Source organism: Melitaea cinxia, chromosome 19 (genome assembly GCF_905220565.1).
Source record: "Melitaea cinxia chromosome 19, ilMelCinx1.1, whole genome shotgun sequence".
Lineage (NCBI taxonomy): Eukaryota > Metazoa > Arthropoda > Insecta > Lepidoptera > Nymphalidae > Melitaea > Melitaea cinxia.
Window position 1 is genome coordinate 7821957 of NC_059412.1, and position 122287 is coordinate 7944243.

Sequence of the window (122287 nt, forward strand, 5' to 3'; positions counted from 1 at the left end):
TATGTAAAAATAGGCTAAAATAGTTTTGTTTGGTAATTAAAACGAAAACCTAAAGAAAATATTAACCACAAGTAAGATTTTGCAAACTAGTCGGAAGTTCATGTAACGGCCCATTAGGTGTCGTAACGTAACAACCTGCTACAAACATCACCTAGCATGTACCTACTTAATAGTAAAATTATCCTATAATAGCTTTTATAGCAATAGCGTCATTACTTTGTTTATTTATTTATTTATTTTTTGTTTTTAATTTATTTTTTGTTATAGTCTTAATGTTTGCTTTTAAACAATAATTATGTGTTAGTATTTGACAGATAGCGTAATTGTTTTCTAACTTAAGCAATAAGCTTTTCTATGAATTTTCGTAAAAATGTGAAAAAAATGAACAATATAAGTATACTATAAAATTAAAAAACGATACCATTTTCACTGTTTCACAAGCTGAGTAAGTTACTTTCTTTAAGCCTATCAACTACATTAACGAGTGGTTTGTTATTATTCTCCTATTACGAGTAAGTTATAAGAGGTAGCCTGAGGTTTTTTTTTTTTTTTTTTTTTTTATACTCTTTTACAGAAGTTGTTAAGAAAAATGTTATTATCATATTCAATCGATAGTTTCTTACCTTTCGATGACATTTAAGGTTTGTTAGTTATTATTCTCTTATTAGGAGTGTTTTACTATCTTATAAGATAGTGTAATTTTTTTATTGCTACTTTTTTATCAGTAGTTCTTAAGAAAAGTTGTAATGTCTTCAAGTTATATTATAAGGTATTTGTTTTCTTTTAAACATGAAATATTTTTTTATTGAGTATATTTGTAAAATTTAATTTTTTCATTTAACATAATAACGTGCTTAGAACAACTTTCCACCCGACATGACCACCGGAACTTGAACTACTTAAATCCTAAATGTAATTCGTAGTTAGCATTGAATGTTGATATTTCAATGTAAGCAACTGTTTCAATTTCGACATGTGAATAATAAATAAATTATTATAATTTTTGTTATTTTTTAAGTATATTTTTTTATCATTTACTAGCTGGCCCGATTTGTTTATTTTTTCGAAAATGATCCAATTTTGCGTGAAATTTTAAAAACCTTTCATTCCATAAAACCTACTACAAAGTAGTTATAACTTAAAAATAATCGGCTAGAGTTGATGCAGCAATTTTCATAAAAAGGGGTACAAAGTTTTTGCTTTACGTGTAGGAGATAAGTAGAAAATCACGTTATCTTGCAATTATTTATTGCCATCGATAAAGAAACAAACTACATAGTCTTCCTTTTTAGTAATTTTTCACTTTTTAAATACAGTTGATATCAACAAAATACTCCAAAATGGATGGACGTCTTATGTCCGTGACTATTCAAAATAAAAATAAAAATCCATAAACATCGCACTGATGTTTATGTTTCAAGTCGTTTACTAATATTGTAAATGCGAAAGTAACTCGGTCTGTCTGTCTGTTGCGCTTTCACGCTAAAACTACTTAACCGATTTAAATGAAATTTGGCAAACAGATAGTCTAGACTCTGGAGCCTGAGAAAGGACATGAGCTACTTTTTAATGCGAAAAAGTTGTATGGAAGTATCATTTTTAGAGCTAGAAGCTTGAAACTTATTTTTTAGCCTATATTGATTCTATATAAATAAATATGACATTAAAAGTTTGTAAAAGTTTTACCCTTGAGGGTACTTTAATAATAGGGAATAAAGGATGAAAGTTTGTATGGAAACATATAAGATTTATGTGAATGTTTTATAAGTGCGTCAAGAGACAAAATATTAGAGATATGTATATAGATTATACTGATGTCCAAAATAAACCAAGATATATCAAAAAAAAATCTGTCCAAATATACTATTCCACGAAGACGAAGTCGTGGGCACAGCTAGTTTTTATACAAATCGAGTTAGAATCCAAAATACGTGTTATATGTCATATGTATATTTACAGGTCATACAAAAATGATTAAATGTAAGTCCAATGTAATTTCAAACCAATCTATTAACTAAATCATAACACAAACACAATAGCTTGTAATAATATAAACCACATAAATTAGAACACAGTAATTATGGCAAGAAAAAATGCATAATACAAATTGTTACAAAATAAAAAAAGCATGGTCTGAATGATTTACATTTTTCATTACAATAACGATTGTTTTATTGAAGCCTCCTGGTTTTGTAAAAGGCCGTATACAATCGCTTATTATTTCACCGTTTGCACTCGTTGAAAAGCGTTTAGTGCAAAAACATATATGATGTGGATACTAATAATTTAGTCTACCAAAGTATACCAAGTTAGTTTGATTTATGCAATTTCAGTTATCGCCTTTTGGAATAGAAATAATTTATGTCGTATTTTATTATGAGTTTGTATTAACAACAACAAAAAAAAAAAAAATGTTTCTGTAGACTTTTGATGTTGTACTTGTGATACTATTGGATTATTATAAAGGGTTTTTTCACATTGTTGTCTTAGAAATGTAATGTCTTTATTAATGCGTATACTTTAGTTGACTGTGTAAATAAGTCGGTGCGTGTAATTGCACCTTTACACGAGACTTTTTTTAATTGTTTTTTAATTATAACATTTTTTCAATGTAAGGATAACGTGATATTGTGTAATTGCTTGCAGGTTGCCATAGCGGTTATTGATTGTTATTATTGATGAATCATTGATGGCAATCAATAACAAAGTTATAATATATCTCTATCAGTACTGTTTATATAAATTGAATGAGAAGTGTTTATAGGCTATATTACAGAGGTTCCCAAACTTATTGTTTACTGCCCACTCCGGGAATAAATTATTTTATAGTGCTGGAGGCACCACCTTTTTTCACCAACTTAAAAACCACTATAAATTCAAATTAAATTAATTATTGCGAGCTATATCAACGGAGAATAAACATTAATTCTAAACGAGATTTTTACTATAACCCGCAAGAGTTAACTTGAGCCCTGAGCGCAAGTAGGTAGTACACAGCGGCGCTCAGGTCTCAAGTTAACTCTTACGGGCTACACCTGCCAATGAGAATGATTATTGAAACTGATGATGATTATCCTTTATTTTAAATAAAACAAACATAATCGATTCTTATATATAAACCCAACCCTCAAGGCTCTACACAACGCTACCATTTTTTTCTGAGTCTCTCATGGTCCCTTTAGCCCACAAGGGGGCATTATCGCCCACTTTGGGAAAGGCTGCTATATTATATAACGTTATAACAGGAAAAGAGTAAGAACAAAGAACTTAAGCTATTATATTTTTATTACGTACTAGCTGAATCGACAAAAGTTGTCTTGTTGTTCGTCAAAAGCATGCAATGTAAATAATGATTACATTTTCTAAAATTTCCCAAGTATTTGCGCAATTTTCTTTATGATTTCATTCCATAAGAGTCTTCTACAATGTATGAGGAAACTTCAGAAGAATTCGGCTACAATTGTTCTAACCGATTTTGAATTATGTGCATAACAAGAAATATAACTAACCGTTTTATTTTTTATAGTTAGGTATGTCAATACAATGTCCCTAGGCACGTTTTTTAATGTTAATTGAATGTCTACACGAGTAGTTTAGACGTGACTGCATTGGATGCATTTCAATAAGATCCGGTTTAAATTATTAGTATTCTAAACTGAAACGAAACTAACATATTGTTTATCTTGAGAAAAGCACACATTTCAAAGAATACTTAGACAAAATATTCTATTCAATTATCCGATCTCTAGATTAATAGCATCTGCTCTGGTGTAGTGGTGCGAGTAGTCGCCTAAAATTTCGTTCAAATTTTGCTCGGGATGGATATTTGTAATATTCCTTTTCGGTTTGGATGTCTGTCTTTGTGGGTCACCCCACCGTGCCTTGGAGAGCACATTAATCCGTAGGTCCCGGTTGTTATCAGAAATACCTGATAGCAATCGTCAGTCATAATATGAAACATATCCGCCAACCTGCAGTGGAACAGCGTGGTCGATTAAGCTCCAATCCTTCTTCTACGTGGAGAAAGAGGGCTATGCCCAGCAGTGGGATGATACAAGCTGAATGCGTGCCGATTAATAACGATTAAGTCTGTAACAAATTGTGTTGTAAACAGTTCTTGTAAAATGTACTAATATTTATTTATTTATTTAATAAAAAGGTTTACCAACAGTGTTTGTACTAATACATTCTTAAAATTTAAAAAAAAAAAAACTAAAAACTAACACTAAATACAAAAACCAATTAAAGGTAAACACAGCATGCAATTACATCTGACATACTTCTTTTCTTGTTTTTTGAAGTAGAACTTCTTTACACACGCTTGACTTGGGGAGTAAGGTGGTGAATGCGTGACGATAGTGTTACGAAAAGTGTAATCGGACGAGGTGAACGGAGCAAGAGATTGGTACGAGCATAGATTTTCTTTCTCTCTTTCTCTCATAGCTAGTTACGTTTCGTATATCTAAGAAACAGTGCAGGCTTAACGTGCAGGCTTATTGCTAAAGAAGTTTTACTTCAGTCGTTTTTATATAGTAATTGTTCTCTGGACTACTGTTCTCTGGACTATGTTTTATATAATTATTTCTATAAGAAAATGTGACAGCATCATACTATTTTATCTATAGAATCCGGAACAATTATTTATAAATGAACATATAACTTGTATATAAATATAATTGCAATATTAACATTGACATTTAATATAGGAAATAACATCTGACCTAAATATAGTTTACGAACTATTAACGTTATCATAATGCTAATCACTTCACTTTGTTTGTTACAGATAATCTCTGAACTACGGAAGATAAACTCCTTAGTGGCAAACTCCTTGCTCTAACCTCAAGTTATGACAGTTGTGACAAGCATATAATAACACTCGTTCTTTGAGACTAAATTGAATAAAAGTATGTGAATAGGTCTCTTTAAGATAAAGTGTTCGATATAATAAAGATCTAGTTATATTCTATCATGACGTCGTGGAAATCGTGTGTATGGACAGTGTTCGTGGTTGTGTGTATATTGGGGAAGATATCCGGTCTGGACAATGGACTGGCTTTGACCCCACCTATGGGCTGGCTGGCCTGGGAACGCTTCAGATGCAATACCGATTGCAAAAATGATCCTGATAACTGTATAAGGTGAGTTTATTTTCCTTTCAAAAAATAACCAGATGTTAAGTTTTAGTTTAAGGGAAAAGTATGAAAATGTATATACATTATTACGTATATACCTACGAAATGTGTGCATGTATGTATCGAGCTATTTTCGCACTGCTAGTTTACGTACATCACTTTCATATTTCTTGTAATATAATAGGTATTTTCGATATTTATTATTCAAGTAATGTCAGGACTTGAAAACTCAACTGGAACCCTTTATATTTAATCTACTGAAACTTAACAAAAGTTTGGCTTAAGTAGCTGTTTATTTATTTTTTAATTTTTATGACAATTTTACACACACTTTACCGACAAAAGATTCATTGTATTTGACGAATTTTTATAAATTGAAAATTCTAAGTGTACCATTATTTATGGCTATCATTATGTCATGTAATATAAAAAGTGTAGTCAATATAGTAATTTGTAGTAATGAAATATACTGTATTACGTAACAAAACATTACTGTGCTCCAATACTGTAATTATTAGGTTTCAATCGCTAGAACCATTAGAACTTCTTTTCATACAAATAGTAATATAAGTATACCTACTCGTATTATATAATTTGATAATGACACAGAAAACTCGCGTTTAAATTTATATACCATACGGCGAAACTTCTATTTATTCGAATTTATATAGAGCCCTACAGATTAAAATTAATTATACTTTTAAAACTATATTTAAAATTTTAACACTGCTTAAAATTTTAACATGCTGCGGGCCTAATTGATATGCATAATTATGTTAAAGTTCGCATCGTTTGATGTTTTTATCTGTTCATCTATAAAATAAATAGAATTGGAGTGTCTGTTTGTAATATTAAAATAACCGCTTTTAACTCAATGCATATGGATGTATACACGATACATATACCAAAATCACATTTTTCACAATTTTTGCCTGTCTGTCTCTTTGTTCCGCCTAATCTCTGAAACGGCTGGACTGATTTTGACGGGACTTTCACTGGCAGATAGCTGATGTAATAAGGAGTAACTTAGGCTACTTTTATTTTATATTTTTTTTTTTTTGTAACTCTCTGCGAACTTAACAATATATATTTTTTTAATTCCACGCATACGATGTCGCGGGCACAGCTAGTTTAGCTAGTTTTAGCTAATAAATTCCTTAAAATTAAGTTAATTTTAATAGATAAGCAAATATAAAATCAAATAGGAATAAAATGTTTAAAACTTGTATCATAATAGCGAATAACGCGGAAGCAAGGGAATTTTTAATTTATTTATACATACTTACATACTAAGTAAAAGTAATTTTTGAATATTACTGTATCATCCTAGCCTTTTAACGTTGTAATTCCGTAGTGTACTTCTTATTGAAGTATGTGTAATTATAATAATTGAAACTATTTAGCTTTTGTTTAAATATAGCCTATGTCGCTCAATGATAACGTAGGTATATTGGTATAATGAATTTTTAACATCGGTCCAGTTGTTAAGCCGTTTCTTATTTTTTTAACTAGGTCGGCAAATATACGGCTCACCTGATGGTAAGCAATTACTGTAGTTTATAGACGTCTGCAACACCAAAAGCATCGCAGGCGTGTTGCCAAGCGTATCCCCAATTTCCCCCAAGAGCTCTGGTCACCTTACTCACCAACAAGAATACAACACTGCTTAAATACCTTATTTAGCTGTGATCTTCTGCAAGGGCGGGGTTCTTACTACCCCAGTCGGGCTGCTCCATATTTTGAGCAGTAAATTTTCTGCTGTGCCCTACCTCAGTTAAAAGGTTTGTGCTTTCAACTGAGGTAGGGCGCCGTTTGTCTATTACAGAGAAATAAAAATGAAATATTTTAATTCTATTTTATAGGTAATATTAAGTTTAGAAGTGTAGACAAGGAATGAAATAGGCTATTATGATACTATGAAATAATTACGCGAACTCAGCGGAGCATTTCTTTTTATTATTAAAATTTAAACAGAAAGTGAGCACAACGAAGTACAAGTTATTTATTTTACTATTAAAAAAAATGATGTAACGTAGTATCTCATTGTTTTTTAATGAGGTAAAAGCTGACATTTTTGTAGCATCATCGAGATTGGCTTAATTTATACGTATGCAATGGTCAATCAACGACGACATCTAGGCACAGCGGTCAAAGTGCTGGATGTTTTGCTAGCGGTCGCGGGTTCGATCCCCACACATAATAAATATTTGTATATTATATTATCTGAGAATTTGTACTTGTTTATTGTGTGCGCTTCCGGCCCTCGATGTAGCAGAAAATACTCCTTTCAGCCGTTGAGTGTTAACCATTTTATTTTATTTTATTAATTTATTTAATCTTCTTGCTGTGCTTCTATTTACGACATTGGCAATATTATCTATTATCTTAACACTAGAGAAACTCATTAATTTTATTTTATTTTATTTTTATTTTATTTTCAAATTTTGAAAACTTACAGCTAAATTACAAATATAAAAAAAAAACAATGATCAAGTTTACGGCCAATTACAAGTTTTCGCAAATAGTATGGTGGACATATGGAAAAAAATCAATTTAATATAAGATCGAAAACAATAACCACGCAAGCAACTCAACACAACGGCCAAGAACACACCACTTCTGAAATAAATATACTACCGTTGATTTGCGAAAAAATCGATACACAACGCTCTTTTTAGTCTTGTCACAGTTGTGCTAAATATATCAATATCGACCCTCCGGCACACCGCATTGAACAACCGACAAGCTCTGATCATGAATGAATTCTGCCTATAGATACTACGGGTGGCAGGAGTGTAAAGAAGATCATGTTTTCGTAATTGAGCTGATGGTACGCACAGTCCAATTTTGCTCACCAGCTCGGCTACATCCGTCGACCCATTTGCAATTTTAAATAAAAAGGCAATATCCGCTATTATTCTACGCTGTCGCAAAGGAAGTAAGTGAAACTTTCGGCATCGGCTGAAATAGTCCGGCGAATATGTTTTGGAACGATATTGTATGAACCTTAAGAACTTTTTTTGAATATTTTCTAAACGTGAGATATATATATCATAATTGGGGTTCCACACCTGAGAAGCGTATTCGAGGTGACTACGGACAAAAGCGCAATATAAAATTTTGATTGTTTTAATGTTTTTAAAATCTTTTGATGACCTAATGATGAATCCTAGTGCCTTATTTGCCTTACTAACTATGTTTGAAATGTGTGCATCAAATAAGAGCTTTGAGTCGAATGTTACCCCAAGATCTCTGATAGCGTTAACTCTAGTAATTGCGATACCAGATAATGTGTATTGGCAAATTATTGGTTTAGGCTTGCGTGTAAAAGTACAAACATAGCATTTTGAGATGTTCAAGTCCAGTTTGTTTTTTGTACAGTAAATTCGGAACCGATCCAGATCGTCTTGCAGGTCAATAGTATCCTCATATGAACATATTTTACGAAGTATTTTCATATCGTCTGCATACAAAAGTATTTTTGACGTACGAAAACAGGATATGACATCGTTTATAAATATATTAAATAACAGAGGTCCTAGCAAGGACCCCTGTGGAATTCCTGAGGGGATACACAAAGACCTCGTCGACGAGTAACCGTTAAGAACGACAACTTGACTTCTGTTCTCAACATATGATGAAAACCATCTGTACAGATTACCGCATATACCCATATGTAATAGTTTCTGTCTGAGAATAAGATGATCTATTCTATCGAAACACTTGCTGTAATCTGTGTATATAACGTCTACCTGGAATCGTTGTGACATATGTTCCGATATAAAATCGCTGCAAACTATAAGATTTGATGTGGTGGAGCGACCACCAAGAAAACCGTGTTGATGCTCACCAAAGTTAAGTCTAATAGCCGAATAGAGTTGCCTGTAAATAATTTTTTCGAGTATTTTAGCGAATACACACAGCTTGGAGATAGGTCTATAGTTCTCCACCTCATCTCTCGGACCTTTTTTGTGTATTGGAGTTATATATGCCGACTTCCAAATCGCAGGTACTTCTCCCTCAATGAGAGACCGTTCAAAAAGGATCGTAATAGGAACAGTTAGAGATTTAGAACATTTAAATATGAAGATTGGTGGAATATTGTCGGGTCCTGCAGATTTATTCAGGTCAACCTGTTTTAATAACTTAAACACTTCGGCTTTTTGTATTTCTATCGAGCCTATACCTGAGTTATTCCCATAACAATAATTATGAGTCAGCTGGGACTCTTGTAAACAAGCGGTCACGTTAGTATCTTGAGGATCGGAGTGTTGAAAGTTAGAATAGAAATATTCCGAGATTAACCCACAGGTTTGCGCAATAAACTCTAATTTACAAATAAAAATAGGTCAAACACAAGTAATTTTAATGAGTCGAATGAAAATTATTTTATTTATTATAACTTTATTGCAGACAAAAAAGGAGAAACGTTTTAGAACCATTAGATACAAAAACAAATAGTGTATGCAAAGGCGGTCTTATCGCTTATAGCGATCTCTTCCAGGCAACCTTTAATATAAGTAGTAGTAGTTTAATATAAGTATAGAAAAATATGTTGGTAAGAGTGCGCAATCACCAACGCAAGTTTATTACACATAATTAATTCAATTTATAATACTAAACATAGTTCTATAATACATTTAAACGATATATTAGGTCTTTACCTATGAAAGTGCCGTTTCGTCGTCGGCTGACTATTTCAAAACTAAAAAAAAAGTAAGAATTCGATATTTTTATTTTAAAAATGTAGAATTCTTATTTTATAATTCATCATTTGTTTAATGGTTAGCGTTCTGTTTACATCGCATATTTGTACGTTTTTCGTCATCATGGATATGTTAAAAATTCGAGTGATTATGAAGTATGAGTTCCATCGTGGTAGCAAAGTGGCAGAAGCTGCACGCAACATCAACGACGTTTACGGTGTGATCACTACTAACGATCGTATCCCCGTTATCGGTTTTCTCGCTTTCGTTCCGGAAATTTTGACCTAAGAAAAGTCGGCCGAAAATGTTGGTCGACAATGACGAATTAAAGGCGATTGTGGAGGTTGATGATTCTCAAAGTACAGCCTTGCACTGCTCAACATACACACGAAGGCATATTGAATCGCATTGTTACTTGTAACGAAAAATGTATTCAGTTCGGCAATCGCAAGCGCTCAGCTAGTTGGTTAGATCCTGGTTCAGTACCTAAACAATGCCCTAACTGAAAAATGATCCCTGAGAAAGTGATGGTAACTGTTTGGTGGTCTAGCGCCGCGCCGGTTTAATTCATCACAGCTTTTTACCAAGCGGCATGAGCATTATTGCAGATGTGTACTGTGAAGAACTAAACACAGCAATGGGGAAGCTCGCACGTCTCCAAGCTCTCTCTAGCTTTGGTCAATCGCTCGGCTCCGCTGTCCCTGCACGACAACGCATACTGCACAGCAGACGGTTTCCAAGTTACAAGAGCTGGGGTTAGAAGTTCTACGTCATCCACCGTACTCACCAGATCTTGCCCCTACAGACTTCCACTTTTTCCAAAATTTTAATAACTTTTTGGCGGGAAAAAATTTAATACCCGAAAGGCAGTACAAAATGCCTTTGAAGAGTTTGTTGTCTCCCGTCCAGCAGAGTTTTTCAAGAAAAGCATCAATAAGTTACCATTACGTTGGCAAAAATGCATTGATTCCATGGGTCATTACTTTCAATAATAAAAATAAAAAATATAGAAAAAAAGGCGCGTTAACTTATTTCATCCAAAAACGGCAATTTCCTAAAAACCTATTAACGTACATTTTAACGGTATTTTATTTAATAAACTATAAAAAGATTATAAAAAGGTCGTAATTTATTATAATGCGATTTATACACGTTTGTAAGTAATACATACAACTAATACGTATTAATAACGTTGTGCGCTCGTTTTATTGATTGGCATCATTATCGATATACTTGTAAAATTGCTGTTAATTAGAATTGGTGTGTTTATGGTCAAGGTTGAAAATTAATAAAAACTTAGATTTACAAGGATTTTAAATAAGCAATATTATTTTTTTAATCATCATGACATATTTAATAAGGTATAGAGAAGAATCCAATGTTAACGAAACATTGTAATTGTCAGATGCGATATGCTATAACTAATCTACCTCAGTTTTTCTTACTATATTGTTTGTTAAAACTGCTTTAATAAAACTTAACAAACAGCGATAAAATCCGTAAAAGTTGTTTCATTATAATGTGCCTTCTTTTTTCTAATTTACCGACTACGATTTAATTAAGTATCGCTTTCATTTTTGTATAATATTTATTCCCGAAGCGAGTATAAACTAATAATATTCATAGTGAGTCAAGGGGCGTTACTAAGCTTAGTGACAACGATTAGTCTCTGCTTTCTTATCGCAAAGACAATAGCAATACATTTCTGGCCCAATTAGAATGGAGTTCAGATCAAAATTCTGTTTCTTCTAAGTAAAGCCAAAGATAGATAATTATGTAGAATTGGTAAAATTGGCGTTAATGGACGCGCTTTGACGTTACTTTCTTAAAGCTTACTTATTTTTATACAAATGCGGTACCACTACAGCAAGACGTGATGCGAAAGTTAAAAACTATCATTACATCTTAAACTATCTGTCGCTGTTACGTTAATTACGTCACTTGCATATTACTAGCGTTGTGTTGTTCACCTTCTTAGGTGTAAATTGACTGAAGGCAAAACTAAAGCTGTTACTTGTACTTTATTATGACTCGCGAAGCTCCTAATTAATGTTCGTTGCTTGTGTACTTTCGTAATAAAATTGATTTATGATCAATCATGATTGCCTACTTTACTAATCATCAAAGAGTAAGTTTGTCTACAGAGACCCAAATGACAATTCCATTTTTTTTGATGGATCGATTAAGCCAGTGACATCCCACCGGGAAAAAGGTCAATGCCCCATAGGCTTCTTTCTCGGCGTAGAAGGGTCAGAGATTAATCTACATTGTGACCATTAGTGTGTTTTTTAACATGTGAGGTAGAAATGAAAGGCATGGATCGTGATGTACACGGTCTTATCAAATTTAGGTGTACTTCATTGCTAAAACTATGTGTCTGACTTATTTAAGATATTTAAAATTACTTTTTAGTCTATTTAAATAATTATTTATATTTCAGTGACCGTCTCTTCCGAACAATGACAGACATCCTCGTCTCCGAAGGCTACGCGGCGGTCGGTTACGAGTATGTTAATGTGGACGACTGCTGGCCTGAGAGGGAGCGTGACCCGAGAGGCAGACTCGTGCCTGACAGAGAACGCTTTCCTTACGGAATGAAGAGTCTCTCAGACTATGTAAGTACTTTATTATTTTAACGCAGCCTTGTATTTTTTTTATGAATTCATACTTGCAGAAGGTAAAGTCTCGGGTATTTTAAGTCACATTACAGAATATAATTTTAAAGCAAAGTCATTTAGTTGCCTGCCTAAGAAATAGGCAATGTCCGCTAATTCTGATTTTAGGTCATTCTATTTTATCTGAAGTAATGTATCCTGGCTAGAGACAAGAATAACTCAGATTGTCCTAGAACAAACAAATCTGGCCTGAAATCGGTCTGGTTATTAACTTTTCATTGAGTGTAATTTGTCAGACTTCACATATATTTATGTTTTTTGTTACCACTATCATATAATTATATATTATATTGATTTATTTTCTGTGAGGAATCATAAATCATTTTGGCTTTATTAGGTTTTAAAATATTTAAACTAGCAATGATATGATAATTAATATTTGTAATTATACGTTACTTTTTATTTTTAATAAATCTTATCGAATAATTTAAAATTATATAATATTAAATTAAATAGAAATTTGAAATAGCTTTTTAAGCGACTGTCAAAAGGAAGTAATCATTCTTGATGTTATTTACGTGTGCATATATAATTATATATCGACAAATATTGTATATATCTACGCATATGTGTATATGCACGTATATTACATTAGCACACGTAGTACGTACTAAATGGCTTAGCGGATTCTAACATTATTTTTTACACATATAACTCGTTGATAACGTCTCAGAAATTTCTTGTAACTCTAATTGGTCGAGTGATAATTCACACAAAAAATAATAATAGGCAAGTAAATAGAAAGAATTATTTTCAATTTACAACGAGCGTGCTAAACGTCCAACTTATCATCATATTGTTATGTTGCGTGTCTGAGTCGCCTCTACATGACATTAAACGATTATTATTTCAAGTAAAACACCTACCAAGATGCATTTCAATGACATAATAAGAGAGCGTTGATCTTGATCATGCTTGATTGTTTTTAATTGTAGAATTGTCGTTTTTTTAAGTGCCAGTATTTGTAACTAGGAGCAGGATTTACGTTAATCTTATTTATTTGTTTTATTTATTTACACTTTTTTGCACACCAACACAAAAAAAACCATAAATTTAATTAATTAACAAAAATGATAAAGTTGCATTAGTTGCAACAGGCGGCCTTATCACTAAAGCAGCGATTTCTTCCAGAAAACCTTTGGGTCCACTGCCCAAAGATCAGTTAGTTATTAGAATTGATTTTAAGCGGGGATAGGGGCACAAAATATCTACTTTCAGACATAAACATAAGTACATGTTATATATATTCATACATACACATATACATACATACACATCTTAATCGTGCTCCAAGATTTTTTCATTGTAGTTGTGGTTTTTTTTTTTATGTAAGTGGCAATATACGGGCGCTAAGAACATAAATTATTGTTTATTTAAGGATAAAAAATCATATCCAGTTGCATCCGGGGTCATATTATGCAGACGATGTGTTTATTTAAATTTCTTATTACTTCAGAATTATTACTATTTTATATTATTACGGATATCTTAAAAATTGACAAAAAAATATTGTAAAGCTAAACTGTTTTTCATTAATGTTGTCAACAATGAGTAAAAATAAATAAATATACTGTCTGTTTATGTATGTAACGGTTTTTACTTATATGTACTGTATTAATTTTCTAAAGATCTTGAAACGTGACGGAACGATACAAATCATCGGAATAAGGACGACTAATAATAACCAGTATAAATTTAAGTGAAAGAGATATATGGTATATTTACCATGTTTATTGTCGGTCGTTTTGAGTTTGTGATATTTCGGTACTGTTGTAAGGCGTCAAGAGTCATAACCCATCTATAAATATAAAAATTAATGTTTGAGTGTATGTCCTTCATAGAACCGTAAACTATGCATTTGATCATCTCATGATCATCAGCAAAGTGTTATGCATGAGACCACAAAGGTTTCTGAGTTGGTACGACCAAAAAATAATAATAATAAAAGTAATAACTATTTGAAAAAACGTAGCAACGCGCGCAGGGTACAGCTAGTTACTTATAAACCATAGTGTAAATCAACTGCATATGGAGTATTATTAGATATATCTATTTTCTGTTTGTTATTTTGACATAATCGAAATTTGTCTTACATAAATTGGAGAATAAAGTGGTACAAAATACTTACCTATAAATGTTATTGTTTACGTAATAATAAAATAAAGTAAACTCATTGTCAAATGTGTTAGTGAATGGTCAATTCGCATGGTTTTCTATGTTTGAATTGCGTAATCCATTCGATTTAAGTGAACTGTTTGTTGAATGGAAAAAACTAGAATGATTCGGTCTTTAACCCCCGATCATTGTTGTCGTGCTAATACTATCTCATTGTTGAGAATGATTCTCACGGAGAGAAAAGAAATAGTAACGTCATTAGGAGTTTTGTTTCGACATTGCGTTGAAAGTGAATTGATATTTCTTTTATCTTATATATAAAATTCTTGTGTTACAATGTTAGTTACAATATTTCTCAGAAAAGGCTGGACCGATTTTTATGAAATTTTGTGTGCATATCGGGTAGGTCTGAGAATCGGCCAACATCTATGTTTCATACCCTAATTAAGGGGGTTTATAACATATATGGCACAACAACGTTTGCGGGGTAGTTAGTCTTATATATAAAATTCTCGTGTCACAATGTTAGTTAAAATACTCCTCAAAATCAAAGCGTCAAATTCAAAGTTTGGCACGTTTAAAAAGACAAATAAAATTTCCGCTTTATAAACGAAGCATGCTGTGTAGTTACGGCATAAAAGAATATAGCCACCCCCTCTCTTCCCGTGGGTGTCGTAAGAGGCGACTAAGGGATAACACAGTTCCACTACTACCTTGGAACTTAAAAAGCCGACCGATGGCGGGATAACCATCCAACTGCTGGCTTTGAAATACACAGACCGAAGACGGGCAGCAGCGTCTTCGGTGCGACAAAACCAGCCCTGCGGTCACCAACCCGCCTGCCCAGCGTGGTGACTATGGGCAAAACACATGAGTTCACTCCATTTTTGGCGTAGACTTGTCCCCTACCACACCTATGTCCAGTAGTGGACAGTGAAAGGCTGCTGTGATGATGTTATGATACCAAGCATAGAAATATTTTATAACTAGTTTTACGATTTGCAATCAAATCTGGGTGTAATGCTACTTTGAATGTTAATAACACATTTTGACTAATTCTATGCAGTTAGTCCTGCTCTCTGCTCCAAGATTTTTAGTCGGCCGTTACACACAGGCCTTAGGTTGCCTATCTTAAGAACAGGTCGACAGGTCTGTTTATTCTCTTAAGAGTTGGCTATTGTTATATCCACAATGTGTGCATAATTTTATAATTGTACACGTTGTAGTTTCTGCTGTACTATTTAATAAGTTCGACTCCTTTCCATTCCTTCTTGTTGAGGCTCCTAAAAATTGTTAAATATATACTTCATATAGTGATATAATTTAATGCTTATCCTATTATTAAAAAATAGGTAAAAAAACTTTTTAAGTTAAACGGTTTTATGTTAAACATTGCAATGTTTAAGATAAATGTACTAAAAACCAAAAAATAATAAAATAGATACAGTCGTGGGAATTATAAACATATGCATAGACTAGACTAAAATAAAACCGTGGGGCACGTCAATTGTCTACAATCGTTGATTAAAATGTTTGTTTTGTAATGTTACACTATAATTAGACAGTTGTTAAACCGACAACGATGGTCGTGTGATAAGTAGGGCTAGAATGTGGAAACAAGCTAGCAAGCTCGATTATAAGCGAGTTTTAGGATTTCATAGTGGTGAGCGAGTAGTACTTTTAACATATGTTTTGTCGATTAAAGACAAACTACGAGCAGTGAAACGATTCCTCGCCAGCCAGCAGTGTGAATGTCCAACGATAAACTAGTTGAAACATCTCTTTTATTTACATGGAGTGTATAACTATTGGAATTTCCATGAGCAAGAAAATAGTAAGTAATTTCCTCACCGTCTGCGGGCCAACTGCCTATTTTAACGACGAATTAAACGATTCTTCTATCGCACATTAAGTCGATAATTTGTAGACAATTGACGTGCCCCACGGTTTTATTTTAGTCTAGTCTATGCATATGTTTATAATTCCCACGACTGTATCTATTTTATTATTTTTTGGTTTTTAGTACATTTATCTTAAACATTGCAATGTTTAACATAAAACCGTTTAACTTAAAAAGTTTTTTTACCTATTTTTATTTTCTAGTTTTTAGTTTTTATTTCGCATTCTGTTTAATTCATTTAGTGCTTCATTATTGCAAGGCCCATCTTAAATATTGAGGTTGTATAGTGCACTGTATTCTTCTTGTCAAGCCCTTTTATTTGATACCCATATTGGTGGGATTGATAAAAAATTGTTATCAGACATTTGGTAGCGGTGGCCAGCTTAGATTTCAATTTTGCATAGTAAATTGTATTCTACTTGTTGAGACCTTTCATTTGATACCCATGTTGATGGGATTGATAAAACCTAAGTTATCCGCCATTTTGTAGAGGCCGCCATCTTGGATTTTAATTTTATATAGTACATTGATTATACTGGTTGAGCACTTTCATTTGATACCCATATTGATGGGATCGATAAAACCTACATTAGCCGCCATTTTGTAGCGGCCGCCATCTTGTATTTCAATTTTTTATAGTATATTGTATTCTGCTTGTTGAGCCCTTTCATTTGATACCCATATTGATGGGATTGATAAAACCTACGTTATCCGCCATTTTGTAGCGGCCGCCATCTTGGATTTCAATTTTTTATAGTATATTGTATTCTGCTTGTTGAGCCCTTTCATTTGATACTCATATTGATGGGATTAATAAAACATAAATTATCCGCCATTTTGTAACGGCGGCCATCTTGAATTTATAATGATAATGAATAAACATAATTGTATTGTCACCAAAATCCAAAGTGTATACAAAATTTCAGATTAATCGGTTGACAGGAAGAGGGTGAAATTTGAATTACTAAATTTGACCCAAGAATAAATAATAAATAAAAAATAAAACAAACGGGGTGAGCTAAATAAAACCGTTTAAAAAGGAAAGTTTTATGTTGTGATGTATAACTATTTGTATTGTATTTTTGAATCAAGTAAGACATCTATGGATGGAGAAAAGAATTAAACTTTGTTTTTATTTTTTAGTAAAGCCGAAGATATAATTGTTCTTATTAAACGGTTTTATTTAGCTCACCCCGTTTGTTTTATTTTTTATTATTCTTGGGTCAAATTTAGTAATTCAAATTTCACCCTCTTCCTGTCAACCGATTAATCTGAAATTTTGTATACACTTTGGATTTTGGTGACAATACAATTATGTTTATTCATTATCATTATAAATTCAAGATGGCCGCCGCTACAAAATGGCGGATAAGTTATGTTTTATTAATCCCATCAATATGGGTATCAAATGAAAGGGCTCAACAAGCAGAATACAATATACTATAAAAAATTGAAATCCAAGATGGCGGCCGCTACAAAATGGCGGATAACGTAGGTTTTATCAATCCCATCAATATGGGTATCAAATGAAAGGGCTTAACAAGCAGAATACAATATACTATAAAAAATTGAAATACAAGATGGTGGCCGCTACAAAATGGCGGATAACGTAGGTTTTATCGATCCCATCAATATGGGTATCAAATGAAAGTGCTCAACCAGTTTAATCAATGTACTATATAAAATTAAAATCCAAGATGGCGGCCTCTACAAAATGGCGGATAACTTAGGTTTTATCAATCCCATCAACATGGGTATCAAATGAAAGGTCTCAACAAGTAGAATACAATTTTCTATGCAAAATTGAAATCTAAGCTGGCCGCCGCTACCAAATGTCTGATAACAATTTTTTATCAATCCCACCAATATGGGTATCAAATAAAAGGGCTTGACAAGAAGAATACAGTGCACTATACAACCTCAATATTTAAGATGGGCCTTGCAATAATGAAGCACTAAATGAATTAAACAGAATGCGAAATAAAAACTAAAAACTAGAAAATAAAAATAGGTAAAAAAACTTTTTAAGTTAAACGGTTTTATGTTAAACATACATTGCAATGTTTAAGATAAATGTACTAAAAACCAAAAAATAATAAAACAGATACAGTCGTGGGAATTATAAACATATGCTAGACTAAAATAAAACCGTGGGGCACGTCAATTGTCTACAAATCGACTTAATGTGCGATAGAAGAATCGTTTAATTCGTCGTTAAAATAGGCAGTTGGCCCGCAGACGGTGAGGAAATTACTTACTATTTTCTTGCTCATGGAAATTCCAATAGTTATACACTCCATGTAAATAAAAGAGATGTTTCAACTAGTTTATCGTTGGACATTCACACTGCTGGCTGGCGAGGAATCGTTTCACTGCTCGTAGTTTGTCTTTAATCGACAAAACATATGATAAAAGTACTACTCGCTCACCACTATGAAACCCTAAAACTCGCTTATAATCGAGCTTGCTAGCTTGTTTCCACATTCTAGCCCTACTTATCACACGTCCATCGTTGTCGGTTGAACAACTGCCTAATTATAGTGTAACATTACAAAACAAACATTTTAATCAACGATTGTAGACAATTGACGTGCCCCACGGTTTTATTTTAGTCTAGTCTATGCATATGTTTATAATTCCCACGACTGTATCTATTTTATTATTTTTTGGTTTTTAGTACATTTATCTTAAACATTGCAATGTATGTTTAACATAAAACCGTTTAACTTAAAAAGTTTTTTTACCTATTTTTTTTTTACATGCATTTAAAGAATGTTTGCTTTTTATTTTTATGTTAACGTTATGCAATCAGTTATCAGAAATACTCTAAATGTGTATGTTTAATTAAAAAACAAGAGCTAGCTCGTGCGCATAATCGGCCGTCAATCGTAATTACTGAATCGAATTAGTTACCATTCCTTATCTACGAATATGGAATAATTAAAATAAATTGTTTCCATTAAATTACACCTTGCATAAAACAAAATTAAAATATTACTAATGTAATTCGTTTTGCGTGTATTTTTAGGATTACGTAAGTCTTAAATAAAACTAGCTAATGCCTTTGTGGAAACTAGATCCGAAAGCTTTTTGTCTATTCTTTTGTCATCGCTAGATTTTTTGCGATTCTTTTAGACTGATACAGATCAAACATTGGTGTTTATTTCTGTTAGCCAAACATGTGTATAGAATAAATAAATAAATAAACTAATTTAAACGCTTTACTCATAATTGTTTACTTAAAATTAGAAAAAGAAACTACATTGGTATATGTGTGTAATTGCGAAGTAACAAAGATAGAGCGGTACCTTCACCCTCAATTTATCTTAATGATCTTAGTTATGAATACTGCAGTCAAATTTACCAAGAAAATAAGTGATTAATATTTTTTTATTATCGAACAATATATTACCTTCCGCCTATAAATTTGATTCATTTCTTGATGTTTTATAATATTCGTATAATAAAAACAATCTATTAAAAATAACACAATCCAGTACTTTCGCGGTATCAGCGGTTAAATGAATAGGAATTACGGTTATATTCTATTAGTACAAACGTTTACTAGAGGATTTGCGGTTTTAATACTACGGCTTAGGAACATCACAGCTAAATCAAACGCTTAGTAATTGCTTCCTACAATTCGCAAGAACATTAAAATTCTTATCACATAATTTTAACATTCTAAGGGTTGCGTACTATGAAAAAAAATAATGATTTGATTTTATATTTGTTTTTTTTTTCAAATAATAAACAAAGTTTGAATTTTTTTTAATTGTTTTTTTAAATTAATTAATTAATTTAATTTTGACGTTAGATAAATAATAGCATAGTTAGCTACATATAATGTCATTATTTATTGTAAAATTTTATATTCCCCCTTTTGTATTAAATAAACATATTGTTAACTTTCAAAGATAAAGTAACAAAGAAGGCCAGTACAACAAGTATCAAAAACACGCTCACTAAGTCAATCAATCGTATTAGCTCGTAATCACAAACGATCAAGGCGTTTTTAGTTCGATTTTAGTGAAAGTGTATTTATAGTGTTACGAAGTAGCAATTTGATAATGTAGACTTATTATGAGTAACAATCGCATTCGAACGATTTACACTCGACTACTTTTACTTTACAAACTAATATTTAATGATCCGCTTGTTAGGTTTTGTGAAAGTCATTACTTAGTTTATTATTGAATCAAATGTATTTTAACTTTATTTAAGCTTGGTGTAATATATTTTATAATTTTTTAAGCTTAATATAAAAATAGAGAATTGTTACTAAGCGTCTCTAGTGTTTTCATCCACAGTGACATATAAAGTTCCTGTTCTTGTAGGTATGGGTCATAGCGTAATGTCTTATAGCCATGTTTATTCAGAAAATATTGTCAAAAATCAAAATAAAAAATTACTTTACACTTACTACAAGTAGGCTATATAAGTTATATATACTTTTCAATCGAAATTTTTGAAATTAAAATTATATTTATTTTTATTTAATAAATTAATTATAGTTACAGTGAAGCGACCACCGATTCGGAATGAATGAATTAGGTAAAGGAATGCTAACAAATAACAATTACACACAAAATAAACATTAATTCATATACCTATATTACGTATAAATACGAGTAATGATCAAACGATGAAAGAAAAGATTATTACGCCTGACATAATCCTTGCAATTATCAGATGATTTTATGGATTTAAATATCTTAATATATATAAATCTCGTCTTAATATATATAAATCTCGTGTCACAATGTTTGTCCTCAATGGACTCCTAAACCACTTAACCGATTATAATAAAATTCGCACACCATGTGCAGTTCGATCCAACTTAAAAGATAGGCTATATTTTATTTTGATACATTATGTTATTATTATATTTCAGGAAAAAATAAGGTGATACCAAGTTCGCCAGGTCAGCTAGTCATCTATATATCATTGAATTAATAAATAGTAAAATTCACGTGATTGATCAGTTGCTAAGAATCAATCATTAAAACGAGATGATATTCACTCAACATCTCATCAATAAACGGGTTTGCTTAAAAACAATTAAAAAAAACAACCTCAAATACGCTTTATAAGAGATACTCCTAAGCTACTAGTCATATTTCGCTCAAATTTAAATGAGACCTCATGGCATTAGCCTCTAACTAAGCAAAGTCCTTCTCTTTTTGAAGTGGGATTACAAAATAACAAGCTTAGCCTACAAAAATAAGGTTGCCAGTTAAATCTTACTTATTTTTGTTTCCTTTTACCTCTTGCAAAGGTATATACATTATAAACTTATTAAGCGCACTTACGAGACAGTACTCACACCGACTACGTGATCCATTTTTTACAATTTTTTACCTCCTAAAAAGTAGTAAGCGCTGCACGCCATACGTGAATACAACTAAAAAAAAGCATTAGATTTTGACTACGTGACGAAACCCAAGAAAATCCTCCCCAGTTAAAATTTCGAAATAGTGGTATTTTTGAAGATCCCTCCTCCCCTGATCGGATCAACAGTAATATTGTTAGTGCAAGATGTTTTCGTACAATAAGTTTTTATACAAAATTAATATTCAATAAAAAATAGATAAATAATAAAATAATTAAAGATATTAAAAATAAAAAAACAAACATTAAAAGCATATTGCTAACCGAGCATAATAATTATCAGAATTGTGAGGTTAAAAAGGGAAAAAATATTTACAAAAAAATAATTGGTCTTAGCTAAAATTACAATATAATTAGAGGACGAAAAATAAAACAGTAAGAAATACAATTTTCGTGTTTTATCTTTAAATTAGTTACTAATAACACAAAGAAAAAAAAACTGACATAAATTTTTAACATATTAATAAAAAAAGGTTTGCTAATGGAACGAAGATACTTCTCGGGGCATTAGATCGAGCGTAAAATCTTGAACTTAACCTCTCAAGGTGAATAAACTTTGTCAAAGGAAAACAAACTATTCTCCTTTGTCGAACAATTAGCATGTATAGGTAAATGGCCATATAAAATATTTGACAGTCCGTTTATATTAATACATAATCTCAATAATATATTATATTTACTATCGATAATAAATTAATATTTGGATATATTATTATTTTGTTATAAAGTGATGATAACTGTTCTTGTTTCTAGTGGTGCTTTCGATCACCTAAATACCGACGATCGTAGATTCGATTATCGCTCGGGATAGATTTTTGTATTTATACAAATAGTAATTTTTGGTCTCGGTGTACGTCTTTATGGTTCTTCCCATCGTAACTCGGGGAGCAAGTATGGTACAACTATCGGTTCCGGTTGCTATCATAGACATCTGATAGTGACCGTTACTTATAATAGAGAAGTTATCCGACAACTCTCAGTGGTGCAACGTGGTGGATTAAGCTCCGACAATTTTCCTATGTGGAGAAAGAGACCTCTGACCAGCATTGGGACATTATAGGCTAGTCAATTTCAGTCCAGCCCAAGAAAATTATATCAATAAAATGTAAAATAAATTATAGAATATATAATTTAACAAAAAATCATAATTTTATCTTTCAAACAAAAACAGAAAATTTAATATAACCGACGTTTACTTAATCTCACATATCTTACGATACTAATTAATTGCATTACCAATAAGGAAACCTTATGAAGATATAATGTTGCAAAATAAAGGAAACGGTCATTTCACAATTCCTCTTTCCGCGTTCCGTCTTCTCAATTTTTTGTCATAATTATAGTTCTGATCTTCTGACAAAGTATTGCAGATTATACGTATGCTTTTTGAATTGTGTTTACAAGGCTGTTTTATTTTATTGCATATTTCCAAAAACAGAAGTTAATTGTAAATGACAAGGCTTCTTTGTGTTACCCTTGTGTACACAACACTTCGGCTTGCAAAATCTATTAGGCTGATAAATTTTGATAAGAAAGAAAACCACTGCGTCAAACCGTCGTCATAGTAATTATTGAGTTAATATTATAATATATATACTAATATTATAAAACTGAAGAGTTTGTTTGTTTGTTTAAATGGGGCTGATCTCAGGAACTGTTGCTTCGAATTGAAAAATACTTTTTGCGTCGTATTGCAGAGGAAGGATATATAGGCTATATAACATTACGCTATGGTCAAAATAGTAGCTGAGCATTAATAAAAAAATTATGAAAACGGTTTTGTTATTTTTATATTTTAGGTTTCTATTGCTTGCGCTGCGCAAACGATTAAACCTAAAAAACTATGTATTGATCGCCAATTATAGCAAAGCAAAAAGCAAAAGCAAAAAGTCCGCAACAGCATATGCCTATCTTTTAACGTTAATTCATTATAACCATTTTTATGGCAATCAAGTTTGTTTTAAATTAATACATTATTTGCAAAGGTAGCTTTATAGACGTTATATAAATTATTATTTAAATAAATAACTAACTGAGTTGCTAACTGATAGTTAACTGAGGTAGGGCACAGCAGGAATTTCCTGCTCAAAATATGGAGCGGCCCGACTGGGTATACCTTACAGAAGATCACAGCAAAATAATTCTGTTTTCAAGCAGTATTGTGTTCCTGTTGGTGAGTAAGGTGACCAGAGCTCCTGAGGAGATTGGGGATTGGGTCAGCAACACGCTTGTGATGCTTCTGGTGTTGCAGGTGTCTATTAGCTACGGTAATCTCTTACCATCAGGTGAGCCGTACGCTTGTTTGCCGACCTAGTGACATAAAAAAAAATCTGTTATTCATTACAAGTATTTCTTTTTGAACAAAATGGGCCTTGACATCAATATATCTTAAAATATAATATAACAGAGTTTTAACATAACTTTGCAGCTAATGTATGATCACAAAAAATTAAAACGTGAATTTATTGCATTATCAGTATAAAATCCTTACAAATGAAAAAGATTTCCCCAACCAAAATAATATTTTTTTCGGATTTAATTTCATATAAGATAAAGTCAAATGAAACGACGCCGTGACATGGTTTAAAAACTTTTAGTACCTCCGTTTTTTTTCTCAAATTTACGCGGCTGAAACCGCGGGGCACAGCTATAGTTAAATCATAAATTATTGTAGTAAACATGAGAACTACAGTTTATTATTATTTTGTTTACAAATAATTACCATTCATATTCATTAATTATGACCTCCGATACGAAGTAATTTGTCTTCAATAAAGTTTCCGTATTAGAGACATAAAAACTGCATTCGCTTACATAAATTTTGTAGCTTCCTCGTGATATTACGATGATTTATACAACAAATTGAAACAATTTTACGATGCTAATGTTCGTTATGGACAATTTATTCTGTTTATTTATGTACTAACTTTTACCCGCGGCTTCAAAAGATGATGATCGGTTTAGTAGTTTTCGCGTGAAAGCGAAACAAACAAACTTACATTCACATTTATAATATTAGTAGGGGTTGTGAAATTTAATTATTTATTTATTCACACTATTTTCACATTAATATAAATTATAAATAAGATTGAAGAAAATCAATTCGCATCGGATTAAAATTGATTGATATAATTGATGAGCCACATATTTACAGTTTATAATTTATTTAAATCGTTACTAATCCTAGAATAAGCTTATTATTACTAATTCATAATATGGATCAACATAAGAAATAAATGTTCTTTTTATTATTAACATTAGGCTGTCTTATCGCTAAGACAGAGATTTCTGCAAGGTTATTTTTGGACAGAAGATTAGTGTAGCTTTATATTCTAAAAAAACCTATTTAAAATTGTATTAATACTGTTTATAGTGTAATATAATTATTATTTATCTAAAATTGTTTTGAAAAAAATCTAAGACAAATAAAGAAATAATGCTAATAATCTTATAATATACCCAAAATTATTTAATTCTATTGTTTTTTTTTCTATAGTATTTTTAAAAATTATATTATTATTACTTACAAAGTTACAAAGTATAAGGAAACCAAAATAATGAACAAACGCATATTATACTTATTGCATTATCATTACCTATTATTTTGATACGTCATTCTATCTTTAAATAATTTAATTCGCGTCTACCCACGCGTTGTTATAAAATAAAACCTTGATCGTGTCTGCCTGTTATTGCGAATAACGACTCTCGACTGTCTGTTTTTAATTAATATACGAATTGACAAATTGACTGTCAAGTGTGAATTTAACCTTAATTATAATTATTTAATCATAAACAAAGTTATTTGTAGAACGACTAAGCTTTATCTTTTTTTCTAAATAGGAGGCCTTTGCTCAGTTGGTATATACTAGAACAGTCAAAGGTAAATCACTGACATGTAGCTGACTTGAGTTCAGTTCAATTCGCTGTAAAACATTAGGGTGAAAACGTATAACACAGAATTATGGCCTCATATTTTGACATATCAAACAAGCGCCGTATGTCACTCTTACTGTCAATCAAACTCCCTTGTTATCGATTGACACACTCAGGCCTTAGCCAGAGGGCCTACTTTATACAGTACGGAGCGTAACACACTGCACTATATTGCCATGTCATGTTTTTCCAATGGCAAATTTATGTTTTTCTACCGTCTTTTTTAACCGACTTCAAAAACAGGATGAAGTTACTCAATTCGACCGTGTATTTTTTTTTATGTATGTTCGGGGATAACTTCGTCGTTTATGAACCGATTTTAATATATTTTTTTTGTTGGAAAGGTGATATTCCTGTTGTGGTACCATGATAAAGAAACCAGGATCTGATGATGGGATCCCAGAGAAATCGAGGGAAATCCTCGAAAATCCGCATAACTTTTTACTGGGTGTACCATGATTTTTAATTTAATCGAAAGCTGATGTTTATCATGTGGCCACATTTAAATTTCATCGAGATGTGATTACAACTTTTGGAGTAATCTTTGATAATACGTATTTACTTGACTATTTTTTCGTCTACCTACGTTGTATTACTTGTCGATATAATTGAAGTCGGTTTTTTTGTTTGTTTGCAAACACAATTTTTAGAAATGCATAATTCCTCGACCTAGTGAAATGATACGAATCTATAGTACAAGTCGTCGAGGTAGAATGCAGTAGGATATATCCTGTTCAAAATCTTGAGCAGCCCGACTGGGGAAGTAACCCAGCCTTACGGAGGATCACAACTATATAATACTGCTCTCAAACAGTGTTGTGTTCCTGTAGTAAGTAAGGTGACCAGAGCTGATGAGGAGGGTATAGGGTCGGCAAAGCGCTTGCGAATGCATCCGGCGTTGCTGGCGTCTACAGGCTACAGTAACCGCCCACCAACAGATCGTAAGCTTGTTTTTGCTGAATTAGTCGTACAAAAAAAAAGTCACAAAAGACGCTAGCGATAAAGTTTTCTTACCCATAAAGATATACCTAAATACCATCATACTTAGAAACTTACCATCTTTATAAATTTGTACGGAAATAAATGTTATACCTATTGGTCACATAAAATGAATCAATGATCAATATATACTGTAATATATAATTATCGTGTTTATAATAAACCCAAACTAGACGTTTTTTATGGTGTCTCCTGCGTTTGGTTTCCCATTTTTTTCATTAATATACACAATTATTTTATTTGTTAAATTATTCTATTTTGTTCTTTAAGTCGTAACGTGATGATTTAAAGCCTTAATATAAATTCAGTAACTTTCCAATGGTTAGCAAATTATTATAATCCAAAATCAACTTAGTATATTCCAAAGTTTCTCGGTTAACAAGCAAACAAATCTATCCTCTTCATAGTGAAACAGATAAACACGTGTCATTTTAAAAATCCTTGCACGTAACTTCATCTTTTATTCAAGACACATTTTTAAGACGCTAAGTTACGTCTAGTGCTATTGTTAGCATTCTTGTGACTAATAAATGTAATAGATAGTAGTTACTGTGGTATTACTACACATCATAACTACTATACTATATACTTAAGTATATAGCATAGTAGTTATAATGTTATAATTATCATATTATATTAAGTATACTTAATATACACAAAAATACATAACTGTGATAATTTGGAATACCTTTTAAATAATGAAAGAAATATCCAACGATTTTAGAGCGCTATAAAAGTATCATATCTTATTATTATTCCACGCAACATAGTGCATAGTGTGTCGATGACATCATTAAATCTCATTTTAGGAGATACTATTTATATTAAATAAATATGCTATTAAAATATATTATAAAAATTACTTTACACGATTACGTGTACGGAATGTGTATGTACGTGTATAGATTATAACATGCCATATTATTCAAGACATTCCTTCCAGGATACCCTTTTTATATAGCACTCGCTAAATATATGCTAATTTCATATCAAGTTATAGCCTAATCCTACATGTGCAAATATTGTCACGTAACCTACATTAAGGTGTAACCAAAGAGCGTAGCTAACATATACGAAAAAATAATTAAAAGTAATTATTTTGACGTTATTAAGCGTTACTAATGTTACGGAAAATCATTTTTATCGAGCTTATTTTATATTTGTTCCATGATAAGATTATATTTTATTATCCAAAAATGTAAAATGAGTTTAATAATTACTGCAACACAGCTAATTATTATTAAGAATATCGTTTTCAGGTTTTAGTATACAATATTGTAAAACCGGTTTCAAATACATTTAATTTAAATACTTAATTGTTACTTCAGTTTGTATGATGTGCTTTATTTTATATACGCACATATATATATTAACACAGTTTAATGTGGATTGAATCGTTAATATCTTCACGCCTACTGCCTAATTTGTCATGTTATCGATATTTCTACTATTACATAAATAAAAAATCTCTATTTTGTACCAAATACTTTTACAATGTCTTATCAATGTTCAAATATTCTTAATTGCCAAGGGTTGTCTGTAAAAAATCACTATTAGTGTTAAAATCACAATGTCCACTGCTGGACATTGGCCTCCCCAAGTTCGCACCTAACATCCGCAATCCTCATCCAGCCTCCTCCTCAGCCAGCGACAATCTTACGTAGATCGTTGGACAAGCGGGCTGGAGGGTATCCCACACTGCGTTTGACAACACGCGGTCTCTACTTCGGGTCACGTTGGCTCCAGCGGCCATCGGTCCTGCGACACAGGTGACCAGCCCACTACCACTTCATCTTGCTAATTTCTGTGGGCTATGTCGGTTACTTTCGTTCTCTTGCGGATAGTTTCAAATAAAGAAAAACTTAATAAACTTATTACTACTATCATAATATCTATGAAAATGTTTGTAATTTCATTAGCCTATTTTCTAATATGGAAAACATCTTGTATTGTAAAGTAGGTCCGCTTTCCATCTAATCGAGCGAGTTGGTTCCGAATCTAAAGATTTTCTAGCTCTTGTTAGTTACGCCGCCGGCGGCAAATTGCATTTTGTGGGGAAACTTTCTTTGTTGCTACGACTGGATTGTTATTGTTGCAAAATAAATGAGAATGATGAGACGGAACTGGCCTATTTTGTATTGGTACATAGGTTCTTAGCACTAGGCATAATTTTATACCTTAATTTAAAAAAAAAGCATTTGTTGGCATTGCTCTCGTTTACAAATGAATGTGTAATTGAAATAGTAAAATGTAAGAGCGAACTTTAGTTTAAAATTTTATGTTATTAACCGTTTTAAGAGCTTTAAGTGAGGGTAGATTCTAATTTGAATAAAGTACTTTGGAACTCTTTTTTTTTTACTTACTCAGTTAACATACCTATATACAAGCGCAGTGGAGTAGCGTGGTGGATTAAGCTCCAAACCTCCTCCAATATGGGGAAAGAGGCTTATGTCCAGCAGTGGGATGTTACAAGCTGAATTGTGATAAAAAGTAAATTAAATGTAATCTTTTTACGTTGGTACGTATGAAAACTTTCGTTTTCGGACTAACATACTGAGCTCAGATACGAACACCTATGACCTTATGAAAAATTAGAAATTATTTTTTTTATATTTATAAGAAAATTAAGTATCGTTTAATAAAATAATTGAGTTTGCTCGCAAATGAAAAAAAAAAAAACTGACATCAATTGTTATTCGACAAGTAATATAACGTCGATAAAATAATCAATTAAAAAAATTATGTGGTGTCATGGGACACCAGGTAGGAACGAAGTTCCTTCGGATAGTATGAAAGCAACACAATTTGAAAAAAAAATGTTGAATTTTATATATATTTTCTAGTTCTTGATTTTTTTTTTTTAATTTTGTGGATCGGTTTTTGATTAAGTACATAACAGTATTTAGGAAATTTAGTTTTTTAGAAAATAACAAATACCGTAAAATAAAAGAAACCAAACAAAATAATAATAATAATAATAATTCAAACTATTTAGTGAAATAAAAAAAACATGTCTTTATTTATTTTTGTCGCCAGTATAAAATTACATAAATAATTTAAAATAAAGGTGTACTAGTAATATTTTAATTTTACAAACGTCATATTATAATTATAGTCGTGTGACTGATATTACGTTACTTCCGTTATATATTTTTCTTACGGTTTTATTATCACATTTTTTTTAGTTCGGTCGCCCAGCCAAATGACAAGCCTGCCATAAGGAACTTCGTTCCAATAAATACGTATTATCGGAGGTAATTCAAAAATTAATCGTGAGAAAAAAATACAGTCTAAATGAGAACTTCCTCCTTTTTTGATCTCGGTTAAAACGTACACTACGCCTGTCCTGCCTGTGACCCTGACAGCAAACTAAATCCGTTATTACACATTTTGTTATTACAATCGCGATGGCTATCTTCGTGGGAAAAGAACGTAGGCGTTCATATTGCGATATTACCGCTTCAATAGAAGCGATAGGTAGGCGTTTATTTCAATATGTCAAGATTTTAATATGATGCTGATAATGAGATAAACGTTCTATTAATGTTGTGTTGCAAACATTTAAATTATTCTTCTATCGAAAACTTTTATGCTTTACTTATTTAATATTAATGTTTACAGTTGACACATACTGGTGAAGAATGTTGATTTAGTGTGTGTTTGTTGCAATTTACTAATCTTTAATAATCAATGTTTATATTTGTACAAACATTTGTTTTTCTTTGTGTGCGTGCCTGGCTTAAAGACTGAAGGAAAGTATAGTAAAATTAAGAAATTTACGTATAGTAAGTACGACTTATAAAGGAACACAACACGCTACTACGTATAAAAATATAGCAAGCAATAAGACAAATTGATAAAAAAGATGCTAAAAAAAGATTCTAACCATTCGTTCTAGTAAAATTCGTTCAATCAACGGGTTTTTGTTTACACATTATCGCATACTCTATTCACCTTGTTATCCAATAATAGTAACAATATATTCGATTCATTCCGCTGCGAATTAATCACGAGTGCCTCTGTTCAATGTCGGATCCCGAAATACCGTGAGAAAACAGATCCATTCATCTGAACCGTTACGAAGGTCGCGGTAAAAGTGTGTAAAATAACCAACTGTATCAGTGTTGCTAGTATCAAAATAAACCTTTTAATAGACTAAAAGAGGTTTACATTGTCAATTGTGACTATCTTTTGTTTCTTAATAAAATTTATTTTTGTTTCATTGCATTATGGGTATTAAAGTCAGCTTTTCTTTTTGAAACAGTTTTTAACATACTACACTGGCTTATCAAAACCAGTTTAAATATATAAATATGCTTTAGACATTAAAAGGTCTAATGAAACAACTTTTTTCGGATTTTATCGCGGTTTATTATTAACTTTTGATTCCCGACGTTTCGGATACTTTATAGCAACCATGGTCACGGGAGGACTCCGAAAAAAGTTGTTTCATTAAATGAGTAAAATTCGCGTAAACATTAGAAAACAATATTAAAAGGTCTTCTATTAAGTACAGTTAAAAAAAAATTAAAAAAGTATATATTATTTTAAATATATGGTTACTCATAATTCATATGTATAAATCATAATTCTTTAAATTACATTAAGATTTATTTATTCTGAGTTTAATTCCACTAGTCACAATTTCACCGAGAACTAGATCATTGTACTTTTAAAAAAGAAAAATTTTTAACAAGTAGCAACATTGTATCGGATTAACGAAACGGTTTAGTTCTTCAAACAGGTTATCTAGGTCAAGTGCATTGTTCTTGCGGTCGGATTTAGACTTGATGATATACATTTAAGACAAAGTTTTTATGGTTTTTAAAAAATAATTGTAGTATTATATACTATGCGTATTTTCCGTTTAAAATTGTATACTGTGTTTTTAGTATTAATTTTTAAGGAATATTTTTATAACCTTGACAACAATATTTTTATAAACTTGACAGTGGACTTGCTGTTAACAAAAAATATCTGGACCACAAGTTAAATATTGATATGATAATATTGAAATACATTTCATTTTGATCTTGTGATATACAAACGTAGTAGGTAAAACAATAGCAATTTTTGTTAAAAGAAACATGTCGGAAATAATTTTCTTTTTCTAAAGATTGTAGAAAGTAAAGTTTTCTTTATTTGATTACCAGAAATTTACTAATTACGTTCGAAAATGAATAACAATAGTAACAAAAATGTTTCAATTATGTTATTTTGTAGTTTGGCGGTTGTATTCGCTACTAAGAGTAACGATCGCTATCAGGTGTACATGATAACAACCGAGACCTAAGGCTAACGTGTTCTCCGAGGCTTGGTAGGGAGACCCACAAGGACTGCACAAACACCCAAACCACGGCAAACATCTGTATGGCCAATACAAATGTTTGTCATGTGCAGGGATCGAACCCGCAACCGCCAGCGCAACAGCCACAAACAATTGCTGTGACCGTTGCGCTAACGCGTCGTCGTTATGTATTTTAAATATCTGCAAATATTGTCATTTTTGATTACTCACAGATTATCCTCGTTTAAAACTTTTCACACCCAAACTTACTCGTACCTACTTCTGTTATTTAAAAATATTTACCTACGTCGAAAGTCAAGCATGAACATGTGTTCATTTCAGTTACTATATGCAAATGTATACATATAATTATTTTGCTCCAAATATGGTATCCAAACATTAAAACGTCAATTGCTTGTTATATATTTAGAAATCTTTGGAAAGAAGTCATTCTTTGTATCGTTGCGTTGCTGTAATGTTAAAAGTCTTTTGTACGCCTATTACGAAACATGATTAAGAATGAAAATTGTATTTATCTTATAGACATGATTACATAATGTAATTTATGTGTTTACTAAGTTAAATATTACTGAAAAATATTCTTTTATAATTTTACAACTGTAGTCGATTAATTGGTGGTTTTTGGGTTGACTCAGAAATCTGTTATGGATGCCTCCAGCCCGTGGGAGCTGAGGGGTATGTCGGACTCGCACTGAGTAACACCCTGGAGTGTTCCTTGTTCTCACCTACGGGGCCATCACAGGGACGCTATGGACTTCCGCTAAAGACTGCTTTCCTGAATTGAGAATTATTCTATACGTTTTGTACTTAAAAAATGGGGGCATTCTTTATTTAATTTTGTTTCAATGATAATAACAGCAGTTTTTTTTTTTCAATGTAAATTGAATTCAGATTTTTTGTTTGAGAACAAACACAATTATTAAAATAATCGCAAACCCAAGACCAATCAATAAAACCGAAATGACCTGAAATTAGAACATTTAAAAAGTTTCCCTTTATAACATTTTTGTATTTGTATCCTCGTTAATATTATAAATGCGAAAGAATATTAATGAAACTTGGTACATAGACAGCTGGTAATCTAGAATTATACTATAGGCGTATACTATAAGCTAATTTTTATCTTATCATTACCACGGCATCAAAAATTAAGCAGGTGAAACCACGCGGCGCAGCTAGTATTTGTATGAATTTTAAACCTACTTGTAGTTAAAAGAACTAAACTGGTTATTCAATTAGTCGGACAAAACACACAGGTCATGTCTATTGAACTCAAAACAAATAAAAGGTAATGATTGAACGTAGAGTAAAAACATTTTCCCGCGGCCGTCATGAATGTCTTTTCTTTTTAGTTTCTTGCAACCTCATTATATCACAATTGCGTGTCGAAACAAGCCCTTGCTATGCGAAAAGTCAAACAATGATAGAACAATATGTATAATGTATCTCTGAACGTATCTCGAGATATATCTCGACCTTCGTAAAGGATCGGGCGTGGGAATGTGTCGCCAGTAACAAATGGTGACAAGTTATATATAAAGTGACGCGTTAATAGCTTTTGTCGGCTAATTATATGTCGTTGTTGTATAATACTTTATATTCGTCTTTTTGAAATGTATATCATGAAACATAGTAATATAATCTTGCTATAACTTGTAGTAGGCATTTTCTAGGCAAGCGCGCACCATCTTAGGCTGCGTCTTCACTTACTATCAGGTGAGATCGAAGTCAGGCGCTAGTATATTTCAAAAAAAAAATAGTATTGTAATATGCTTTAGGCCTAGTTTATCCGGGTCTGTTTCCCTTTTTATTGACAAAAATCTTTGACAGCTTATTAGTAACTGGTTAACTGGTAAGCCCAAGTTTGATCATGCATGGAGTACTGCCCTCATTTTTGGAATGGCTTAGCCAACTGGAGCTTCTTGAGTCAACTGAGAGACGAGCCAGGAAGATCATCGGTGATGGTGCACTGGTCGCTGCAAAGTTGCAAAGCTTGCGTCTTAGGCGTAGGGTGGCCGGCCTGTCGGTTTTTTTATCGGATACACTTCGGAGACTGTGCGCAGGAACTCCATGATCTGATTCCCCCCCTGATGGAAAGGTTTCCATCTTCGTACAACCAGACGCTCTGCGTTACGCCACCCTTATATGGTTGACATTCCTCCTATATGCACTAAGCGATTCGCTAGTACATTCTTGATCTTTAAATGAAAGAATGGAACTCTCTACCAGCGTCTGTGTTTCCGGAAAACTATAACCTGGGGATTTTTAAGTCGCGAGTGAACAGGCTACTTCTAGGTAAGCGTTCTCCACCTTAGACCGCATTTTCACTTATCAGCAGGTAAAATAGTGGTCAAACGCAAGCCTATCATTGTATAAAAAAAAAATAACTACGTGGCAGAAAGCAGAGCAGGAAAATACAACTTTTGGTTTAACAGGTTGTGAATAGATATGAATAGATGTGATGTTTATGAAAAAATATATTTTGATGGTAAAAATAAACAAACGTAGGCATTAAAAATATTTTTAGATAACTATGTATAATTTGTTTTTAATTTGGGAACTTAACTGAAAAATATACATACGCAATAATTAGATTTGGCCATTTATTATATTTAATTTTTTTCCATACTCAAAATAATTTGGATTTAATTGTAAAGAAAATATTTTTGTTAATTAATAGATTATATGAATTTTATAGATTAAATTATTACTCATCTACTCATAGAAATCATACTCGTAATATCTATTATTTTATTTTTCTCAATAAGATTTTAGAGTAAACTCAATATTACCAATAATTTAACGCATGAAACTAAAGTTAAGCAGTGGAGAGGGATGAGGGAAGTAGTTACGTGTTGCTACAGTGGCAGATAGCTTGTCTTTCGTAACGCTGCAATCGAGTGATTCTCACGAGGTTGCGATACGAAGAGCTTAACGTGCAGACGATAATTTAAATAATACTATTTATATACATTAGGGAACTGTGCCTGTCACTTCTTTTGCGAAGGCTTAACGACTGCGCTGTATTATCTAGTGACATAGAACATTCCTACTGGGGGAAATTACAGAGCCTTACAGGAGATTGTAGACACGCAATACTGCCCTAAAATAGTGTTATGCTACTTTGTCTAGACTATATATTGCAGCTACTGAAGTAGTTCGGTTTTTTTTTTTAATTTTGATCCACGGGCTTGTGCTCAAAACTCACTCGGCTCGCTTTTGTTAATCATGCATTCATTATAATAATACCACAGGCGATTTTTCTTTATTACTACAGATCGACAGTCCTGTGACTGACTGCCTAGTAAAACTAGGAATGGTCCGAGGCTGACGGTTAATATTTTTTTCCTTACAAAATACTGTTTATGGGGAAGTATACACATCATTCCTTTGTAATATCTGAACATTATAATTTTTCTTATCTATGTCTATTTTGACTAGCAAATAAGTGTATTTGTTAGTTATCATCTATGTACACTTATTTCCTAGTTACCATATGTGTACACTTATGTTCGCCTTACAATATACACTTAACCTATGTTACTGTTAGTAAGGATTATTTTCTTATATATTTATTATTTATATTTATCTATTTATAATTTATTTATTTCTATTATTTACTTAAATTTCACTACATAATTATTTATTTATATATTTATTTATTTTATTGTATAGGTACATCTACAGAATACATATAAAACATTATATATGATTCACTATTACATTATTATCTAATATGTATCCCATTACGGGGTACACAACATTCCACAATATATTAATGTCATGAAGCAAGTATAATTAAAATAACTTAACATAAAAATTAAAAAAAAAGTAGTTTAGGTTAGTATGCTACACTGTTGCAGGTTTCCATAGGCGACGGTATCCATTTACCACCAGGCGGACCGTACAATTGTTTACCATCCTAGTGTTATAAAAAGAATCACACACACTGAAGTCTACACCTGTGTTATGGCCTTTTTCATTAAAAGCCTTATCAGTGTAAAAGTAATTAAGTTATTACTTAATATTAAAATGTATTAAAAAAGAACATTGTTTCATAATGTTTTCATAGAATACAGTAAGATATTCATATGTTGTCTAACGAAAACATTAGATTTGGTATTTGTCCGTTTATGAACAACAATCACGTTTCAGTTACCGTAACTAATTCTAGTGTTTGCTTTAGTAACACTTAACAACGCCTTAAAATATCAATAACCTTGTAACTTTGTTTGTATTAAGAGTCTGAATGAAGACATCGCTTAATTATTATTAAAACATTTCCTCTGTTTCATTGGCTATTAAACATGCCGATTACACAAATGTTATTCTTTTTTCAAGGAGGATCCTTTCTATAACGCTGTACAATTGCTTTTTGTTGTGTTGGTTCTGTACATTAGATGTGACAACTATTTTTCTAGAAGATAGTAGAGAAAAAACATTAAGTAGAGATATTTTTTGAATATTGTGTTGGTTATTTATAATACTGTTGCGGTACGCGGTTACAGTAAAATGAATATATATAGTGTTCCTCTACTACAGTGTTCCTCTACTATATTATGCATGTATTATATACACACTAGCTGTGCCTGCGACTTCGTCCACGTGTAATTAAAAAATAATATTCTTCAGTTCATAAAGTTACAAAATAAATAAATTTCTAAAATAAAGTAACGTAGTCTAAGTTACTCATAATGACATCAGCTATCTGCCAGTAAAAGTCTCGTCAAAATCGGTCCAGCCATTTCAGAGATAAGCCGGAACAAGCAGACAGACAGACAGACAGACAGACAAAATTTTTAATAAATGTTATTTTGGTATATGTACCGTGTTTACATCTTTATGCATTTAGTAAAAAGCGGTTATTTTAATATTACAAATAGACTCTCCAATTTTATTTATTTGTATAGATGTGTAGATAAACCTTCCGCTGGAATTACTCTATTTACTAAAGAGAACTCCATCAAAATCCTTTGCGTAATTTTAAAGATCTGAGCATACAGACAGCAGGAAGCGACTTTGTTTTATACTGTGTAGTGATATAACAGGATAACCTGGACGTACGTTTGAGATCCTGATGTTTTCACCTGCGCCATATTTCAATGGTTATTGCTGCTCTTCTATGAATTTTAGTGATGTAATAAATGGGCTTATCAATGATACCATAAATACTATACAACAAAAGTCGGAAAACAATACACATACACAATTCATGCGAAAAATCTTTAGTAATAGTAATAATTAATATCTGGAATTATTATTACCAGTTATTGATATATTAAATATTTTTGGTTTTAATAGCGTTCCTACAATTATAATTTTTAGTAAATTTAATTATAAAATAAGTATAAAAAACTCCGTTACATGCATTACATACTTGTAAACTTACGCAACGCGCTTCAGCTTGTAATATTCCACTGTTGTTGTTGTTCCTGGGCATAGGTCTCTTTCACCATGTAAGAGAAGGATCAGAGCTTAATCCACCACGCTACTCTAATGCACGTTGGCGGATATATTCCCTAATATGAGTAACGATCGCTATCAAGCGTACATAATAACAACCGGGACCGACAGCTTAACGTGCTTTCCGAGGCACGGTGAGGAGACCCACTAAGACTAACATCATTTCTCTCGTTACGCTCTTGCAAGAGCAGTCGTGGTCATCACTTCCCAGTCACACGCTTGACGATCCGTCTCCATTCTTCCCGGACAGCTGCTTTTCGGGAGGACAGACGCAATGAACGTTCACTGCAGCCTTTGCTTGGTCCGTCCATCTCATAGGCGATCTGCCGCGAGGTCTCGTTCCTTCTACTTTTCCTTGGACGACTAGACGTTCGATTGAGACATTGTGACGTCTAGTCACGTGACCAAAGAAAGCGAGAATTCGAGCCTGTACGACAAAGTCTTACAACCAGACCGGAAAAAAACATTTGTATAAATACAAATATCCACTCCGAGCGGGAATCGAACCCGCAACCGTCGGTGTTTAGGTGCCGCCGACACGGCATACGCACCATTACACCTTTTAAACTTACATTTAAAATTATTCATATAATTTCTGATCTTTAAAATTAATTTAATATATAAATAATTATTTATTTTCGAAGTTGTTTCTTTTGTACTAACACTGTACATAGTTATAAATATTTATAATTATGTCTTAGTACAAAACACAAACATATACTATTGTATCAAAAGACAATTTTTTTCGTTGCTAACCTTGGCACGAGCAAAAGTGAACGACTCTATGTTTCATGATTAACGTTTTTTCTCAAATGTTGCTCAATGTTGCGGTTTAACATGGTGGAAGGCAATTAGGGTCGCCAATTATGGAGAAAAGTAAATATGCATATTTTTTTCTAACCAGAGAATTACCGAATTATTAAAGATTTTTTTTTTCCTTATGCAGACGCCATCTAAATTGTTCAGTTTTAAGATTATATTTGGAAGAAAAAGTTCTTTACGCATGCTCGAATTGGGGAGCAAGCTGGTGAATGCGTGACGAGGACGTGCGAAAGGTGTAATCGGGCGAGGCGAACGGAAGTTGATAACTAAAGAAGTTTTACTTCAGTCGTGTGGTCTAAAGCACACTCGTTTAGTTCTTTTTTCTATATAGTACATGTTCTAAGTATCTTTTTGTAAGTGTGAAGGGAACTTAGCAAAAAAAATGTCTGACTATTTTACCTGTTTTCAAAATCAAATTGAGATCGACCTCAATTACAAATAATAATCTACTTCTTGTCTTCTTCATTCTACTTTACTTAATATTGTTAATGCAAAATCAATTGTACTTCACAGGCACCACCTAAATGATAGAGTTTGTCGGGCCAGATATTTTTACAAATAAAAGAAATATATTTGAAAATCTGAATACTGGCAGCCCTACAAACGATTTATTGTTTAATTCTCTATTCAAAGGATTTTTTTTTTGTATATGAGTTACAGACATGAGTAATCTAATGTCTAACAATTATATGAAAAATTATGTTATGCGTTCTTGTCGTCGTTTGATCTGATAATTTTGTATTACATCACTACAATTACGATAAATAAAACTAGTTTTTGCTATTGCTTTTTTTGTAGAGGGTATTTACAAGATAGAAGCACTAAGTTAAACCACATAAAGTGCAAACTATTTCTAATTCGCTTCAACCTGTAATATCCCACTGCTGGGCGTAGGCCTCTTTCCTCATGAGAAGGATTAGCGGTTAATCTACCACGCTGCTCCAATACATGTTGACGGATATGTTCCCTACTATGAGTAACGATCGCTATCAGGTGTATATGATAACAACCGGGACCGACGGCTTAACATGGTCTCAGAGGCACGGTAGAGAGCCCACACGGATTAAACGAATACCCAGACCACGGCAAACATCTGTATGGGCAATACAAATGTTCCTCATGTGCGGGGATCGAACCCGCAACCGCCAGCGCAACGGCCACAAATCTTTGTAAAAGTTAATTTAAATATCTTAGTAATTTTTTTAATCGGTAATAATATTTGTTAATCTACTCAATTTTAAATACTTACATTTTTTAAACTCATACTGGATGACACAGTCTTGATGTTAATACAGTTTTTATTTTCAAATATGAATCCATTAATACGGGTGATTCTTTTTTATATTGCTTGTTTGTGTATTGTTTAGGAATGGTATGTAGTGTATGTGGTTTGATGTAATGCCTCACGCCTAAATCCAGTCTACTACAGCTCTACATCCTTAGTACTAACATTATTATTTTAATAACAGCTATTACCGAATATTAATTTGTAATATTATTCTTAAATGGAGTTGAGATCACTAACAAACGGATACATATATCTTTAAGATGGTTCCGGGTTCAAATCCGCATTAGTAATATAGACACACACTATATATTAATAATAATATGTTTTCAATTTTTATATTTAATGCCGAGATTCTTAAACTATTTTGTACAAGAGACTTTTTCCAAAAAGAGCTGATATCTCAGGCCACCAAAGTATTTTCTTTTTTTAAATACTGTCTCTAATGTTTTCTTTCCTATAAATCCGAGATACTTAATATTTGAGACTATAATAAAAAAATTGCGATTTTCATTTATGGCGTACTTAAAAATTCTATTACGACCCAAGATGATCATCTTTGGGAATTTCTGATTTAAAAGTATTCAGATTTGACTAAATAACTATTTTACATACGTGTCATATATCCTCCTTATATTATCTATACATCTATACAAATAAATAAAATTGGAGTGTCTTTTTGTAATCTTAAAATAACTGCTTATTACTAAATGCAATTGGATATATAAAAGGTGCATATACCAAAATAGCATCTTTCACAATTTTTGTCTGTCTGTCTGTTTGTCTGTATGTATGTTCCGACTAATCTCGAAAACGGCCGGACAGATTTTGACGAGACTTTCACTGGCAGATAGCTGATGCAATAAGGAGTAACATAGTCTACTTTTATTATAGAAAGTTATTTATTTTATAACTCTACGAACTGAACAATAACTTTTTTGTTAAATTCCACGCGGACGAAGTCACAGACACAGCTAGTATTTTAATCAAATTTTATTATAAATACTATCCCTTATGACATTCGATAGTAATTTATATAATAAAATTTATTAATTTTATTCCAGGTTCACAGCAAGGGTCTTAAATTCGGCATTTACGAGGACTACGGTAATTTCACGTGTGCCGGATATCCGGGTGTTGTCGGCCATCTTGCTGGAGGTAAACCTCACAATCATAAAATAAGTTCTTAGTTCAATAACATAAGTAAAAAATATTGGAAGATATATATTGGATTATAATATATTTCGTGCACGTTACAATGTTTTCAAAATTATGTAACGTTTAAATATTTTGTATTTTAAGACAATTGAAATTATTAAATAACAGCTTGTATTGATTTTCCGTGTAATACTTATTGCTGGGAAATGTAACATTAAAAGAATTATTTGACTTGAACCATACAGGTTGATATTTTATCTCGCAAATATGGCGATATCGGAAGACAAAATAACTAAAATAAAACAAACAAACAAAACGTCATAGATATATGAAGGCACTCAAAAAAGCTAGCGAGTAGAATATGTATAACATATAACATCTATTACTAACATATTTAATGATACTATTACATTAAATGCGTGCAAAAATTTATTACAAAATCTTTTAGTGCGGTTTTGTGCAATGAATCAGTGTAACATTATAACGTTATGAAATTAGAGATTCAATATGCGGCAAATACGTCAATGTAGTAATGATTGCTATATATTTTATATTAACAAAACATCTTCGAAGAAAAAAGTGTACCCATTGTATATAATGATAGATATTATGTAAAAAATCGAGTCGCAATTTACATCGAAATGGCTTCCCGACCTAGTCTTTAGTATGTTGATTCACATTTGATTGCATTACATTATGGTACCTATATGATGCATATAGCTTTAAAGTAAAATGGCGCTGAAAAGAACAAGCTTCAATTCATTTAGTTTAATTTTGTAAATAAAATAAAATGTCTTACGAGCTTTCCTTAACCAACAATTTCTATAACGTAAAAATACTTTTAAAATTTATTCACTACAACTCTGTTAATTTCAAACTCTAACAAGCTAAGAATCTAATATTGGATTAGCAAAGTACTATATTTTGGGATTATTGAAAACTAGAATCAAAGGATAAATACGCTGATTGAACTTTGAGTCAATATTGTATTTTCCCATATAAATCTGCTCGCCATCATAATGGTTGACTTTAGTAGGCTTACTGCAAATTCAATCATGTCATGATAGTATCACACATTGTCATTGATATTTAATTGTCATCTGATGAAGTACCAGTAACAAATACGAAGTTTCAATCGAGAGAAGAATAATTGTGTTTGCTCGCAAACGAAAAAAAAACCGACTTCAATTACATCGACGAGTAATAGAACGCAGATCGACGAAAAAATAGTCAAGTAACAACGCATTATCAAAGATTACTCAAAAAGTCGTTATCAGATCTCGATGAAATTTAAATGTGACTACATGATAATCATCGGCTTTCGATTAAATTAAACATCATTAAAATCGGTACACCTAATAAAAAGTTATAGCGGATTTTCAAGAAGTTCCCTCGATTTCTCTGGGATCCCATCATCAGATCCTGGTTTCCTTATCATGGTACTAAACTAGGGATATCTTCTTTCCAAAAAAAAAAAAAATTATCAAAATCGGTACACCTAGTAAAAAGTTATTGCGGATTTTCAAGAGTTTCCCTCGATTTCTCTAGGATCCCATCATCAGATCCTGATTTCCTTATCATGGTACTAAACTTGGGATATCTCCTTTCCAACGAAAAAAGAATTATCAAAATCGGTACATCCAGTAGAAAGTTATGTGGTATAATACAACGTAGGTCGACGAAAAAAGCGTCAAGTAAAAACGCATTATTAGATATAACTCGAAAAGTAGTTGTTAGATCTCAAATAAATTTAAATGGGACCAATTGGCACACACCACCTTTCGATTAAAACAAAATTTGTCGAAATCGGTTTACCCGGTTTATTTATTTTATTTTTAAAAAATAAAATAAACAATACAGTCGAATTGAGAACCTCCTCCTTTTTTGGAAGTCGGTTAAAAATTAGATTTTCGAAATAACACATTTGCAACTTAGATGTTTAAGAATATGATTTTGTTACATATTTTTACCGTTCAATAAGTATTTATGTTTTTGATGTTTGTAATAAAATGCAATACAACGTTATCACAAGTATAGCATGTTTTTGTCGATTTAGTATGTAAGCAAATAATATAAGTAAACATGTAGAATTGTAAATAATCTGCCATCAAATTTAAAAAAAAAAAAAATCAAAAAAATAACTACAAAAACATATTTAAAAAATTCTTTTTAGACCAACTTAAAGAGAGAGATTGACATGACCGCATTTATTATTTTTATTATGATTATTACTATTTTTTAACCACTTAATGTTATTTTTTTTCTTTCCAATTATATTCACATGTATAATCTATATTTGTATAGCTTTATATCATATTTTTATGTTAGTATATAATATCGTATGTACTTTAGTATTATTACTTTAGAAACACAGTGCACTGTTAAACTGCTCATTGTTTTTGCTGCACTGTTTATCATATAAATTGTATCTTTTTTCTTCTGTAAATAAATAAATATAAATAAATAAATAATTTAAGTTATGATTACCGAGATAAAGTTTCATAATATCCTTAATATCCAACATCGATTAATTCAAAGTCAAACTAAATGGGTTGTCAAAATACCGTATCTGGGATAAAGCGAGTTACACAATGAACGTTAAGTCATAAGAAAATCATAATTAATTGAGATTAATGCAACGTTACAATCTGCTAATAACAAGCATTGTCTGATTGATCTATTATTTATAATAATTATCGGTCTGATTCGATCCTATGTTTATTGTTATTAACAGTGTGTTGTAATTTATTACTTGGGAACGGTTTCATAGAATTATATTCGTATAAACACTTCGATCAATAGGCTAGAAAATACATGATTATTATTCGTTTTTAATGAAAAGATTATTGTTTGCGAGTTTAGTATTTTACTAGACTGCTTTTATAATTATATCATATATACAAGTAAATATATCTTTAACACTTAACAAATTGGTGATTAATGGTACAAGCAAAAAAAAGTTATTAAACTTAGTAGTACCTATATTTTCGCAGTTTCTTAAGTCTTCTTTTTCTCGTAATAATAGTACCTTTTTGGGCTTAATTAAACAAGTGTGTCATGCTTTCTTTACTAATATTTTGGGGTATAATAACACTATATGGCAAAACTATTATTGTAAAATATCAGAAAAACCGGGTGTAACAACAAATTTACAATTGTAACAACAAGTTTAACTTAAAAATTAATTTATTTAAATTTTTAGTACTAATAATCTGTTTTTAATTTATAGATGCATCAACATTCGCATCATGGGGCGTGGATTACGTGAAACTGGACGGATGTTACGCGCTACCAGTGGACATGGACCACGGTTATCCGGAATTCGGAAGACAACTCAACTTAACGGGCCGTCAGATGGTGTACTCTTGCAGCTGGCCCGTTTACCAGATATACGCTGGTTTGCAGGTACTAAAAAAAACAGATAAAGTTATACGACAATTATCATGACATAACAAATATTGTGACTTTTTCGTCATTTTCGATTGTCGTTAGTCATTTACTTCTTAATATTTCTTCCTACATGGAGCTTAAGTCAACGAACGTACATAAATCACAATATAAACATAAATCATCTTAAAAACCTTCTTGATAGAGTGCGTGTTGGTGCGCGGTTATCATTCCTAGACTAAGAGCTCCCAGGTAGCATAAGGATTTTATCTGTAGCCTTTTCTATTAGGTATACTTATTTTTATATTTTTTTCTTACACTTTTTCGGATATCTTTTTCTTGATTCTCTAAGCTCATTAATAATGCCTTGAAATAACATGAATATCATTTAAATTTTGTTCTCCATTCTTACTAATTATAATAAGATAACGTTGTTTTATTTTAGCCCAACTTCACATCGATCATCGAACACTGTAACCTGTGGCGAAACTTTGACGACATTCAAGATTCGTGGGCCTCCGTCGAATCTATCATAGACTACTACGGAAACCACCAGGACGTTATCGTGCCCAACGCTGGACCTGGACATTGGAATGACCCTGACATGGTGAATTTAATTTTTGTTTCCATTTACTTAAAAAAATACAGTAAGTTATATTAATATGAGTGTTTTTTTCTGAATCATATTTTAAACATTTGCTATTTATGAATTGATCTCAATTTTAAAGAATTGAATTTCATGACTAATTTGAATCTTTATTCCAGCTTATTATAGGAAACTTCGGCTTATCATACGAGCAGAGTAAGACCCAGTTCGCGATATGGGCGATTCTGGCAGCGCCGTTGCTCATGAGCGTCGACCTTCGTACCATCAGGCCGGAATACAAAGCGATATTGCAGAATAGGAAGATCATCGAAGTTGACCAGGATCCTTTGGGAATACAGGGGAGGAGGATATATAAAGTAAGTTTTGTTTATTTATTACTAAACGCCGAAACACATTAGTTTTAATAGTTCTGCGTCCAAAGAATCTAAGTGAGTATGTTTGTTATATACATAATGTTAAAATATAGCACTTTTTAAACTATTGGTTTACTTTGCTGCCATGGCTTATACACACATATAAAAACATATATATATTCGTTAATTTTAAATAATTATCAGTTTTTTTAAAATATATTATATCTCTTACTCCAGCATCGGGGTATCGAGATTTGGTCAAGACCCATTCTCCCGATCCACGGCCAGTACTACTCGTACGCGGTCGCCTTCGTCAACCGCAGAACCGACGGCACTCCCTCCGATGTGGCGGTGACATTACGAGAACTCGGACTTAACAACCCATCTGGTTACAGAGTTGAAGTAAGTTTCGAATATATTTTTAACGTAGAACATAACAAGAAATATCCTGCACAAAATTTGGAGCAGCTCGACTGGGGATGTATCTTAATCTTGTCTGCAGCAAGGAATATTAAAACCAAATAATGCTAGTATTGTGTTAACACTGCTCTCAAGTAATGTTGTTCTTGTGGTGAAGGTGGTGGCCAGAGGTTCCTGAGAAGAAAGGTAGCGGAAAGGATCCGAAATCCGATTGATTCTGGTGTTGCAGGCGTCTATTATAGGCTATGGTAATCGCTTACCACTAGGGGGACCGTACGCTTTTTTGAAACCCTAATCATATAAAAAATTGTTTTTTAATATTTCTTTAGAAGGTCACAAAGAAATGCGTGCTGTATCTTAGTTTTTTCACCAGTTAGAGTGTTTGGAATTCGTCGGTGTTTTCGATCAAAATCGGTCAAAATATTGGCATTATAACCATTGGACATCTCTAATACAATTTTTTTTAAATTATTTCTTTCCTTTGCAGGATTTATACGAAGACGTAGACTATGGCGTACTGTCTCCTCAGACCAAGATAAAAGTGAAAGTCAACCCCTCAGGTAGAAAGTGTCGTACTGAATTTAAACGGTGTTGGATCAGTAAATGAACCATTTTAAAATGCTACCTTGAAGTATTTCGATTTGTAAAAACAATTTATGGGCCTTTCATTTCGTCTACATTTATTTAGAATTTTTTAGCATAATTAATACTTCTGGGATCTTTATTGCTTTTTCTAAAATAAAAAAATATATAGAAAATTTTGTGTTACCTTAATAGCCAAACCTAATGCAAGACAAATACTATAAATATGTAACTGATATATTTATACACAGGTGTGGTTATACTGCGAGCGGACGCTCAACCGTCATTCGTTTATAACGCGATACCAACGCGGACGCCATATAACGAAGTTTTTCGACTCTCAAAGAAGTAACGCCATCTAGCGAATGCAGTGAGATACTACAAGTACAAGATAGATGTCACTATCCCATTGATGTCATATAAAACTATAAAACGATAATTTTAATTGGAAATGAGTTTGATGACAAACGAATGTGTTTTTTACGATACGAAATAAATTAACGCAACGAATGCGTGCAATAGACACATACTGACATACTAATAAGTACAAGATATATGTTGCGACTTATTGTTTATTTTTATTTTCATTTTTATTTGGTAGGTAGGTGTACCTAATGTAGTATGTCACCGTTATGTAGTAAAAAGATATTATTATTAATTTGGGTCATATAATTGTTTTACTTATTTAAAACAACATTCTAATAAAATCTACTTCATTGCTATTAATATACACTGAAATATGAGGGAGCGCTACTAGTATAAAGATAAATCAAAGTTGGTTTTATTAAATATTTTTATAATAACTATTTTAAAATGAAAAAGTTGAGTAGATCTTAACTGATTAAAACTGATGCGTATAATCCAAGTGAGATATCAAAGTGAGATAGTCGAGAAATTTCAGAGTAAGCTTTATGTAAGAAAAGTTGAAATCGAGTTTTTATGACATCGATGCATGGATTATAAAAATTATATTATTAGCATTAACTCGTTCATGGTTGATTATAAACTACAATAAGCTCGTGTTTGTATTCGATCTCAATTCACTGAATATTATACCTATTAGATACTTTTATTAAACATTAATTTTCATTAATATTCTGAAAATAATCCTGTGTTTTAAACTCTTACAAACTCTCTGAAGGTTACCATTATATTTGTCCGTTAAAAAATTATACAAAATGTTAAATAATTAAATATTTAAAAATGAAGTTTATTTCACTTTCTCGTCTTAACATTTTGTAAAATTTGTAATAATTGGACACGTTTTCAACAGCTTGCCTTAGTTAACATAATATTTATATTTCTTTAGTGTGATCAGTTAGCAATACGAGAATTAATTTTGCCATTATGATGTACCTAGGATAAGGATGTACATTTTATTTGTCTGTATATGTAAGGTTTTAGTAAATAAAATAAATAATTTTACTTGTGTATATAGTCTTATTTTATATTTAAAAAATACCCATTATGAAATAAGTTGTATCAGTACTTCATTACTCTCTCTGGTAATCAAAATATTTAAAATATAATCTGATGCAGAAAAGTTAAGTCCAAATGTAACGAAGCTCAGTAGAGATTGAGAGTAATTGCCACCGTAAATTTAGTATTTTACACAACCTTTTTACATTTTTACTTACTTTAATGTATAACAGATGCTGTAGCATGAATTTATTAATATTTTTCATGTATGAAATTAATTACGACTGAATTGGATTTAACATCTAATGATTATCATAAAAGTTACGGTTTTATGCGTATGTCTATATATGTAATATGTCTTATTCGAATTTATTTTCTACGATTACAAACATTAATAAAATTTTATTACAAAATATTCTACTAACATTAATTTAATTATGAATATTTCTATACAAAAGTTGAGAGTGTAATAAGTCCCGATCAGTGAACTTAAAACCAGATGAAGTTGTTCCAACGCTTTCCTCTTCTATAATATTTATTTGTCTAAAAGAAAAATCGTATTGAAAAAAAATTGTTATCACTTTTTATTAAAATATACATTTAAACATACAATTTTGGTAAATAAATAATTATGCAATTATTTTTACCTTTTATTAAATTAAACTAGTATTTATTATATATATAGTACATATCAATTTCTTAATTTGCAAAAATAGAAGAAATATGTAACATTTTAAACTTCATTTTTCAAGTAAAAGATTTTGTAGTGAAAAAAAAAAACTTCTCAGTAGCATATCACCGAAACAACTATTATTTATTCTAAGGCGCTTTCTTAAAAAAAAATATGTTGAAATTTTCTACAAATTGAAAATTATGTTAAAATTTACCTTTTTGAAAGCGAATGATCAATATTTTCAGTTGCTTTTCCATCATTAACTGACTTTGCGATGAGATCGTTTCTTAGATTATTTACAAACTGTAAATTATTCTCATTCAATTTATATTCAGACGAGCCAATATTGACCATAGCGTCTTTGTCATTACTCTTAAAATTCCCATTTTTGTGTTTTTGTTTTCGTTTATTATTCGAAAATGCATTTTCCAATCCTTTCAATCGGAGTAAACATTTGTGTAATTTACGTAAATCTTTTAATTTCGAACTATTTAAAATCAATTTTTCTTTACCGCCTACTACTTTGACGGGGGAAACGATATTCATCATTTCAGGTCCATTACAAACAGATTCTGTTTGTATCTGCTTTTTCGTAGGCTCATTTTTGTATTCATTTAAATTGTCTGTAGTATTGATTTTATTTATAATGGAATTATTTACATATTTATTTGGCTTCGTTGCAATATGCTTTTTATGATTCAATATTGGTTTTCCTACATGAGATATTACTGAAAAATTTTTAGGATTGATATAAACAATCGTTTTATATCTGTTGTGGATTTTCATCTTCAATGGGATTTTCTTCACTCTTCGAATCTTGTTGTGACGAACATGTATAGGAGGTCTTCGTGTTACAACAAACTTTGTCCGTCTACTTATACTTGTTTCCGGAATGTTCCTTTCTGTTTGCGTCATCGTTTTATCAGATTTAAAACTTGTTGCCACTTTTGAATCTGAAGATGTTTCATTTTGCGCTGTGTTCGGCTTAATCAGACTAATCTGAATTACCAGAATTAGTATCTAGAAAGAGAAAGAATATTTTGTATTATTAACATTATAAGTGTAGAATATTTTGTTTAACCATGTTTAATTACCTACAATTATGGGTTTATTTGTAACGTAAATAGCAGAAAGTACTAGTATAGTGTAGTATAGGTCCCTATGCAAAAAAATGTATTTTGTCGCAATTTTCTTTTATATATCGTAAGGAATATTCGAGGCGGAATTCTGCTTATATGTCCTAAATCCTATCGTTATATAAATCATCTCCTCTTCAATAGAAGCCGTCCATGTAATCTATACATATAATAAAATGGTAGGAAAGTCAAAACTGTACAGTGAATATTGTTTTAAAGAATCAATCAATCATCAATCAATCATTACAGCCTATACAGTCCACTGCTGGACATAGGCCTCCACAAGTTGACGCCAAAAATAACGTGAACTCATGTGTTTTGCCCATAGTCACCACGCTGGGCTGCCTGCCCATTTCAGGTCTGTAATATGCTGGTAGTTTAAGTTAATACTAATTTCAATATATAATAGTGTAACACATAACTACAAATATTATTTTTAATTGTGTACATTAAACACATATGTACTATAGATTTGGAATGTACCTAATTGATAAATTACAATTCATATCGCAGTTTAATGCTACAGGTCAAATGCTTGTTAAAAAAAAGCTATTTGACCTAATAATATCATTCAGTCCGCAAATGACACAAGTATTTCATCATCTCCTAACATATATTAAATATTATGAAAATATAAATGCGTATATGGTAAATTTACCTTTAAAATATATGATAAAAAGTTTGTCAGTAAATACGTAGGTACTAGATAATCCATGCGCTTTGTTCAAGTAGGTAGGTATATAAAATATTATAATATTATACAATAAAGAGGTAAAGTTTCTAACTTTGTTTGTTTGTAGGGTATACTCTTCACAAATACTGATCCGATCATCAAAATTCTTTCACTAACAAAAAGCTATACTAATCAGGAATTATATGATTATATTGTTATTGAACAAAAAATTCAGTGAAAAGTGAATGCGTGCGACATGATACCTTCACTATATATTTGCATCACAAAAATAATAATTAACGCCCAACGAAGTGGGTGCGGGTCGTATAGTATAAAATATATAGGTGGCTATATGGCCCTTAAATTACATTATCTTAGTTAAAAAAACAGGTATAGAAGTATCTACTTATATATTAATACACGTATTTAAAAAAAAAAAGCAAAAATTTTGCACCCCTTTTTACCAAAATTGCGCGGACGGAGGAGAATGAAATTTCGTACACTTATAGTTTATATAGAGAAGAAGTGCAGAATACTAATATTTTTTAATTAATGCATAAAAATATATTAAATCAATAACAAAAAAAAAAAACTATTATATACACTAACACGTATTTGACACACACGCGCTTATTGTAATCTTTAGTTGACTGTCAGAGTCTGTAGTCAATATAATTTTTTTTTATAAAAGTTCTTTATTTTTATTATTTTTTGGGTTTTTAATTTAAATTTTTAATTATGGTGGAATTTCGACCACTGGGTGACCACTATATATATTAATACGTTTACATATACAGAGAAGAAGTGCAGAATGCCAATACTTTGTTTAAATTATGCTTAAAAATATATTTATTTATTTATTTATTTAACACTTTATTGTACACCATACAAATAAAATAAGCAAGCAACATTAGCAATAATTTGTAGAAAAAAAAAAATGTACAAAAGGCGGCCTTATTGCTTAAGAGCAATCTCTTCCAGGCAACCTTAGGGCAAAGGAGATGATATATTGACGGTGTAGGTGTAGAGTATATATATTAAATCAATAACAAAAAAACATTACACACACTACCATGTATTTGACACACACACGCATTTTGTAGAATGTCAAACTCTGTAGTCAAATTGAAATATTTTAAAAAATGTTCTTTATTTACATTATCTTTTTGGATTTTTTAGTACTTATAAATATGGAAGAGATTGTTGTTTATTCAATACCTATGTTTTTAATTTATGTACCTCTTATTTAATAAGGTACAGTCATGTTATACGATACTAGAACGTTATATAACATAAAAATATATAAATGAACAATAAACAAAAACTCGCTATTTTTTTTACAATTTATACAGGATTACGTTAAGGAGTGAGTAATGACTGTTGTGTATGTGAAGAGACGGAAAATACTATGCGAACCCCACATAAAATATCACCAAGGAACGAATTTGGGAACAATCCATCAGCTACTCATGCCATTACTATTTGTCAAATATAAAATACACAATTTTGATTACAACAATTCCTTATAATTGTAATAATATTTTATTCACCCTTATATTGGGAATAGCAAAAGTTGCTTATATACTTATTTATAATCGCTAATTTTGATACTACTAATTTTAATTTTAATCATCTATGCCAGAAAAATTATAGACTTATTAGATATAACATAAATATATCGACAAATGAAAAATAGGACTTAAAATAGCGGAACAGCACAGTCAGGTGAAAAGGCGAGTAAAGTTTATTCTATGAAATAATTATGTACATTAATAATTATATGATAATAAAATGTTAAATTACTTACCAAAACTAACTTCATTGCATTCGATTTAAACGTTATACTTTCTACAAAACAACTTAACACAAACGACAGACACGCAATGCAAGATAGTTTGTGTAATGTTATCTTAAATATATGTCCGCTTATTATATTACAAATATTATTATACTATATCTGTTCTCTTAATTACTTGGACCGGAATGTGACTCACGGAAATAAAACAAGCGACTTGAAAATTATAAGATAATGAGTTCTAATAAGGCATTAATGTAGATATTTTTAAATGTTTCTAACGATATACCTAGTTAGTTTTACAAGCCCAAAATACCGTTATAAATATATTGAATAAAATGTATGTGTCTATTTATCTTTACATAGATCTGCGTAAATAAAGATGAATCGCCGTCATTTATCCCATAACTACCGAGCGACTACACTAAATTTGATTATTTTTGTGTCCGTTCCGAGAAAAAAAAAGACGGTAAGACGTTCAAAGATCCAGATAGTAATGTAATAAATTTTACGAAGATAGGCACTGACAGGTGGCATACCTGATAATAATAGTTGAGTAAACGCTGCCGTTTTCATCTTTGAGTTGCAACTAGGTATGTAGCAGCGAGATTTGGCCATTATTCGCCAACCCTGCAATGCGCGTGCGCCAGATCAATAATAAAAATCAATAAAACATCATAAATAACAAAAATAATAACAATATTTAAATAAAAAGGTAAATTACAAATCATGTCAGTTTTGACGTATCCAGTGCCAGTTTTAAGACAAGCAGTGTCTTGGGCGAGATTCTTACGGCGCTCCCTAAATTGTACAAGCGTACGACCCTTCTGACAGTAAGCGTTTATCGTAGCCTATAGACGTCTGCAACACATATATTCTGCTATACATACTCTACCTCGAAACCAGACGGGATGCTCTCTGAATATAAGGGTAAATACGTTCTGATCAAACATAAAATATTTTCAAATTATGAGTTCATCACACCAAATACAACCATCTGTATCTGATTTACAGCAATTAATTTCAATGAAATATTAGCTTTGCTCAGACAGACAAGATCGTTTTTTTCCGGTATCTGTTTTATATTGTACATGAAAAAAAAATCATTTCATTGATTGAAGTTTTTATGAACATACAACCAAAAAAAAATTGACATATTAAATCCTATTTTATTTTCTGGAGTTGTGTGCTCGTAGTGGTCTGTTCACCAGCTTGACGCTTAACTATTTGAATTAGGTATTATATGTAAACTTTGGTTCTGTGTCTAGTTCTTCAGCTAATTCCATCGCAGTTAAAATTAGGGTTTTAAAGGCTGTGTTTTAATATTCTTCTAAGAAAGTACAGAATTTTTACATTATCTGATCTGACTTGGCAGAATTAGAGCTTTCGGCTCCCATTACATTGGCTTACGTTTTCACAGTAGATATAAAACTGTGAGGTTTGACTTAGTTAGAGGTTATACTCGTAGAAATGAATATACAAGAAAAAAACATTTCTTTTTCAACTTTTTTAAAGTCAAAGTAGGTGAAATTAGTAACAAAAACAACGAACAAATAACAACACAAAACGAAGCAAATTGTTATCCAAAATGATTTTTAAAATTATGAAACACCAGCTGCCCGGATTTAAAAAAAAAGTTTTTTTTAGTTTTAAAACCTACCATGGGCCTTAAGGAACATACAATAAAATAAATTAGCCGAATTGGTCGAGCCATTCTCGAGTTATGCGCTTAGCAACATTATTATTTATATAGATTATTTTAATCCCCATTTATATTTATGATTGATTGATTGTGTCTGTAACATCCCACTGCGGAGCAAAAGTAGATTCTTCTTTTCCTCTTGCTCCATGAGGAGATATCGAGAGGAAATGAATTCAATATTTATGATCAAGGAGATCTTATGTATGAATTAAAGTTCACAGTGCTACGTCCCGTCAGATAGTGGAATACGATAATACTTACGTTTATCGAGGACATTCACCCGCAGTAACTACATTATGATAACACACTAAAACTTATGTATGTATTACAATTACATATGTCTATGCAGACAAGCTTAACGTTACTAAATATTAATTAATTTGTAAATATTTTGCTAGTAAAAGCTTATAAATTTTATAGTTCGTACTAGCTGACTCGGCAAACGTTGTTTTGTCGCTAAGCGCTATTTAAAAATAGGGGTTGGTGGTAGAATTTTTCAACACAAATCATAATAAAACAAAAAATAAATAATTTATCTAAAAATTAAAAAAAAAATTTTTGGGGTGGACTACCCTTAACATTTAGGGGGATGAAAAATAGATGTTCGATTCTCAGACCTACCCAATGTGTACACAAAATTTCATGAGAATCGGTCAGCCGTTTCGGAGGAGTTTAACTACAAACACCGCGACACGAGAATTTTATATATCAGATTAAATAAGTAAACGAACATATATATATAAATGAATGTTTGTCTGTATGTCCTTTATAGAATCGTAAAGTATGCATTTGATTATGTCATGATCTTCAGCAGTGTTGTGCAAGAGCTAACAAAGGTTTTTGACTTGGTACGACCAAAAAAATAAAATAAAAAAAGCATAGCAACGCGCGCAGGGTGCAGCTAGTATTATATAAAAAATGAAACAAAACAATCTTAGAATATACGTATACTATTTACTCGTATAGTGTGACGAAATATATTTCAAGCCTTTTTTCAGTAGGATAAGTCTACCTAGACTTATCCTACTGAAAAAAGGCCGCATTTACCTAAATGTAAAGAAAACTACTGTTACAGCATAATAAATATAATCATAAATATACAATAATTTGATAATTTCTTTACTATATCGGACGAAAACAAATCGATCGAAAATACAACACAAAAATATTGATTGAATAAAGAAATCACGTTAAGATATCCAACACTTCGAAGTCAGGTAAATGTCTGATGGTATATCTAAAATCTTGTACACTACAACAGAAAGCATACCCCTCTGCTGCATTATCCGGATGCCAAGACAACCATCGAAAATTTTTATCTCTACAAATATCTCTACAAAAGAATAGATCCCAAGCTTCACTTTTATTATAATAGGGATTATTTATTCCAACAAAAGCAATTCCACGTTTAGTTCGGGGTTCGTATACAACTTTGTAAAAGTATTCTGGAACTGGTATTATTGGATTGTTATTTACGTCACTATAAAGGTATAAATCAACCCTTCGATTGGAGCGATCTAAGAGTTTTGTTACACTATATGTTCCTGTATAAATTATCGTGTCATAGCCAGCGACATGTATGTGGTTCCTTAGATCGACCTCTAAAGTGTTCCAGTTACCACCATTAAAGCCTGTCCATTGAGGAGCACAGTTAACGTAGTGAAATGTAGCTCTCTCTCCGAAAGCAAAAACAAAATCTGTTTTTGCAGCCAGATGTCCTCTTGATAATAGTTGATACTCGGTAATGTATGTATCAATAACACTACCAACTAGTTGAGCTACAGCATTCCTTTGCCCTTTGGGAGAGAAAAGACTATTTACCGGTACGGAACCATAATTGCCATCATCTATAAAAAAAGGACGATCAACTTTTGTTTGATACAAAGCGTTATAAGGCTTTTGGGTGTATTTTGAGTATATAGGATTAAGACTTTGATGATTAAAACACGACTCGTAAACTGAATAAAATTGGTTTTGAATTCTATAACCAACTTCGACAATTTGGTTCCCTTCAAAGCAAGTTCGATTAGTCCGTTGGCTTAAGTGATTTGGTGGAAAAGAACATCTGAAGTACCAAAATGAAGCAGGTGATCCTAACCATTCGTCATTCTTAAAGTTGACACCGCCTCCGCAAATAATGGACGCAGTCGAGAGTGCCTGTGTAGAACTCGGATGAAGGATAGTTCCAGCACCTTCACAACTCACGGTCAAACTCTCTCCATTGTCTAGAACTACGTTACCGCTACCATCATTGGGTTCTAGCAACATACCATTTTTCAAAATCACGGGTAATGGTTCTCCGAAATGGATGCGTGTGTTCAGTCTACATCCTTCTTCTTGTTGTACGTTAAAGATACAAAGTATTAACCAATAAAATTTTTCAAACATGCTTTTTTAACTTGACAAATATTTTTTAACTTTTATTTTAAATATAACTGTGAATTTTCATCTTTATTGAAAGTTAAATTATGTGGTGAGTTTTATTTCATGAGTCACTTTGACGCATTGTTTTTGACGCATTTAATAGAGTTTACATATTTATAATTAATACTTTCAATTCATACATTACAGAGGACTGTTTTGTTGAAATTTTTACTTACACGGGACTTATCGCATTATCATTTTGATAATCCCGATACTTTGTTAGCGTTGTAGAGGCCAGGGTCGCAGGTGTCTCCATCAATCGCTGCAAGTCCCGTATGTGTAGATGTTGATAGTATGTAGTGTAGTTGTGTTCGTGAAAGTATAAAAACTATTATAACCGCTGGGAACAACATTTTTTTTAGAATAGAAATAGATAAGAAAACCTGAATTATCTAGAAATTTCTATTTACTGTAATTATTGAAGCAGATCCCTCACAATATTGAGTCTAATTTTCTGTATTCGTGATAATGTTTTCAATCACGTAGCTATGAAATAACACGTTCAGCGCGACAAAACTTTCTCACCGACGTGTCAATCAACTAATAGATGGAAGAAATAATCACCTTATCAAAGATATATAAAATTAATTGTTCATATTATTTTTATGGCAATAGGCAGCATAACGTCATTTGATGTAAAGTTGCAAAAAACCACTTCTATGTAACTTATTTTGAAATTAATAAAAAATTAAAGAAAAGATGGATTAGGTCAAATAAATAACAATTAACAGTTAGTACAAAATTATGAACCTCGATTTTGACCAATAGTAAACACTCAAAAGATACAAAATATTCATATTTTAAAAGAAAATAAATACGAGTATAGTCTGCATTATTGCGCTTTGTGATAGTTAGGCTATAAAGGTTCTGTTATAATTCTGAGAAGTAGCGTCAAAGGCCAAGTAAATGTGGATAAGATAAAGGCACAATGGTATATTAGAGAAAGTGTTCTATTTTAGTAAAATATTATACAAGTTTAACATATTCGTGTATTTTTTGTAGGAATAGATACAAATCATTGAATACGTCGTAATTTTTTTTCTTGTTTTCTATTTTACCACTTGCCGCTTGGCAAACGGATTGGTGACAGAAGTATCTCTCGACTACAGGTTAATGAAGCAATAACAACCGCTGGCTATTGAGCTAGCGCTTAAAAAATGTTTGTAAAAGTCCTAAAGGTATTTTGGGTTTAAAGTAAGGTGTTCTATGTTAATTATATTATAGTAACTGTAGTCTCGGCGTCTAAATAGTGTGAACTAACGAACACTAAACATGAAGAAACGACTTACAAACTATCAGCTAGTTATCGGATTACAATTATAATCTGCATTAATACAATACTCTTCTTGCTATTGACGGAGAATGAAAATGCGGTAAAAGTTGAAGACATTTTTGTCAGCGCACATATAATGGATCTTTACCGATCCCAATAACTTTTTAATCCATCAGGGCACAGTGGTAAGGACGAGTGAAGTAAGCCTTCATCTGTGGATCTGCTTTTTTTTACTAATACAGTAGTATTAATTTATAATTCTAGTAGTATTAATTTATAATAAACACCCGCAGGTAATTCTCTCGACTCGCCGTCATCTATATCGATGGGGAGGACTAGACAGATGTGTTACGGTACGGCCATTTGTGTTTCCGAATCCCTACACCGAAGTACATCTGCCGTAGAATCATGTACACGAGGGCCATTGAATTTAAGGCGTTTATTTATCATTATATATTTATAATCTTTCATAGATGCACAGCTGCCCACCAGGTTTGGAATTTAAGCACAAGTTTAGTATGTTACACGTAACACGGCCATAGTTTTGGGTTTCCAGAAACTAAACAATCTTATAGCAAATATTTCCTCGAGTAGAGTATATAGTACGACTAATAGGTTACTTGAGATAGTTGCAACCACTCCTTAAATTTCAACACATGGACGCTGGTTGTCTAGAATTAGGATTCTTATCTATTCATAGTGGAGATCTACATTCAACAGTTGATGATGAATTAAGTAGTATAAGATAAACGAATGAAGTATGATTATAATTTCAACAACTAAACTCATTACTATTATAAAAATTGTTGATACATTTCGCTCTTGAGCCAATTATTTATTTTTTAATATTAAAATTAATGATAGTATTCAAATGTATGTATACACGTATGGCTAGAGTTTAAAAAAGGTCAAATAAAACGGGGTCTCTTTTATTTGTCGTCTACTTATTGCGGTCACTTAAACGATTCCTAACTATTTGATTAATGACAAAAGTCATATAAAACGTCTAAAAATTTTGCGGTCACTTAATAATAATAGCTTTATTTAAAAATAAACATTTTAAACAAATGGTAACAATTACAAAAGTTCACTTATGCATAAGGTTAAATACACAAAAATTTTTTGAGTTCAGACTGATCATCCTATATGGATTATAGATATAATCTGTGTTAAGGATGATCAGCCAACCTCCCCTATGCTACAATATAATTTTGGCACAAGTTCTATAAGAAGGGGTAGACATATTTACAACTGATACAATCTTAAAAAGTAATAAAGCATAAGATGCTGAATAAGAAATCAAGTACATTTGAGTTAGTTAGTGTATGTGTGAGTGTAAGTGTATGTGTGAGTGTAAGTGTATGTATGTAAATGTGTGTATGAGTGAGTGTGCGAAAGTGCCTAAGCTAGTACATGTATCAGTTTAAGTAGACAAAAGTCTACAGCTTTGTCAATTTAAATAATGTAGGTACTAAAATAAAATAATATAAGTATATGTAACTCGTATAATTTGTAAATAAATATATTTTATAATACGTAAATACAATAAGTAACTATGATTGTATTTTTAATAATTCTTCTGTCTCATCGTAATTTTTATCTTGTAAATAAGTAATCACAGCCTGCTTGCACTTAACTCTCGCCAACCCATGAATAGAAATCGCGGAATTGATCTTGTTATAAAGAAAAGGTCCTAGGTAGCAACAGAATCTTTTGATGAAATTATGTTTAGGTTTTATTACATTACATATTCTATTTTTACGCCTACTTGAAATAGGAACATAGGAAATCCTTTTATGCTGGTATAGAATAACATTCAAAATAAACAATTTTCTGACACTGAGGACGTTGCAATCCCTATATAATGTCTCCGTGGGAAATGTGATAGGTCGACATGTAGCCACCTTCAGAATGGCACGTTGGGCAACTTCAAGAGCCTTGATAGATGTCTTTGCAGCACCACCCCAAGAAGTAATGCAATAGGAAATGATTGACTGACATAAGGCATAATATACCTGACGAATAACAGCAGAACCGGCTAGATATCGTAAATGTTTAAAGATAAATAAAATTTTACGAATCCTACCACACAATAACTCAACGTGTTCCTTGAAGTTTAAGTGTTGGTCCAAAAAAACACCTAGATATTTAATTTTGCTAGTGGAATTAATGGTTGGGCAGTCACAACTTAGATTTGAACTGTTTGCGCAAGAATGGACTTTAATAATCAATGGAGTAGTAGGCTGAGTTGCGGATCGAATTGAGAAAGTTAGAAAATAAGTTTTAGAGATATTTAGGGTCAGATAGTGAGAGAACAACCATTCAGAAACTAGATTTATGCCAGCTTGAGCTGTAGATTGAAGTTGAGACCAATTATTACCAAAGAAGGTAAGAGCAGTGTCATCAGCGAAGGAAACAATTCTACATCGAGGTAGGTAGAGGTTACAAAGATCATTTATAAAAACCAGAAATAGCGTAGGACCTAATATGCTACCCTGGGGTACGCCGTATGTGATTGGTAATTCTTCACTATAGTAATTTTCAATTTTAGTCTGTTGAGATCGCCCCGAAAGGTAACTACAGAAAAATTTCAATTGATTTCCTCTGACACCCATCCTCTCAAGCTTTCCCAAAAGGAGATCGATAGGAGCAGTATCAAAAGCCTTTGCAAGGTCTAAAAATATCGTGAGTACCTTATCTCCATTATTTAGATGTTCCACAATATTGTTCGTCAAATCTAATACAGCATCCGAAGTGGACTTTCCCCTTCTGAAACCGTACTGACCAGGAGAAATTAAATTAAAATGTTCAAGATAAGCTGTAAGTCTATTGCACGCCAATTTTTCAAGTACTTTTGACAAAGCCGGAAGGATCGCAATAGGTCTATAGTTATTAATGACTTTCTCATCACCACTCTTGAAAACGGGAAGCACAATTGCTCTCTTAAATGCAACCGGAAAAATGCCATCAACGAAACAAAGATAAAAAATATGGCAAAGTACAGGGGCCAACAGACAGGAATATCTTTTTAGTATGGTTGTAGAGATATCATCCCAACCAGGAGCTGCAGTAGATTTTAGGGAGTTAATCACTACAATTATTTCATCTACATCTGTTAGCTCCATAACAAAAGAAGACTGCCAGTGTTCACGGTTATTAAAATTTTTAGAAGAAGATAATAACAAGTTGTGTTTAATTTTGTTTGCAAGATTAGCTCCTATATTAACAAAGAATTGATTGACATTATTACAAACATGTTGAGGAGAAGAATCACCAAACAATAATTTTAAAGACTGAGTTCTAGTTTTAGAGGTAAAACAAATTTTATTCAGGGTATTCCATAAATGTTTAGCATTGTTACCAGCTTTACTAATTTCATGAGAATCGTATACTCTTTTAGCCTTTTTCAAAATTTTGGAACAGAAATTTCTGTAACGCTTATAAGTAATTTTAATTATTTCATTATCAGGATTTTTTTTAGTTTTAGCATACAATAAGTCTCTGTTACGCATGCATCTCAATAAGCCTGGTGTAATCCAAGGTTTTATGATTCTTTTTCTATTCGGTATCTTCCTGATGTTTGAATTTTTAGTCACCGCACTTCTTAGAGAATAAATAAGACTATCAGTAGCCTTATTTGGATCAGGTCACTTAAACGATTCCTAACTGTTTGATTAATGACAAAAGTCATATAAAACGTCTAAAAATTATATTAAAAAAAATTATTAGTAAGTACTTGAATTGTAGGTTGTTATTTAAATTGTTTTGTTGTGTATATAATTCGAGTTTGACTTTAAGACTAATAATTACGTTAATTATGTACAATTATGTATTTTAATATTGTAAATAATTACATTAATAATGCGTATTTTGTAAATAATGACATGTAATTACCCGTAAACATAAAAACACAGTTTAAGTATAAAATTATTTTACATTATTTACATACGCATTGAAGTTAAAAGGTTCTTAAGATCAGCATAATTATGCTGAAATGCGCACAATTGACAAACAAGTAAAAAATAGATCAAAGACAAATAATTGTACGAAACAAATTTCCGCTCAGAATTAGAACACAACATGCGACCTTCACCTGTAAAACCTTAAACTATTGCTACTGTTGTTATATTAATTTGTTGTAACTTGTACACCTATACTAGCTATAAAGCTAGACCATTTCCTTTGCCCTAAGGTTGCCTGGATGAGATCGCTTTATAGCGATAAGGTCGCTCTTTGTACCACTATGTAGTTTGTTTGTATGAAGTGGGCACACACCATCTGAAATTAATCAATTACAATCTATCTCACTAACTCATCTAGTAGTGATATTAGTTGCTATTGTTTACATAAGTATAACTTCAGTGGCGTATCTACATATGTATATACAAACTTTTTTTCAGAATAATAATCAAATCTCATTTTATGGTTTTAAATTTACATAAAAATAATTTCGATAGATCTCAAGAAGTTGTATTTTAAATTCTTCCTTATAATTTATGTTTCACAATCTATTCATTCGACTACATATTTTACTACGTGAACATTGTTTTTGATTTTATTATTATTTAATAAAAAGTCTGTGGATATATCGAAGATTTTATCATTAGGTACTTTATTCGTTAAACAGTTCATTAGCTATACTTCTATTTACTTTTATAATATTTGAATACTAGCTGTGCCCGCGACTTCGTCCGCGTGGAACTTAACAAAATAGTTAATGTTCAATTCACAAAGTTATAAAAAAATCTAAAATAAAAGTAGGCTAAGTAACTCCTTAAAATCGGTCCAGCCGTTTCAGAGACTACCCGAATATACATTTAGTAAAAAGCAATTATTTTAATTACAAACAGACACTCCAATTTTATTTATTAGATCTAGATTATATTATGTTATATGTATGCATAATGTATATCATCATTACAGCCTATACAGTCCACTGCTGGACATAGGCCTCCACAAGTTTACGCTAAAAATAACGTGAACTCATGTGTTTTGCCCATAGTCACCACGCTGGGCAGGCGGGTTGGTGACCGCAGTACTGGCTTTGTCGCACCGAAGACGCTGCTGCCCGTCTTCGGCCTGTGTATTTCAAAGCCAGCAGTTGGATGGTTATCCCGCCATCGGTCGGCTTCTTAAGTCCCAAGGTATAATATACTAATATATGCATAATGTATATACTACAAATTTATATATATACTCTAATCTGTACACAAATTTAATAAGGTGTACATAGTTTTGCAATGAAATATTACTTTGTGTCTTTGTGGGGGTAGTCTGAAAAATACAATTCAATAGTTAGCTTGAATGGTAATTTATTTTATTTTTTACACATCAATATAACACATAATTATATAAGCTGTACATCAAACCTCATTTATATCTTATTTTTTACGTATAACTAAGTTATTTTTATAACAAAAATCGAACTTCAGACAACGCGGAATTAATACCTATCTGCTTCTCAACATACGTAAGCCTTTAACATTTTGATTTGATACATCACATTAGTTAGCGGTCCGTCGTCAAGTCTCATAAACACACCAGCATTCAAAATAAACAGACGTTGAATATATAAAGTTCGAAAAATTACACTTAGTGTTATAATGATAAGAAAATTGTGATAGTGTCTTACATATGAATAAATAATGTATCAAACGGTAAGTAAAATAATTTAAGCTCGTAATTATTTCGCAATGGGTTACATAAATTATATTAGGGTTATTCAAAATTAATTCTGTAAAACAGTCTTTTAAATAAAAACAATATAATATATAATTTATATTACCACATATCATCTGTCTAAGCTTTGTAACAAATATATTGGTTAGTTAGTTTTTTAAATGTAACAGATGTTGTGTTCTTTGGGAGTAACAAAGAACTTTTAAGTCATCCCATTTAAAGTAATTATGGCACTTATTCCCTGCCCCACTTTCGATCTAACTAAATATAGTTTTGTGGACGCTGTGAAGATTATTTTCGTTAAGCATAAGCCAGATGAAGCCGTAATTTGTAACAATGTTCAGCGATTTATGATTCATCGATAATTTTTAAAGTAAATTTTCGTAATATTTTTTTAATTACTTATTACTGTATTACTTTAAAGATATAGATTTATTTTTAATCCTAGAAATCTGTAAATTCTCAATCAATTGTTGTATTTTTATTTTTATTTTTAAAAAGCCATATAAGTGCGGGCTAGAAAACATCGCGTTATGTGTATATTACTCAAAATAGACATAAATAGAAAAGGTGTAAAACGACAAGAAAAATGTAATAAAATTATTAAATAAAAAAAGATATATAATTATGTCATTTAATATCAAAATGTATTTCCAAAATCATAGTAAGCAAATAAATTTCATATAATTGTAAAAAGATATGAGTAAACTCATATTTTTTAATAAAAGGTATAATTATATCATCCGTTATAATTCGAAATATCTACAAAAGTAATATACTCAATGAAACGTGGTATAGGAGCAGGAAATCCAGAATCGCACATAGGTTAGGTTTTATCTTGACATTCTAAAGTAATATTGGTAGTTACGCGAGTAAAAGAGCGAGGATCAACTAGAACATTATTTATATACTTAATACTCGTTAATACTCACTATTTATCGAAAAAATGTGTGGTGTGGCTACGGCACTAAAGAATTTAGCCACCCCCTCTCTTCCCATGGGTGTCGTAAGAGGCGACTAAGGGATAACAAGGTTCCACAACCACCTTGGAACTTAAGAAGCCGACCGATGGCGGGATAACCATCCAACTGCTGGCTTTGAAATACACAGGCCGAAGACGGGCAGCAGCATCTTCGGTGCGACAAAGCCAGTACTGCGGTCACCAACCCGCTTGCCCAGCGTGGTGACTATGAGCAAAACACATGAGTTCACGTTATTTTTGGCGTAAACTTGTGGAGGCCTATGTCCAGCAGTGGACTGTATAGGCTGTAATGATGATAATGATGATCGAAAAAATATTTTTAAATAAACTACACGGAAAAAAGATATGCTAAAACTATCCACATTATTTATAAATCGTTAACATACATTAGTATATTCTATTCAAAAGTATTAAACTAACTACAAGTACTTAACAATAAGAATGATTAACATTTAATTGCTATGCCCAATTTCACATGGTCTACTTACTTCCGCATATTATCAGTCCATGATTTTCGTATGCATTAAAAGACAATTAATTTGTTTCAGGTCATTTTGGTGATACTCACCGTGTCATTGTTCCATATCATCACTTGTCGTATTTTAATGAGGACTAGTCCAGGGAATATGGAAATTAATGATTATAAAAATCTATCGGAAGATTACAAGAAATACAGTTATTTAATAACGACGTATTTATAACGACTGCAAGTTTTGGTGTATTATTATTATTTTTTAGAACATTTCGATCACAAATGTTCCCAAAAAAAACTTTTGACTTTATATATTGTATATATACAAGTAAACTGTGATTTATATTTTTAATTAATAAATGAATTTTGGTATAAGATTTCATTTTATGTTTAATTAATAATAATATTGTATTAGTGCTGTTAATTTCATCTTTATTAATTTAATAGCTAATCTCTAGAAGTATTAGATAGTTCATTTATTTATTTATTGACGAAGGCTGTAAAACGTTACGCTATGACCAATAGTTATAAACCATCACAAATGTTGCAATGATGCAAAACGGGAATAATTTATTCCATTCGATAGCATAACATTATATGGGTAGTGATAATAATAATAATAATACTTTATTGTACACCAAACCAAAAATAAAACAAAGAAGCAACATTAACAATCATTAGTAGAAAAAAAGGCGGCTTTATTGCTAAAAAGCACAGGTACATAATCAATTGATTATATTAAAATTTCTATACGAACATTCGCGGACAACAGTGTGTTTAATAGCCAGCATGTTTTATTTATATTAAATATAGTGCATTCTACATAAAGACAGTTAACTTTTTGTTTAATTAGAAGTCATTCTGACACTAAATGACTAACTGTGGGTACATAATTAGTCGAGAGAAAATCATTTTTATTTCACGTAATTTCATGGTGTTCTACGTAAGATTACCTTGATTTTAATTAATTAAACTTAATGAATCATTATTAAGACATTCTTCGCATGTCTTCTTGTTAGTTATCTTAACACGTTCATTTAATTAACACTTAGGACACAAAGACTAGCTAAAAAGAAAAAAAACATCACCTAATTACACTAACTAAAAGCTGGGTTGTTAAAAACTTTACCAAAAATAATTTGTATATAAAACACTTCTGAGAGCAATGACCTTTGTGCCCAATAATAAATTCTTAGTGTTTCAGAGCTTATGATTCATTCCATAGATTCATCGAGAAATACTAAAATATCTTTATAAAATTTACATGGAAGGATTTGACGCTTTTACGTTTATATTACCTACTAGCTGCTGCCCGCGACGTCATCTGCGTGAACGCTATACAGCACCAAAATACCTACTATTATACCTTTTAAAATAACATTAATTTATCCGTTTCTTCTTTACATTTCATATCTACAGAAAAATCTCATAGATGGCGCTGCTTTAAAATTGTCTTGTCTACTTATATTCATTTAATTATGTTTATCGGCTTAGTTACTTATATTGCGTGATTTTTATAAGGTGACGCTATCTTATATAGCATGGTTATTAACATAATAACAACAACATTCAAATATGCGTCTTTAGATTACACGTTGTTACAGAATGCGTTGAGGAAATAAAGATTCACTGCTCATTCCCGGTAGGTGATAGCATGATAATATGTAGCCTATATGTTGACTCGACTTCTTAATAATATTCGTGCCAAATTTGAAGTAAATCCATGCGGTACTTTTTGAGTTTATTCCGGACATACATACAGACAAACAGACAAAAATTCTAAAAACTATATTTTTGGCTTCGGTATCGATTGTAGATCACACACCAAGTATTCTTTTAAAAAAATATTCAATGTACAGTTTTGACATTCCTACCATTTTATTAGGTATATGTATAAATATGATATAAGCATATTTAGCTCGTAATATTAGGTAGGTTAGCTATGATGATGAATGATGGTATTGAAACTAAAAAATATCAAAGCTGTATAATTATTACCAACTAATGAACTATATACTTGTATGTGAGGAACTAAATTTATTTTCGTTTCACACGACAAAAAAAAAAAAAAACAATCGAACTATTAAAACCTTGTAAGATTTAGAGAAAAAAGTGTCATTTCTTACGGTAAGTGTAACTTTATTTTTTGTTTAATTGCGTGCTACGGTCGGTACTACATTCTAAATTGTTGAAATCTATTTTTGTCTATTTGTGAATAGATTTAATATATTTTAGCATAGTTTATTTATATCATACAATATAACTGCTATGTTGAAAATATTATCATGTTTAGGATTATAGAAATATATGAGAATTACAATAATTTTAAGTTTATATTGTAGTCATATCTTGAAATTTAAAATATTTTTATTACTAGATATAACAACTATTAATGTGTGTCATAAAATTGTAAGGATACAATTGGCTAAGTTTGGTATTTTTTAAAATTACGTTTTACTCATAGGTATCAATTAAAAAAAAATCAAATTTATACAGCTATTTACTTGTGCATTTGCATTTAGGAAATCGAAATCATTTGGTTTTTTTTCTCTTTTGTTTTTTATTTTTGCGATACTCAGTTTACAAAATGGAAAACTTGAAATATCGTGTTATTTATGAGTAGGACTTCCACCAATGCTGCAGAAACGGCTCGAAGGTTTAATAATGTCAATGGCTGCAGTGTCGCAAAAGAAAACACACTGAGTTTTTGGTTCCAACGTTTTCGTTCTGGAAATTTCGACCTGCAGAACAAGCCCCGTGGACGGCCGGAAACCAAAGTTGATAATGAAGAATTGAAGGCTATTGTGGAAGCGGATCTATCACAAACCATGTCCGAGTCAGCTGCAGGCTGCGGTGTTAATAATAAAACTGTTTTAATCTACTTGAAGCAAATTGGGAAGGTAAAAAATCTTGAAAGGTATAACTCATGAATTGGGTGAAGCAAACCGACAAACACGCTTAAACTGCTGCGTTACATTACTCAACCGGCACAATAATGAAGGAATTTTAAATCGAATCATTAAATGTGATGAAAAGTGGATCATGTACGATAAAAGGAAGTGCTCATCGTAATTGCTTAACCCTGGTGATCCAGCCAAATCCTGCCTCAAGCGAAAATTTACTCAAAAAAAGTTACTTGTGAACGTTTGATGGACTAGTGTCGGTGTTACTACAGCTTTTTAAAATCTGGCCAGACAATTACGGCAGATGTCTTTCGTCAGCAACTGCAAACCATGATGGAAAAGCTAGCTGCTAAACAACCAAGGCTAGTCAATCACTCTAGGCCACTGCTGCTTCAGGACAACGCTAGACCATAACACTGCACAACAGACGGCTACCAAATTAGAGGAGCTTCAATTGGAATGTCTAAGACATCCACCGTACTTCCCGGACCTAGCTCCAGCAGATTACCTTTTTTTTCGAAATTCAGGTAACTTATTGCTAGGAAAAACCGACTCAACCGTTACTATATTAAAAATTGTAAATTAACCTTAACAATTATAAATTAAGTCATATGTCCTGCTAGAAAGCTAGTAAGTAAACCCCACACACCTTAATCTATATATATCAAAATGAATGTTTGTCTGTATGTCCTTTATAGAATCGTAAACTATGCATTTGATCATGTCATTATCTTCAGTAATGTTGTGCATGAGCCCATAAAGGTTTCCGAGTTGGTACGACCAAAAATAAAAAATAAAAAGCGTAGCAACGCGCGCAGGGTACAGCTAGTCATTAATAAATCTTGTACTTCTTTTGACTATCTATTTTTTTGCGACGACCGCGGGAGGTCAAATCTCTATATTGACGTAGCAGAATATTTTTTTCCAGGCTTTGTTTGTTTGACAATATATTTGTTACTTGTTCTAGAGGCTCTCAAAGATTTGTTAGATATAACGTATACGTATAAATACAAAAATCGTTTATTTTACGACGAACTTAAAGTTTGACTGAGAGGTAGTTAATATTTAGTAGACGTCCAGCAATAACGTAGTTTATAGTTAGTAGATGTCCGCTAAGAACAAATTTTGCCTCTGGACCGAAATAAGTTAGTCTAAGATCTCTCGTTATGTTATAAAAAAGTACTTCAGTTTCGTGTTATCAAAACTACAGTTTATAGTTTATATTAAAGATATAGACGTTCAATAAAAAAAGTTTTGAAAAATTAAACCTCTAAGGGGTAATAAGTCAAGTTTATATTTTTTTCTATAAATTAGAAAAAAAATGCACGCTAATGAATAATTACGTATTTCAGAATTTGTAGATGATTCAGCCTTAAAAGGGTAAAATAGGGGTTGAAAGTTTTATACGAAAGTCCGTAATTTTCAAAGCTGGAAATATCAAACTTTATTTCTGGACTATTAATTACAAATGTTTTCAGCTTTTGTGGAAAAGTTGTGTCCTTAAGTGGATAAAATAGATGATAAAATTTCTAAGGAAGTCCGTTATTCTGAAATTAGACACCTTTCCTAATGTCTTTAATCACAAATACTTACTTACATAAATATATGTATAGATACTTCTTTTTTAAATGATCAACAAAAAAACTCTTACATAAAAGTCATTAATATTTTGTAAGTAAATTGAATAAGCGTTAAATTCAATATTTAGTCCTTTGATTGTATATAACTCGCCAGTATTAATCCTGTATGGTGAATTAGGAGATTAGTTCGTATTACTGAAATTACCCTAAAATTGCTAAACTCCATGAAGCGTAATCGAGAATTATAGCTCTGCGAGTAGTCAAATATAGAGCACGAAAGTTGGATCACTTATGTCGTATACAAAAGGTCCTAAATTATTGTAATAAGTATAATGATAATACACTATTTTAATAATTTAAACGTGACCGAAGCCGCGGGTAGCTCATAGTAATAATAATAATTGTAAAGCATATAACAAGGTTAAATAAACACGATGGATGCAACAATACACTCGTATTGTACTAAGTTTTATCAGAACATTATTTATAATTATCACATTTTAATTATATTTATAATTAGTAGATACATATTAATTATATTTATGTCATCACATTATTAGCATTATCATATAATAATAGGTATTTGTTTTTAAGTTTATTCATTATTAAAAGCAAAAGGTATGCTGTAGTATGAGATCTATGTCATTAAAATAATATGTTCTATCTTCACATTTTCATCACGCATTCATTAATTAATAATTATCTATACAAATCTTACAATAATCTTGTAAATCAAAATTTGACAAATTAAATCTTTGGTTTATCGTCTGTAGTCCATTTCTGACCAGTGAATTAGTAAATTACCAAATATTGCGTTGTCAAAGATCGAACTAACATTTAATATTTGCAAATTGCAATAGCAAAGATGCAATAAAACTAATGGAGATGAAAAGAACCATGCTCGAGAGCTACGTTATTTATGTTTTGTGTGTTGTCTTAATTACTAATATCAGCATTCTCAGTCAATTCGCCAAAAGATCAATGTACCTCAGTAATGCCTTATTTAATGTATCTTTAATTATAATTTACTAAGAATTGCTGACATATTTTAAAAATAGTATATAGCCTAGTTTCGACTGTAATACACCCTATTTTCTTTTCTTCCACAACTGTACAACAGGTTATGAGACATGAATACGAACTTAACAACACGATGCTTCATTGTAAATTAGCAAAACCTCAGAGTACTATTGTATAGAAATTAAAACCAAATATTATCTTCCCTTATTTTATTGAAATTCAACAACCACAATGTTACAAAACAGTTTTCTTTCCACTTTTTCAAGTTCTAATTCTTAGTTCTAGACGCACCTATCGTCTGCCCTTCTTCTAGTCGATGGCATTGGTTCCTTAAACCTCTGCATAGATCTCCAGCAAGCCTTTGCAGATGAGCTATATGTATCCATATATTCTGTCCTACCAGGGAACTCCGTAAACCAAGTTTGTATAGATTTGGGTGAAACACCAGTATGAACGGGCCCTGGTGGGTTTATTGTAGGACGAACTGTGGGCGGTGGTTCCGAAAAGTATGTTGGATCTTTATAACAACGCAAAAGACCTAGCTTGTGACTCTCTATTGGTATAGGAGCGTTTGACTGCGCCGCTGCCATTATTTTGCGGTAATCCATTACTGGAAATGCTGTATGAAACAGTTATGTTAAACTACGTTCTCGATGTTTCGTATGTTTGATTGTATATGTGGATGTTAATGTTTTTATTTAAAATTAAAAATATGTAAAGTTAAGGAAACAGAACTCTGATATGTATATCAGAGTTCTGTTTTTGCCACTATGGATAATACGACATCGACAATATGATTGCCCTTATTAGTGGTTGATAATAAATTAACAACAATCGCATTCAATCATAATAATGAAGGGATGAAGAGAACTTCATAAAGAATGAATCTATTATTATTATGATTTTGTAAACTTACATCTTTTTTTATAGGTAGCTTGATACATAGTCATCATCTTGCTGTCGAGATCGTCACATGGGTGGTCCAAAATATCATTAGTTACGTCTACCATCTAAAACATATGATCTTTGTACTCGTTTTTACTAAATAAATGTGTTTAACACACACACACAGGGTCAGCAGTTTCTAAAATTTGCAACGTAATGCCTATTCTTTGAATAACATCCAATTGACATTTTTATAAAAATATACATAAAACTATCCGCCACCCCGCATTGGAGCAGCGTGGTGGATTAAGCTCTGATTCTTCTCCTACATGGGGAAAGAGGCCTATGCCCAGTCGTGGGATATTACAGGCTGAAGCGTAAGCGTAATACATAAAACTAGCACTCATTTTCGCACTCAATGTGGGACCCACAACCAGTAGTAGATTTATAAATTTGTCGCCAGTAGGCTATTCAATTTTTGTCGTCCTTAGTCATCTCTGAAACACAAAATAATCGAATCGAGAGAAAATATATTTCAGCTGCCCCATAAAATTTGCCGCCTTAGGCTCCAATCTACTCAGCCTAGTGATAAACCCATCACTGTCCACAACGCTGGAGAAAAAAGTAAGGGTGTATGCTAACTGCACCAATAGCCGGCAGTTTTATTTACGTACAAACTCATATAATTATACTGATACACTATAGGCGTAAACAGGCTACTTTAGATACAGCAGGCCGTACACAAACGCGAAGTAACAATAGCGTACACAAGAAACCCAATTTTGGTAAAAAAATGCCAGTCCCTGATATACGAGTTTACCTTAAAATTATAAGGAGAAGATAACAAATGCACTATAAATCAAGATTAAAAATAAACATACTGTTTGTTACCTATTCAACCGTTTTCTAGCAAGGATCGATAATACCAAAAGTGACGATAATTTTTTGATTAAAAATATTTTTTTCAGATACAACTTTGATGAGCCTACTTATACATACTACAGGTAATAAGTACTCATCCGCATAATGTACTAATACCTTAATTTAAAAAAAAGAATCATTTATTGGATAGAAATGAAATAAACATGAGACTAATCACTAATACAATATAATCTGTTTTCACATATCTTTTCATTTACCTGTTTTCTTAGCTGCTCATAATCTTGACACAATTTTTGTTCTTTTTCGAGAAGTTGTTTGTATTGCTCAACGCGGGGTGAATAAGAATGCGCATCACAGTGACAATAAGGAGCAACTGGAGTTGGTCGAATAGTAGGTGCTTCATCAGGCACTGGTGGCTGACAGGGTCTTTAGAGATAATTTCAATAAATTTTTGTTTTATAAATTTTATTTATTTTTTAGATTTATCATTCGGTATACTTAACGAGGCTACAATGGTAAAACCTTGTACATTACTTCAGCCTATCGCAGTCGCAGTGTCGCAGTCCACTACTGGACATAGACCTCCACAAGTTCGCGCTAAAATTGGCGTGAACTCATATATGTTGCCCATAGTCACCACGCTGGGCAGGCGGGTTAGTGACCGCAGGACTGGCTTTGTCGCACCGAAGACGCTGCTGCCCGTCTTTCAAAATCAGCAGTTGGATGGTTATCCCGCCAACAGTCAACTTTTTAAGTTCCAAGGTGTAAGTGGAACTGTGTTATCCCTCAGTCGCCTCTTACAACACCTACGTGAAGAGAAGGGGTTGCTATATTCTTTACTGCCGTAACCACACAGCAACCTTGTACATTTAAATAAATATAGCTGACAGTATTATGTTAACACATTGCCGATGTAACATTTTGAAGATAATGAGTAGTTTCACTAAACAACGTAGAAATAGATGACGTCACTGTTCGTGACCACATCGGGCTCACTTCATCCATAAAATATAGATCGGTCAGAGTAAGTTGGCTTTCATCAATACGTGGCGGGAATTTAAAATAAATAAATAATTGTCACTGTCAAATTGCGAATATCATCAGAACTTGATGAATGCTCCGAGTCATTATCTGTCATTCATTCCGTCAAAAACACAAGGATAAATTCACAGGAATCGATGTTGAATTAAGTTTTACTCCAATCCATGCGAAATATTCACTCACAACCCCCACAGCTGCATGTTTTAATCATGTCGCCATGTTGCGAGCTCACAACGCTCAAATGTGCGTTCCACCTATGAAATTCACCTAGAACGCCCGCGTCGTTTTTACGTTAGTGGAACGGAAATTTAAGCGGTCGTTGTCGATGGCATTGCGGGCCTTAAGTGGAACGTAACCAATGATTACAGCTCCAAGTAATTATTAAAATTAAAAGTTATTTAACGATTTAATTAATTCATGTTTTATAAACAAATTTAGGACAAAACATATAGGCTATTGCGTTATTATAAAAATCGTATTAGAAGTATTAGATTTTATGTGTAGTATTTTAACTTAAATGTATTTATTGAATAATTCCAATAGGATTCCATCAAAAGCGAAAAGTCACTTAAAAACCAGTAGATATTTATCAGTTTCTAAGTGGCTTTTGTCGCTTTTGATGGGATCCTAATAAAATTTATTAATAGGGCAATCGTGACAGTGATCAAACAAAGAAATTATTATTCTTTATACATATTTGCCTAATAGGTTATGAATAAAATATTTACTTTCCCACAACAGGTTTTGGAAACGGCCAATGATAATCATTGTTCGTCGTTGTTATAAAATCCATTATTTTGAATATAATCTGAAATAAACACACGGTTTTAAATACAAATGTTCTAAGGAATATGTAAGCTATTGGCTATTGATTTATATATCTTACCTCAGCTTATAAAGTTAATATTTTTTAAATTTACAATTACTAATTTTGCTAATTGACACCCTACATAATTTAAAACTGCTTTAGAAACCAAAAACTTTATCTGTAATACAATTTCTTCAATGAGGGAAGATAAAAACATTTTGATGTTTTTCGTTTTTTTTTCATATTGATTGTAAAAAGGTTGTATGTGGGTATATTATCAAAATGAATTTTAAAAATAAATACATATTATACACCTATTACTTTGCTTTCTGCATGATAAAAATATTAATTTAAAAACATCATTTTGAATATATGTTTGGTTTTAAACATAGAACAACGTTGTTGCTATTTCACAAAAACTAAAATAAATCAATAAAATATAATATTTATAAAATACTTTAATAATAAAAAAAGAACTCATTATATGTTTTTTTAAATGGTATACATTTCTATCTATATACATATAATAAAGCGGCAACATTGAATTATTACTATCCCTGGCAATACTTATGTTATTCTGCCATCAGTCATCAAATCAGCTGTGTATTGCACACAAGGAACATGTAACAAACAAATTATTCGTATTTAAAATTTCGATGTGAAAATGTCAACTGAGACTATTTTAAATAAACCAACTAAATGTTTATGATAAATTCATCTTCTAATAAACATGGCGTTCGGGTCGAGCAGCGGTATTACGTCCCTGGGATTTAACCAGGACCAAGGTTTGTTTTACTTCCTAGTTCGTCAACCTTCTTTGTTCTCATTCGCTTATGTTATTCATGGTTTGAATGATCTAGAGATGTTAATAGCGTGCTATACGACTCAAAATATATAGTTTTACAATACAGTGTGACAAATGCGTTGCGTGGTAGCGAGTTGCCACGATTTACGCGTTTGTCTTGACTCCACGTGTTGTTTATATTTATAGTTGTATGCCCACGCAGTTTACATTTCTCTTAAATATCCTATTGTTTGAAGTTTTAATTTAGCAATCCTTGTTTACATGTACTTTTGTAACATTTTGATTGCAATAAAGAAGTAAAATAAAAAAAATTAGATTTTTCTTGTTTATGTTATGTTTTAGCATAACAGTAATTTTGTGACTCATCAATGAACATGTAAAGTTCATCTACACTTGAACTTAATAAAAATAGTAATATTGTTTGTTCTTTTTAAACTTATTTAAATATTCATAAGTATTTTCACCTGTATTCATGAATCTAGAAACAATTTGCTTCTTCATCTTAGTGTTAAAGTTTTCTTATTGGTTTTTCTAATTATTTTCTGCAGGCTGCTTCAGTGCCTGCCTAAAGTCTGGCCTTCGTGTTTATAATGTGGATCCTCTTGTTGAGAAAACACATTATAGTAAGTAATATTTTTCTTGTATATAAAACATAAAAAATTGAATTCAATCTGTCATATAAAACTTCCAATAAAATATACGTAAAAGTTTTAAATTATTTTTATTGTTTATTAATTAGTTAGTACTTTGCTATTATGTTTACTGTTCATATATGTTATTTATATTCAAAACATTTCTTTATGAGGTAAACAAATTTTATATGCTCATAATATGTTTGTATTGTGTTACAGTAATTTAAATACAGTTATAATCTTAGTTATAGAGTAACAAAAAAAGTGTCAAAGTGTATCTTAATTTTAAAATATTTAGTAATTTTTAAAAATGGTGAAAAATGTTCATAGTTCGTATAGTTAAGTAAACACAAGCTGAATTTCAAGATACCTCTAATATAATAACTAGCATAAATATTTGAGTACCCTCCTATAGAAAATTTTGTATTAAAACAAAAACTAATATATTATGATTGATAATTAATATAACTAAAACTTAACACTTAAAATAATAAATCGAAGTAATAACGTTAAAATAACTAGAAAATAGGTAAAAAAATCTCAATAAAAATAAATAAATAAAAACCTTAATTATATAAAATTTAAAATTTTACGCATCTAGTTAAATATGAGTAGATATGTATTTGTATTTCGTCGCTTATCATATTATTCCTTTTTTCTGCATAGTGACTGGTCTTACCATCGATATACTATTGTTCTACCCTCACTTTTTTGTTTTTTTATGATGATATCGTATAATGTGTTGAACTATTGTGTATTACCGACAAGCTCGTCTAGAAATAATGTAATACTAATACCTATTTAAAAATGTATTCTTTCTAATGTATTTCTCATATAAGTGAATTTTGTAAATTCTTATGAATATAAACATCTTTGATCTGAATGTACTGCCACCTACATTATATTAATAAGCTTATATAATTTAAATAATACACATTTTTACTAAGACCTTTAAGTACCCTATAAAAAAACATGTTTCATATTTGAGTTTTGAAGTAGTCAGACTTTTTTATAAATAGTTTATACTATATTTTATATATACATTTTTCAAATCACATAATTGTTTTTTTTTTTATTAAAATTTCTTTTTTCTAAAGCTATCGATAATTTATAAAACTTATGTTTCGAACAGATTTTTTTAAAGTTATTTTTTCGTTAATATTTGAAACAGTAGCAATTGAATTAACTATTTATAGATATATTTTATTCAGCCTGTAATAATACAAAAAAGCGTATCATATTTCTCTGCATATAATGTAAAGACACAAAATCTAACGAAATCGGGCTACCCTTATTTAGAAAGAAAAAAGTAAACTGGGGTGTGTTATTGGAAACCTTTATTGTATATATGTACCCTCCTATTATTATAAGGGAGACATGTTGTGGGGTGTATATATCGATTTTTGTCTCGCAAAAACTAGCAGATCGAAATCGGATTAGAATGCTAGAGAGAAAGATATAGAGAATATTCATGTTATTAACGGACTTTATAATTTATTTCACTAAATATCAAAAATGGTATATGTAAGGCTGATGGTAATAATGCACTTATCTCTAAAGGAGATCTCTTTCATTCCATGGTTTCTCATGCTTTATAGTGGCATATAGTAGACATGTACACATATAAAAAACTCTAAATAAATAATTGTTTGCTGGCAAACGAAAAAAGCCGACTTCAATTACATCGACAAGTAATACAACGCAGGTACACGAAAAAATAGTCAAGTAAATATGCATTATCAAAGATTAATCCAAAAGTTGTAATCAGATCTCGATGAAATTTAAATGTGGCCACATGATAAACATCGGCTTTCGATTAAATTAAAAATCATCAAAATCGGTACACCCAGTAAAAAGTTATGTGGATTTTCAAGGGTATTCCTCTTTCCCTCGATTTCTCTGGGATCCTTATCATGGTACCACAACTAAGATATCTTCTTTCCAACAAAAAAAAGAATATCAAGATCGGTTCATAAACGACGAAGTTATCCACGAACACACGGTCGAATTGAGTAACCTCCTCCTTTTTTGAAGTCGGTTAAAAAGATAACATCTAATATGCTTATGACCCAATTAATAGGCTACTTTTTCTGCTGAAACTGAGTAAAAAAAGTGAGCGAACAGACCCGCGTATCGCAGGTATAATTATAAGTAAAATTTATATGAACCAAATTTTTCAGACATTGATGAGATCGGCAGAGTTAGCATATGCGAAATGATCTACCGCACAAACTGGCTGCTGATCGTGAAGTCGTGTTCACCATCTATTCTAAGGATTTTAGATGATGGACAGAGAACTTTCACAGCAGAAGTTCACTTCAAATCACCCATAAGAGCTATACGTGCCAGAATCGACAGGTAAGTTGACACCTTTGTAGATGACTAACTGACACGGCAAACTTTGTTCCTAAAACCCGGCAGTTTCTTTTGTGAATATATCGATTTTTTTATACAAATTTCGTGACAAGCTACAAGAGAAAAAAGAACAATTTGGCCTAGTCTTTCGGGAGTTATGCGCGTACATACCTACATTTCGGAGATTCATTTTTTATTTATTCACTACTATAATATGTTTTTTAAGCCAATATTGAAGGGTTCGTATTACATACTTTTATCTTTTCTTATTTAACAGTCAATGTTCCTAGTTTAAAGTTTATGAAAATTTTTACAAGTATTTATAAAATTTTGAAAACGTAAGCGGCGTAACGTAATCTAAGCCATATTACTAGTTTCCATTTAGATCACTAATATAATTTCTAAGGCGTTAAGTAGGTAACGTAAGAGGTAGTGCGATGTCACTAGGAGACATCCTTAGGACGAACAACCATTTTGAGCCCTCCTAAAGGGCTCCAAAATTTTTTGCCGATGCGTCTGTACCCTCACTCACACCGATGACGATGTGAAGGACGCAAGGGCCAGTAATACAAATTTCAAAAAAAAAAGGTCGACGTTCACGTATTAGCGTTTCCTAAGCGTGTCTGCCAAACGCTAAACTAAAGTAAATATGCGTAAGCGGCGTGTATAGCCTACGATGACGAACGTTAACATATCATCGGCCTCATAATATTGATTTGATGACGCTGTTTGTAATGCTCAAGCCACCTCAATATACTTAAGAGCCATGATTATAGCGTGTTCAGTATGTGATAACGTCTGTTCACGCAGCATTGGTGCTCGTCAAGCGCTTTAAAAAATGCTCGAAAACGCTAATATATCATCGGCCTTAAAAATCAACATTGACTAGACGACAGCTGTTTGTAAATGTGGGACCGTGAACTTTATGTCGTTCAATAAACTTACGATTAGTTGCATTCTACGTTTCCAATTTTCGCTTTGTTCACTAGACTAGTTTTCATTGTTCTTAATTTAAAATTCTATTGATTTTTTTTTTTCTTACTTGCCAAGTTGTCAGTAACATTATTAGTCTAATTTGCTTTAGGCCCGGTTTCTCTATCCAAAACACGATTTGTTTACTAAACACTATTTAATTTAGATCGAAATGAACCTTCGTGTCGTGTTCAAAATTGAACGGTTCATGAGTTAAAGAAGTGTTACTTTTTTTTTAATATGTACCTATATACTGCTTTTTATGGCTTAAAAAAGTAAAATTGAAATTAAAAAATAATAAATATATTATACCTTTTTAAATTATCGATAACATGCTTTGTATTGTATGCGCGACAATGTGATACTTAGTGATTTTGTTTGTAACTTATCTTAAAACGTAATTCACTAAGTAGGTACTTACAATTTTTCTAATACTAAAACTACGCCTTACGTTCGTATCATAAATAATTCAAGAATATGACGAACAAAACATTTTGCGGACCGAATGAATATTTAACAGTACACGGTTCCGAATTTTAAAGTACAGTAAAGACAATGAAAAAATATATTAACATATTATATCAAGTAACGGAGCGGTTAATTTTTAGCCAAACAGTAGGTACAGAAAAACGTAAACTTAATTTTTTATCACAATCATGTCCGTCACGTACATCTCATCTCATCTTTATAAAATCATGAATTTTAAAATTTATTGTATATTTAGTTTTGAAAATTACATAAATATTTTTGACCAGAATTTAAAATTTAAGTAAATCATAAATGACAGTTTGGATATTTTGAAAGAATGAATAAAGACTAAACTCTTCTTACATATCTGCTTTATTAGTTACTTATATTTATGGGTCATTATTCAAAAAGTGATGCGTTTTTAAAGAAAAATGTTACCATTCAGCCTGTACCATTTCACCGCTGGGCAAAAGGCCTCTGTTTCCATGTAGGCGAAAGATTGGTGTTTAATCCATTAGCTCCACTGCCGGTTGGCGGATATAGGTATAATTATTTTAATATAAAATACAAATGTGCAATGCATGATTATTTATTATGACATAACACTACATTTTTCAAGATGTATAATTAATTCCTACTCCTGTAATTTTAAATTAATTACTGAAATAATGATAGCTACAATTTACGCTTTGCAGTTATATCTTTTAAAAGTATTCCTACTTTTTTCTTATGTACTTACTAAATAAATTAAAACTTAACAAATTATTATTTTATTACCTATGTAAATAAAATGTATCATTACATAGTATAAAACAATGTCGCTTCCCGCTGTCTGTTTGCTTAGATCTTTAAAACTACGCAACGGATTTTGATGCGGTTTTCTTCAGTAATAGGGTGATTTCAGAGGAAGGTTATTTATATGTATAAAACATGCATAATATACTCGTAGTAGAGGAACACTGATAGTCTTTACACCCGTGCGAAGCCGCGGCTGGTCGCTAGTTGAATATTAAATTATGATTCCCTAAGTTTAAAATCAATAAAATATAACAAATAATATAATATCAATCAAATAAATATAATATTAAATAATATCAAGGCAATAATAGATTTTGAATACATAGATAATAGCAGCCGATGTTGGACACCTGGAGCTAATAGCGCCTAAGAATTTATAATGATTGCCTTTGTTTGTCATGCAAAGTGGTCCTTCGAGTATGTTGCCATTAGTCTCCCTGTCACTGGATCGTAAAATTTAAAAAAAATAATGTAACAAGTATAAAATTTAAAAAAAAATACAAAGAAAAAACATGTCCGTGATTATTACATACCAGATATTATTGCCAGATATATATTTATAGTTAACAAAATTTAAGTTTACTTGCTGTCCAAAACTATTTATCTTATTGGGTTCTCCTTTTTGTCCTGGTTCCCGCAGGTAACGTTTTTTTTAGTGGTATAAGCCTGTTTGGCGTCCATTGCTACAAAACTGCATGTGGGCTCAATGTTAGAAGAATCTTCGTTTTTTTCCATACTTTTTGTTAAACTTCATTTCAATTACCAGTACGCTAAATTGTAATCTTGAAAATTTTTAAACGGTTTTTACGTAAACTCGTAGACGATGTTGTTTTCAGGTTACCATTGAAACGAAAGTTGTAGGAAGGTATTCCCATCTAGCAAGAAACCCATTTTTTGTGTTACAAACAGGTACGAAATCGGTTTGTTCGAATACGAATAGGCCTACCCAAATCAAACAAGAAAAAAAAAAATGCTTAAAACTTTTTTTTACAAGGCAAGGGTCGCATTTAATTATTATTATTATTTTTTGTTGTAAGCGCATGTTGGAGCTAAGGAAAGCTAAAAGTTGGTATGTAGTTGGGATTATTTAAATAGTAATATCTTTTATCTTATTTTCAAGTTTATTTATTTTGTGAGTCATTGAAATATGTTTTAGATTCTGATGCCTATTACATCTTGATTTGTGAAATATAATTTCTCGGCAAATCATCATGCTGGTTCATAATTTTAAATTTTTGATTGGCATCATAACAATAGCTTTTAACAGAATAGCTGGTTTTGATTTTGGAACTCCGCTTTTAGGTTAAAACGATAAACCAAGCAAACTAAAATAGAAACTCAACTGTGTTTCTATTTCTTATTACGTCGTCTTTAGGATAAGCTTATCAATCGAACGGAGACTGCTTATGATATAGTAGAAAAAAATGTGTTTACGTAGTACGATATGAAAACATATTATTTATTATGTATTTATTTTAAATATTAGCGGGAATAACTTTAGTTTAATAATTTGAAATGATGCGTGCTATACGCATGTTTATTTTTTTTATTTTTATTTTTTTTAGGTCGGCAAACAAGCGTACGGCTCACCTGATGGTAAGAGATTACCGTAGCTTATAGACGCCTGCAACACCAGAAGCATCGCAAGCGCGTTGCCGACCAAATCCCCAATCCCCCCAGGAGCTCAGGTTACCTTACTCACCAACAGGATCACAATACTCCTTGAAAACAGTATTATTTAACTATGATCTTCTGTAAGGTCGAGGTACTACCCCAGTTGGGCTGCTCCATATTTTGAGCAGGAAATTCCTGCTGTGGCCTACCTCAGTTAATTTTATTAATAGTTTATTTTTGGGTTTCGAATTTCCAACAACATGTTTGATAGATGTTGTATTGATTTTATGCCTTGCTATTTGATTAAAGGGACGTATCGATATAAGCAGGTACCCAAAGGCCCGGTGCAGACCGCCCCTAACACCCGTCAATTTGCTATTATTACTGTCATGTCGAATAAACCGTCCACGTACCGTAATTTCCAATCTGCACGCACTATTATAAAGAAAAAATGATACAACGTTAATCCATCGAGCTGTAGTCATGAGAAAGTATATAGAAATATGCGGATTTACGTACATTCCGACTTACGCGGTTTTCAAATTCCTAGATTTATATTTTATTCGTAGCGTTTCTTGTGAGATCAGAATAAAAATCAAAATAATTATTTTTGAAACAGTAAAGAAATTAGCCAAGGATGAAATCGTGTCTATATCAAGTTTATAAATAAACTGTATTTCGACTCTAACGCGGTTATCACTCGCTTCTACTCGTATGTGTCTCGTAAGCTTGAGGTATTATTACAAATGCATACATATACATCGAAAATAATAACCCTTCCTCGGCACAACGATATACAAAAGGAAGTAAGTAGCTCATTAGATAGGTATTCATCCAAAGATAACGTCCCTTATTGGCAAATGTACAGTGTTCTTACAAATCGATAAGATAAACACAGCCTTAACCGACTGACCTAATATCTATAAAAATCACAACATCATCACGTTCTCATGTAAATATTTCGATAATCGAAAAATACACATTTAAAATGCATTATGTCGTAATTTGTTTAAATTTGTTTTAACATTTTGATGAAATTAATAATCATGTTTTCTATCTCTCCATATTTCTCAAATGTACCTTGTGATAACAGACAAAGATTAAATTTAAAATATGCTCTGTCCTTAGTTGCCGTTATGATGACAAAATGTTCATTATCATATATCCGAAGTTTGGCAATTTGTACTATTTTTTATATAGTTTAATGTAACGTTATCAAAATCCCTGAGATAACAACTGTTTACAACTAGGATCGCAAACAAGCGTATGGACTCTCTGATGGTAAGCGGTTACCGTAGCCTATGGACGTCTGTATTACCAGAAGTATAGCAAGCTCGTTAGCGACGCGTGGGGTAGCCCCTATCCTTCCCAGGAGCTCCGGCTACCTTACCGAAATAACTCAAGACTAGTTTAGAGGAGTATTACATACCTAATATTTCTCTGCTACCTTCTGCTTTGAGGTTGAGTTTGTTTTTAATGAGTTATTGTTTTACGTGTTTCCTATATTGTTAATTGCTTATACGATGAAAAACATAACGTTATTTATAAATTAGTAAACATCCATTTTTGTTTTGTCTCTCTGTAAACACAATCAAACGTGTTGATCACGAGACAATAATGATCTAGTAATTAAATAAAATAAATAAATGAACATTATATTAAAGTCGTTCTAATGTTCGTTTTATTGATTGAAGTTTGTTATTTGTAATTACTGTTGTTTAAAATAAATTATATAAATATTAAAGAACCATTAGTTTTTAGATAGACGTAAAATAGGCTTAGATTCTAATGTTTTTGAAATACAAATATGTACTCCGAAAACTTTTGTCCCATATGGGAACTTAAAAAATACTTGTAACTGTTGTATTTTATTGCTATTTATTAAATGTATATAACATGATGCTAATATATTATCACTAAACTGAACCTTATAAATATTAGCATATAATCCATAGTAATTGTGTTTGACCTCTCAACTCTGTACACGTAAATGTATGTGTCATACTTACCTACTGGTCATACAGTGGTGCTAATAAATAATTATAGTCTTCATTAAAATTGTCATGAATCATAAGTCAAATTAAAGTAGCCGTCTTTTGGAATATAAATAATACTGAATCCGAAATGTATATACGCACGTAACTCCCAAACGACTGTGGCGTTGTTGTCAGGATAAGTTTATCATAAAAAATATCGATATACTCAAGAAAATGGCGGTACGAAATTCGCCTGTTATAATAATATAATTATATGTAATGACATATTTGTATGCGATTTTATAATGTAACTACAACACCTTTGTTAAATTACCTACAAATTACTATTTGATTGTGAACAAATTACTGGGAATATTTTCTAGTAAACCTAAGTCGTAATATGTATTAACGATAAACAAGTAGTGGAACATAAAAGTCGTATGTTTACGCTTAATATCAATTATCTTGGTTCTCAAACAAAATCTGTATTTGCTCGCAAACGAAAAAAAAAATAGACTTCAATCAACATCGACAAGTAATACGACGTAGGTAGTCAAAATAATCAATACGCATTATTATAAATAACTTAAAAAGTACTCGTGCAATCTCACTCAAGTTTAATGGGACCACATGACAAGCGCCTCATCATCATCATTACAGCCTATACAGTCCACTGCTGGACATAGGCCTCCACAAGTTCACGCCAAAAATAACGTGAACTCATGTGTTTTGCCCATAGTCACCACGCTGGGCAGGCGGGTTGGTGACCGCAGTACGGGCTTTGTCGCACCGAAGACGCTGCTGCCCGTCTTCGGCCTGTGTATTTCAAAGCCAGCAGTTGGATGGTTATCCCGCCATCGGTCGGCTTCTTAAGTTCCAAGGTGGTTGTGGAACCTTGTTATCCCTTAGTCGCCTCTTACGACACCCACGGGAAGAGAGAGGGTGGCTAAATTCTTTAGTGCCGTAGCCACACAGCACGAAATTCGCCTGTTAATATAATATAATTATATGTAATGACATATTTGTATGCGATTTTATAATGTAACTACAACACCTTTGTTAAATTACCTACAAATTACTATTTGATTGTGAACAAATTACTGGGAATATTTTCTAGTAAACCTAAGTCGTAATATGTATTAACGATAAACAAGTAGTGGAACATAAAAGTCGTATGTTTACGCTTAATATCAATTATCTTGGTTCTCAAACAAAATCTGTATTTGCTCGCAAACGAAAAAAAAAAATAGACTTCAATCAACATCGACAAGTAATACGACGTAGGTAGTCAAAATAATCAATACGCATTATTATAAATAACTTAAAAAGTACTCGTGCAATCTCACTCAAATTTAATGGGACCACATGACAAGCGCCTGCTTTCTATTAAAGATAGTATTATTATTTGACGACCGCTGTTACGCTAGCGGTCGCGGATTCGATCCCCGCTCACGACAGATATTTGTATTGGCCGTGTAGATATTTGTCGTGGTCTGGGTGTTTGTGCCTGTGTAATGTATGTGTTTCTGGACCCCCGACACAGCAGTAAATCCTACTGGGGGCCGTTGAGTGTGAAGTCTTTATATTTATATTATACTAGCTGACCCCGCAAACGTTGTTTTGCCATATATGCTGTTAATCTCCTCCACCCCCACCCCCTATAATTTAAAGGGTTAAGAAAAATAGATGTTGTTCGATTCTCAGACCTACCCAATATGCACACAAAATTTCATGATAATCGGTACAGCCGTTTCGGAGAAGTTTAACTGCAAACACCGCGACACGAGAATTTTATATATTAGATTAAAATCGGTGCACACAGTAAAAAATATGAGGTTACAAATAAAAAATACAGTCGAATTGAAAAACTCATCCTTTTTTGAAGTCTATTAAAAATAGTTATTAACTTAATTATTTTCCCTAGGGTTGCCGTTGTTCTCAGCTCTACTGTACAAGTGCTAGCACTGCCAACGCTCGAGCGCATTTCACTACTGCGGATACCGTCCAACACCCGGCCTTTGTGTTCGATGTCCTTGAGTAATGACGTGGAGGCATTACAGCTAATCGCTGCGCCTGCGCATCGGACAGGCTCTGTTCAGCTTATGGTAAGTGTAACTTCAGTATTCGCTTTCCTTCTAGGCCCTGTTTGTCACCATCTGGCGTATAACGGTAACCAACAGATAAACGCTTAAAATGTATTTTCCTTTTTAATCATCGACTTTCAATTTATTTATGAGATATTTCTGTTCGCAATAATTTTGTTGAAACAGCAATTATTAATTTGCGGTTGGGTTTTTAACTGTAACAGAGATTAACATATATACATGAGAAATCCCAAGAAATATTAAACGTTTTTTATCTGGCTTAATTCTTTTATTACTTTTGCTAATCTCACAATATATATACATAGGCCTCCACAAATCCGCGCCAAAAATGTCGCGAAATTATGTGTGTTGCCTATTGTCACCAAGCTAGGCAGGCGGGTTGGTGACCGCAGGACTGGCTTTGTCGCACCGAAGACGCTGCTGCCCGTCTTCGGCCTGTGTATTTCAAAGCCAGTAGTTAGATGGTTATCCCGCATTGGTCGGCTTTTTAAATTCCAAGGTGGTAGTGGAACTGTGTTATCCCTCATTCGCCTTAATAACTATTAATTGAATACGTATTTTTCACATAGTGAGTTATAACAATATCAATGAGGTTCATAATACTCTAACAATTCAAAGATATTCATACTTTTATAAATATACCCACATTTACCTTCGTACTTTTATTAATATACCCATATTTATCTTTCGGCGGTATTAGTAACTTAGGACCAAAAAAAATTAAGGTTAGTGCGTACAAACTAATTCTCAAACTTAAGTTTATTATGAATAAATTTAATTTTTGAGACACATCAAATCAAGTTGCTCAGATAGTAAACGCCTGGTTTGTATCAACTTATTGACGCTGTTGTTCAAAAACGAAAACCTATTTTTTTTATATGTTGCCTTTGGCTATAAAATGTACCTTAAAATTTCAACCACTCCGATCATTCTCTTGGGGTGTTTTCCAACCTACATGAAATTTTCAAAATCATTGTGCTTCTCTGGCACAATTAAAACTTATAAGCCATTCAAGAATTAAATAAACCTGCATGCATATTACACCGAAAGCAAACTCTTTAAAACTGTGCTGCATAACAACTGATTATAAGTAAAATTTTCTCTTTTTAATATAAGTAATATCGTTGATTCTAGGACATCTCCCGAACAGTAGTAGGGAGTATGTCGAGTTCCCCTGCCGTCCTCGGCTGTCATCAGTCGCAGCTGGCTTGCTTTACCCTGTCAGGTGATGGATTGAAGCTGGCCACTGCTTCGGAAAGGGGCACCGTCATTAGACTTTGGGATACAGACAAAAAAACGAAACTATATGAGCTGCGACGCGGCTCTGATTATGCCAAAGTCTACTGGTGAGTAATTTATTTTCATACGAGTATACATATTGTACTTTTTTTATTTAAAATTATCTTCCACAGACTAAAATGCACATGTCTTTTGTTAGCATCAAGCATTACGCTTATTCTACAGGCGATTAATTACATAAGATTGCAGATTGACAGTTCTCTGACCATGGGCGTACCTACATTGAAGCATGGTGGGGCATTGCCCCTTACTCAAAACTAATAATAGTGATTTAAGATTTTAATAAGGAAATTTTTGGTAGGTTCAGCCAAAACCGATTCTTGAAGTCGTTTCAATAATCACTGTAAATTGCAAGTAATAAAAGTTTAAGATAACGGATGTATTTATGTATTTATTTATTTATTTTTTTTTATGTCACGAGGTCGGCAAACAAGCGTACGGCTCACCTGATGGTAAGCGATTACCGTAGCTTATAGACACCTGCAACACCAGAAGCATCGCAAGCGCGTTGCCGACCCAATCCCCAATCCCCCCAAGAGCTCTGGTCACCTTACTCACCAACAGGAATACAACACTGCTTGAAAACTGTATTATTTAGCTGTGATCTTCTGTAAGTTCGAGGTACTACCCCAGTCGGGCTGCTCCATATTTCGAGCAGGAAATTCCTGCTGTGCCCTACCTCAGTATAAACCATGCTCGAGAGCTACGTTATTTATGCTTTGTTGTTGTGTCTTAGTTACTAGTAACAGTCAAATACCTATGTATCTCAGTAATGCCTTATTTAATATATCTCCATTCCATCCATATTTCGAGCAGGAAATTTCCCGCTGTGCTCTACCTCAGTTAAGTATAGCTAACGATTTGAATGAAGTAATTTTGATGTGTGTAGTATAAGTTACTAATAACAGTATTCTCAGCGAATTCGCCAAAAGACCAATGTATCTCAGTAATGCCTTATTTAATATATTTCCATTCAATCCATATTTCGAGCAGGAAATTTCCCGCTGTGCTTGTAAAACAACGCTAACGATTTGAATGAAGTAATTTTGATGTTTATAGTATAAGTTTCAACGTGTCCGGTTCGCTGGTGTGCAGCGTGTCGGACAAGGGCACGATGCACCTGTGGCACGCGCAGGGCCCGTACGCGCACGTGGCCGTCGCGCCGTACGTGTCGCCCGACGACCGGCGGCGGGCGCGCGCCGCGTGCGCCTTCAGCGGCGACAGCGTGGTCGGTGAGTGGCATTAGAATATTAATATGTAGTTGTTAATCACCACCTTGGAACTTAAGAAGCCGACCGATGGCGGGATAACCATCCAACTGCTGGCTTTGAAATACACAGTCCGAAGACGGGCAGCAGCGTCTTCGGTGCGACAAAGCCAGTACTGCGGTCACCAACCCGCCTGCCCAGCGTGGTGACTATGGGCAAAACACATGAGTTCACGTTATTTTTGGCGTAAACTTGTGGAGGCCTATGTCCAACAGTGGACTGTATAGGCTGTAATGATGATGATGAGTTGTTAATCTATGTACCTAGTTTTTATAGTCTATGCTAATACACTGAATATTCTACTCTGTACTAAAAGTTTTTACAAAGATGCAAGATGTCGGTTCTTAAGTTTTCAAGTGTTGTTTTAAATATAATGTAAGAAAGAAAATAAAAATGTTTTAATTGAGTTGCGTGGGGGCCTAGCAACCTAAACATGCAGAATTATTAGGTAAATCATATAAATTGTCACAAGTTGCGCTCTGTCGACTGGTGTACGTGTCGACACCAGCAATTCGTACTAAGCTAACTCATAAAAGTGAACATTACAATAGAGGCTTATAAAAGGGAAAACGTGATACCTTTTATATTAATTAAGAAACTTATTTGAATTTTTTTTTTACGCGGCAAACAAGCGTACGGCTCACCTGATTGTAAGAGATTACCGTAACTTATAGACGCCTGCAACACCAGAAGCATCGCAAGCGCGTTGCCGACCAAATCCCCAATCCCCCCCCAGGAGCTCTGGTCACCTTACTCACCAACAGGAACACAATACTGCTTGAAAACAGTATTATTTAGCTGTGATCTTCTGTAAGGCCGAGGTACTACCCCAGTCGGGCTGCTCCATATTTTGAGTAGGAAATTCCTGCTGTGCCCTACCTCAGTTTGAAATTTGGTATCTATCTTTAATAGTTAATTTATTAATTGTAATTTCACAATTTTGTTATTACATATAAAAAAAACATTTTATTAAGTTTGCATTTAAAAAACCAACTTATCGAAAATTCGAGTTGGCGTAATATGAATTGTTGGTGTCGATCTGTGAGCTAGAGCTGCTGCCACTGACTAGACCGCTGGCGCAGTTTGTAGTGGGGTGTGATAAATGTATTTATTTATTGTTTTCTAATGTTTACGCGAATCTCACTTATTATAATGAAACAACTTTTTGGGATTTTATTAGTTTTTAGGTTTTTTACATGCCCGACGTTTCGGATACTTTACAACAACTATGGCGGACAGTCCGCCCGTCACCGTGGTTGCTGTAGTTATTTATTTATATATGTATTATTTCTATGTATGTTTATCAAAAACAGTATGTAGCTATAAAGTCGGCTGTTACCTATAATACGAGCATTAAGTTACTTATTTTAGGAATAGACGATCGATTGTGTACAAGATATTTATTTAGAGCAGTGGTTTTAAACATTTTTATCTGTTAATATACAATTATGCACATTTGTTGACTAGTGTACGCCTATGAGACTTCATAAAATGCTTTAGGCTGAATCGTGATCATATATCTGTGACCTAGAGCAGTGGCTGCCGTGCTTAGGTAACGAATCGTTATTCGATTCAGTCTGTAATTCCACTGCTGGGTATAGGCCTCTTTCTCCGTTTAGATGGGTCGGAGCTTCCACCACACTGCTTATAGTCAATTTCAATCAAGTGTTCAAAAATAATCGTTCCTACGTTTACCTTCGGACTTTGTCCTAACATTAACATTGTAATCGATTTTCTGTGAAAACTCCGTAACCTACACGTGGACGATACTCACCTTCACCTTTGAAATATTAAATATTAATAATTAACAACGCCATTGATAAATATTGAAAAACTAATAAAATTTGAAATTTTAAATACCTACATAATTTTATCTAATGGAATAGAGATGACTAAAATAATATACAAACTAATAAATATATTAAATTTATTTGTACACGCGCTTTAGAGTCATTTTAATCTTATGCGTGAGTTTTAGGATCTTAAGCCTATGGCACTTCAAAGAAATAATTTTAAAAGTCAGTATTGAGGATATTATTTAAATATTTATATTATTAGTATACCTATGTACTAGCTGATGCGACAGACTGTCCTGTTGTGCCAACTGTCGACGGCAAAATGTTATAAGAATAATCGTAACGTATTCCAAGATTTAAAATTTTCAATATTTTTCATTGACTAAAAATCATTTCCAAAGTAATAATTCATTTTTATCTATATATTATAATACGTGAATCAAAAACTTCGTAGGGTAACCCCTTTTAACGAAAATTGCCCGGACGGAATATTTTCGCACACTTATAGTTTATATAGACAAAGAGTGCAGAATGCTAATACATCTTTTAAATTATGCGTAAAAATACATTAAATCAATAAAAAACAACATCACACACTACCATGTATTTGACATACATACCCACACGCATATATATTCTTTTGTTTATTATTATAGAAGTATAGTCTTTGACAACAGATCCTTGATAATGTTCGAACTTATAATTTAAAATACTTATGGTAGAATTTCAACCATTACTTTATATAAATTAGGTACAAACACATGTATGTAATAATGCTTTGTTTTTTATGGCAATTTGCGTAATTAATCTTGTCCTTTATTATTTTACAGTGGTCTCAAACAATGGCTCCTTCCACAAGTTCCGGTTTTCTTTGGAATCAAGAACTTGTTACAAAACGGAGTTTGAGTACATAATGCAGGTAAATATAATTTATACACTATCTTGACTGCTCCATTGATTCATTTTCTAGAATCCGTCTGTAGGTTTACGGATATAGTCGCTACTAAGTGTAAAGATCGCTATTAGGTGTCTATGATAGCAATCGGAACAATACGCCACTTTTTGAGTAACTGTATTAAAAAAAAAATTCATATACAACTGGGTCGACAAACAAACTTATGGCTCACTTGATGGTAAGCGATTAACGTAACTTACAGACACCTGCAACACCAGAAGCATCGCAAGCGCGTTGCCGACCCAATCCCCAATTCCCTCCCAGAAGTTCCGGTCACCTTACTCACCACAGGAACACAACACTGCTTGAAAACAGTATTATTTAGTTGTAATCTTCTGTAAGGTCGAAATACTTCCCCAGTCGGGCTGCTCCAGGTTTTGAGAAGGTTTTATCCTGCTGAGTAAAAATAAATATTTAAGAATATTCGTACAAATATAAATATTCATCCCAAGAAGGATTTGAACCCGCATCCGTCGGTATTTGGGCGCTTTAAAACACAACTACGATACGATAGTCTTATGTGGTAATTTTTGAAGTAACTTCTTCACGCACGCTTGACTTGAGGAGCAAGCCGGTGAATGCGTGACGAGAGCGTTACGAAAAGTCGGATCGGGCGAGGCGAACGGAAGTTGAAAGGGAGATATAAGATAGATGGAGCTAAAGATGTTTTACTTCAGTCGCGTGGTCTAAAGAACAATCGTTTTTGTATCACAATAACAAAAACATTCGTTTTTTATTTTTATACATTACCTACATAATTGTACTGTCATACAAATAATCTGTATGTGGCAAATATTCTTATTGTATCGTGCTGAACCAGCTACGATGCTTTACTACTGCTTGGCAGAAGATAATACTCATATTTTCTTCTAAAATACTTAGACTTCCTCACGTTTGAAAGTGGATATCTGGAAATACTGGTAGGAATTGAATTTTTTTTTTGTGTTAGATAGTACCATTTACCGACGAAGGCTACTGAAATATTATATTCTATATAATATTTCAGTATGTATTTTCCTCAAATTAACTCGAGCGAAACCGCTGAGCACAACTAGTTATGGTGATAAAGTCACTTAAGGACCCCTGGTATGATGGAATCAAGATATTTATTTATTTAAAAATATATATCTAATTAAATCTATTTGTTATTCTGTTGCAGGTTGGGGACGACGTGGACTTTGTTCAGTAGTCTCATTGCAGTGAAATACTGAGATGCTAAATTTTTGGAAGTTAGTGATTTAAGTGATAAAATCTTAATGTGATTTGATTTTTAGCTAATTTATGTTATAATGTGTTAAAAATATTGTATATTGCTACATAATCATTGGCTGCAATTTTTTTTAAGGTTAATATAGGTATTTTACAAAAATGTGATATTGTTCATTTTGAATAATTAAACGTAATTATAATAAAATATTTAAGTTTTATAATTGCGATAATAATTAATTAATAGGGATTTTATAAATCTGCGATTATGAGCTATGTGATATAAACATGCACTAATATAGACTTGTACTTGTATTATCCTTAAATTTTATTTCAATTAATGACTTATGTATGCAAAAACTGATTATTAATTTAGACGTTTAGATTCATTTTAATCTTTTTCAATTATGTTTGTATATAAAAATTGACAGTAAAATTGTATAATATTAATATATTTTCTTTTTTTTTTGTAATATTTATTAAAGCAACGAATACATACATTAGGGTATTAAACTTTAAGAAGAAAAATTTTTAAATCTAAAAAGACAGACGGCACTAATCTAGCATTTGTTATATCTAGTGATTTTTAATTTGAATGATTTTAAAAATCAAGAGTGTAAATTTTTAAAAATAAAGAATGTGTGAATGGAGAATTAAAAAATATTGTATTATATACTAATTGTAAAAAAATATTGTATTATAACTATAAAATAAATTTTCTTTTTAAATTTTATTTGTTTAAACGTCATAAATTCGATGTATTTGTAATATTTGTTTATGAATATAAATTTCCTAGTAATATTGTATATAAATAATATTTATAAATTCGTTATTATTTGTATATCCTTTTCGATTTTATGTGTATTAATGTGTAATCACATAATAATTATGTAATGTCATATCTTCATAAAGAAGTTTAAGATTATTATAGATGTATCTTAAAATATCTCGAGCAAAGTGCAGCTATCACAATCTGTTTATTTATTTATTATTTAAATAAGTGACATAGTATATATTTTATTAAATAAAATTTAAATTATAGTCTATCGCGCAATAGATAATCATGTATTTGTGATGTCTCGTGTTCTTATTATATATTAGGTTTTATACAGTTAACATAATAAATATAATTAAAAATAATTCGTATCTCGATATAAAATATTAGAATAGAAATATAACTTAAATCTTAATACGCATTCAGCCTGTAACATCCTACTGTTAGACCTCTTTTCCCATGTAGGAGAAATAACTGGAGCGCAATTGACACAAGTACAGCAGACATCCTAATCGGAAAGAAATATTTGTACAAATACAGAAATCCATCTGGAGCGGGAATCGAACCCGCAAACCGTCGGTGTTTTAGGCGAATACTCGCATACTACACCAGAACGGTTGTCCGTTATAGTTATAATTTACCTTTAATTTTATTTAACTGAAAGCAAATTAAAAATATTTATAGTTTGTATCGCTCAATGTACCTTTTGCATTTCCGTATTTGTAAAAATCAAATACTTTACGTGACAAGAAACAGTGAATTAACGGATTAAACCACTCACTTTTCAAGTCTTTTCGTATCAATATAAGTGCATGCAAAATAATGATCTTTTTTAGTTACGTAATATAATTTTGAGTCAATATTTTATTTTTATTTATGTAATTAACCGACTTCCAAAAAAGGAAGAGATATTGAATTCGATTGTATGTTGTTTTTTTTTTAAATGTATGTTACCTCCGAACTTTAGACTGGGTGGACCGATTACGATGTTTTTTTTTAATTGAAGTGTCCTGTCCTGTCATGTGGTCCCATTTAGTTTTAATTGAGAGCTAACAAGTACTTTTCGAGTTATATAGGTGTATGATAATGTAAATATGTGAGTCGCGTAGCTTTTATATATTGATGCTAGAAACTTAGTTATAGAGTTGTGTCAGCTTAATCTAATTTAGATAGGGTAACGACAATGTTGTCGGCAAACTTAGCTAATAATGATATATAAACATTGTGCTACTAATTTGATATCAAAAAAGTTTTTGATATAAATAAGTTATTTAGGTTATATTGTCTTATTTATGTACCTACTAAGAATTTTGTGTCATCTTTATTATTGATAACGTTAAGGTTCAGATCTTTATCTAAAAACGGAGTACCTTTTGTAAATATATTTATATTTTTAATGACAGATACTCCACTGTTTGTAGTTGAGATGAGGAGATACCATATATTAAGATTTGCAATTTTCGCAATAAAAGATATTTTTAAAATTTTGTTTTTTTTTTTTTACCTGTCAGATCGGCAAACAAGCGTACATAGGTAGTAAGCGGTTACCGCTTAGAGTTAGTGCTATGTTGTTCATATTACGAAATACAGTACTAGGATTTTATTCATAATAATAATTAAGTTACAAATAGACTAAAAGCAGGAGGTGGAATATGCAATTAGGACCTGTTACTTCTCAATTAAACTGCAACTTTTGGTTCACAATTAGAATGGAATATATAATAAATATAGTGGAATTCAATGGTAAAAAAGAATAATATTATATAAAAAGTTAGGCACTGGATACTGTCAAATATATAATATAAATCTATACATAATTTAAATCATATATATAAATCTATATATAATAATTATAATTTAAATCATAAATAACTATATATTTGTAGATTTAAAAAAAAAACTTCATATTTATTTTATTAATAACTAAATAACATTTTTTTAAATTTATTTACCTTCTAAAACAATAAATAATCTTATGAATATTCTATTCATTATGAGGTTTTTTTCGGTCGAATGGATCTGACCAGACTTTCATATCTGTAAAATAATAAAAAGATATTAATATCTTAAAACATGCACATATGAAATCAGCATATGTTAAAAATTAAAAACAAATTTTATAAAGCTAAAGAATTTGTTTGTTAAATGTGTTAATCTCAGGAACTACTGGTGCAAATTAAGAGGTTCTTTTTGTGTTGGATGGTTCATTTACCGATTTTAGTAAGTTTTTTGGAACCGTGGTTACCATTCATGAATATTTCTATGATAAATATGATGATTATGTTTTCATTTTTAAATAGAATTGCTGCATTTAAGCAAAAATTTCATTAGTATTAATATTAATCAATAATTCTGAAAACTAATTCAGTCATGTCTTAGAGTTCTTAACATAAATACATAAAAACAATAATTCAGTGGGAAAAGTTCTTATCGTCCGTGGTATAACAGTGAGTGAAATTAAGTTTGAACTTCTCATAACATAACAGGTTCAAATAAAGCATCAAATTTCTAGCAGACTTTTAGACAGAAGTGGCTTTTTGAATCATCAGTAATTTTACTTGAGATAAATATGAATTAATCAGATTCCTCATTATTAATTAAGCACACATGAATAAAACATAATTTTGAATATAACAAAAAAAAAAATTTGACAATAGTTCATACTTCCAGGTTGAATATCCTCTTGTTTTATGTTCTTCCTAGTTTCTTTTTGAATTTTTTCTGTGAAAGAAAATATAACAGTAAGAGTTTATTTCCTAATGGAACAAAAATGTTCATTTTTTTTTTCAATTAATTTAAAGGTCAAAAGTATAGGAACGTAATAAAAAATACTAGATTGACGTATATTTAAAAAAACATTTTTGTAAATATCTTGCCAATAAATAGCTAATAAGAGATTCCAAGATTAGGAATAAAGGTTATATTATATACAATCGTGGAGTGTAATTTAACCCTAACCTATCTAACTTAAGAAGTACAACGTTTAACGACAGTTTCGTTTAACAAAAAAAAAAAAAAAAAATAACCCTAACCTATCTAACTTAAAAAGTACAACGTTTAACGACAGTTTCGTTATACAAAAAAAAAAAAAAATAACCCTAACCTATCCATACACTTCTCGATTGTACATAATATCCGGAATAAATTTACCAATCTCTATTTTTATCTTAAATAGTATAATATAAGGTTTAATTGTTATTTTAACGTATCTTACTGTATTCAGAGGAATCCATCATTGGGCTTATAACGATAGGATATAAAGTTAGTCCTAGCACTCCAATGAATGCACCAATAATCGCTGTAGATCGCCAGCGTCTAACATAAGTCATTATTCGTATTTAATTTATATTTATTTTCTAAGGACTTGCATCAAAATATATTTATACGAGATTTTATTTACCTACTAAATCGAAAATGGCATTTGAATTGTGACAGAATCAGACGTGTGACAACTGACATTTTAATTCATGATGACAGTAAAATTCCTAAACTGGCAAACAGAAAAACATAAATAATAAAACCAATTTATCATATATTACGTAAGAAACTAAAAAGCTACATAAATAAAAAATAAATATTATACATCAAAATATTCATATTCAAGCGCAGGCCTCTGTAATTCGTTCGATTTTTTAAATATGATTCGAATATCACGCATTTTTGTGACCTTTAACGTAAAAATTGTTAGAATGTACCCTTGTAAAATAACCGGCCAAGCGCGAGTTGGACTCGCGCACCGAGGGCTCTGTAGAAAAATTATTAAAAATATTTTTATTATATGATGTAACTAAAAATTTGTTTTTTTTTTTGCAATTTTTCCTTTATCTGTGCTATAAGACGTTGCTTCGTACCAAATTTCTAGATTCTGAGTTCACAAGAAGTACCCTGTAGGTTTTGATTCCCTTGCGAGTGTCAAAAATTGGCAGCATAAACGGCTATATCTTTTGATTGGGTTAGTTTAGAAGTTTGATTTTTTTACAGCTCCAAGAGATATAGTAGACCTGAGTATTTGATACGAATTTCAGGTTGATACCTCCACGCGTTCCTGAGAAAAAGGGCCTTTACAGACAGATGGACCACAAAGTAATCCTAAAAATACGTTAAATTTTTATTTAATAAAGGATTTTGAATAAGTTTAATTTCTATTAACGATTTATAAATCTTTATGTCTTACTAGGTTTCTGCTTGGCGTACATGACTAAAATCTGTTTAGAAAGTTACGTTGGAATATAAAAAAATAGTATTATACTATATCGATAGTATATTTAATACCGAATTTGAAGTTATAAGCATAATGCGACTGGTAAAGTGATTAGTTGTGTGACAGATCGAGTGAATAGTGACTCATTATGTGACTAGTAGAGCATCTAGTCGAGCAACTAGTCCAGTAACAAGTCAGGCAAATAGTGGGAAACCAGTTACCTAGGTAGCCTATCGGGTACCTGGTATGGTAATTAATCTGAAAACTCGTCTGGCTACAAATAAGGTATCGACTATCTATTCGATTAACTAGTCGCGCAAACTGTTAACCAGTCAAGCAACTAGGAAGAGAATTAATCAGACAACCTGTCGAATAAGGCGGGCAAATCGTAGGACATTCGGTCGGGTAACCAATCGAGCTCTTTATCAAGCAAATCAAGATATGTTATCTCGTATGGTTCTCAAGCAACTAGCCGAGTGACTGTAAGTTCGATATTAATCTGTATGTTCTCTTTAGTGGTAATCTAGATTTTCGTTCTTACTCCTGATAAAATTTTGAAAATTGCAGTAAATAAACTAATTTATCGTGAAAAATTCAATTCTGTGTCTCCTTACCTTGAAATATCCCGTAAAAAATTGAATACGGTCACTCCATCTAACAAAATAATGTTTAATCACGACAGCCTATCGCAGTCCACTGCTGGACGTGTCATCTAGGAACAACCCGACAGATGAAATTAATTACAATATGCGTTTAATATTAATGTGTGTTCATACAAAAAAAAGTTGTTCGACTATAAATATGTGAATGCAGGTATATTGTCATATAGTCATTTTTCTGTGCCATAGCACAAAATAAAATTAATTTAGTTCTTCTAGGAATAGTGTTTTTTTAGGTAGGTATCTATTATTCTCTATTTTCAGTAGCTTGAAACTATTTAAAAAAAGTAATTATATTTTTACGACCCGAGATAAGTAGGTAATGCACCAACTATTTTAGTGCCTTTAAATGTTAACAGTCAAGTTATCTTTGGTATTTGTCTATAAATGATAACACATGTTCATTTAAATAAGTAGTAATAAACGTGTTCAGCACTTTAATAAACAAAGTTCGTTTGTAAAATGACTCAGTTTGTTTATTGTTTTGTCTATTAATATGACTCATTTAGTTTTATTTAGAGAGAATCGAATAGTCATTGTGCCCTTCGTTATAAATATAGTATTGTTTTATATTATGATTTAATTTGTTCAATTGTTTGTTATTCTTACTAATGTTATTCTTTGTTGATATGCTCCTTGTGAATAGAAAGACCAAATATAAATTATTTTTAACCGACTTAAAAAAAAAGGAGGTTACTCAATTCGACCGTGTATATACCTATATATTTTTGTTTTAATGCATGTTCGGGATAACTTCGTCGTCGATTTTGATCATTCTTTTTTTTTTGTTGGAAAGGAGATATCCCAGGGGTGGTACCATGATAAGGAAACCAGGATCTGATTATGGAATCCTAGAGAAATCGAGGGGAACCTAGAAGAAACTTAAGCGTTTGTTAATTTTTTTCATCAACTTGTCTATCTATGTAATTGAAGTCGGTTTTTTTTTTGTTTGCGAGCAAACACAATTATTTTTATAGTTATTCACTTGCATTTAGGATAGGATGATACAGTAGATTGCAGACCCAGATTAAATCTAGAAAAACATTATTAGGTCCTTTAATGCTAAATTTGTCTTTTATTTTGAACACATTGTTGAATACGCAGTGGCGTATTTTAAGATTTAGCGACCCGGGTCAATAAATCTTGTCACCCATGAATTCTGATGACCTTAGCTGACCTTTATCATAGGTCCTATTCCATAAATTCAGAATTTTTACGTCCCTAGTACATATGGTCAGCTTGCGCTGCCCCTCGTAGTCGCCTTGTGCGCCGCCCTTCGTGGTCGACCTGTGCCGCCCCTCGTGGTCGCCTTGTGCCACCCCTTGTAAAACACCGCTCCAGGCCATGGCCCTTTTGGCCCTAGGGTAAATCATTGGACAGCCTAAAAATCATTTGGGTTAAGTGATGTTCCATTTCATTTTTTAAATAAATTTTCGTTGTTAAGATCCGAATTTAATTTAGTTTTGCGACTTTACACTTATTTATAAATCAACACAAATAGACTTAAAAAAAAAAAACATCCTGCATATAAATAAATTAATCAACTGTTCCCATATATGTAGGTACACTATTATGGGTTGTAATGTTATACTTTAACGACTCGCTCTTATGGTTGTAATATGTGATATTTATAGGTATACAAAATCTTCCACATTAATGATATTTTAACGTATGAAAAAATTTAAAAAATTTTTGAATTTCAAGCCCTGATTACAAACACAGACAAACTCTACAAATTCTATTAGCCGTAACTATTTATTATTAAATAAATATTTTTACATAATATATAGGTACTTAAACCCAGTAAATAGCAGGAGTTTAAATTTGACAAATAGGTATTATATAGGTACCTATTATACTTACGATTAGTCAATTTATCGATTATACTACGCTTTTACAGAAAAAAAAATCAACATATTATTTATTAACAATAGCAGCCTACTAATAAAGCCATTTAGTAATCCATGTTTTTTGATTATCAATCAAATGATATTGACTCTATTGTATTGTAAATATATTCCAATTGAGCCTAGGGATATACAAATGAGAAGTTGAGAGCGAGAGGAATCTGCATCTGAGAATGTATGTGTTTCATTATTTCTTCCAAAACATGCAAGCAATATCGCGACATTTATCCTCAACACCATAATATATGACAGATTTATTTAAACCCGCAAATGTCTGATATCAATTAACGCGGTTCATACACAAGACCACTTCCGTTCGAAATTAGATAAAAACGATATCTACACATTTAAATGCAAAGAATACCTAAATATTATTGAAAAATTTGTTCAGAATTTTAATGTGCTTGTTTACTACTCAAATTAAAAAATGACAGATCTCTTTTTTATATATTTTTAAATATCCAGGATAGGTAACTTACTACAATTGTCAATGTTATGTTATATACAGTAGGTATAAATATTCATTTTAAATTATAAATGTATATAGGTAGTGTGTATACATATAAGTATATATTTTAGAACTTATTATTTACGTTATGTCAGTTTAATGTTAGTTTTGAATATTAACATTAAACATGAAATAATAATCGTAATTTTATTCGATTCAATACTAGCTGTGCCCGCGACCTCGTCCGCTTGGAATTAAAAATAATATTGTTCAGTTCGTAGAGTTACAAAATAACTAAATTTCTAAAATAAAAGTAGCCTAAGTTACTCCCTATTACATCAGCTATCTGTCAGTGAAAGTCACGTCAAAATCGGTTCAGCCGTTTCAGAGATTAGTCGGAACAAATAGACAGACAGACAGACAAAAATTGTAAAAGATGTTATTTTGTTATATGTACCGTGTATACATCCATATGCATTTAATAAAAAGCGGTTATTTTAATATTACAAAGAGACACTCCAATTCTATTTATTTGTATACTAGTAGACACTGTTAATCAAAAAACAGAGTATAATTTAATGATTTTTTATTATTATCACCTATTTTTAATCTTAAAAATAAAATACTAATTGACTGAAACAAAACCGTTATATAAAAGTACAAACCAGCTTATTTATTAATATTTAGGGAGAGTTTATATTAAATAATGGTTTTGTCACACCTTCCTCCAACAACTGAAGTAGTTTCGCAAAAACTAATTTAGGGGCATCTATCGCCCATATGAAATCAATGTGATTAAACTCTTTTAACGGCACAATGTAATGTTCAATGGGATTTGCAAGTTGTACGTATAAGTTGGTAACATCCACATCACTCGCTAACCAATCATTTTCCGAACTTATTAAAGCAATCGGTAAAGTTATTTTATGCAGAGGATATGCTGGCGGAGTTTTGGTGCCGTACTGTTTTAAATTTCCTTTCTCGCCGTAGTCAAATTGCTGGAAGCGACCGAAATTTTTAATTTCTTGTGCATAGTGAACCAAAGTCTTTGTCGATGCACCAGCTGGCACGTGTCCTAATATGGTAGGAAGCAGGCTTCTGTTGAACTGGCGTTCATCGTGTCCGCACAAAACAAACATTGAGTTCTCACATATCGCTTCTTCGTAATGATTAATTTCACACGCGTGTTTTGATAGCCATCTTAAAACAGCGTTTTGTGGTAAAAATTCATTAACGCCGAGAAGTTTCAATAAAAAGTCCAAATTGTTGCTATAACGCGCTAAAAGGTGAATAGGACTTTTGATGTCGGTCATAAAGGCGACAGGAGCTAACGCAAAGCCGGCTCTCAGAACTTTATTGTAATGAGTTTTCGTTGAAAGTAAAGCGAATAAAATTGTCGTACCCATTGAATGGCCTATGTAATTAATTTTTGTATCCCATCCCTTCGTTTCCATTATATAGTCAATCACAGCTGGCAAATCATGTTGGCTTACTTCGTGAAATGTGAAGTTCCAAAACTCGAACGTATCTGTGTTAAGAGTTAAATGAGCTCTAGAGTATGTGTTCCCTCGAACATTTGCTAACCAGACATCGTAACCAGCTTCAGACAATATATATCCCAAACCTTTTTCGGGTCCTGCGAGGATCCAATCCGCTGAACTCCCAAGGAGACCGTGATGGAGTAGGATAGTTTTTCGAGGAATATTCTGCCTTTTACTGTTACGGGAATAAGGGATTCTATGAATTGTGAGAATATAGCCATCATCTGTTACAATTGTATGAGATTCCGAAGCATATCCATGCAGGGCTATTAACTGCGGTGTGCTCATGTGAATACTTGGGTCGTTATCGTTGCACGAATATTCAACTTTTTTAGGAGCGATGGCGTCAAAAAGTTTTTCTTCATTAGCTTGGGCACTTTCGACATAATCTTTAAATTTTCGTTTTAATCTCGCTTGATTGTCGATTCGATTTTCCGATGCTGTTTGATTTTGGAAACCGAGATACGTAGTTATTTTATTTCGCACATTTTCAACGTAAAACTGTTTAAGGCTTCGTCCTTTAGACCGTACGTAGTTAGTGATTTGAGAAGTTTTATTTGTGAAAGCGTCAACTAGATTCTGCGGGAACCAGCCGGTGTGCCGGCTCTCGCTACATTGTATGAATAATACTAATGTAAACAAAACGATTATTAGCTTCATGTTTACAAGTTGACCGTTCTCGACGAGTGATATTCGAACGACTGATGTTATAATGGGGCACAATCGCATCCCAGTCGGGTCAAGGGAAATGAGTAATGAACTAAAACGCTGATTTATCAATAGATATGCTACTACGAGCCTACGCTGAATAATCTAAACAAAAAAAAAAAAAAACAATGAATATATATATATATATATATATATATATATATATATATATATATATATATTATCGATAATATTCTTTATGTTATTTACTTTAGTAATAAAAGTTCTTACTTAATTTGTAACATTATTAAAATGTTTGCAAAATTATTTATATTATTAGTTAATAAATAATCGATTAATCTAGTCTTGTTATATTTTAACATTTGTAATTGACCGGAAACAATAAAAATATCTACATAAATTAAAAAAAAGTTGATATTTGATAATGAGTTACTGTCATTGAAATGTTAGGTACATTTTTTGGCTTAGCGTGCATTTTCAGATATCGCAATTTTATTTAAAACCGACTTCTAAAAAGAAGGAGGTTATCAATTAGATTGTATGTTTTTAATCAACTTCCAAAAAAGGTGGAGGTTCTCAATTTGACTGCACTTTTTTATGTATCAGAACTATTGACTAGGTGGACCGATTTCGACAATCTTTTTTTCGATCTAGCGGGTACATCGTTCCATAGCTTAATTGGCTAGAGCGCCGACACGGTCAGTCGGAGACGCGGGTTCGATCCCCGCTGGAGCGGTCAATTTTTGATATGAAATTCAAAAATGTTTAGAATTCCTAATGTGTGGGTAACACAAAAATAAAATCTTAGATATTAAATTCTTTTTTTAACCGAAAGGTGTGCGAGTCATGTGGTCCCATTTAAATTTAATCGAGATCTGACAGGTACTTTATCAGTTACGTATTAATTTTGACAATTTTTTCGTGTACCTCCATTATATTATTTTTCGATGTAATTGATGTCAGTTTTTTTACGTTTCGAAGCAAACACTATTATATAATATGTGTATTACGTCATAACTTTTTATCGTTTTCTGGTGGTCTCATTTAAATCTAATCGAGATCTATCTAATAATGCGTATTTATTTGACTAATTTTTCATCGACGTACGTTATATTACTTAAGTATACTTATACCTAAGTATACTTAATACTATTGTACTAATTTTGATGATTGTTTTTTACTGCTCTATGTAACTGTCAAATGATACCTTTCTTTTTTCCGGTAGCATGTATTCAATTAAGCGCTGTAAGCTTAATTCAAATTGTAAAATCTGTCAGCATACAGTGTAAACAGTAGGTCATTACTATCATGTATTTATGATAATGTTTTGGAAATCTACATTGATAGACACTTAAACTTCTAAATAAATATTTATAACAAATAAAGTAAATCATCAATTATCTTTATTTAATTATTATTGCATCACGTTTAAGTTAATATTTATAACAGTTGACAGCATAATGGACTGAATTTTTCTGACAATTTAAATTAAAATAAAAATTTTAATTCTTCACATAAATCTTCAAAGTTAGGTATCTTCCAATTTTTCAATTCTGTCTCTAAACTTTCTGTATTAAGATTGTGGAAATCTTCAGAATCTAAAAAAGTATATATTATACATATAATTGAAGTTAACAAAAATTCTATAGACATTACTGATTCTAACAAATATAGGTCCACTAGTTATTGTCCATAAATACATAATGTATTTTTTGAACATTTTATAAAGTAGCCAAAAATTACATTTTAATCTGTTTTGCAACTTGTTTATCAATTATTTTATTTGGATTTAAAATATTTATCTGCTCACAGAAGTGAAAAAGATATCATATTCAAAGAATCTCTGTTTTTACATTTTTGTTAATATAAGACCTAACAATAAAAAAAATTAATAAATAAATATATTTATAACTTAAGTAACAACACAGTACTTACTATAAATAGGAAACCATCCACTCAACTCACAAACGGCAACATTGAATGCCACTAACTGTTTTGCTCCAAAGCTACTTTTTCTTGGCCAAACGATAAACCGAATAACTTCTCCAGTTGCTTCTATAGCATCTCCTTTTGTAATAAAAATATTATGCGCTATTGACTTCTCGAGGAAGTAATTTAATAATGTAAATATTTCTTCAAGTTTTTGTGAGTTTTGAAGTATTTCAAAACAAAATGCCGGTACAGGCAAGCCTTCTTCAAAACAATGTAGCACACCTTTTAACTTCTTACATTTCTGTTAAATAAATACATATAAAAACAATATAAATATGTATTTTTAAGAAAAAAAAAAAAAGTGTCTGTGTCACACACGACTGGAGTTTACTCCTTTAGATCGACTGTCTAAAAAGACATTAAAAAAAACTACTTACTAGTCTAAGAAAAATATTAATACCATATCAAATGGTAAATAAACGAATCAAATAACGCCATCTATCGATCGATCGATGGCGTTATTAGAAAACGTCGTCGTCGTCGAACCCTATATTTCTTAGTAGTTTATCTTTCCGATAGATGGCGTTACGAGAAACGTAACGAGGTCATTCGTTCAGTAGATTTTACTCCTCATATTTTTTCGTACCAGCGGCCTTATATGGAAATCGATTCTAAAGGAGTAAACCCCAAAACATGAATTATAAAATATATAAGTGTAGTGTGTCATATTAAGTAACTTTCTTGTCAAATTGTAAATTATTATTGAATCTTTTGATGATTCAAAAAGGTGTAAAAAAGTTCAATCAAAATGTTGTGACAAAGTATTAAGTAACAAATAGTATTTACTACATTCTCCACTGGGAGACAATTCTTCTCTATAAAGAAATGGCAATGTAAGTGATTCACTGAGGCAAATGCACATAAGCTATTGAATCCAATCCTTAGCTCCCTAAAACAACAAGTAGGTATTGCAAATTAAAACAATCTTTCCCAAATAAGAAAGCATTTCTACTTCAAATGAGCTTGTATGGATTCAATTAATTCTGTGTGTGTCAAGAGTATAATTAAAATGTATATACAAATAGATACTCATAATGTTTGGGAAAATAAGAAATTGATGTGAAGATAAATAACAATATATTTTCCAAATTTAAAATACGGCAATGCCCATAAACTAACATTTTTTTTCTTCGGCATAATTACATAACAAATAATTATTCATAAAGTTTGCTTGACTATTGCATTACTGTCACACATATTAGATTTCCATATTTACATAGACACGCACAGTGCGAAACATCAAACAATAATTATAAAGAGTCCAAAAAAAAAAAGAAAAAGTACTTGCTTACTAACCGATCCTGAGTAAGTAGCATTATATTTATGGCCAGTCTCACAGTGTCCTTATTAATTACTTGTGGCAAACATTTGTTTACAAATGGACAGAATAGAGAATGAAACTCTGATATTGGACTGATATTTACGAGTACTGCATGGATGTCTTCTGTAAATAAACAATAATAATAATTTGAAAATAGTTATACATAAAAATTTAAAATGTGTCACTGTAAAATTTCATATATAGTACTGGTTTGTTCCAAATTTAAAATTTCGCCTAGCAAATATTAGAATCCCAAGGTGGCCTTAGTGTTTGAGCCTTATCCGAATCCTTATATTAAGTGTCGTTATTCAAGCTCTAAAGACCTTAAAAAAGTTAAAGAGACTATTAACATTCAATTCCAATCAAACTTAAGAATGTAATAGAGAAATAATACAAAAATTATAGAAAAAAATAATTATGTAACTTACCAGCAGCACTCTCCTTGAAAGTGAACAATATTTCCTCTTTAGACACTTTTGTAAAATTGAACTTATTTTTATCAAATGGTTGACATATATCATTGATTTGTTCTGGGAACCTCCTTTTACTCTGTCTATTCGGGTTTAACTGATAAAAAAAAAAAAAAAAAATATATTAATACAACCTCTACAATAAATTTAAAAGTAACATACAAATAACTGTAAGCATTAAGATATGATCAGTTATTTTGCTTAACGATAGATTTTCTTAGTTTCTCTTGGTAATTTTTATTGGATTGGGGAAAAAGTTTCTTCGTATTTTTTATACAAATTCGAAGTAAGATTTAAGAAAATTTATTTACATTAATTATAATGTATATGTACCCCTTTGTTTGATAACTTGCCGCCATCTTCCGTCGTCCGGTAGTGACAGGATTCCATTGCTGTAGAAATTTTGTGACTTCTCATTAAAATACTGTGACAAGTAGTTTTGAAAGTTCTGTCTTGATGTTAACTTTACACTACCTAAGGAATTCTGATGAGACCAAAAGAGATGGAAATCTGAGGGTGCAGGCTATATAGTTAAACTCTCTGATTTTTTGCGGAGTGACTAAAGACGTATGTGGACGGGCGTTGTCATAATGACACACCTTTCCTGTTGATCAATTCTGACCGCTTAGTCTCAATTTCTTGCTTAAGTTTCACCACCTGTTGATAGTAACAATCTGAATTGATGGTTTTGCCCAGTGGAAAATGCTCAGAATGAATGATGTCCTTCCAATCCCACGATACACTCAAAATCACCTTAATGCGTTTTTTGTATAGCCAAGCCTTTTTCAAATGGGTCAAAACTGTTTTACGATCAATTCTAAGATATTTAGCTATATCGTAATTATTCAATTATTGATCTAAACCCATTTTTGTTCAAAATTGTCGTCACGTTTATCTGTAATTGGCTGACCAGAGCAAAATGCATCTTTGAATTCAAAATTTCCTGGCTGAAAATGTTTAAACCAATTTTTGCTACTTTTACTCACTGCATTAGGTGGTCCATGTGTTGCATTTTCTCTTTTTTAAAGTAAAACTTTAAAATGTGCCGAACTTCTTCGTTGGATGCACCTATTTAGGTGGACAGAAAAACAATGAAAAGTGACGGGAGTTTTTTTTACTTTTAATTTAATTTTATCTGTGAATATTTAGTTCTCAACTTGTGCATTGTAAACATGTGTAATATTGTAAAATTTTGTAATAAATGTTCTACGCACATTTAATTTTTAAAATATAACCATTTCATGGTATCAAAAAACCAGCTCGTTACAAACAATACAATCAAAAACATTTAAATGCAACTTTTTGCTAGAAAATACGAAAAGACCTTTTTCCCAATATTATTTCATTTCAATATTTTACATTTTATTAGAAACACAATTATTATGTTATATTTTTATCTGACATAAGTGTAGATTCTTATTATATGTAATAAATTATATCTAAAGCTTTAAAATGAGGTAGGGCACAGCAGGATATATCCTGCTCAAAATCTGGAGAATTCTGACTGGGGAAGTACATCGACCTTAAAGATCACAGCTAGTAGCAAGGTGACTTGAGCTCTTGTGGGGAATTGGATGTAAGGTTAGCAACGCGCTTGCGATGGTATTGCGATTGTTTGGTGACCTTTGTATATAAAAAAAAAAATGTTTTAAAATTTATAGTACTTACTTGTAATAAATACTTTCCATCGACTATTCTTTCTTGCGAATTTAAAATTTTGTATCTAAACACATTTGTCGTGTCGTGAATTTCTTTCCATTTCATTTTAAGAAGTTGCACGAACTGAGAATTATCTAAAATTTCTGTCGATTCAGAGTCATAAAATTTAAACATTTTGTTGCCGCACAGTTGAAAGTTTGAAACAGTTAAAATTAGTTAGAAGTAAGTAGTAGAAGTTAATACTATAGACATAAACAAGAAAGCGGTCAATCAATAGCCAGCCGCCCAGCTGTTTGTAGAGTAAAATCAAAGAGGAGTAAAATAACTTGCATAAACAGCTGTATAGCTAGCTACATCTATACATATAAAATGGTAGGAAAGCCTAACTGTACATTGAATATTTTTTTAAAAGAATACTTGGGGTGTGATCTACAATCGATACCAAAGCCAAAAATATGGTTTTTAGAATTTTTGTGTTTGTCTGTATGTATGTCCGGGATAAACTCAAAAAGTACTGCATGGATTTACTTCAAATTTGGCACGAATATTATTAAGAAGTCGGGTCAACATATAGGCTAACTATTATCACGCTATCACCTACGGGGAACGAACAGTGAACCTTTATTTGATTATTTCTTCAACGCATTCTGTAACAACGCGTAATCTAACGACGCATATTTGAATGTTGTTGTTATTATGTTAATAATAACAATGCTATAAGCTAGCTTCATAATAAATATCACGCAATATAAGTAACTTAGGCCGATAAACATAATTAAATGAATTTAAGTAGACAAGACAATTTTAAAGCAGCGCCATCTATGAGATTTTTTCTGTAGATATGAAATGTAAAGAAGAAACGGGTAAATGAATGTTATTTTAAAAGGTATAATCGTAGGTATTTTTGGTGCTGTTTAGCGTTCACGCAGCCGAGGTCGCGGGCAGCAGCTAAAATATACTAATCTGTGAAGTAATACGTCAAATTTCAATAGAAGAGTCAAGTCAAAGTCAAATCAGTTTTACGTAGTTTTACCCAAGTTAAACCAACTCAAAATTTGTCTCTGGGGTAATATAATTTCAGAAATTGGTAGTTTCCTACCAATCCTAGTTTCAAAGTTAGTAGATATGTTTATACCTATACTAGATGTGCCCGCGGCTTCGCCCGCGTTGAAATTAGTGTGTCACAAAGTTTTCCCGGCAAACTTCCAGTGAAACTCTCATCAAAATCGGCTTAGCCGTTCCGTAAACCTTCTTCTTGCCAATGGTGGAGCCCTCTCTCCAATGGTGAAACCGCATAAAAATCCGTTCAGTAGATTTTGAGCGAATCGATCACATACACTTTTGGGGACTTTGTTTTATAATACACTAACTGTTGCCCGTGACTACGTCCGCGTGGTGATGAAGATATGCATTACTATTAAGATGTTTAACGCAAATTATTTTATTATTTCAGTCACTTGAAATGGTTATCAAAGTGAGTAACTTTTTAAAAGGCACAATTTAGTATAATTTAATAGTTATTTTTATAAAACCTCTATATACACCACATTTTTAGTTTTATTTTCAGGCTGTATATGTTTCATACAAACTATCAACCCCAATTAAACCCCCTTAGAGGTGGAATACCTCCCTGCCAAATTTCATCTTTGTCCATCCTGGATGGATGAACCCTCCAGCGGTTTTTGAGTTCTCGTGATGAGTGAGTCAGTGACCTTTCTCTTTTATATATATAGATTACGATGCATTATTTGGACACCATCTCATCATCTGTAGAGTACACATTTTACATTTCAAGTCTCTTACTTCAAAAATATAGAACTTTCATATGTAGTGTAGTAACATTTAGTTTATAAGACATGTATTTTCATTATATGTAGGCAGAATAAATCAGAGCGTTGTCCGGAACACTTGTGCGCCTTTTACTGTATCTCCCCGTACCTCACACCTCATGGCGACCCTGCCATGCCGTGGCGGTTGCGAGTGTCGGGTGGCCGGCGCAAAACGCAAACGCGGCGGATTCCAGTGTGCCTCGGTGCAACTTTTAAAGAATTTATAATTTATAACGAGCAGTGAATAAAGTGAGACTTTCATTAAAACTATATCTAATTAATAAATAATATGGGGAAAAATTACTCGAAAAACGAAGATAAGGAAATATTAATAACGCAGAATGCCGCTGCAGGGAGTAACACTGGAGGAATTACAGAAATCGAAAGTAACATAAAAACGAGTAATATTTTAATCACCGTGGCCCTAATAATTTTTATTTGTACTATGGTTTACTTGGCATGGAAAAGCTGGAGAAATAAAGAAAGGAAATGGATAGAAAAAAGAATGCAGTCTGAATTTTTTACGAGAATTCGGCAGAGGTTTTCTGGCAGATTCAACCCTACAAACGCTGACGGAGGAGATACGGTATAGTGAAAAGTGAATAGTGAAAGTAAAAAGTTAAAAAGTAATAATAATATAAATGAAAAGTGAAAATATGTGAAGTGAAAACCTTTCCTTCCCCTCTATTGTTAATTTCTGTGTATAGATTTCATACCATATTTACGTAAAATATGTAAGAACTATGTGTAATATTGACTGTAAGTTTAAAACTATATGGAAAAAGAATTAGAAATTATTTTAAACAAGTTAAGTGAAATTCAAATTGATTTAAGGAAATTAGGTCCCACTAGAAGATTACAATATACAGGTAATGTGAATAAAAAAATTGTAAAAGCTGAAAAACTATTTCGTGAATATAAAGATATTATTAATATTTTTAACGAACAAAAATGTAAAGTTGAATTAAAAGATTATGTTTATGGAATATTAGAACGCATTGAATTAGTATATAATAAAATTTTAAGTTACAAAATTAATTGTGTGGATAGTATAATGGAAAAATCGGAAATAACAAAAATGGATAGGTTCGACTTAAAAACTGCTACTTCTTTAATTCCCGTAATGGATAATACGGAAGAAACTACTGAAAAAATTATTGACGGAATTGAAATGTATGATGAATATCTTGTAGATTTCACACAGAAAAAATTATTAATTTCATTTGTATTAAAAACCAGGTTAACTAAATGTGCTAAATTAAAATTAAAAAGCGAATATAGTGATGTAAAGAGCTTAATCCATGATATTAGAAATTCTTTATTAACAAAAAAATCAGCAAATGCGATACTTAGCCAATTAAATAACTTATCTCAAAATAATATGTCAATTCATGAGTATGGAGATAAATTATCTGAGTTATTTGTAGGCCTCACTATAGCACAGAGCAACGGAAACCCGAAAGCTTGTGAGATATTGAGACCTATTAATGAAAAATTAGCGATTAAAAGATTTGCAGATGGATTACGTAATAGGCGACTCAGCACAATTATATCAGCTCGAGACTACTCCGAGTTGAAGGATGCAGTCCGTGCTGCTGAAGACGAGGAGTTGGGACAACCTTCATCGTCTAACAATATATTCAACGCGCAAAGAAGAGGTAATCGAATCCCCTACTATAGGTCTTCCCAAAGAGGCAGAGGCGGACGAACCAATAAAACTAATTTTTACTCACATCGTGGACGGAACAACAATCTCAATAATACCCCTCGTACAGGTATGTATGTTAAAAATAATTATAATAATTCAGGATATTATTCTAACAAAAACCACTCGACCCCGACTCGAGGTCCCCGTCGAGTTTACAATAGTAGCGGTAACCGTAGTAAGCAAAATATTTGTTCGGTACAACTTGAAGAAGAAAAAACTACTGAACCGAAACAGTTTTTTCGGGACTAAAAATTATATTTTAAATTACGAAAACAATGTAAAATACATATTCTTAAATATCTATAGTAAAAAATGTTCGTGGTTGCTAGATACCGGTGCATCTTTATCGGCTATTCGTAGTAGTATATTATCGAAACATACACCGATACATAAAGACCCTATAGTCATTAACGGTATAGGTGGCAAGACATATTCAGAGGGTTATGTTTATTTAACTTTACAGGCGTTAGATGGAACTAATTATGAACACAAATTTTATTTGTTTGAGGAATTACCTTGTAAATCAGATGGAATAATTGGGTTAGATTTTCTAAACAATTTTTATTCGATTATCGATTTAGAGAAAAATATATTAATGTTAACAAATGAAAAACAAAGCCAGATACCATTATATACTTCACCTAAATTATGTACAGACTATATAACGATACCAGCACGATGCGAAACTATTCATTATATAAAGTTAAATTCAGATGTGAAAGAAGATAGTGTGATTGTACAGGAAGAATTACAAGAAAATTTATTTTTAGCTAGTTTAATAGTAAAACCAAAAAATAACATAATACCTATTAGATTAATGAATACTAGTGACAAAGAAATTATTATTCCAATTTTTCAACCTCAGCTATTACCATTAAAAGAGTATAATGTTTGTTCTTTTGATAAGTGTACTTCGAACTCTACACGTGCAAAAACATTGTTGCAATCTTTGAAACTTGATCACTTAGGTACAAGTGAACGTAACAGTATAGAGAGTATTTGTTCAAAGTATGCTGACATATTTTATTTACCCGGTGATAAGCTTACGACTACTAACTTGTGTGAACAATCAATTAATTTGAAACGAAATGTAAATCCAGTTTATATAAAACCATATAGATTACCACATAGTTTAAAACCTGAAGTAGATAAACAAATTAAACAAATGTTAGCTGATGACATAATAGAACCATCACAAAGTGAATGGTCCAGTCCGATATTGTTAGTACCCAAAAAATCAGATGACAAAAATAATAAAAAGTGGAGATTAGTTATAGACTATCGAAAGTTAAATGAAGTAATACAGGATGATAAATTTCCATTACCAAACATAACAGAGATATTGGATTCGTTATCAGGCGCAATTTATTTCTCTCATTTAGACCTAAGTCAATCATATTATCAATGTTCATTAAAACCCGAATCTAGACCAATCACATCATTTACAACTAGTACAGGTCAGTTTCAAATGAAACGTCTACCTATGGGGCTAAAGATCAGTCCCAGCGCTTTCTCTAGAGTCATGTCAGTAGCTATGTCAGGTCTTAACTATATAAATTGTTTTATTTATTTAGACGATTGTGTTTGCTTCGGAAGAAATTTAGAATCACATAATAAAAACTTAATAGAAATTTTCGAACGCTTACGTAAAGTCAATCTCAAACTAAATCCGAGTAAATGTCAATTCTTAAAAACAGAACTATTATATTTAGGCCATACGATATCCTCTAAAGGAATTCAACCAGACCAAGACAAAATTAAGACTATTCAAAATTACCCAATACCGACGAACGTCGATGAGTTGAGACGTTTTGTGGCAATGTGTAATTACTATAGAAAGTTTATTAAAAATTTTGCTGAATTAACTAATTGTTTAAATAAACTTTGTAGGAGGAATGTCAAATATGAGTGGACTGAACAATGTGAGATATCATTTAATATTTTGAAAAATGCTTTAATAAATCCACCCATTCTACAATACCCTGATTTTTCAAAAGAATTTATATTACAAACTGATGCTTCAGGGACAGCAATAGGTGCAGTACTTTGTAATAATAACATGAGAGCTGTAGCATATGCTAGTAGACCTTTGAATAAAGCTGAATTAAATTACCCAACTATACAGAAAGAACTACTTGCCATAGTTTGGAGTGTAAAATATTTTCGACCATATTTATTTGGACGTACTTTTACTATTATGACGGATCATAAACCCCTTATATACCTATTTGGACTAAAAGACCCTTCAAGTAGACTTTTAAAATTTCGGTTAGCACTAGAAGAGTATGATTTTAAAGTAGTATACGTGAAAGGTAAAGAAAATGTAATAGCGGACGCTTTATCGCGAATAAGTATGACTTCCCAAGATTTGAAAGCTATGAATGAAAGTTTATTAGCAGTAACAACAAGAGCACAGGCTAAGAAAGTAAAAGAGGCAGAAAGAAAGAATGAAAGTGGAGATGATAGAATGATAAGCGATATTCCAAGTATTGACCCGAACAATTGGCCTGATCAACCAAGTGTTGTGGAAATACTTAGAATACCGAGTGGATCAGTTGAGTTAAGTTTAATACAAGGGAAAGAACTAAGAAAAATGAAAGAGAAAAAATATATGGATGTCGAATCTGAATGTTTCGCATTTAATAAAAATAAAAATATATTATATGTTAACCTTGATTTTAAAGCACATTATACGCGAGACGTTTTTGTGGAAAAATTGAGGAAAATATGTGAAAAGTTAGAAATTAGAGAAATATGCATTATAAAGAAAGAAGATAACGCGTTATTTATAAGGAGTCTTATAGAAGAAATAAAAAGTAAAAATAAATATAACGGTCCAAGGATTTGTATTTTGAAAGGTATAAAAAGAATAGATAGTGACGAGGAAAAACAATTTATTATGAATGACTATCATCTGCTACCCACAAGCGGACATGCTGGGATTCGCAGAATGGTAAATAACATAAAACGTAAATTCTACTGGCCAGGAATAGAAAATGATGTTAAGAGTTACGTTAGAAAGTGTGAAAAATGTCAAAAAAGTAAACATTCTAGGCATATTAAGGAACCCCTAGTTATTACAACCACAGCTAGTTCTGCTTTGGAAAAAGTTTTTCTAGACATAATAGGTCCATTAGATAGAGATTTAGAAGATAATAAATATATATTAACAATACAATGTGAATTAAGTAAATTTGTAGAGGCATATCCTCTTAGAAATAAGGAAACGGTAAGTATAGCTAAGAATTTTGTGAATAATTTCATTTTAAGGTTCGGAATCCCAAAGGTCATCACTACGGATCGTGGAACTGAATTTATATCGGATACAATGGAACAGGTTTGTAAGTTACTAAATATAGAAAAACTAAGTTCTACTGCATACCATCATCAAACTATTGGTTCTCTTGAAAATGCACATAAACATTTAGGTTCATTTCTGCGCATACAATGTGATAACCATCCAGAGACATGGAGCCAATGGCTACCATTTTGGTGTTTTACATATAATAATACAATTCACTCAAGTACAAGATATGCACCATACGAGTTAGTTTTTGGAAAATCATGTGAAATACCTAGTAGAATTTCTTCTGACATTGAACCTTTATACAATCCAGACAATTACAGTTTAGAATTAAAGTACAGGTTACAGACAGCTAATAGGGATGCGAGAGAAAATTTGTTAAAGTCTAAAGAGAAAAGAAAACAGAAATATGATAAAAAGGTAAATAAAATAAAATACAAACCAAATGATATGTTATTAGTAAAAAATGAAACAGGAGGAAAATTAGATACCTTGTATAATGGCCCGTATTTAGTTATTGAAGAGCAGGAACCGAATGTAAAAATTTTGAGAAATAATAAAATTGAAATTATTCATAAAAATAGAACAAAACTTTTTGTAAAAGATAAATAATTAATGTTTATTTCTAAATCATTTCAAATTATTGTATACTATATTTAGATACATACTAATTGTTTTATTACTATTACTTTTACGTATTAAAACTTTTCATATTTACATTATATACTTATACAAAAAAAAAAAAAAACTTAATTATGTAATTAATTTTTATTTTTTTATTTTGCCCCGGTGGTGTAGTGTAGTAACATTTAGTTTATAAGACATGTATTTTCATTATATGTAGGCAGAATAAATCAGAGCGTTGTCCGGAACACTTGTGCGCCTTTTACTGTATCTCCCCGTACCTCACACCTCACATACAAACTTCCAACCCCCGTTTTACCCCCTGAGGGATCGAATTTCGTAAAATTCATTCTTAGCGGTAGTTTACGCTGTATAAGGAACCTCCCTGCTAAATTTTAAGTTTGTAGGTGTTATAGTTTCGGAGATTTCGTGATTAGTGAGTCAACCTACGATCCCCCGTTTTAACCCCAAAAGGGAGTTGGTTTCTAAAGATACATTATTTGGACACCTTTTTATCATCTATAGAGATCATTCTAAATTTCAAGTCTCTTACTTCTAAAACATAGGACATTCATACAAACTTCCAACCCCCGTTTTACGCCCTGAGGGATCGAGTTTCATAAAATTCATTCTTAGCGGTAGTTTACGCTGTATAAGGAACCTCCCTGCTAAATTTCAAGTTTGTAGGTGTTATAGTTTCGGAGATTTCGTGATCAGTGAGTCAACCTACGATCCCCCGTTTCAACCCCAAAAAGGGGTTGATTTCTAAATATTCATTATTTGGTCACCTTTTCACCATCTATAGAGCTTACATTTTAAATTTTAAGTCTCTTACTTCAAAAACATAGGACTTTCATACAAACTTCCAACCCCGATTTCACCCCCTTAGGGGTCGAGTTTCGTAAAATCCGTTCTTAGCGGATGCTTACGTCTTATAAGGAGCCTACCTGCCAAATTTTAAGTTTGTAGGTGTTATAGTTTCGGAGATTTCGTGATGAATGAGTGACCTTTCGCTTTTATATATATTATAGATGTATAGACCTCACAATAATAATATGATACATTTAAATAATATTTCTATTGGATATAAAATATTTCACTTTTTTTATTGGGTGACGTGAAAGAAACATTGATCATCAATTCCCAAAATAAAACTCGAGAAAATTAAAAAACTAAAAAACGAATCGTAATAAGTTTAGTATATCCAGATTTAATAGATTTTAATTTTATATATTTAATTCCTTTATTCGTATAAATATTATTACTTGAACTTGAAGACAATTTACTGCAGTCATCATCATCCTCATGGACGCTGGACATAGGCCTCCACAAGTTCACGCCAAAAATGGTGTCAACTCATGTGTGTTACCCATAGTCACCACGCTGGGCAGGCGGGTAGGTGACCGCAGGGCTGGCTTTGTCGCACCGAAGACGCTGCTGCCCGTCTACGGCCTGTGTATTTAATTGCCAGTAGTTGGATGGTTATATCGCCATCTGTCGGCTTTTTAAGTTCCAAGGTGGTAGTGGAACTGTGTTAAGTATCCCTTAGTCGCCTCTTACAATACCCACGGGAAGAGAGGGGGGGGGGGGGGGAAATTTACTGCAGTGATAATTGAGAATTCACTTGAGATTCTATGATATATCAATTTAATCTTCAATGCAATAACTTTGCGAGCATTTTTTATTTTTCTATAGTAAAAGTAGTTTGGGGCTGCCAAATATTTCATGGACTACTTACTATTAGGTTCAGAACGTTTTTAAAGTTAAAATATAACGACACAAAAAAAAAACATGGGGTTTTACTATTTTATTCTTTGAAAGAGTCCATACTATCGTTAAATATTTTATATCACTTTTTCGGATATAGGTAGAACTAACATTTTTTAAAGTTTTGAAAAGTTGGTAGATTTTTTGCAAGGTTAGGAGTAGAGATATTCGCAACGGCTTTTTATAAATAATACGTTATAACGATAAGCTAATTTTAAAACGCCTATTATTTTTTACGTTAGAATATATTAGTATATTTTTTTTGTCGTACCAACTCAGAAATCTTCGTGGGCTCAAATGCATAGTTTACGATTCTATAAAGGACATACAGACAAACATTCATTTTTCTGTAGAAATATAGACTAGCGGCCCGCTCTTGTTTCGCTTCGGGTAACTCAAGATTTATCAATAAAAAAATTATGATTTTGATAATATTCCTTTCTTCCTATTATGTAATTGATGTTACAATTATATGATAATATGATATACAATATATCGATTATCATTTTTTTTTTTTATATTCGATAAAGTAGTTTTAAATGAAAGTATATTTTTACAATATTTACATTGCGCTTTTTTTACAATTTCATCCACCACACTAAAATAATTCCACATTTGTCCTTTTTGTGGCATTTTAATTAATTATACTAAAATACTATGACAAACTCACTCAACAACTAAATTATATTTACAGTTTCTCAAAACGTAACACCGCAATCGTAAAAAATAACAAACCCACCAAAATACCGAACATTATACGAGAACGAACACGTTGTCTATACTGATTACTGACTATTTAACCGTTTAACGAAACGAAATAAAGAAGTCTAATGTGTAGTATAATATAATAAAAATCACTCACTCATTTCAGCCTATCGCACTGCTGGACATAGGTCTCCACAAGTTCGCGCCAAAAATGTAATAACAATAATACGAACAAAAATATTTTTAAAATATTTCATTTAAAAATATGTTAGTTCTAGTTCTGGGCATCGAAAGGGAAATAGTTCTTAGTTAGTTACAATAGAATACAATTTGACATTGGACTAATATATTATACAGCAATGTGAGACGTTCTGGACATTGAAAGGAATTTTGTTCTTATTCCGTTACCAGAGAATAATTTGTCTTTGTGTACATTTATGTTGTGAAGTAATAAAAATATTCTTTAACATAAATACTAACGCTCGCCATGTAAAATAAATAATAGGTTATAATTATGATTATATATAAATAATAGGTTATTTTATCCGCTGTCAAATATAACAAACACTTCTAGTTAAGAGTTATGACTTTAGGGAGTTAAGGGTACTAAAAAAAGTGGCAGATCTACCAAAAAGTTGGTAGAGTTGGTACCTAGGATTGAGTAAAAATGACATAGTACAAACATTTGTCAACTTGGTAAATACGTAGTTTACCTTGTAATGGAGTGAATAATAGTAGTTTCTAACTTTGAACTTTTTGAAATTAAAAATTATTTTTCACTCTTAACTTATGCACACACAAATATACTACAATAAATATTAAATTATTAAACCTTCAATAAATAACTCTAGCACGAAAAATAGATCTCTATCAAATAGAATCTCTGTTTGTTTCATTCGCTCTACTGAAGATAAGTTTATAAAAACATTTAAATAAATGAAGCATTACCTATTAGTTTGAAAAGAGCAGCACTAAATTTGTTATTTTTTTAGTAAATAAGAAAAACTTCTTGTATAAAAATATAAAAAAAAAAAATGTGTATTTGATGAAGAAGTAGATTCTAATAACATTAAATAAATTTGTTTTATTTTATATACATTCAGTTTTTAAATAATTAGGATTTAATAAATTATTTCGATCATATAAACATAAAATTTCAACAATTTGTTGTATCATCTTAGCCGCTTCTAAAGAGTTCACTTCATTTAATCTTTTTGTTACTGCTCTCCCCACTGCACCATATTTATTGTTTTCTAAACCAAAACTGTCATTTTGTACAGATTTAAATATTGTTACTAAATTCTCTGCAATGCCTCTACATGAGACATTTGATTCTGTATTATTTTCAAAATTTTGATCACTATTATAGTCGAGTTCTTTTTGCGAGTCCTGTTCTAGTTCAAAATCATCCTGGAAAATAATTTATGTTACAAACTTATTTTTTCAAATTTAATTTATATACCTAAACCTACCTGTATAACTAAACTAACTAAAAAATAAAAATTTTGGATGGAAAAGGGAAAAGGGTAAGGGAATATGAAATAATCTTTAGTACCTGAAAGAATTCTGTGCTTAAAGAAATATATAATAAAACTAACTTAAAAGATATTCATAGCTAGGCAGTCTAGGTACTCAAAATATTATATTCTTTATATATATTTTAACTTACTTTTTTATTTTCAGTTTCAGATTCATCATTAAGCTTAACAGCTCTGTTAACTTTTCTTAAAAATTGACAAGATTCCCACAAATGCCAGTTGACTTTGTATTTCTGAAAATAATGTTTATTAAATGGAATGAACAGAAATTTTTAAGTTTCCTAATTAATATATTTTAGAATTTTTGTAGTAAGATAAATTGTATGACCCACAAATGAAAACTAAGAAATATATTTTAGAGTACATATCTTACTAACAATTTATTAGATGTTGTTACAATAGAGATAATCTACTATTCAGTTTACAATATAGACACTGTCTTTGTATGTGACCTTACATTTTTTTAAATATAAAACTAATTGTAGTACTAACCTCGCCACTTTTAGCTTGACTAGCTTTTATTTTTCTTAAATAATTAGCAAAAGTAGATCTTATATTGGTCCATCTATCCTTCACAGCTTGCCCTGTGAATTCATTGCCGTATTTCGCTGCAAATTCTGCATATGTACGGTCCCTGAATTCGACCGAAGTGTACTTTGGATGTTTAGGATTCCAGATGTTTGGTCGGCTCTGTATAAATTTTACTAACTTTAAATTCATCTTTCTGGTCCAAAATACTTTTTCCTTTGCGAAGTCGGTTATCATTTCTGTTTTAATTTATATTAATAAATACCTAAATAGCTGGGTAAAGTTGTCTATTATAAAATATACAAGATCTTTAGTTTTTTGAACTGTCATTGAAAAAAAGTGATTGAATATAAATAAAGTTTCGATCAGGTTTGAAAACAAACAAAATCAGACATTTATACAATAATATTTATAGGCAATTGTCAAATTTGATTAAACGTACCTAAACGTGCACAGACTCCGTAGATTATTTACTCTCTTAACACTTTTTATACGAGTAGGATAAGGTATTGTCCATACTGCCTAGTTTAATTGGTAAAATGTATAACAACTATTATAAATTTTATAAGTACAAAACAAATTAGTCAAACGATCTTAAACGTTAACAAACAAAGTCATTGTATTAGAAAAAAGTATATATTTTCATCATAGAGCCATAGATCAAGTAAAAAGAATAGATAACGCACTTAGAACAAAAAAGTGAAGCCACTTTTTTAAATATGTGTGAGTGAGTGAAGTGTTGACACTTTTTAAAAAAGGTCCCTGAAAATTTTATTAAATGAGATTAAACACAATTAATTTAATATAGGTAAAATGGGTATGCGAAAATAAAAATCTGTTTATAGTTTTAAATATATTTACTCCTTTTTTGCTTCAAATTGTTAAATAAATCTATTGCAGCCATGTTTTGATTTAATGAATTATATAAATCTGTGTCAATGAAAATTGCGTTTTTAAGTAATTGATGATTCCTCTGAAGGGCAAGTTCCTGTTTTAAAGACGTCTAACTCTTTGCTGTAATGATTTAATGTTTTTACATTTTTTTTTAAAATAAAGTTCCTGTTTTTTTAACATTTCTCTTAGTTTATGTTTTCTAGGTGTATCAAAGATTGAATCTTGGTTAACGACTAATTTAAGACTCATCCGGTAGGTCCTAGAACAAAAAATATAACATTAAAATACCTAGTAGTAAGTAGTAGTATATATGTGATGGTACTCTGCGAAGTCCACGTTTTGTACCGTACATGTCAGCTTTATCAAAATGGTTTGAACAAACCACACTAGATGAGGATGGCTGTCGTTGTAGTTCATTTCAGCTCAGTCGCACAGCAGCTACCTATTCTATCTACCTCTTATTAAAATATTCGTTGGAAACCTAAAATCATGATATTTAGTAGTAAAATATGAGTAGTTAATTCACAAATTTAAACAGACACAAACGAGTTAAAAATTCATATTGACTTCAATTTAAGTAAAACATAAAATCACACGATAAAAAAAAAACCACAATAATGATGTCCACTTTCTACTTAATTATTTTTCTATGATTGCCTACAATTTATTTACCCGCATCTTGGGCTAATGGAAATAAGAATTACTGGTAACACTCCCTCGGTACGTCATTTCGGGACATCGAAATTATAAGTTCCGAATAACCTCAATATTATTGTGGAATAACAAGAAATATAAAGTTTTGTATGTACTTACGTGTGAAACGATATTTCTTCAGACTTTTTATTCACTTTGGTATTGTTTTTGCACCATTTAATTACATAAGAACGGCATTTTGAAGGCAAAGTTACTGTACGAGGGCCCGTGAGATACTAACGAAAATGAGCGTAGTTTGATGCATATGTGTGTGTGAGCGCGTGTGTTTACTTGAAGGAGCCGAGTTTTGTGGCTTCACTAACAACAAAGGCCGCGCATTATCTACTTTTTTTTACTTCATCTATGCATAGAGCTTAAAACTTTGGAAGCTCTATTCATTGTAAGATAAGAGCTAACAAACTTTTTGGCTCTATGAAGTTTATTAGGTTTTTTTTAACTCTTTGGTGCCATATTGATTTAAAAATATCTAATATCTTCTGATATATCAGTAAAGTAAGGCTACATGAAACGAGTACTAAAAGTTTATGTAAACCACAGTGATGTTTCGATTAAAAAAAAATCAATATATATATATATATATATATATATATATATATATATATATATATATATATATATATATCTGCGTCGCATAACGAGGTATACTTCTTCTAGGCTTTAGGGGTTCTCAAGCTCGAGTGTATAGCCATCTTGTCCTTAAAGCCTGGAATCGCACCAGAAGCTTTCCTAAAGTTTCAGATGTCCATGGATGATTAACGTCAGATATAGGTATTTAATGTCAGATGGTATTGTTCACCGTGGTACCTTCGCTTTCCTTAATATTAAAGAATACTCTTTTATCAGAAATGCAATTAGGGAAAAATACCTTTACAGAAAATATTTATATGAAAAGGATAATTAATAACTTAATTCAGTAGTAAAAAAAGGGTTGGATTATTTTCAACTAATTATCTCAGTCGGAAATTAAACATATACTATAATTAAATATACACTTATGCTACATGCTTTATAACAATTATTTACTAGAAAAAATAACTTTAACTTATTCATGTTTGCGTCATGTAGACGCCGCGTTGGCGCAACGGTAACAGCCACGATTTGTACCTGTTGCGCTGGCGGTTGCGGATTCGATCCCCGCACATGACAAACATTTGTATTGGCCATACAGATGTTTGTCGTGGTCTGGGCTGTGCCTC

The 122287-nt window shown here is 31.6% G+C and overlaps 10 protein-coding genes across 11 annotated transcripts; 3 read left to right on the plus strand and 7 right to left on the minus strand.

Annotated features, from left to right (window-relative positions):
• The first annotated feature begins 4971 nt into the window (after positions 1-4971).
• LOC123662670 (alpha-N-acetylgalactosaminidase) lies at positions 4972-47675 on the plus strand. Its single transcript, XM_045597474.1, has 9 exons — positions 4972-5141; positions 12282-12456; positions 40800-40893; positions 44123-44298; positions 44726-44887; positions 45046-45243; positions 45478-45642; positions 46148-46220; positions 46494-47675. The coding sequence occupies exons 1-9, from the start codon at positions 4972-4974 to the stop codon at positions 46592-46594; spliced, it is 1314 nt and encodes a 437-aa protein (XP_045453430.1). The 3' UTR covers positions 46595-47675.
• On the minus strand, positions 47663-52024 carry LOC123662671. The gene is made up of 3 exons (XM_045597476.1): positions 51951-52024; positions 48549-49354; positions 47663-48204 (listed from the first exon to the last, which is right to left on the minus strand). Exons 1-3 carry the CDS (start codon positions 51963-51965, stop codon positions 48093-48095), a joined length of 933 nt encoding a protein of 310 aa, XP_045453432.1. The 5' UTR covers positions 51966-52024; the 3' UTR covers positions 47663-48092.
• A 2801-nt stretch (positions 52025-54825) lies between these two features.
• LOC123662943 lies at positions 54826-56028 on the minus strand. Its single transcript, XM_045597709.1, has one exon. The coding sequence runs from the start codon at positions 56026-56028 to the stop codon at positions 54826-54828; it is 1203 nt and encodes a 400-aa protein (XP_045453665.1).
• Positions 56029-67085: 11057 nt separating this feature from the next.
• LOC123662716 (histone-lysine N-methyltransferase SETMAR-like) lies at positions 67086-67787 on the plus strand. Its single transcript, XM_045597519.1, has 2 exons — positions 67086-67370; positions 67665-67787. The coding sequence occupies exons 1-2, from the start codon at positions 67086-67088 to the stop codon at positions 67785-67787; spliced, it is 408 nt and encodes a 135-aa protein (XP_045453475.1).
• A 2380-nt stretch (positions 67788-70167) lies between these two features.
• On the minus strand, positions 70168-73574 carry LOC123663018. The gene is made up of 4 exons (XM_045597763.1): positions 73510-73574; positions 71998-72166; positions 70890-70983; positions 70168-70592 (listed from the first exon to the last, which is right to left on the minus strand). The coding sequence occupies exons 1-4, from the start codon at positions 73572-73574 to the stop codon at positions 70255-70257; spliced, it is 666 nt and encodes a 221-aa protein (XP_045453719.1). The 3' UTR covers positions 70168-70254.
• Positions 73575-74169: 595 nt separating this feature from the next.
• On the plus strand, positions 74170-92357 carry LOC123662717 (WD repeat domain phosphoinositide-interacting protein 4-like). The gene is made up of 8 exons (XM_045597520.1): positions 74170-74374; positions 74943-75017; positions 77207-77384; positions 85134-85314; positions 86449-86660; positions 87673-87841; positions 90429-90596; positions 91792-92357. Exons 1-8 carry the CDS (start codon positions 74320-74322, stop codon positions 91819-91821), a joined length of 1068 nt encoding a protein of 355 aa, XP_045453476.1. The 5' UTR covers positions 74170-74319; the 3' UTR covers positions 91822-92357.
• A 2163-nt stretch (positions 92358-94520) lies between these two features.
• LOC123662592 (small integral membrane protein 20) lies at positions 94521-96105 on the minus strand. Of its 2 annotated transcripts, XM_045597413.1 has the most exons (4): positions 96014-96105; positions 95828-95928; positions 95278-95334; positions 94521-94650 (listed from the first exon to the last, which is right to left on the minus strand). In XM_045597413.1, exons 1-4 carry the CDS (start codon positions 96070-96072, stop codon positions 94598-94600), a joined length of 270 nt encoding a protein of 89 aa, XP_045453369.1. In that variant the 5' UTR covers positions 96073-96105; the 3' UTR covers positions 94521-94597. The 2 variants fall into 2 exon arrangements, with proteins under 2 accessions (XP_045453369.1, XP_045453370.1); XM_045597414.1 differs by having other exon boundaries at positions 95828-96086.
• Positions 96106-100397: 4292 nt separating this feature from the next.
• Positions 100398-102066, minus strand: LOC123662608 (gastric triacylglycerol lipase-like). The gene has a single exon (XM_045597426.1). The coding sequence runs from the start codon at positions 102027-102029 to the stop codon at positions 100512-100514; it is 1518 nt and encodes a 505-aa protein (XP_045453382.1). The 5' UTR covers positions 102030-102066; the 3' UTR covers positions 100398-100511.
• Positions 102067-103424: 1358 nt separating this feature from the next.
• Positions 103425-107792, minus strand: LOC123662833 (GDP-D-glucose phosphorylase 1). Its single transcript, XM_045597626.1, has 6 exons — positions 107490-107792; positions 105780-105918; positions 105327-105474; positions 104817-104919; positions 103974-104271; positions 103425-103636 (listed from the first exon to the last, which is right to left on the minus strand). The coding sequence occupies exons 1-6, from the start codon at positions 107652-107654 to the stop codon at positions 103527-103529; spliced, it is 963 nt and encodes a 320-aa protein (XP_045453582.1). The 5' UTR covers positions 107655-107792; the 3' UTR covers positions 103425-103526.
• A 10712-nt stretch (positions 107793-118504) lies between these two features.
• On the minus strand, positions 118505-119929 carry LOC123662932. The gene is made up of 3 exons (XM_045597698.1): positions 119448-119929; positions 119087-119188; positions 118505-118827 (listed from the first exon to the last, which is right to left on the minus strand). Exons 1-3 carry the CDS (start codon positions 119718-119720, stop codon positions 118507-118509), a joined length of 696 nt encoding a protein of 231 aa, XP_045453654.1. The 5' UTR covers positions 119721-119929; the 3' UTR covers positions 118505-118506.
• Positions 119930-122287: the final 2358 nt, after the last annotated feature.

Bases quoted from the DNA above. Each gene is read 5' to 3' on its own strand.
- LOC123662670 (XM_045597474.1), top strand. From the start codon at position 4,972: ATGACGTCGTGGAAATCGTGTGTATGGACAGTGTTCGTGGTTGTGTGT. The intron at 45,244-45,477 runs GTAAGTTTTGTT...CTCTTACTCCAG, and splicing joins AGGGGAGGAGGATATATAAA to CATCGGGGTATCGAGATTTG. The intron at 45,643-46,147 runs GTAAGTTTCGAA...TTTCCTTTGCAG, and splicing joins CATCTGGTTACAGAGTTGAA to GATTTATACGAAGACGTAGA.
- LOC123662671 (XM_045597476.1), bottom strand. The intron at 48,205-48,548 runs GTAAATTTTAAC...TTTTTCTTTTAG, and splicing joins GATCATTCGCTTTCAAAAAG to ACAAATAAATATTATAGAAG.
- LOC123662943 (XM_045597709.1), bottom strand. From the start codon at position 56,028: ATGTTTGAAAAATTTTATTGGTTAATACTTTGTATCTTTAACGTACAA.
- LOC123662716 (XM_045597519.1), top strand. From the start codon at position 67,086: ATGAGTAGGACTTCCACCAATGCTGCAGAAACGGCTCGAAGGTTTAAT. The intron at 67,371-67,664 runs GTAAAAAATCTT...AAATCTGGCCAG, and splicing joins ACTTGAAGCAAATTGGGAAG to ACAATTACGGCAGATGTCTT.
- LOC123663018 (XM_045597763.1), bottom strand. From the start codon at position 73,574: ATGGATTTTATAACAACGACGAACAATGATTATCATTGGCCGTTTCCA. The intron at 72,167-73,509 runs GTAAATATTTTA...TTATCTCTAAAG, and splicing joins CCAAAACCTGTTGTGGGAAA to ACCCTGTCAGCCACCAGTGC. The intron at 70,593-70,889 runs GTAAGTTTACAA...TGTTTCATACAG, and splicing joins AGCTACCTATAAAAAAAGAT to CATTTCCAGTAATGGATTAC.
- LOC123662717 (XM_045597520.1), top strand. From the start codon at position 74,320: ATGGCGTTCGGGTCGAGCAGCGGTATTACGTCCCTGGGATTTAACCAG. The intron at 77,385-85,133 runs GTAAGTTGACAC...TATTTTCCCTAG, and splicing joins ATACGTGCCAGAATCGACAG to GGTTGCCGTTGTTCTCAGCT. The intron at 90,597-91,791 runs GTAAATATAATT...ATTCTGTTGCAG, and splicing joins AGTTTGAGTACATAATGCAG to GTTGGGGACGACGTGGACTT.
- LOC123662592 (XM_045597413.1), bottom strand. From the start codon at position 96,072: ATGTCAGTTGTCACACGTCTGATTCTGTCACAATTCAAATGCCATTTT. The intron at 95,929-96,013 runs GTAAATAAAATC...GACTTATGTTAG, and splicing joins TGCCATTTTCGATTTAGTAG to ACGCTGGCGATCTACAGCGA. The intron at 95,335-95,827 runs GTAAGATACGTT...TTTCTTTCACAG, and splicing joins GATGGATTCCTCTGAATACA to AAAAAATTCAAAAAGAAACT.
- LOC123662608 (XM_045597426.1), bottom strand. From the start codon at position 102,029: ATGAAGCTAATAATCGTTTTGTTTACATTAGTATTATTCATACAATGT.
- LOC123662833 (XM_045597626.1), bottom strand. From the start codon at position 107,654: ATGTTTAAATTTTATGACTCTGAATCGACAGAAATTTTAGATAATTCT. The intron at 105,919-107,489 runs GTAAGTACTATA...TTTTTTTATCAG, and splicing joins ATGGAAAGTATTTATTACAA to TTAAACCCGAATAGACAGAG. The intron at 105,475-105,779 runs GTAAGTTACATA...GTTTATTTACAG, and splicing joins TTTCAAGGAGAGTGCTGCTG to AAGACATCCATGCAGTACTC.
- LOC123662932 (XM_045597698.1), bottom strand. From the start codon at position 119,720: ATGATAACCGACTTCGCAAAGGAAAAAGTATTTTGGACCAGAAAGATG. The intron at 119,189-119,447 runs GTTAGTACTACA...CATTATTTTCAG, and splicing joins GTCAAGCTAAAAGTGGCGAG to AAATACAAAGTCAACTGGCA. The intron at 118,828-119,086 runs GTAAGTTAAAAT...ATTATTTTCCAG, and splicing joins CTGAAACTGAAAATAAAAAA to GATGATTTTGAACTAGAACA.